The following is a 144,179-nucleotide window of genomic DNA, read 5'->3' as shown; positions in this document are numbered from 1 at the left end:
CCCTGTTCCCACAAGGACAAGATTCCCAAGTTCTTGGCCACATTTTTAAGAGAAAAGCCTTAATTTCACGGGGAGCAGGTGATAGAAAATTTTCGTGTGCATTTTTCACAGAATAAAGCAAATGAAAGCCAGCATGTGAATCCCATTTGCTAAGTGTATCCCGACACGATCAGCTGATTTTTATGCACCGAAGCATCTAAAACTCCATTGATTTTTCCACATTTTCATGTGCATGTCAGTAAAGCTTAACAGTAAAAAACTATAATTTTAAGAGTTTCTGATTTTTAATGATTTTACATAGTATTCTTTGTCTTACTCTGCCTGTCCCTTCTGTTGGAAAAATTAGATCTCATCACTCACCGGGTGAGATGACAACCCAGGCAGACTGCACAAATCACTCTACTAGCGGCAGCCCCGGAGCTCCTAATCGTGTCAGAAAATGTACGTGCCTCATGCACCCTTCTTCAGAAAATGTGAACTTAGCGATGTGATCGTTGGTGTTTCTTCTTAAATTTCAGATGCAGTGTCCTAGTGTCTGTCATGTACAGTAAATAACATGGGTGGACTCTTTGCAAACCACATATGGTTTCCATGTGCAGCATCTGTCTTCTCAGAAGCGGGAGGACAACAGACCACACTTTGCTAGGCTTTGGGCGAATATTCCCTTTAAGTGCATAAACCTTCCATTTGCCTTCCCTGATCTGAAGTAACACACTTAGGGCACATAGGTTACAGGGAGCTGACTTTTGCAGTGCGATTCCTGTGCCCTTGGATGTCAGATACTCAGGTGGCATATGCCCTGCTCAACCCAAAACGTGAGCAACGTAACAGCTGAGTGGCTGCAACACAACAGCTGAGTGAATTGCAGCAGGCAGCAGATGCTACAGCGTGTGTACACATCCATCGGTGATGTTGGAAAGGTGGGGATGGTTGATGTTGGTCAGATCGGCACCCCTTTCCCATGCGATCTCCCAAATTATTCCAGACCTTGTTCAGGGACCTCCAGATGTTCCTGACAGGTGCCTTTCAGACACCTTTAGCCTCTGATTTCCTTCTCTGCTTCTCCTGTTCCCTCTGCAATGAGGCTCAGAAATCCACAAAAAATGCCTGTTCTGACCTCCAGGGTTATGTTGCTAAGTGACTCTGCCCTCCAAATCACCCGAGCCAATCCCCAGGCCTCAGCCCATCTCCCTTACTCCTGCACCTTTTCCCTTGCCATCCTTGCCACAGCAGCTCCCAGGCACAAAGCCGGAGCAAAGGCGTGGGATGCTTTGGTGCATAAACTTGCCAGTTTCCTTTTCCCTGTTCATACTGAAACTGGCAAGTTGATGCATCCAGGTGTTAGTGGAGGTGTTCTCTGGTTTTTTTGTTTGTTCGTTTTGGTTTTTGTTATTTTCAAAAGGAGACAGGAGAACCCAAGCTTCCTGGCCAGCTAGGCAGGGAAGTCTCAGGTCTAGGCTGAACTCTTTGCACACAGCCATAGGATCTACATACCTGGCCTTACAAGGTGTAGCCCTCAGCTGGCTGTGTGCAGACCCTCTCTCTGTACCTGCAACCTCCTAACCCCACCATGAAAAAGCCTTGTTCTTGAGAGATTGTGGTAGTGGGTACATCTGTACCTGCTAGCATGTGATTGAAGATGCATGATGAGAAAACCAACTGGGAAAGACCCTCTTCCTAAAGTTTTCTTTCCAGTAAAACACCCTCAGGCGTTTGAGAGCCGGTTCCAGAAGTGATCCTGATGCTGCAGATACTCCCTGATGGGCCTTTATTGCCAAAAAGTGACAGGCAGCTCACTGAGTGTCCAGCTTAAATCACTAGAGATGTTGGCTGAGCTGGCCCTAAATGTTGGCTCTTTCTGGCTTTGGAAGTGCAGACGCTGTGGCCTGTGCCCTTTGTCTGTTTTATGGTTCCATTAAGTACATGATGGCTGATTTTATGAGCGTAGCCTAAGATGACAGCACTGGGCTCTGCAAAGCCATTTCTTTAACTTCCTGAGGAGACTTTATTCTCTGACAACCAAAGACATTGGATCCCCCCCCGCCCCAGCTTTGGGCTCTTAAGCCCTCTTGTTTACAGTGAGTTTAATCTCTGTCATATTTCCCATTTAGCTGGACAAATCCCGTCCTCCCTGGGCTAAGCCATGTGACCACATCAGTTGGGTCCAATGACAGGGGTTTTAAATGTGTCTATCTCTTGAAAGAACAAACAATCTTCAAAGCCTTAAACCCACTCCCATAAATAGTCTTTGAAGGGCATTTAAAGGCAAAACTTGATAAACAGGATCAGAGAATGGAGTGATGGGGACCACCTTAGCACAGAATAAACCAAGGTTTGAAATAAAAAATTAGTCAACTTTTCTATTCAATGTGTGTCTTATGAAAAGACTAAGACCAGTTTTATAACAGTTTTGCACTTTAAAAAGCAAAAGAAATTTGATCCATGTGGCTCACAGGTAAATATTAGGCTCGCAGTACTCTGCCCTGGTGTGGGACTATTCAGACATGGGGGTGTTTGGGGCGCCATTCAGGGACTCAGGACCATCAAGGGGGGTTAGCAAATAAACCCTGCCAAGAATGCTAGGCATCACTTTTGACGTTAGATGCCTCCTGCCCATCTCAAGGTGGTATCATAGCAGCTGAGTTTCTTTTCTCCTGTGAACACTGGTAATTGGTTCATGGAACAAATGAATATCAGAGACCTCCTTAACAACACACTACAAAGCCCAGCAAAGAAGAGAGAGGGAAACAGAGATCGTAAACATAGCAATTACCTTTGGATGGACTAGCGACTCCTTTGTTTCTTGGTACAAAAGCAAAACTGCTCTTACATTCGTTGTTTGAATTTAACCCACCAAAATGTTTAAAAATTGTAGTAAAATATACTTAACTCAAAATTTGTCATTTTAATCATTTTTAAGTGTCCAGTTCAGGGGCATTAGCACATTCGTATGATTGAGTGGCTGTCACCACCATTTATCTCCAGAACGTTTTCATCTTCCATTCTGTACCATTTCCTCTTCCTCCCAACTCTGTACCTATTCACCCTCCCCTAGCCCTTAGGGCCCACCATTCTACCTTCTATCTCTGTGAATTTGACTATTTTAGGTACCTCCTATAACAGGACTCATACATTATTTGCCCTTTTGTGACTGGCATATTTAGCAACATGGCTTTGAGATCCATCCATATTGTGGCGTGTATCAAAATTTTCTTTCTTTTTAAGGAAGAAATAATACAGACCACATTTTATTGATCTATTCATCCACTGACGGACACTTGGGCTGCTTCTGCTCAATGGCTGTTGGGAATCAGGCTGCTGTGTACATGGGCGTATCAATATCTGTTGGAGTTTCTGCTTTACTTCTTGTGCATATGTACCTATGAGTGGGATTGCTGGGTCATACGGTCATGTTATTTTTAATTTTGGGGGGAATAGCCATACTGTTTTCCACACTGCATCGTTTTATGTTCCCACCAGTAGTGCAAAAGAAAAGTTTTCCAATTCCTCCACAGCCTTGTCAGCACTTGCTATTTTCTGGGTTTTTAATTGATAACAGTCATCACAATGAGTGTGCGGTGGTAATTCATTGTCGTTTTGTCTTGCATTTCTCTAACGATTAGGGATGTTGAGCACCTTTTTATATGCTTATTGGCCATTTGTATTTCTTCCTTGGATAAATGTTCTTTCAGGTCCTTTGCCTGGTTTTAAGTTGGGGTTGTTTTTTCTTGTTGTTGAGCTGCAGGAGTTCTTCACACATTCTGGATATCAATCCCGATCAGATATATGATCTGAAAACATTCTCTCCCATTCGGTGGGCTGCTTTGTCACTCTGTTAATCCCTTGTGTCCTTTGATGCAAAAGTTTTAAATTGTGGTGACCCACCAAGCTTTAATTGACACATTCAGCACTCTGCTGGGTGCTGTGTACAACACAAGAAAGTTATGGGATGGGTTTAACGAAACTGGGACCGGATCCCTGGCCACACCGGGGAGGGGAAGCAGGGAGAGTTTGATGTGAGAAATTAGGCCTCTTGGGTCAATAGAGGGAACCTGGTGCACAAATCCTGGATTATTTTTGTAATGTGTGCTTGTGGGCTGCCTCGCTGTCTAGGCTGGGAGGCAGGCCTCCCTTTGCCGTCTTGAAAGCCTGGTGCCTGTCACTGGGTGTTTTTCCAGCTCTAATCAAGGAATGCACCATGGAGCACTGTGTCACATGACTAGATGATGACTGTGGCACATGGAAGCACTGGGCCCATGGGTCCATGACCTTGTGTCCATGTCTGCAATGGCCATTCACCCCAGGGCCTCTTGCTGTGGCATGCCCTTGGGGGCTATGAGATCCTCATACACAAATTAGAAGCCCTGGAGGTCATGGGTTACACATCAAAGAATCCCTGGGTCAGGGGAAACCTGAATCACCTCATTAAGTAATGCCTTCCAGACACCCATGGCCCTTCCTGCCTTCCTCCTTTTAGACCCCAACTCTTGAGGTTGACCTATGGACTTGTCCCATCCCAGCCTCTGGCCTGAGCCAGCTGGTGCTGGACAATGTGAAGTTCAGCTTTGGAGTCAAGCCAGCCTAGGGCTGGCCCACCTAGGACTCAGCCGTATCTCGGCCCTAGCTCTGAGGTTTAGGGCAAATTTTCTGCCCTTCTTTCTGACTGGTGCTTCCCGACTGAGCTCCGAGATGATGCCAGGTGCAGGGCTGAGTGTCTTCATTTCAGAACCTCCACTCTTTCTTTGCCTCCCCAGGGGGATGGTGTCTGCTGACAATACAAAAATGCTTCCGATTCCAGATTTGCATGTTAACACAGAAACCTTTTCTCTTGGTATGGCACCGCATTGTGGAAAAATGGATTTGGCCCAAATACCCTCTCTGACCCACACAAGTTTTCTCCACATTGTGGCAGGAAAGAGGCACATAATCAGGAGCGGGCAGTGGTCACGTGGTGGGCTGGGACTGTCACCCAAGTGCCTCAGCTTCCCCAGGCTTCGACGATGTACCTCTGTCTGCCTTAGACCCAAGTGACCAGAGTCAGGCCACTGATCAGCAGGACACAAGGCAGTGCAGTCCTCTCCTAAGGTATTCCTCCCAGGGGAACCCACGATGTTCTCTGCACCCAGGCAATGCAGGGTGCCTTCATCCCTCACCATCCCAGCCCTTCCTTCTGCAAGAGACCTTGGCCTTCCTCTCTCCACGACCCAACACTTTCTGTGCCAAATATCAGCTCTCTCAAGGCCTTATTCTTCCCCTACCCCCTAGCATGAGAAATAGCTGTGGTTTTCAAAACAATTGTTTTGTCCCATTTTTGTCCCAGATGCCAGTAGAGCTCTAGATGGCGAGGGCAGAAGGAGGAGGTTCCTGGAGAGAAAAGAGCCGAGGGGAACAGGGAGGGGCTTCTGGCAGCATCTGCAATAAGATGCTAGGTCCAGGGAGGGGCAGTGCGGTGTTTGGAGGGGAGATGAAGCTAAAAAGGGGGATCTGAAGTCTAGAATTGTCCTGTGGGTAAAGAAAAGTTCCTGCAGGAGGGACATGGGGTAGGGGGGTTTCATCAGGAAGTGCTGGCAGGCAGGAAATCAGACAGAGATGGCAGCTGGGCATCCAGATGTCCAGCCCCAAGGCTCAGACATGGGCAGCTAGGTAAGTGTTTGAGTCATCATGACTCGATGGGATCCATTCCATGGGACCATGGGTACTATGAGAGTGGGAGGGGAGGGGTCTTACCTTCACATCTCCTATCCCAGCACAACGACCTGGGACAAAGCAAATGGCCATGATGAGATCCTTGGGCCCAGGTTGGGCAGAGATGAAGGGCAGATGAATGAGATCCTTGATGAGATCCTTGGGCCCAGATGAAGGGCAGAGTAGGAGCGGCAGGGTGGAGGAAGGATCCCCAGGATCAGGGAAGGAGGTGAGCTCAAGGTGCTCACCGTGGATGGTTCAAAAAGCAGTGTTCCCAGGCAGGTGGGCACTGACCTACCTGGTGCCCACTCCTAGGAGAACTGGGAGCAGACAGGGAGGCATCTAGAAACTTTAGGATGCAGAATGTCCCCTCTGGTGACATTCAGGAACCAGCTCTGTGGAAGGCAACTAACAATGGCCATCAGAGGTTTATGCTGAGCAAACCGAGGAGCAGCCAGGGGCTCCCAGCACCTTCCCCGGGGTGGTTTTATTGCAGATACTCTCCCAGGGCAATGGGCAGGGGTGAGGTCACAAAATCAGAGATACCATCCTCGTCCCCTCACCGCTCATCTGCGACTTTGGACAAACAAGAGCTGAAAAGATGCCGTTAGGTTGAAGGATACAAATTCCCTGCCCCTGAGTGTGTTGATCCTGGGGGTGGCTCACACCTGATGAGCTGGGTCAGTGTGACAGGCTCCAAAGGCTGCGTTCTCTCAGGGGAGAAGAATGCAAACGTGCTTGTTTCATCTGGTTTGGGCAGAAGTGCTCTCTGCAGATGCCCTGCCTGGGTCAGGGTCTGGAAACCAGAGGTGGAGCAGACACTAGCTCACGGTGAGGCTGCATGTGGTGACTCGGGTCTCAGAGGAATCCAGGATAGCAGGCAAAAGTGTTCATAGCTCTGTCAGGCTCACGGTGAGGCTGCGGTGACTCAGACCCCAGAGGGATCCAAGGTGGCAGGTGGAAGCATGCTCAGCTCTGCAGGGCTCACAGTGAGGCTGCAGTGATTCAGGACTTAGAGGGATCTGAGGGGCAGGTGGAAGCGTGCACAGTTCCACCACAGTGGACCCAGGGCTATGTATGCTGCCAGGGGTTCTGTTGGGAATTTACTAGAACCATATGGGGGTTCTTCAGAGAATTAAAGATAGAGCTACCATAGAATCTGGTAATCCTGCTACTGGATAAACACCTGAAAAAATTGGAAACCTGGATCTTGAAGAGCTATCTGTGCCCCCATGGTCATTGCAGCCTCAGTCCCAACAACCAAGAGGGGGAAATGGCCTAGATGCCCCTCAGTGGATTAGTGGAGAATGTGGTATATGCATACTACGATATTTTGTTCAGTCTTAAAAAGGAAGGCATTCTGACACATGCCACAACATGGATGAAGCTGGAGGACATGGTGCTTGGTGGAACAAGCCACACACAGAAAGACACGCATTGTATGGAATCCTAAAATGAGGCAACCCCATAGAAGCAGAGAGTAGAACGGTGGTTGTCAGGGGCTGAGGCCTGGGGAAATAGGGAGATGTAGTCAAGGCGTACAAAATTTCCCTTGTGCAAGCTAAGTTCTGCTGATATGATGTGCAGACTGGTGACCATAGGGAACAATATTGCATTGCACACTTGCAATTTGCTAAGAGGGTGAAAAATAGTGTCTCAACACAAAAAGAGGCAACTATGTGAGGTGATGGGTCTGTCACCTGGCTTGAATGTGGTGATCATTTCACAGTGTATACATCTATCAAAACAACTAATTGTACAATTTAAATGTACACAATTTCTAGTTGTGAATTATTCCCCCAATAAGGCTAAAACAGTTAAAATAAGATACATTTCTTTCTTTCTTTTTTCTTCTTTTTTTGAGATGGAGTCTCACTCTGTCACCCAGGCTGGAGTGTAGTGGTGCAATCTTGGCTCACTGCAACCTCCACCTCCTGGGTTCAAGCAATTCTCCTGCCTCAGTCACCCAAGTAACTGGGATTACAGGCACCCACCACCACACCTGGCTAATTTTTTTTGTAGTTTTAGTAGAGATGGGGTTTCACCATGTTAGCCAGGCTGGTTTCAAACTCCTGACCTCAAGAGATACGCCCGCCTTGGCCTCCCAAAGTGTTAGGATTAGAGGCGCGAGCCACTGGGCCCAGTCCACACCCCCCCTCTTTTTTTTTTTTTAAGGATCTACTCCTTTCTCGTGAATCCACAATCCTGACAGCCTGTGCATTCCAACTGTCATGGAGAAAGTGTTGGGTGAAGGGCCTGGGTTCAGATGTAGAGCATTGGCCGCCTCTAGGGTCCCCACTCCCTCAGTTCCCCTTTGGATGGGACACCATGCCTGGAGGTGGGAGGTGAGAGGGCTGGATAGCCCTCCTGGCTCTTGCCTTCTAGCAGGGGCGGGCACAGCCCCACCATGGCTGAGGGGGGCCAGTGCTCTCTGCTCTGGGAAGGGACTGCTTCCCGCCAGGTCGCCCTCTGAGAAGTGCACTTCCAAACCAAGTCCACAGGTGCCCTGAAAGAGACTATCCATGCAAGGGAGAAACAAGAAAGAGGATCGTTCCATTTCCACTCCTCCCAAGTGGCGAGGATGTTCCAACGCCAGCAGAAAATCTTTATTCCCCTCTGCAGCATCAGAAGCTCTGTGTCTTGCTATCTGCAATGATTTGAGCTCTGTGAACAGAACATTTCCCTGCAAAGGGTGGGGAGCTCCTGATCCTCTGTACCACTTTGAATCAACAGGGACCCTCCTCTGATTCATGTGTGACTCAGGCCACCCAGTTCCATGTCCACAGACGTCACTCTGGTCACTTCCCTGCGTCATTGTCTGCGTGGAGTTCCTATCACTGCAACTTCCTTTATCATGAGTGAGATTTCCTGGATGAAAGCATTGTGTGATCACCTGCTGGCTGGCAGGTTTATTGATGTATTTCACCAACAGAAACCTTAGGATGGGATGCATGGGTCCAGCTGGTCATTTGGCTGGTGGTTGTGAAGATCCTGCCCCAGGACTACCCCAGCACTTGGCCCTTTCAAGAACGGCTCGATTAGGACAGTGTTCCTGCCTCAGTCTATGCTAAAGCGGCCGCCTCCTATGCATCTTTAATCACTCATCTCAGATGGCTGATTCTTCAGAAGCCTTTGTCCCTCCTGCTGACACTGCAACCTGTCTGTCCTCAGCACGACTTGGTGATCAATTCAAAGGTCTACGTCAGCACCCGCATCTTGTGCTAGCTTCCTTGGACTGCTGTACTAAAGTACTACAACTTGGTGGCTTAAAGCAACAGACACTTGTTCTCTGCTGTTCTGCAGGCCAGAGCCCACAGTCAAGGTGTTGGCAGGGCTGCACTCCCTCTGCAGGCTCTAGGGGAGACTCCACTCTCTGTCTCTTCCAGCTTTGGGGGCTCCTAGCATTCCTTAGCTTGGGGCTGTGCCTGCAATCTGCCTCATCTTCCTGGCCATCCCTGCTGTGTCTGTGTGCTGTTATAAACTCTCTCTTTTAAGGATTTAGGGTCATCCTAATAGAGGATGACAGGAGAAAGAAATCAGCTCAAACATCTCTCCACGGAGGGTGGCTGGGCTTCATCATCCCATCAGAAAAGAAGCAGGCACCTTCTCACCCAGTCACCAGACCTTGTATTTCTTTCTGGTGAGACTTGTGCATGTTCTTTGAGCACACTTGATGACACAAATCACCATCCAGAGAGCCCCAGGCCTGTCCGTGTTGGCACGGCTGGTCTCTTCCCTGGGATGGCTCCTGCCCCGGATCCACTCTAGTTCTCGCTGTGCTTGATGCAGAAACCCACTCATGCCAGGTGTGCTGCCTCAGCATCTCCCAGGAGGAGACGGACACGTCCTTGGGGGCCTGCAGAAGGCCAGGCCTCACGAATGACAGGCTAGACATCGGAACACCTTTCACAGGCTCTCTCCAGCAGACTGGCACTCGGCTTGGGAAGGGAAACGTGGCCACTGATACCTCCTGTCCCTTTTTTTCTTTTCTTTCCTTTTTTTTATTTTTATTTTTATTTTTTGAGACAGAGTTTCATGCTTGTCTCCCAGGCTGGAGTCCAGTGGCGCAATCTCGGCTCACTGCAACCTCCACCTCCCAGATTCAAGTGATTCTCCTGCCTCCGCCCCCCGAATAGCTGGGATTACAGGCATGTGCCACCATACCCAGCTAATTTTTTTTGTATTTTTAGTAGAGATGCAGTTTCTCCATGTTGGTCAGGCTGCCTCCTGGCCTTTTTAACTGTAAAGCTCTCACTGCTGACGAGGCTTGGGATCTCTTAGATCCAAACTGAAAAATTTCTGAGAAGTTTGCTGGCCTGGCTTGGGCTAAGTGTCCACCTCCTTGTGAACCAGCTGTGGCTGGGGGCTGGCACCTGTCCCTCAATATCATGGGGATAAAAGGGGTGGGGAATGGGATGCTGCGGGGGCTGCGGGCTGGGGTGGACAGCACCACGGACACCTGCCCCTGGAGATGGCCACTTGGGCAGAGCTCCTCTCCTGGGGACAGAGAAGCCCACAGGCCATTCAGTGCTAAAGTGTCAGGACTTGACAAGAGGCTTAGTATGAAGGAGGCCACTTTCAGGGGACAAAGTCAGAGATAAGACTGCAACCCCAACAATGGCCTTTTAGAAAGCGTTTAAGAGGCCCGGTGCTTTTTGAGCTCCTTTGATGAATATGGCAACGGCTGGAGAGGAAAGGCAGCGGCACAGCTGTCTGCCGTTGGCCTGGTCTTTTTGACTGTGCTCAGTGCTGTCATCACGAAGCCTCTGGTGCAGTGTGATGGCAGGATGGGCCCATGCGCGGGTGGAAGGCATGTGGGTGCCATGTTGCCAGCTGCAGATGGACAGGCTTCTGATGTCGGGCTGTGACAACACTGTCATCTCGCAAGAATCCAGCATCCGTCTGCATGGATTGCATGCCATCCTGGAATCCACTCACTAGTCCGGCCCCTGAACCAATGGATGAATGTGGTGAAGCCTTCCCCTTATCACCCCAGGTGCAGCCACAGCGTCTGCAGCCACCCTGGGGGAGAGACAGCTCCAGGTAAGCGCACCCACCCCGGTTACACGAATATCCGTGGTTGCGTTTCACAAATCTGGACTTTGGTGATGGGGGTGGTAAGGGGTGGAGTAGGGGTGGTAAGGGGCAGAGGGGGGGAAATTGGTTCAAATTTATTTTTTTGCAATTTATGATGTTGTAAATCTACGTTCTATTGTATCAACAAATGGAGAAGATGGAATGTTCACTTCAATACTTTTCTTATTGTAGATGAAATATTTGCTCATGGAAACCATTTGGGAAATATAGAAACGTGTAAAAAAGAAAATGAAAATCACTTGTAAAATCACACTTAATCACTGTTAACATTCCAATGCATTTTCTCGGAGGTTTTATTCTTTATAGCGTGGTTTAGAGCAGTTTCTCAAAGCTGAAGGTGCATATGCATCATCTGGGGATCTTGAGAAAATTCAGGCTCTGATTCCGAAGGTGAGGGTGGGGCAGGGTCTGGTGCTGATGCTCTGGTCCTGGAACCACACCTTTGAGTATGGAGGGTTAGAACTGGGCCTTGGGGCACAAATGCCACTTTTACCAGGCAAGAGCGCTGAGAGCAGATTATTTGACCTCTCTGAGCCTCAGTGTTCTCATATAAAATGGGGATAGTATCTAACTGTAGAAAGTTTGAAAAGAACAAATGAGGTAAACTATGCCGAGTTTTGCCTGTTAACCCGGCACATAAGGAGTGCTTGATACATTGTAACTAAATTAAAAATGAGCCAATTTTTCCTCAGGACAATGAAGTTTGTGTACAGGGCTTAATATCTGGCTTTACTTTCTCTTGACATCATATAGTGAGCATTTCCCAATATGAAAAATTCTCTGAAAACATAATTTTAATAGCTATATTTTAACAACTCCCACTGTGCAGATAGCTCATAATTTATTTGAGCATTTAAGATGTGGAAATAGTTGCTTTTTTGTGTATTTTTAATAACCTAATGAAATCCTGTTAACATAGTAGATATTTTATGAGAGTTACTGGTTAAAAATGTGTATTATACTTTGCTTTTCTGGAAAACGAGGGTTGCAGGCATTTTTAGAAACAACAGCTGTAGCAACTTACAGACTCTCCGGCAGGGATTTTTTTCTTTTCTTTTTTCTTTCCTTTTTTTTTTTCTTTTTTTTTAGTTCTGAGGGTTTCTGACATCCTAAGGACTCTTGACAAAAATTAAAGAAAAACTTTTATATTCCTCTTCCTCAAGGAACACTGCAACACAAAACCAACAAACAAAATCATTATACTTCTAACTGCAGTGAGTAAAAATAGAGATCTTCAGACAAAGAGGATATTTCATGCCTTTGCTCCCAGTGATTGAGAAGATAACTATAGAGAAGAAAGTGAGCAAATGTGGGAAGAATCCTTGACATTTTACAAAAGAATTGCAAACATTTTATGATCCTTTTGTACTTTAAGAGTTGTTTTTTTGCCGGGCGCGGTGGCTCAAGCCTGTAATCCCAGCACTTTGGGAGGCCGAGATGGGCAGATCACGAGGTCAGGAGATCGAGACCCTCCTGGCTAACACAGTGAAACCCCGTCTCTACTAAAAATACAAAAACTAGCCGGGCGAGGTGGCAGGCGCCTGTAGTCCCAGCTACTCGGGAGGCTGAGGCAGGAGAATGGCGTGAACCTGAAAGGCGGAGCTTGCAGTGAGCTGAGATCCGGCCACTGCACTCCAGCCTGGGCGACAGAGCGAGACTCTGCCTCAAAAAAAAAAAAAAAAAAAAAAAAAAAAAAGAGTTTTTTTAAATTATTATTATTGGTCTATTTCTTAGCCAATAACCCATTCTCAAAGACGTTTCATAGACATACTACGGAATTTATGTGAACCTTCGGAATGATGTTCCTTTGGAATCCTTCGTAGGCATTTTCCAAGGTTCCCGTCTGGGTGGGCTCCTGGAAGCCTGCTGTGAACAAGGGCTGTGGGCGTGGTTATCCCCACAGCGGGAAGCTGGAGCTGGGTCCAGGCGGGGCGTGTGACCACTAAGGTGGGCTACATGGCAAGGTATCCACCTTCAATGGAGCAGTTTTCATAAGACTAGGGGGTGCTTCATTGACAGCAGCTTTTGCCTATGGCACAGAATAAAGGTTGTTTTACTATCTTTATCAAGGATTTTGAAGCATGGTGAGTGTGGGGGACTATGTAACCAGAGTAGGGCGATGGCCTATGGCCTCCATTCCCTTTGCCTCATAAGGGCAAGTGTAGCTGTGCCTGGCACTCAGACCCCTGAAAACCTTCTACTGAGATCCATGCCTTGCAGATGTGAATTAGACATTCACAAAAAGCCTCTGGTGAGAAGCTGTTATTCCCACCAAATTCTATTATTCTCTGTCTAGTAGACCCCAAAGTTCTCTCCCCAGAAAGGTGTGCAAACTACAGCTGAACCTTTTAAGTATCATGGTCCACTCTTCTCCCCAGACATGTCTCTCCATCATCCGCCAGCCACTGGCTCTAGGAGCACAAGCCTCTCATTAAACCCTGTCTCTGTCGCACTGGAACCGCTCTGCCAGGTCGCCTGTCCTGGGATTTGTCATGGACTGAGCGCCATGCTTTTGGTTTTTCCTTGTGGGAATCATAAGAAAACCATGAGTCATGCGCAGGGTCTCTTGGCATATTTCTTTCTAGATTCCTGCAAGGAGCAGAGAGATTCTTGACTTTTTCTTCTTTTACTGACATTGGGAAGAAACTTCTGACTCAGGTGAGCCTCAGAAATAAGCTGTTTTTCAACTTCAGTACCCCCGGTATGTATTCATCTGCCCTGATACTGTTTTTGTTGTTTTTTTTTTTTAAATCAGTAATCATATTTATCCTGGGCAGTGTTGCCAGAACAAATATTATTTCACTGGTTTTAACATCTGTTCACATGAAATCTGATATTCAAATGCACCCCGGCCTGTTCCCTGATAGTGAATATACGTTAATGTGCCCCGGGGGCAGCTCATACCCAGCGTCTGTAACTGGCACCAGTTGTTTTCGCCTTTGGGGGATGAGTGTATTTCTTTTTTTATTTTCTGAAGTAATGCATGTTCATTTTAACACATTTAAATGAGACCAAAATAAAGTTACAAAGGAGTGCTGCTTCCTCACCCTTCCTTTCTTCTCCTCCTCAGCAGGACCTGCTAAGGTGAGGTGTTCTGGAAAGGTCTCTGCTCCTAGCAGTCACTGGCAGCTTGCCCAAATTGGAGAAGTTCAACATCTCTTTTCTCTGAGAAGTGAAATGTGTTTCTTTGGTGCGTGTGAAACCAACAAACCACTGTGGTGCCTCTCTACATCTGAGGGATGAGCAGGCCAAGCCAGGGAAACTGACAACCGCCACACATGTCTGTGCTGCCACAGCCGTGTTGAACACAGAGTCCTTCTTCAGGGCAGCCTTGGGCCATCCGAGGGTTGCTGTGTGCGGTGATGGCCACCAAGTGTCCTTGGCCAGAGGAGAGATTTACAGGCACTGCTATCTTGACTTGTGACCCAGACATGAATGCATCCTTGTTTCATCATTTTGTTATCTCTCAACTGTCATCTGGCCATCCCCAAAGCCCAGCTCTGTAAGAAAGGCCAGTGCTTGTCCCCATGACATCCCTGAGACCTCGATGGGGCAAGTCCCAGGGAAGAAGGATCCAGGTCACTAACACACAGGGACACTTTGTTCCTGGACCTGCTGGCTGTCCCTCTAGTTACTGAAGGGTTCATGCTCACAGCAGTCCGAGGCTAGAAATATTCTTTCACGGGTAGGAAGTCACTTCATTCACTCAGGCTGCTGGAGGTAACTATAAGGGGCCAGGTTTTAAGAAGCTTGGCATAAGGGCACCTTTAAAAATTATGAGTGGAAGACACGGCATGCCTAAATGAGCTGCCGGTGTCTGCCTCCATTCATGCAGATGCTGGTCTGTGACCTTACACACATCTTCTTGTTTAGGAATTACTGTGAAGTCCAAATGGGCCCCAAAGCTGCCGGCTCCTAAGAACCCTAAGAAGGCCTTCTTATATTTACCCAGAGGTCTGTGCATTGATTGAAAGGATAATATGAGGCAAAGGGAAGAAGCTGAAAATTTATTGAATGCTTTTAAAGAATTTATTTTATTTTAAACATGTTTAATTGTGCTAAAATACATATGAAATGTATCATCCTGATCGTTTTTAAGCGTACATTTCACTAGTAAGTACATTCACATTTTTGTGCAGTTTTCATCAACATCTCAAGAAGTTTTTCATCTCCCCCAACTGACACTCTGTCTGCACTAAATGCTAACTTCCTATTCCCCTCTCCCCTCCCCTAGTAACCACCATCCTACTTTCGGTCTCTATCACTTTGACTACACTAGGGACCTCCTGTAAGTGGAATCATACAGTATTTGCTTTCTGTGTCTCACTTATTTTACTCAACATCATGTCCTCAAGGTTCATCCATGTCAGAGCATGTATCAGCCTCTTCTTCTTTTTAAAGGCTGAGTGATATTCCATTGTGTGGATAGACCACGTTTTGTTTATCCAGCCATCCATTGAGGAGCACTAAGGTTGCTTCCATGGTTTAGCCACTGTGCATGATGCTGCTATGAATATGCATGTATGAGTATCTGTTGAAGTCTCTGCTTTCATTTCTTTTGGGTATAAACCCAGATGTGGAATTGCTGTACCATGTAATAATTATATGTTTAATATTTTGAGGACCTGCCATTGCTTTCCACAGTGGCTGTACCATTTTACGTTCTCACCAGGAGTGCACACAAGAGTTCCAATTTCTCCACACTCTTGCCAACTCTTATTGTTTTCTGTTTTTGATAGTAGCCATCCAAACGGGTGTGAGGTGATATCTCACTGTGGTTTTCATTTGTACTTCCCGAATGATTTGTGATGTTGTATTAGACAGGGTTCTTTAGAGGGATGGGACTAATAGGATAGATATATATATGAAAGGGAGTTTATTAAGGAGTATTGACTCACACAATCACGAGGTGAAGTCCCACAATAGGCTTCACCAATAGCCCATCTGCATCAAATGGCCATCTGCAATCTGAGGAGCAACGAAACCAGTCCAAGTCCCAAAACCTCAAAAGTATGGAAAGTGACAGTGCAACTTTCAGTCTGTGGCCAAAGGCCCGAAAGCCCCTGGCAAACCACTGGTGTAAGTCCAAGAGTCCAAAAGAACTTGGAGTCTGATGTTCAAGGGCAGGAAGCTTCCAGCATGGGAGAAAGATAAAGGCCAGAAGACTCAGCCGGTTCAGTCCTTCCACGTTCTTCTGCCTGCTTTATTCTAGCTGCATGGGCAGCTGATTAGATTGTGCTCGCCCAGACTGAGGTGGGTCTGCCTCTCCCACTGACTCAAATGTGAATCTCCTTTGGAAACACCCTCACAGACACGCCCAGGATCAATACTTGGCATCCTTCAATCCAATCAAGTTGACACTCAGTATTAACCATCACAGATGTTGAGCAGCTTTTCATGCGGTTATTGGCCATTTATATATCTTCTTTAGAGAAATGTCTATTCAATCCTTTGCCCATTTTTTGTTGTTGTTGAGTCATAGCAGTTGCTTATATATTCTGGATATTAAACCCATCTCAGATACGGAATTTGCGAATATTTTCTCCCATTCTGCAGGTCATCTTTGCACTCTGTTGACTGTGCCCTTTGATATGCAGAGGTTTTAAATTTTGATATAGTCCAATTTGTCTATTTATTCTTTTGGGGCCCATCATACATTTTTAAAGAAAATCTTTTTTTGGTGAGAAGATCAAAGGGCCAGGCAGAAATGGAAAAGCACTTTCTGGCATCAGACTTCTTCTGACTTCTCTGGTTGCCACACCACTGAGAGACTGCCCTACAGTGCAAGGGAAGCCCACGTCTGCCTGACTCTCCGAGGGATGAACAGCCTTCAGTTCAGCTTCCTGTCATACCCCAAAATCCACCAGGGCTCTGCAGTCATAGAGCCCTGGAACCCAGATGTGGAAACTTAAAGGAATGAGTGCTCTCTCACTCCAAAACCACAGATATCTGGTCCATAGAGAACCCACCACACTTGCATACATTTTCATGCATCTGTGCACATACACAAATGCACAAACACATGGTCAGCTGTTGATAATCATCTGATCTTTGTTCTTTCGATGTTAATATGGCCAGATATCTCTGGCTTTAATTCTCATTAAAATTTTGAAAGTTATACTTTCTATACAATATATATCAGGGGTGTCCAATCTTTTGGCTTCCCTGTGCCAGATTGAAAGAAGAATTGTCTTGGGGCCCGGCATGATGGCTCACGCCTCTAATCCCAACACTTTGGGAAGCCGAAGTGGGAGGATCATCTGAGATCAGGAGTTCACGACTAGCCTGGCCAACATGGTGAAACCCCATTTCTACTAAAAATACAAAAATTAGCAAAGCGTGGTGGCACATGCCTGTAATCCCAGCTATGCAGGAGGCTGAGACAGGAGAATCACTTTATCCCAGAAAGCAGAGGTTGCAGTGAGCCAAGATCATGCCACTGCACTCCAGCCTGGGCAACAGAGGGAGACCCTGTCTCAAGAAAAAAAAAAAAAAGAATTATCTTGGGCCACACATACACACATAAAATACACTAGCGCTAACGATAGCTAATGAGCTTTAAAAAATTTCAAAAATATCATAATGTTTTAAGAGTTTTATGAATTTGTGTTGGGACACATTCAAAGTCATTCTGGGCTGCATGTGGCCCAAGAGCTGCAGGTTGGACAAGTTTGATATACATATTATGTATATTACGTATTTCTGTGAAAACAGAATCAATCCAAGATCGAGGATCTAATTCCAAAATTCATTTTTGTAGGTATTCTGAGACTTAACTATTTTTCTAGTCACACAGTAAAGAAAGGATCCTTAAAGAAATGCTGAAAGCTCTTGGTTCTGCCTTTGCTGGTCTTTTCTTTTTTCTCTATTCCCTCTCCCTTCACACTCGTCCTCATTCTACAACCTCAAGCTTGTGTCATTGTTCACATCTGCTTACCTATCTCTGGAGCCTCTGTCAAGACACACCCTGGATTTGAGGCAGGTTAGGTAGCCAATGAGCCCAGCTGGTCCACAGACACCAAAACTGAGTCCAGGATGAAGGCAGCATCTTTCCCTCGCCCTGTGCCTTTCTTGTCTGTTGGTTCCTATTTCTGTTCCTACTCACAATCCACCTCTGGGGATATAACCTGTCTTTGACTGTTTTCCAGAGTCACCTCCACCAGCCCAAAAGCTGCTGCTTCTAGAAAGTCACTACCATTTCTAGAAAGTTCCTTGCACCTAGTCCCCCCTCATCACCATCCCCAGCACCTCATCATTACTGAACCACAGCCCATAGCAATCTGTTTAGTCAAGGTTTTGCTTCACCTTTCTTGTTTGAAACAATAACCCCAGGAGCTGCTTCGTTTGTGACCTCTTCCCTGGAGGACGGCCTCCTTGTCTGCCTGCCCCTGGCTTCCCTCCTGCCCCTGCCTTTTCCACCGTCATAATCACCGCCACTACCTTACTGAGATCCTGGCGTGCAGCTCTGATTTTATCTCTGACCTGCAGAAGATGTGTGAGAATGGATCGAGATGATGTGAGCACGGGTGAAAGGTCCGCATCAAACCCAGAAAGTCAGCCGAGATCCAGGAGTGGGTTCCCATCCTACAGCCTCTCTGCATTCCTTTCTGAGACACAAAAGGACTTCACAGTGAATGTTGAAGCCAGTTAGAGCACAAAAACAAAAGGGTTGTGGGCAAGCAACTGCGAAGACCACAGCTGTGTTTTGGTAAATTCCCGGGCGAGGAGGATATGCCCGGGTGAGTGAGGGAGGTCAGAGAGCGTCAGAGTTCTTGGGTTAACTGGCAAATTCAATTATCCAGAACCACCGTCCATCAGCAATCTGTTTAGTCAAGGTTTTGCTTCACCTTCCTTCTTTGAGTCAATGCACTTTGAAACAATATCCCCAGGAGTTATTCTCGATCGAGTAGAAGCACAGATTTTGTCTATTTAACACAATAGGTGACGAAATTGAGTGCTACTGGCTCATTGCTTTGCAAGAAAGAAGTGAGGCAAAGCTTCAACCGTTTAACCAGATTCCCTACTTTGCTTTTTCCATTTGAACAATTTAGATGTGTACTGCAAGAAATTGTGTTATAAGAAAGCTGAGCCATTCTGGTGTTCACTAAGGAATGTAACTTTTATTAGTTCTTGTGTTAAAACAAACAGTAAGTGTAGGGGCTGCCACAGAAATACTTAAGTAGAAGGAGCTGTTTGTGGGACAATAACGTTTCTCTCATTTCCCATGTCTGTTACATTATTGATTTCATCATTTTCTAAGAGCTCCAAAGCAATTGTTTTCTGAAATCCATGTGGCTTTAGGATTCTGAGTACAAATATGTTTTATTTTATGAGAAGTGAATTAATTCATGCAGCTCTCTAAAGCCAGTAGTCAGGAGTAGAAACCATTGCCAGTAAGAACAAAAATACTAAAGAGAAGCAGAAATCCTATGCACATGCCCTTTGTAACTGATGTGATTGATTTTTAAAGTGATGTAATATAAAAAATATTGAAATGTTTTGCAATGACCCATGCCTTAAGCCACATGGTCAGCATCCGTGAATGCTTGGCCACGGGTATCGTTGACAAATCCTTTGACCCTGTCTTTCTGAAACCCATGCCGTCAGAGCCATAGTTTCCGTCGAGAAATCTGGCCAACGGGATCCACATTTCCAGATAGTGTCCGCATCATCCATCTATTCACACTCTCACTCAACAAATATATCCTGAACTGTTATTATGGACAAAGCGCCAAAAATGGTGGATTTTTTTATTTTTTCTTTTGGAAATGTGGTAATTAAGTCAAGTGTCAAAACAAATGCAACTGCTTGGCAAAAAAAAAAAAAAAAAAAAAAAAAAAAAAAAAATTGGCACTATTTCCTCTGAAGAAACAGACTCTATGCATGGGAATTGCTGAAAATGGGGCAAAAAGTCCTCCTGTACACTCTGCAGACTGCCCCCCTCCCGGCAATCTAACCCCCTCGTCTTTTGCCTCTGCTCTTGCAGCAGCTTCCAGACTCCTCTCCCACTGTCCACTCAGCCCTGATCATCGTCATCCACAGAGCAGCAGCAGGGATTTTCACTTTGGATCTCCACACCACTGCCCTGAGTAGCATGGGGTGTGGGTGCCCCAGGACGCTTGACCCTGCTCAGCCCGGCCTCCACCCATCTCCCGCTGTTCACTCTGTTTGTTCTCCTTGGAATACACTAAGATCATTTTTGCCTCTGGAACATTGCACTTGCTGCTTCCTCTTTCTGGACTCCCTTCTGGGATATTTGCAAGGCCTGCGTTCATCCCACAGAGGGTCTGCCTCTGACCATCCCATCTCAAATAGCCACTTCCCACCCACTCACAGTGGCTGACTCGTACCACCTGGTATGATTGTCTTTATAGAAATGATCAGCCATCCATTTGCTTTGTACCTGAATATGTTTGCTGGTTTATTTCCCCCCTCTTGTTTCTTTTGTTCGCCTCTATATCCCCCATGGTTCTGTATGCTCATCACACAGTAGGTGTTCAGTAAACACTCGCTACTTACTAAGTGTCTTTGTTTTCAATTGCTGCTGTAACAAATTACCGCAAGCTCAGTGGCTTAAAAACAACATACATATGACTGGCTGTGGTGGCTCACACCTGTAATCCCAGCACTTTGGGAGGCCAAGGCTAGCGGATCATGAGGTCAGGAGATCAAGACCATTCTGGCTGACACAGTGAAACCCTGTCTCTACTAAAAATACAAAAAATTAGCCAGGCGTGGTGGCGGGCACCTGTAGTCCCAGCTACATGGGAGGCTGAGGCAGGAGAATGGTGGGAGGTGGAACTTGCAGTGAGCTGAGATTGCACCAGTGAACTCCAGCCTGGGTGACAAAGCGAGACTCCATCTCAAAAAAACAAAAACAAAAACAAAACACACACACACACAAACACACACACACACACACATTTATCCTCTGACCCCTGCATTCCTTCTGCAAGCTCTGACTCTCGGCCTTTCTAGATCTTAGAGGCTGCCTGCATTCCTTGGCTGATGGGCTCATCCTCGTATCACTCCCATCTCTGCTTTTATGGTCGCATCTCCTTCTCTGACTCTGACCCTCTTGTCTCCCTCTTACGTGGGCTTTTGTGATTATATTGAGCCCATCCAAGTAATCCAGCATAATGACTCCATCTCAAGGTCCTGAACTCACTGACATCTTCAGAGTGTGTCAAAAGACACCTTTTGCCATGTGAGATACCATATTCATAGGTTTCAGAGATTAGGATGTTGGCATCTTTGGAGTCCATTATTCTGTCTACCACACTAATAGAAGACATGCATGAGTGTGATTGCTTAAGAATACATCCACAACCTCTTTGCTTCGCCTTCCTTCAAGAGATGGAGCTTAATTCCTTTCCCTTTTTGATTGTGGGCCGGACTTAGCAAATTGTTTCTAACAAAGGGAAGATGACATCAGTGAAAGTTTGTAACTTCTTTGAGATTGGGTCATAAGAGGCATCCTGACTTCCTATTTGCTCTTTCTTGGATCACTGGCTCTGGGGGAATGCACTGCCATGGTGTGAGGATGCTCAAGCAACTCTATGGAGGACCCATGTGGCAAGGACTGAGGCTTCCTGCCAGCAGCCATGTGAGTGAGCCATGGTCTAGGAAGTGGACTCCCCATCTCAATCAAGCCTTTGGAGGACTGTAGCCCAGATGGCTACAGGTTGTCTGTAACTTCAGGAGAGACCCTGAGCTAGAAGCACCCAGCCAAACGACTCCTAAATTCCTGTTCCACAGAAAAGGTAACATAATAGATATATTCATTGTTTTAAGCCACATTTTGGGGATAATTTGCTGTACAGCAACAGATAACTAAAACAAAAGGCTATTTTAGAATTCCTCCAAACAAAAGAAAACACATTACTTTGTGCCTTGATAGTCTTTGGACCTCTCTTAGCCAACCAGGACCCCACCACCCTGCAGGACAGGATGATTCCAATAATCACACTCTTGGAACTATGGTCTCTTCAGTACCTTCTCCAGTACTCATGGTGCTCCAGCACAACATGTGAGTGGATGAGCTGGGACTCTGACTCACAGAACAATACGCACAGTACATTTCAAGTATATTTCATTAGTCTATTCAGTTCTCTCCTCTGGTGTGAGCATTTTCATTTTCTCTCAAATTCCAATTCTGTTATCTCTTGGCTGCTCTTACTCCCAAATATTTTCCAATGTTGCCTGGCTACCGACAGATATAATTCTTCCCTCCCACCCTTTCCTTTATTTGCTTCTTGGAACAGCATGTTCACATGCCTTGCCTAATGGCCCTCTGGGTCCTGCCAGTTGTCAAGATCCTCCTCCCATTCTTCCCCTCACATAGAGCCTTAGGCAGACCCAGCTGGTAGATCACCTAGAAGAGGACCCCCTTGCCTGATTTCCTTCTGAGCCATCACTGCTTATCCCATGGCTGGATGTTTGTATCAGTCAGGACCAGATAAGCTATGCTACAGTAACAAACAAGCCCCAGATATCAAGGGATTAAAAACTTTGTTTTCGTTTGTTTGTCCCCTCCTCCACCCTGTCCTTCTACATGTCCACTGCTGCCTAGTTGGGGGCATGGACTCATCTCCATCTCACAGACCCTGGCTGAGAAAAGCTCCATTCTTATGCTTTCATGATAGAAAGGCAGAAAAAAGAGAAATATGTTGAATAATGTTTGCTCTGAAGTTTCTCTGAAACGGATCTATGCCCTTCTGATCTCATTTCATTTGCCAAAGCAAGTCACATGGCCACACCTAATGTCAAAGGAAGTGGGGAAATGCCATCCTAATACGTGCTTGGCAAATGGAGAGTTGGAGATATTTGGTGAATATCACCAATGACTGCCACAATGCCATTGGTCTTTGGCCTGCCTGGCCTCTGTCTAAGCTCTCTAGGTTCTGTGGATAATCAGATAAGTGTCTCTTAGTTGCAACTGACAGAAATGTGACTCCAGCTGGCCTAAGAAGAAATGAATTTGTTGGCTTATATGATTGAAAGTTTTACTGGAAAGCTAAATCTAGCTTTCCAAAAAGCTATTAATAGCTCCAGATATTCAAAAAATGATGTCAGAAGTTAGTCTACACTGCCTGGCTCTGCTTTTGTCTGTGTTAGTCTATTCTCAAGCAGTCTCCCAAAGATGGAAGACTTGGGCTTACAACCAGAGGAGAGACTGTCCCAGGAAGTTCAACCAAAGTCCCTGGGGAGTTGCTTTGTGACTGTGGCTGGCTGATTTAGGTCATGTGCTACATGTGCCAAATTAATCAGGGTGGTCTAGCGGCTGTCACATCTCATTGGCCCAGGCCTAGTTCTTAGCCTTTGCCTGAGAGTCCGGGATGGGTCAGTCTCCAGGGAACTACCTTGCCTAAGAGTGGAGGAGGGTGGGTCCCAGAAAGGAAGTCAAGGTGCTATTACTTGAAGAAGGGAAAATGAATGCAGCACAGATGGGAATCTTAGATATCCTCCCAGATATTCTTCATGTTTTCTATTTCCCAGGCCACAAATAACTCACATGACCCTTGCATTCCCCCACTGGCCTGTGTTCCTATGGACTTGTCTCTACCAGGACTCAGCTCCTTTTGCTCTGGGTTGACCTTGGTGGCAGCCAGGGCAGTCAAGTGGCACCAACTCATCATCTCCTGGATGGTGGGGGTGAAGCTAAGAACTTGATGGTGACCTTTTAAAAAAATTAAGCCCAAGTATTGCATCTTCTAAGGGAACTGGGAATAGTCAGATTCAAATATAAGCCCTATTATGGTTTGGCTGTTTCCGCACACAAATGTCATCTTGAATTGTACTCCCATAATTCCCATGTGTTGTGGGCGAGACCGGGTGGGAGATAATTTGAACTGTGGGGGCGGTTTCCCCCATCCTCTTCTCATGGTAGTGGGTGGGTCTCACAAGATCTGATGGTTTTATCAAGGCTTTCCGCTTTTGCATCTTCCTCATTTTTTCTCTTGCCGACACCATGTAAGTACCTTTCACCTCCCACCATGACTCTGAGGCCTCCCCAGCCATGTGGCACTGTCAGTCCAATTAAACCTCTTTTTCTTCCCAGTCTCAGGTATGTTTTTATCAGCAGTGTGAAAACAGACTAATACAAGCCCCAGGTCTTGTAGAAAGCCAAATCCAAGAAGATTTTTTAAAAATCACTGTTATGAAAAACTTCTGCTCCCCTCTCCTCTAGCACTGAAGATGGAGACAACACATTATTTTGAGCAGCTGGAAAATTGTTCAGATAATTAGCATGGAAATCATCTTGTGGTAGTGCTGGCCCCGTTTTAGGCAACTACACCTATGTGGTAGTTATTTCTGTAAAGCATGCAGTTCGTGTGAAAACTCTGATGTAACACTTTCTTTTTTTGTTGTTGTTGAGACGGAGTCTCGCTCTGTCGCCCAGGCTGGAGTGTAGTGGCCGGATCTCAGCTCACTGCAAGCTCCGCCTCCTGGGTTGACGCCATTCTCCTGCCTCAGCCTCCCGAGTAGCTGGGACTACAGGCGCCCGCCACCTCGCCCGGCTAGTTTTTGTATTTTTTAGTAGAGACGGGGTTTCACCATGTTAGCCAGGAAGGTCTCGATCTCCCGACCTCGCGATCCGCCCGTCTCGGCCTGCCAAAGTGCTGGAATTACAGGCTTGAGCCACCGCGCCCGGCCTGATGTAACACTTTCTATGCAAGAAGGAAGTGAAGTGTCTCCCCCAGCAACAGACCCGGCAACTGGATCCATGACAAGAATCAAGAAAGAAATGACTTGCAAGTGGATGCTTTATAGAGCCCTGGAGAGGGAAGGTGATCATTTGAAGCCAGCGGGAGTTCAGTAAGGGCCAATCATGCAAGATTAGTTTCATTTCCTTGTTTTGACAGGGAAATTGGACTTGCAGGGCTGAGGCCTTCTGTAGACACAATATATCAGGATGAAAGCAACATTTTTTGAAAAATTTCTCATGATGTCCTTTGGCTGTGGCCCTGAGGGATCGCGCTGGATTGGTAAGGGATTAGGGACTCTACTGAAGTGGGGCCAGATGCTCTCAAGTTAGGGAACAGCCCTCAGGCTTTCTGCAGGTCTCTGTCATTCATTCTCTGTCGTGCAATATTTTTGTCTGTAATTTTGGTGATATTGATAGCACACTGGATCTTATTATTAATCACATTAGCATTTCTTACTAACTAAAATAACAGTAGCACTCACAGGTGCTGCTAACTGTTACTGGGTGTACACTATGTTCTGGGCAGTATGTTTAAGGCACTACAGGGACTAAATTATGAATACTCCATAACCCAGTAAGTTAGGGGTTATTACTTTTCTTTTTTAATGGCAGAAAACTAACATTGGCATTGAGAGGGGATGAACTTGGAAAACTCCAGTTAGGCTTTCTCAGCTTTCTAGTATCTAAGAAAGACATTCAAGATGGCAGAACTGTGGAGAATAAGAAGACAGAAAAGCTATATGGGACCAGACACTCTCACCCATACCAAAGCTGAGATGCAAACTGGGCTCTGATCTCCCTGGTAGCCAAAGCAAGAACAGAAACAGGAGTCCTCTGTTGTATTTCAATGTTTGTGAAGAGAAAACAAATGAGTCCCTCAGGGAAGCAAAATTCTTCTTGGAGTGTGTGTGTGTTTGTGTGTTTATGTGTGTGAGAGAGAGACAGAAAGAGAAAGAGAGAGAGAAAGATACCATTTATCACAGTCGCTTCTTCAGTTGTATATACACTGTCCTCAAGGCTCTTTCTTACGGCCTCCATACACACATGCAGAAGGTTTAATGACAAAGCACAACTCAGTGGCAGAGGAGGTAACAAGACAATATTGAGTATTAATATTGCTTATTAACAATTTTTCCAAAAAGGATAATGAGTTCATTTGGGCTACGTTAGAACAGCGGGAGCCATGCTGAAAACCATGCAACCTTGCCCGTGGTGTGACCTAGATGTGAGTTTCATCTTACCATCTTCAAGAGGAAGGTACTTTTAGCCTGTGATTGCTCAAAACATTCACTACCTTGTGTAACATTCATCCTTCTGGCAGTTTTTAATCATTATGCTTTATTTAGTCTTCTCTCTTTCACATCTCATTGAAAAACAATAAATAATCTTGGTCTTTTCAGGGAGAATAATTGCCCGTGATTGGAAAAGAAAGCAGGTTTTGTCCCATATTCAGATGCTCACATGACTCCCATCCTGGAATGCCTTGTCAGGGGCAGCTGCAGATGCAACAAGGATCATCTGGAGCTGAATTTGCACATCTTACCGAGGGACCCAGTACGATGGCTGCAGCTCACTTTGCATAGCATTCCTACTTCCTGCAGAATTCCAGCCCTTACTGAATCCCCTCAGTTACCTCAGGCTGGACGCTGCTAAAGAAGTGACTGTGCTACATCCAGCATACCAGTCCCCAGGACCCTGGGAGGAGGTGGAAGAAACGGCACCAATAAGTCATTGTGGTGTCAAGCACAGAGCTAGCTCTGACCATATGCCCCACCTCTAATTCACGATGACCCCACATCCTAGGTAAGGGTTTGACTTGTGTTCCCCGCAAAAATAGGTTGAAGTCCTAAACCCCAGTATCTCATAATGTGACCTTATTTGGAAATAGGGTCTTGGCAGAGGTAATCAGGTTAAAATGAGGTCATTAGGGTGAGCCCTGGTCCAATAAGACTGGTGTCCTTGTAAAAAGAAGAAATTTGGACACAGGGGCAGGGCTGTGTAAAGGTTCACACAGAGAACACCGTGTCAAGACGAGCGACACTGTCACAAGCCAAGGAGCGTCTGTAGCCACCAGGAGCTGGAGGAAGCAGGAGGGATTCTTCCCCTATGGGTTTTGCAGGGAGCGCAGCCCTGATGCCATCTTGATTTTGGACTTCCAGCCTCCAGAGCAGTGGTGCCACCAACTTTTGTGGTTCTAAGCCACCCAGTTTGTGGAACTTTGTTATGGCAGTCCTAGGAAACTAAAAGACGACACAATTATCATCATAGCAGAGGACATTGGGGGTCAAGAGAGTGTAAGGAATTTCTCCAAGCTCATCTAGCTGCTGTGAGGGAAGAATTGAAGTGTGAAGTTATCGTTAGAGTTTCCGTGTGTGTGAGCTCAGCAGTCACCCTGGTGTAGACAGGAATGTTACCTACAGATACCAACCATTATGGACACCAGCAGCCCTGCTTTTGGAGAAAGGAGTGATAACCACTGCATTTCACATGCCTTGCAGCAGCTGCACACTAACTGCTTTCTCCAAGCCTCCCCATTTAGTGCAAAATATTGCGCAAAACATTGGTGCAAAATATTGTACACCAACTCCGATACCATGAATAGGTCAAATGGGTACAACTATAATTGATGAAAGATCTCACCTGAGATGTTGGCCCCTGCTTTCGTCCAATCTACAAGAAAAGGATGCACTTTCCATCCACCCCTGAGGACTTGGCAAGGGTAGGCAGGTGTGTCACTTGCAGACAAGTGGCAGAGCACCTTGCCAGAGAAAAGCGAAGAACTCAGTTTGATGGGCTGCGGGAATCAGAAGGTGGCATCTCAGCAACTGGCTTTGAATAAAAGATTTCAAGAGCAGGTGACTTGTCAGCTCCATTCCTGATCATGTCCCAGCAAAGTCTGGGTTCAGGTACTCATGAAAGCTGTGATAGGCAGGAGGCAGGGCTCTGTGAAAGAGGTCAGTGTTGTATGAAACAGTGGAGCATTCTCCAGCTCTGGGTTGTATTTCCGGCAGCTTCTTGATCACAGCAGCCATCTGCATAATGCAGGCACCCTTAATCCGTATTTTGATAATTGTCACCATAGATCATAGGAATTCATTCCCTGGCACACAAGATAAGAGATGAAGAAACCGCTTTATGCATGCAAATCAAAACCGCTTGTACTGCTGAATACAATGATGGAAAAAAAACTGTAAGTTTCCAGATGTGCCAGAGAGAGATTTTCGAGACGTACAGTCACTCCATAACACATCTGATGAATTTTTCAGAGATGAAATATGCCTTTGATTAAGGAAGGCTTTTCCCCCCTTTTTGATAAGTCCTGTGTGCATGGGGGTACTCATTTAGTCATGATGTCCTATGCAAAATGAAAGGATAAAACCTTCACTTTGATTTATGATCATGGTTATTAATTTCTGATGCAGCTTTTGGGTTTGGATTATTGGGGGGTGGAGGGATTTGGCAACGAATATGAAAAGTATGGGAGATTTACTGTGATAAACATCACAGCAGAGGTCTAGCTGTAAATAACAAAACTTCCGAAAAGAAGTATTAAATCCCTCATTATTAGTAGGTAGAGGAAGAAACTTAAAAATGTAAACTCTGATGCAGGTCAGGATTTCTGCACAGGCAACTTCCAAAGGGAGCCTCGTGTGTGGGTACTAGAGGCACGTTTTCTTGTTTTCCGTGAGAACTGTGATTCCAAACCTGTTTCACTGAAAAAGGACGTTTCCTGGATCCTGGTGCAATCGGCACTAAGGCCACACTTGTGGTTAATGTTGCTAATGATCATGGCTCACAGGATAAAATTTTGATAGTTTATTTTCTATGTCTTATGTAAAAATGCATAGTAAGGAGCTGGTTGTTTCAAAATTCCAGCTCTAGTTGTGTGTTACATTCATAAAAGTTTTAGTCTGGATGTATCAGGTGACACCCTTTCATGGCTTGGGCAAAAGCCTCAAGGTGAAGTGAAGATTTCAAGCTGGGCCAGGCACGGTGGCTCACGCCTGTAATCCCAGCACTTTGGGATGCCAAGGCAGGCAGATCACCTGAAGTCAGGAGTTTGAGACCAGCCTGGCCAACATGGTGAAACCCCATCTCTACTAAAAACACAAAAAAATTAGCCCTTGTTTTCCTTGAGAACTGTGATTCCCAACCTGTTTCACTGAAAAGGTGTGGTGATGGGTACCTGTAATCCCAGCTACTTGGGAGGTTGAGGCACAAGAATCGCTTGAACCCGGGACGGGGAGGTTGCAGTGAGACAAGATCACGCCATTGCACTCCAGCCTGGGCAACAAGAATGAGACTACATCTCAAAAAAAAAAAAATTCAAGCTGGGCTGGCAGGAGAGAGCTCAGACCTGGGGGATGATGTGGAGAACAGTTGAGTACCTGCTATCCACACAGGGCAAGGCCAGCTGTCCATTCACAAGTTTTACTCTTTTCAGGTCCATTCTGGCTGGTGTCCATGGCCGTGGGATGTAACTGGCCCACAGTCTGCAGGCAGAACTTGATATGGAGTCACGATTCCACAGACATTCAACTGGAGCCCCCAACACATGTGGTTCAGAACCTTGGGTGGGACCCAACGAGACTGGAGGTGGAAGCCAAGAAGGAAGATGTCAAGCAGGAGCATCTTAGTCATGTGGGCTCTCATAACAAAATACTATCAACTGAGGCTTAGAAACAGTAGAACTTTGTTTTCCACAGTTCTGGAGACTGAGAAGTCCAAGATCAAGACACTGCAGAGTGCATGTCTGGTGAGGGACCCTCCCTGGTTCATAGATGGCAATTTTCTCATTGTGTGCTTACATGGTGGAAGGGGTGTGGGAACTCTCTGGTGTCCCTTTAATAAGGGCACTAATCCCATTCACGAGGGCCCCACCCTCTTGACCTCATCACCTCCCAAAGGCTCCACTCCTAATACCATCACGTTGGTAATATTCAATAAGTGAATTTTAGGGGGACACAGACATTCAGATCAGGCATCTTGGATATCTAGGTAGCTGAGGACTGGTTAGTACTGTGTACAAATCATCGACAAGGGCAAAGGAGTTGGAGAGGACAAAATCCATATCTCATTCAGGATTGGCACTTTTACCAAAGCACCAAGAGTTGGAGGGACCGAGACAGAGTGAGCAGAGGCCCATTGTTGTTTACAGAGGCCCCTGTTCCCTCCCCCGGGGTCTATAGAAATGCAGCAACACTGTGACCAGAGAAACTGGCACAAGCCCGGGTGGGGAAATCACAAGCTGTGGAACTGTGCTGGTAGCTCCAGGTCATGAGCCCAGACAGGACCTCTCGTGGGCATCGCTTCTAACTCCCATGGCCACCCTCGCACCCAATGGCCTGGCTGAAACGGGGCCCCAAGGAGCCTGGGGAAGTCATGCTCTTTCCCCTGCCTTGCATTTCAGCACTGCTGGTACTGACGAACTTTTGCCCCCACCACTCAGCCAGACAGGAAAACACCCCCGGCCTGGGGTTGTTGATCCGATATTTTCCAGAAAACTAGCAAGCGGGGATTGCCTTTTCTCAAATGTGGATCACTGGGCAGGCACAAGGCTAGAGAACCACAAGGAGCCCCTGAAAACACCTCCCAGGACACCTCTCTGGAGAGAAGCCAGAGGAACGCAGAGCTGCTTTGAATTAGCCCAGAACGGGGCGGGACGACCTCAGAAGGCAAAACAGGAGGTGCCCCGTGCACATATGGACCCAGGCACCGCCTGTTTACCTGTCGATTCTCTTCCAAACTCTTGGTAATAGGGACAGAGCTCAGTTTGGTGCTGCCATCTGAGTGCTGGCTGACCCTGGCTTGGCCGCCCTCCCTTAGCCGTGAAGGTCACCACGAGCTCTGGGTTGCAGTTCTCCCTGCAAAGCTTGCCAGCTCCAACCCATAAAAGCCTCTCTGCAAAGCAGAGGAATAGGCCCATTTTGTTCTGAAATACTAGTATGGATTTTTTATCTTAAAGTGAGAAAAAAAAAAAAAAACTTTAGGAGCAGGGAAATAAACTTTTAACCATTTTAAGCAATTAATCATAAAATTACAGTTTATTTTCCCCACCCTCTCCCAAGTAAATTAAATTCAATGAAACAATTGGTTCAAGTTACAGCTAACATTCAGGCAAAGCAGGTTTTTAGTGAATTTGTCAAGTGAGCAAATGACTCACAGCAATCACAGCTTAGTCAACAGCTTCAAAGCAACTTGAGCACACAGAGCCCAACGGTGTAAAGCAAAATCTGCTGCCTTTGAATGGTTTTAAACGAAGCCATGAGAAAACAAATACATTTTGTGGATTTTTCATTTTTCTTTTTTAAGTCTGAGGCATCTGCAATGTGGGATTGCAGTAATTAAGATTTGTGGATGGGTGAATTTTAGAAATATGAGTTCTTCAAGATGTTTTGTTGGAAATGTGGAAAAAGGGGTCATTGCTGATAATTGTGTGATGAAACAGAATTATGAGCTCCTCTGGGCCGGGCTGCTCTTGTCTGAAGCTTTCTAATGCCGTTGTAAACCTCTGGGAAAGCTTTCTGGATTATTCTCTCACCACAGGCACCCATAAGACAAACTGGACAAGCCGTTAAGCACAGAGGGAAGTTGCAGAAAAGTTTAACAGTGCCAGGGAGCGTGTCTCCAGATGCACCAAGCTTGAGTGTGGCTGGCCCCACCTGGCTCATGTGCGCCCTGGCAGGCTGCTTCCCGTCACATTGTCCACAACACATGCACCTGGACTTGATGCTAGACTCAAGAAAAGATCCATTTTCTTGCTTCCAGCACCTCCCCTCAGTAACTCCCTTGGGCTCTCATCCTCCTCTCCATTGTTACGTCTCAATGAGCAGAGACCAGGACCTGAAGAGTCATTCTCCAGTTGGCCACCTTTTCCCTCTTCCTTGGGCTCCATCCCGCCAGGTCATGAAGGTACTGTGGAATCACTCCTGCTGACAGCCTCCCTCTGGCCACGCCACCCGTCTCCTCCATGCTCAGACACACTCGCTCCAGTTCATCTCTCTGGAGCTCAATGAGGCTTCACTCGCCACTTACTTTGCCTCCATCAACTTGAAGCCCTCCTGCCTCCTTACCTTGGAACTGCTCCCCATGGGGAGCCCATCCTCAGAGCCTTGCTTCCATGGGAAGGCGACTGCCTCTCCAAACGCTGGCCTGTTTCAAGACTGGAGATGACGTTGCAGACACAGTGCTGGTCTTGGGAGCGCCTGTAAGAGACACGTGCACAGAGCTCCCTGAGGCACACCCACTTGGCACACCAGTGGTCTGTGCCTATGCATGGTTTAAAGAAGTGGAGTTTGGAGAATTGGGCCAAAACCACAAATGGACTCGGTCCTTTCTGGTGAAATAATCTGACTTTCTCAGGAAGCTGCGGGAGGTGATGGAAACATGGAAAGACTTCAGTGGCTTTTGAGACATGGAATTTGACAAGGGAGCTGCATCAGTTAGTCAGGGTTGTTTCGAGGTGGCTCCTCTGAGAACACCTATTTTGTTCTTTCCCTTCTCTGTGATATGAGTAAGTCCCTCGAGTTATAAATAGCTCTTGCTGTGGCTCAGGAAGGTGACAGAATGTGATTGGAATGAGCTGTCGGTGCGGAGATGGGCACAGAGGAGCAGGATGAGAGGCAGAAGTGAGGACCAGTAGGTAAAGCCCATGAGGAGCGGTGGGCAGGGCTGGGCTCAGGCTTAGGGTGCTGTGGCAAGGGTCCCTGTGAACTGGGTGAAGTGTCCAGGTATGCAGGCAAATCCCAAGACTAAGAGCAGACAAGACAGGGGAGCCCCCAAATAAGCTTGGTTGGCTCAGATGGCTCACGCCCCCTCCTCTGAGCCAGGGATGGGCCCTGGGGCCAGAGGTGGATGCAGCCCAGGGGAAGATGATGGCTGCGGCTGAGAAGCAAAGCAGAGTCAGTGGTCCAGAAACACATGGCCTGTCTCTGGATCTAAATCTGGGCACATTGTCAAGTCACAGGTCAGAGTACAGGACCAGGGACTGCAGGACCAGATTGGACGGATGCGTGCACCAGAAGCAGTGATGACAGGGCCCAAGGGGTGGGCTCCTGGAAACCTGGGGGTGAGACCACTCCATTTCCACTCTGCTTTAGTTGTTCATTTCATAGTCCCAATTTCTGTATTCTTGTAGAAAAGAACACACTAAGAGATTGCCAAATGCTTTGCTGAAATATATGCATAACTTTGTTCCATTCCTATTTTCTAGTCTGCTGATCCTTTTCTTAGTTTTTAAAGACTATTTCATTATTTAAATAAAGTTATTCTCTGAAGACTGATACTGGCATTGAGTGATCCTCATGTCCATCCATGAGCACAGCCATCTGCTCGGTCATCTGTTCTAAACGCTCTGTTGTGGTGTGGCGGAACGAAAGCAGAGTGCAGAACTGTACACACAACTGTGCTTTAAAAACTGTGCATTTACCGCCAACTGTAGGGACTATATCAAAATGCCAACTGTTGGCTTCAGGTGCTAGAACACTTAGGCAAGTTCTTTTTCCTGCTTTCCTGCCTTCCTGTCTTCCTTCCTTCCTTCCTCCCTTCCTTCCTTCCTTCCTTCCTTCTTTCCTTCCTTTTCTTTCTTTCTTTCTTTCTTTCTTTCTTTCTTTCTTTCTTTCTTTCTTTCTTTCTTTCTTTCTTTCTTTCTTTCTTTCTTCTTCTTTCTTCTTCCTTCCTTCCTTCCTTCCTTCCTTCCTTCCTTCCTTCCTTCCTTCCTTCCTTCCTTCTTTCTTTCTTTCTTTCTTTCTTTCTTTCTTTCTTTCTTTCTTTCTTTCTTTCTTTCTTCCTTTCTTTCTCTCTTTCTTTTTTTCTTGTTTTACTTTCATCTTTCTTTCTTTTCTTTTTCATTCTTCCTTTCTCTCTCTCCTTCCTTCTCTCTTTCTTTCTTACATTTTCACAAACGTTTGTTCTGCTTTTATAATGAAAAAAATCATATTAAAACAAAAAACCTCCAACAAATCATGAACAACCCTAGTCAGCCAGGCCCCTGACCTCACTGGGCAGATCAGACGTTTTAAAGGAATTTGAAGTTGACAGATTCTGGTGGACACTGTGCCATTGCTGTTGAGTCTCCTTGGAATACCAGGACTCCAACCCCATGAGAGTGGGTTTGTGTTTTGGAGGCCCCACCTTCTGAGTCCTGCTCCTAACATCTTCTCTTGCATGCTGATGCCAGTAATAAGTGGCCAAACAAAAGAACCTGCTTGCTGTAAGAAGCTGCTTCGTCCTGGCCTCACCTTATAAAATCCTAGAAACTCATGAAGTCATGTAGTCTTAGCTCATCTATTTCAACCACTTCATGGTACAAATGAGGCTGCACAGAAATATTAACCAGAGTCCTTCAAATTGAGAGAGTTGGAACTGGAGAAAAGCCTTGGATTTTTGTTTACAGTTAGATCCTCTACATCCATCACTTTCACATTCATTCATTTTGCCGTTTTTGTGAGAGAGGCAGTAGAATATATCATGAGAAAATAAAAAAATCCATTTACGTACAGTCATTAGGAATTAGACTGCAAATGCCATTCCCAAAATTAATCTGGTTTAGGCTTAAAGAGAAAAAACGGCTGTCTGGTGCTTCATTTGTCACTGCAGGAGAGATAGAGCTCATTCTCTTTGCAAGCTGGCAGGCTCGGAGCAAGAAATACAGGGTGCAGGGAGAAAGAACCAGATGTCAGAATCAGACCCTGGAGAGGCCCGGCTGTGTGGGGCCTGAGTGTGTTCTGAACTAGACTGGGTGCACACGGCTCACTCAGGTGAGGACCTTGTGTGAAGGCTATCAGAGCGTCAGAGTAGAGGGGAGGACAGAAGGAAATGGTGCATGGGGTCAAAGGTCGAGGGTCAGCAGAGCATAGGGTCTAGGATGAGTATTGGGAAGAAAGTTTGCAGGTCACGTTCTCTTTCTTCCTGTATGCTGATGTATGTGATGCATTTGCAGTCTGCTTGTAGCAGACTTTCAACAACTCATCACATTGAATTATAATCAAATTTCATTATTTTTCTGTCCTTTGTTAACTTCCTTGGTCATGCATTTTTGTCTCTTTTTTCCTCTTGTCTTTCCCTCCTCTCCCATTCTTCGGCTCATCTCTTGATTCTCGGTCTCTCCGTAGGATCTCTTCTCCTCAGGTTCAACTGTCCTGATTCCTTAAAGATCTTAAAAGGGCCTAGTATAAGCGCAGAGCTTGAACTGCAGACTGGTGGACGATACCTTTCATTATTGAGCTCTTAAAAGCACAATTTAAGATATAGCATATAGGATCTATAAAGGGGAGATCAATACTGATTAAGTTATTAGGAAGCTAAGAAGAGGGCTTAAAGTATCTAGGAATGTTACTATGATATTCATTGCTTTTCAGTCTTTTGAAATTCTATTTTCTGTCTCTAAATGTATGTTAATCCATGGGCCCAGTTTCCATTTTCTCTCTGCAATGCCTTTCCCTTTACCAATAAACCACCGACATTGTCTCCATTTTTTTCTCTTTGACTGGAGATCCTTGAGGATTCAGTAAGTTCTCTGTGTAGAGAATTGGTCACTTCGGAGCTGGTTGAGTTATCCGGGAAGTAGTGCTGAGATGAAGTTAGGACGGAAGAGGTTTGCTTGGGATGACAGCTGTGAAAGTGAAGGGGAGAAAGCAGGCTTGGGCAGGGGGAGCCATCAGTCTGTAGTGCAGACTGGCAAAGTCCCGGCCTCCCCAGCCTGGAGGGGGCTCTGGAGCAAAGCATGTCCTGCCATTCAAGGAGCCCTGCATTGAGTGGTAAGAGCCAGGCTCTTGTACCACCTTGCTAACTCGTTGTTGGTGCTGCCTGAAGAAGAACATGACCTGAGCTCCACACTGAGGTGGACCCTGAAGGAGTCCATAGCTGGAAACACCAGCTGAACATGCCCCTCCAACTGGGCAGCAAGTCACTTCTAGAAGGTTCACCTGAATGGTGCATTTCTGCATCAGTAACCACTTCCAATGAGCTTCTCTGAAAGTCTGCTTTGTTGGCTGCCATTGTAGTTGATGAACACAGAGGTTTGCAGGTCGAGGATCACATTTTAGGAATTTAAGATGCTCACATCCAGCCCCGACCCCTGGCTGTGGGGATCCCATGGCTCTGCTTAGGTACTTTCGTTCTTGATTGAGCTGCCATTGTTTTCCATGCAAGTCTTGCTGAAGTGCAGCAGGTCCCTTCCTACTGAGGATGCAGGGGTTCTGGGAGGCAGCTGAGACCCAAGCATCCCTCACAGGTAGAGTCTCATTTCCTTTAAGCAATTACCTCTGCAGCCAGGAGATTATATTGCACCAGGAGGCACCGGGCAGGCACTGTCCTGCTGATAGGCTGATGACCGGGAGAAACCTGTTGCTAAAATTATACAATAAAACAATATTTTATGTGCCTGCCAGGGACACATGCACAGTTTTGATGGGTCTGGGCCAGGCTGATGGTCACAGAGCAATCAGTATTCAGAACTGTGTTCCCCAAGATCTGTGTTTATTCCAGAATTTTCTACTCAGTGGATGATCTCCTGCTCTCATTGTTGTGGAGAGCGTTTCTGATTATGAATTATGATTGAGAGGTATTTTCAAAACCTCACTCTAAAAATATCAACTTTGGAACGGTTCTGAGCAGCCTGCTAAGTATTTCAACACTGTCCTGCAACCCTGTTTCAACGCTTGTCTATGCAGGCCAAAACTGCTTAAGATTTATGAATCCGGCAAAAGAATGCTCTGGTGTTAAGCTCTCTGTAGAAAAACAATAATTAAAAACAACCTTTATTTGCCCAATTTAGTCATTACACCATAAAGCCTTGCAGAGGATGAACATGTTCTCATCAAGGCAATCAAAGGATTCTATGATTGGAAGGACATTGATTTTCCACAACACATGTCCTGCTGTGTAAAATAACTTCTCTTTCCAGAATTGTCTCAGCTGCTTAGGACATTTACAGATGGTCCATTATGAAACTCTCAACTTAGGAAAAGTTTAAAGCATATAAAGTAGGAAGGAAAATGTGAATGTCTGTTTTTCATGGCTCCTTCACTACCACACATTAGGTATGAAGTTTAAAAAAATATTAAACTTTTGTTTTGCTTCTGACAAATTATCACATTTTATCTCCTTTCAGTGACTGGAAAATATGACTTTACCCTCCAGATCTGGACTTCGATTCTCAGTCCCACTCAGACATAGAGGCTAGAAATGAGGAAGCCACTCATCACTTGAGGTTATTGTTTTATTGTATGATTTTACCAACATGGATATCTGTGAGGACAAACGCAGGATTTATTCCTAAAGGTGTCACTTAAATGTTGTCACAAGTCTGAGAGTGCTTAGAGGAAAAAGCTAGAATAAGTTGAACTTTTTCAAAGTTGATTTTGGCCAATGGCAAACAAAAAGTGCATTTCTCCTTCCAATATAGAAGGCAGTATATCAAATAGAGGTCGTTTGTGTCAGCATAGTTTCACTGAAGATTAACTATGTAGTGTCATGCTCCTTTAGTCAGGAAAAAGTGTGTATTTATAGCATGTTGCATTACATAGTCCTGGACTTAACGTGCTTCATTTATTATCCTCTGTGTGTGTGTGTGTGTGTGTGTGTGTGTGTGTACCTATTGTGCATGTGTGCATATGTGTGTCTTCTTTTTTACCTAGACCTATCACTACCATTGATGCTAAACCACACTACAGGAAGAAATTGGCGGGAAAAAAATGTATTAGTTTCCTGTGGCTGCTATAGCAAATGACTACAAATGGGGTGGCTACAAAGAGAAGACATTTATTCTTTCCCAATCTTGGAGGGTGGAAGTTAGAAGTCAAGGTGTGGCCAGGTGCAGTGGCTCATGCCTGTAAGCCCAACAGTTTGGGAGGCTGAGGCAGGTGGATCATCTGAGGCCAAGAGTTCAAAGCCAGCCCGGCCAACATGGTGAAACCCTGTCTCTACTAAAAATACAAAAATTAGCCGGGCATGGTGGCAGGTGCCTGTAGTCTCAGCTACTCAGGAGACTGGGGCAGGAGAATTGCTTGAACCCAGGAGGCAGAGGTTGCAGTGAGCCAAGATCGCACCACTGCACTCCAGCCTGGGAATAAGTCTACGTGCTGCAAGGCCAGGCTCCCTCTGAAGGTGCATGGAAGATTCCTTCCCTGCCTCTTCCAGCTTCTGATGGTTGCACAGTCCCTGGCTGTCCTCACAGATGCATCGCTCACTCCAATCTCCACCTCCATCGTCACGTGGTCTCTTTCCCTGTGGATGCTTCTCCTCTGTGTCTCTGTATCCAAATCTCACCTTCTTACAAGGACATCAGTCATTGGATCAACACTCCGCCCACACCACCAATCTAGTACGACTTCACCTTAATTTAATTACATCCACAAAACAAAGACCTTATTTCCAGATAAGGTCATATTCACAGGCGGCTTGAACATATATTTTGGGGGAACACAATTGGACCCGCAACAAAGGGACAGATACAGAATTAACAGGCAACTAAATGGAGAACAAGACATCAAAGAATAAGAAGCAAGCAAGCAAATGATAAATCTCTGGGGCGGAAGTTGCAGACGAAGGCTCCGGGCATGGGTGTTAGCGCATGTGGCCCCCCTCATTCAGTGCCAGTGGCAGCTCAGTTGTTAAGGAGGGTTGTGAGCCATGTTCAGGTTGGGTTGGGGACAGACGCCCTGATGACTGACAAGGCAACAGGATGTGTGATGGACGTGGCAGGGAGGATAGAGACATTTATGCAGCAGATCCGCCAACCTGGTTCATGGTTTCTTTGCTGGAATGCTCGTTCATTACTTTTCTATGCCTGCGTTGGCATGAACCCACACATCAATCCCCACCTTCAGAAAAACAGCTCTTAAATCTGACTCCCAAGAAAGATTTGTGATGCTGTACAAATGATAACTAATATGGTCTGTGTCCTTAGATTTTTAGGGCCAAATTATTGTCATCACCATAGGTGTACACCCATAGAAAATGTATTTTTTCAAGATAAAGATATATTCTCTCTGAAATTACATCATACACCCTTGATTGGAATGCTAAGAGAGTTAAAGTTGCCTAGAGAGGAAAGGCAGAATTGTGTTCTTTTGCTCTTGAATGTTGCCTTATGAAAGTTGTATCCTATTGTTAATAAGGAACTCTAAAAAAAAGAGAAAATATTATGCCATTGTTCCCCTATTCCGTGAGTCTTGCTCATAGAGTCTCCCCCACTCCAATCATTCAAATATATGATAAAACTTATAAAATATCAGTGTTATGTATCAGCCAGTCAAGGCTGCCAGAGCAAAGCACCACAGACCAGACAGCTTAAACAACAGAAATTTATTTCTCCCAGTACTGGAGGCTGGGAGTCCAAGACCAATGTGTTGGCAGGCTTGGTTTCTCCTGAGGCCTCTCTCCTTGGCTTGCAGATGGGGTCCCTGCTCTTATTACTTAATTTAAACTTCTTACATCTTCATTTTTTGTTTTTTTGTTTTTGTTTTTGTTTTTGAGATGGAGTCTCACTCTCTACCCCAGGCTGGGGTGCAGTGGTCTGATCTCAGCCCACTGCAAGCTCCGCCTCCTGAGATCAAGCAATTCTTCTGCCTCAGCCTCCCAAGTAGCTTGGATTTACAGGTGCCCACCACCACGCCCAGCTAATTTTTTGTATTTTTAGAAGAGACAGGGTTTCACCATGTTGGCCAGGTTGGTCTCGAGCTCCTGACCTCAAACGATCTACCCGCCTTGGCCTCCCAAAGTGCTGGGATTACAGGCGTAAGCCACCGGGCCCAGCCTTCTTACCTCTTTAAAATCACTATCTCCAGGCCGGACGCGGTGGCTCAAGCCTGTAATCCCAGCACTTTGGGAGGCCGAGACGGGCGGATCAAGAGGTCAAGACATCGAGACCATCCTGGGTAACACGGTGAAACCCCGTCTCTACTAAAAATGCAAAAAAATTAGCCGGGTGTGGCGGCAAGCGCTTGTAGTCCCAGCTACTTGGGAGGCTGAGGCAGGAGAATGGCCTGAACCCGGGAGGCGGAGCTTGCAGTGAGCCGAGATCAGGCCACTGCACTCCAGCCTGGGCGACTGAGCGAGACTCCGTCTCAAAAAAAAAAAAAAAAAAAAAAAAAATCACTATCTCCAAATACAGTGGCATTGTGGGATACTGGGGGTTAGGACTTCAATGCATACAGAGCATACATAATATGGTTCCTATAACAGGCCAGTACATTTAGGTCTAAGCTTCCCAATGGACAATGTGAAAAGGAAAAAACTTAACCTTTTCCTTGGAAAAGAAAGCATATCTTTCTTCAGAGAAGACCAAATTAATGACTTTGTTAAAATTTGAAGGAATTTATCATGAGGACTTACGCAAAGATTTTGGAAATCATTGTTGAAAATGTCTTTAAAAAGAATATTAGACCCCTAATAGTTATTGTCAAATAATTCTGTAGTTTTAGGTATGAAAACAGTTATAAAAAGTCTAATTTATTGACTATTGGACTTTGGGATTTAAGAGACCACTTAAATATAACAAGCAAGATAAAGTGGATGCCAAAAATAAAATCATCAACTTAGAATTTTCTCATATAAAGATATTTCCTTACTTATATCTTATTCATATAAGATAAAATTAAACTATAAATAATTATGATGATGGTTTCACTAATGTGCATGTTTTCTCACACATACACTCATAAATCCCATTAGAGAGTTATGATATCAGAATAAGGAATAGAAATTTCCACAAACTAGCAGTTTTAATTACATGCACACATAGTCTTTTTTTTTCTTCCTGGTTTGACATAGAGTTTAATCAGATTTAAAATGGTGAGAGTTCTGTCTGAGGTTGTATGTCGCTTTATTTTTATTTTTTATTTCCATAGGTTTTGGGGGAACAGATGGTATTTGGGTAAATGAGTAAGTTCTTTAATGCACACATATTCTTGTCTCCAGGGTTTTCATTTAGCTATGCAGTCATAAAATCATTTTTTTTACTGGCCCCAATCCCTGCACTGGTGTCTGGGAAGTACACTAATTCAGAAAACCGAGGGCAAGAAAATGTAAGTGTACTGCCCAAGATTACCCAACTACTCAATAGCAAAGCTGGGAGGAGAACCCCAGGCTCCTAATTCCTGTCTCCCTAAACGAGAATAATGGTCTTTAGATTGGAAGAGGAAAAGAATAAAAAATCATAATTCTGATGTGAAATAGCTGGAGGGACAAAAAGAAGGCATCTTTCTGTGCAAAGGGACTAGTATCCAGGCTTAGAGAAACTGTGGAATCACTTCCTGGGACGTGGGGCCAAGCTGCAGAGTGGTGCACAGCCGCAGGCAGCAATAACTGAGGGACCAGGGAAGGTTCCAAGAGGATGGAGATTCAAACTGTGGAATTCAAGGAACAGCTGAAGAACAGGGGCACAGTGGGCCCTGAAAAAAACATTAAAGAGGGATATTGTGTATAAAGTAATTTAAGTAGAGAGGTCGTCTACGTAATTCTGATTATAGAACTAGAACCAACATCTACAAGTTACTGGGAGGAGGATTTCTGGTGAAAGGTGAGCAATAGAGAAAGAATGTTACTTGTTGTCCATTCCAGTCCCAAATCCCAGCAAATAAATATTTTAAAGAAATGATTAATAAATAGAGCTTCACAGTGGTGAGTACACTGTCAAGAAGCAGTGAATCTTGATTTACTAGAAATATTTAAACAAAGGGTGGGTAGAAATATGCCTGGAATACATAAAAATGGAAATACATTGTGGACATCTAACACACTTGTAGTAAGAGTCTCAGAAGGAAAAAGCAGACAAAGGAAGGAGGGAAAAAATAATAGAAGAAAAATGTATTAAGCTTAGGAAAAATACCACTTTTTATTTAAAAAAAAAAAAAAAAGGGAGAGAGGAGCACCAAGCACCAAGAAAGATTAATGAAAAAAAAAAGAAGAGAAAAAGACCCATACCTATATGTGCTATTGAAATTTTACAACTCTGAGCATAATTTAAATTTTTTTTTTTTTTTTTTTTGAGACAGTCTTGCTCTGTCACCCAGGCTGGAGTGCAGTGGTGCGATCTCGGCTCACTGCAAGCTCCGCCTCCTGGGTTTACGCCATTCTCTTGCCTCAGCCTCCTGAGTAGCTGGGACTACAGGTGCACGCTGCCACGCCTGGCTAATTTTTTATATTTTTAGTAAAGACAGGGTTTCACCATGTTAGCCAGGATGGTCTTGATCTTCTGACCTCATGATCTGCCCGCCTCTGCCTCCCAAAGTGCTGGGATTACAGGTGTGAGCCACTGTGCCCAGCCAATTTTTAAAAATCTTAATAGCTTTCTGAGAGAAAGAACAGGTTACCTATAAAGAAATTAAAAGAAAATTCAGATTATGCCCAATTCCTCAGCATCATGAGATAAAGAATAATATCAAAGTTCTAAGAGAAAATTACTTTGAACCTGAAAATGTATACCCAGCGACACTATCCAGAAGGTGAAGTCAAAACTATAACATTGTTGGCCAAGCACGGTGGCTCATGCCTGTAATCCCAGCACTTTGGGAGGCCAAGGCAGATGGATCATGAGGTCAAGAGATTCACACCACCCTGGCCAACATGATGAAACCCTATCTCTACAAAAATTACCTGGGCGTGGTGCACCTGTGGTCCGAGCTACACAGGATGGTGAGGCAGGAGAATCACTTGAACCTAGGAGGCAGAGGTTGCAGTGAGCCAAGATCGCGCCATTGCACTCCAGCCTGGTGACAAAGTGAGACTCCGTCAAAAAAAAAAAAAAAAAAAAATTATTACATTTTCAGTGCTTCAAAGACAGAAAATGTATTCCCCTTGTACCCTAATTCAGCTAAATGGAAAACAATTTAAGAAACAGGTCATGTGGAATGGAAGATGCTACAGAAGTTGATTGGGACTGTGAGGAACTGAAATCGTCTCCAGCTGGAGCAATTAAACGTGGATCCTGGAAGCCTTCCCTTTGAGAGGCCCAGGTGGGTCTGGAGACTTAGCATAATTTTTTCTTTTTTGCACATCCATTTAAACAAGTTGGCTCTCCAGTGAAATATTTATAGTATTTGTTTTACATGGCTTGGAGTTTGGGTCATTTCCTTGTGTAACAGGTAGGAGACAAGGTACACTTGTTTTTCTAAATCAAATTCGCCAAGGCTGGCAAGAAGTGTCTGCCATTAACAGCATTAATGGGCTTCTTCCTTTCCCTGAGCCCAGTGCCATGTGCCCAGAACAACAACAGGGAAAGGCCATGGTTCCCCTCCCTTCATCTGAGCATTGACTCTCATGTCCCTGGCTCCAGGATGCCGTGGTGAGTGTGGTCTTCAGCTGTGCGATGGTTGCAGCTGCTCTTCTGCTCTAGGAGCCTGAGAGAGACCCCTCCACCCCCTATCCATGGTCCCTCCCTCTGCAATATTTCAGCATGAAAGAGGGACACTCATTGGTCTCATGGCCTCACAGGTGGTCCTGCTGCCCCATCTGAGGTCGTGTTGGCCCTGCACAGTGCCTCCTAGCAAGGCTCACACCATCCCTGTGCTAAGGGAGCCCAGATCAGGGTCTCCTCCCAGCCCTGGTTCAGCTGCCTCTAGAGTGGCAGTCTTGCTCCCTAAAGACTCCTCCCTTGATTTTGGTGGGGAACTCATCCTGTCACCTGCAGCATCAGGGTGACCCATCTGATCACCTTCCTTTCTAGGGCAACCTGTCCTACCTACCAGCTACCCCATTGGGGTAATCCACTGATCACCTCCTCTGTTGGCACAGCCATCCTGCCACCTCCATCTGTGGGGTGACCTTTCCTATCATCTGCACCTTTTGGAATTTTGACTCCACCATGGAGCCTAAGTGAAGCCTGGAATCTGGGAAAACAAAGCAGCAGCCACTTATTTCAGGAAAGAGAAAATCCCATCCGTCCTTTCAACATGAACCTGGAGTCCCGCTGTTAGCTGCTTAGTTGGCTGCTCTGCCGCCTTAAATAGCTTCCCTGGAAGTGAAATTGTCCTCTTAGATGTTCATTTGTTTTGCTGTTTCCCGTGGGTTTTGGGGAGGAGAGGAGCATCCCCCTGCACAGCTGCAAACTCAGGTTAGCTGGGTTACACTCCTGTGCGGGAGCTTGCAGCAGGTGGTCAGGCCTGTGTGCATGAGGCTGTGGAGAGGCGGAGGGGTGCTGGGGCCAGGGGACTTCCAGGAAACAGAGCTCCTACCTGAAAGGATAAACAGAGGAGTATATTTTAGCCAGTTAGAGAGAAATTATTTCTAAAAATTCAGTAAAATGAATGTTTAACCTTTCTCTAATTTTCTGGTTTATTCATTTGAATTTTAACTCTTCAGATGGCAATTGGATAAGGAACAGGACAAGTCAGGCTGCAGGCCAGGGGTCTCTCCATCCTGGATGGAGCCCTTAGCAGACAAAATATCAATTCCATGACTTACTAATTATGAGTCACTAAGGCAAAGAGCCGCAGGGTCTAATTAAAGTTGAGTTATAGACTTTTAAGGATGAGATCCTCTTGGTTAAAGTGCTGCTACTGAATATGCCCCACAATAAAACCCAAAGTTTAGCAAACAATAATGTAAGAATTATTTTTCTAAATCAGAAAAATAATGAAGGATGGTTAAGTGAATCATCTAATTTTTCAGAAGAAGCTGACAAAAAAACGGAGGTTCCCTTATACAATGTGAGTAAGAGTTTTTGGCATAAAAGGGCTCGAAATTAATGCCAGCTTCTGGAAACTGACCCAATAGTCCCATAGATTTTTTTTTTGGACAAATATATAAATTGACCCTTTGGTGGTAGCTTGAAACTTACATTTGTTTTATCTGAGTTCCTTCCTCAGGAAAGGATCCCCAGGTCTCTCAAAAAAAAAAAAAAAAAAAAAAAAAAAAAAAAAAAAAGAGTATCAAAGAACTGAAACTCACCAGATCACCACATTCAGACAAGATGCCTGACTTCTCATTTGCCATGATTGCTTCCTTCCCCTCTCTAGTTCCTGGTTTCTCAGGCATGGTTACATTTCTTCCCTGCTATATAAACCTCTAGTTTTAGTGGGTCAGTGAGATGGATTTGAAACTGATCTTCCATCTCTTCGACTGCAGTACCTGATTAAAGCCTTCTTAGTTGGTGATACTCGTTGTCTCAGTGATTGGCTTCTGTGTGGCAAGCAACAAGACCTAGACAGAACCCCTGGTGTTAACACTCTCTTGCCCTTATTTCAAGTCATATTGTCTGTTCAGGGTTGAGCAGGGAGGACCCTGCCCATGTCTCAGCATTCATGAATACATGAGAAGGACTTAGAATGAGTTTATTCACATATCAATGCTGCTTTCTTAGAGGGAGGGTTAGGGTCACTGTGAAAGATTTGCTCCTGGCTGGGCACGGTGACTTACGCCTGTAATCCCAGCTCTTTGGGAGGCCAAGATGGGTGGATCACCTGAGGTCAGGAGTTTGAGACCAGCCTGGCCAACATGGTGAAACCCTGTCTCTACTAAAAATACAAAAATTAACCAGGCATGGTGGTGCACGCCTGTAACCCCAGCTACTCAGGTGGCTGAGGCAGGATAATTGCTTGAATCTGGGAGGTGGAGCTTGCAGTGAGCTGAGATCACACCACTGCACTCCAGCCTGGGCAACAGAGCAAGACTCTGTCTCAAAACAAACAAACAAACACAAAAGATTTGCTCCTTTCATTTTTAACATCTTCCCTCTAATCTAAATTTTGATCTACTTAATTTACTTGGTAAGAACCTTTCTAAAATTAGAGTTCACTTTAGCTTACAGTCATCTGAATTTTATCTTGTGAAATGGTAGATTCTAAATTAATAAACATGTTTTTAAGTTATTACTCCACTTCTCACTTGGTTTATTCATTTGAAATTGCTGCGTTTTAACTCTCAATTGCTCAATAATGAACAGTCAGTGATTTGAGCAAGGAGGAGTCATGAGTCAAAATGGTTCGCAGCCTCCCTGGTTTCATGAACCCTCATCTGGAAACAGCCTGGATGTCCTACCGAGGCAGGAGAATAGGGTCTGGAGGCAGGGAACCTAAGGCTGTTTCACACTGACTTTGCAGAACTAAATTGAAGGGAAAGCCCTAACTTTCCATGCTTAAGTAACAAAAGGACCAGAGGGTACTCCCTTTACAAGAAGCAACCAATCAGACGTTTGCACAGGAGTATAACTTTGTGACTTCACTTCAGCCTCTGATTCCACAACCAATCAGACTGATTGCAAATCTTCGTTTGCACTGAAGTGCACCTTGGTAACTTCAATTTAGCCTCCGATTGGTTGTTTCCTGCAACCAATCAGATGTTTGCATATGAATGTGATCTTTGTAACTTCACTTCAGCCTCTGTGGAAAGCAATTAATCAGACTGACTGGGGGCCACCACGTAATTTACATGGGGTGAACACCAAGTGGCCAATGTGAAACCTCTAGCGGGTACTTGGACTGGAGAAGATTCTGTATCGGGGCCCTTGAGCCACTGCTCCGGCCTGCTCCCACACTGTGGAGTGTACCTTCATTTTCAATAAATCTCTGCTTTTGTTGCTTCGTTCTTTCTTTGCTTTGTTTGTGTGCTTTGTCCAATTCTTTGTTCAAAATGCCAAGAATTTGGACACCCTCCACCAGTAACACAACCAGAGACCTTCCTCTGGCCCATGTGGTCTCCCCAGGGAAATGGGAAAAAGGGGTGCTGTCTTGGTAGCCAGGCCTCAGGCTTATGGCCTGACAAGTGCCTCTTCCTCCAAGAAGCTATAGTCCAGCCAGGTGCATGGCTTGGCAAGTTGAGTGTGAGCTGCATTCATCCTTCACATGCTCTCTGTTGGGTGCTGTTGTGCAGTGTGCAACCTGCACAGCCATACCTGGAAACCCTGTCCTAAAATAGAGGATTAGACACAAGCATCAGAATAAATACATAGGATGGAATATTACATGACTAAAAAAGCTAGCAGGTGGTGGGAGAATGTTTGTTGAACAAGGCATTGTTTTTAAGGTAGCATCAAAAAAGAAAATAGAAAGTTCCAATAGTGCAAAGTATATACACAAACACTGGAACCTCAGAGAAAGGCAGAAAGAACATAAACCAAAATTGTCATTGTCCTTATCTCTAGGAGATGACTTTTTCCTTTGTGCCTTTCATCCTTTAAGTTTTCCTCATGTATAACTTTTGTAATAAAAAAAAAAATTACAGTTATCCCTTGGTATCAGCAGAGATTGGCTCCAGAATCCCTTGCGAATATCAAAATTTGAGGGTGCTCAAGTCTCTGATATAAAATGGCATGATATTTGCATATGACCTATGCACAACCTTCCATAGGCCTTAAATGATCTCTAGAGTACTTGTGGTACCTAATGCAATGTAAATGTCATGCAAACAGTCGTTATGCTATATTGGTTTTAATTTGTGTTTAGTTTTATTGTTGTATTACTTTAATTTTTTTTGTAAATATTTTCCATCCTTGGTTGGTTGAATTCATGAGTGTGGAACCTGTGGGCACCGAGGGCCAACTGTTTGCCTGATTCTTATTACTCATGGTAGTTATGTCCTGTAAAGTCACCACAAACATGGAATTAGCAAATACTGGCCATTGCTTTCAGGGAAAACCCAGGGTTAGTCCCGAGAGCCCATGGCCGCAACATTTGTATCCACTGATCAATAAGTCACCCTGTTTTTTGTGTGTTTCTGTTTAATGACACCTTACTGAATACATATTTCTTTAAAATAATTAATAATAAATAATAAAACATGAACTGAGAAGGGTTTAGCATTTTCCTGACCCTGAGTAACGTGATCATAAATTTATTTGACTTTCAGCCTCGCAACAGTGCTTTTGTCCCTACCATTTATTTTAAACTAGTCCTCATCTCATGAATCCACACATTTAGCCCCTTCCTGTCCTTTCCATAGCTTCATCCCACACTAGTGATGCTACTGCAGTACTTTCCAGGGCCACCTCATGTACAGATTGGCAAATTTCTGCTTCCACTTCCTTGATGGACCGTGTTGCCGATTCATGCATGGTGTCTTCAGCACCAAGGGCACTGCAGCCCTGCCTGGGCACAGCTTGCCTAACAATGCATGTTCCCTGTGGGCACATTGCCTTGCACTTAAGAACACCTGGCAGCCTGTCAGTACCACACTTGGGGGCCATTTAAAGCAGTGAAATCATCAAAAAAAAAAGCACAAAAAATGCAACAACAACAACAACAACAAAAGTGGCACCGCCAAAAGGACACGTTTCCAGTATTGAGAGCCATCAAAGAAGGCAGAGTGGCGCATGCCCCACCTCGGGGGGGCAACATGCACGCTGGGCGTGACCCAAAGTTCTTGCTGCTTTTGGTACATTGGAGAATAACCTCAAAAGCACCTCAGGTGTTGATTTTAGAGAGAAGGTGAATTCGTAAATATGGAATCCCAGCTAAAAAGGGCCAACTGTAATTAAAAACCAGCAAATCAGGTTTTCGTTGATGTCATTTTGATTACATCTCTGATCTCCTAGATAAATCACGTGGCTCTGAATTCACCAATTGCCATTTTCTGAACACAGGGCTGCTGTGCAGCCTGCCTGATGTGCTCTTCACTAGGGAATTATAATCCATAAAATTTAATGACATTAAATATGCTTTATGTTAGAGGGCAGTAATTTCCAATCAAAATCCTTGTGGCTCGGTTTTATTCTGCTGCATGGAGTTTCATGGATAAAGCACTGAATAGAAGCACATGTGCTGAAATCCAAGTGCAGCCCTGGTAACAGAGAGGGAGGCCTCTGGCATGGAGGGCAAGGTTACTTTTAGGGGAGTTTCACACTTGGGGGGATTGTATTTCACTTCCCTTGGCTTGAACCCCACCCAGCACCTGGGAAAATAGATCCCCCTCAACCCCTTTGCCCCCCCAGGCAGCTCTGCCGGCTAGCACTGCTTCAGAGAGAGGTTTAACTTAGTTAACAGAAAACAGCATCAATAAACATCAGCTCTGCGAGGCTCTCACCCAACTCCAGGGCCCCAGGCTCAAGCTGAACACACCCTCTGTCTTGGCAGAGCTCCCTGCCTCGGTGGCTCTCCCACACGGCTCTCTGGAAACCTCCACCATCCCCTGAGAAGCAGGGAGCCTTCATGGCCCCAGCCCATTCTCTGTTCTGCCTCCAGCTGGGGTCACCACTCCCATTGCTAGGGAGAGCTCTGCTACGCACGGTACCTCGATGGCGCTGGCATGAGGCTGGGTGGAGGAGTGGGGTGGCGGGTGGGGTTGGTGAACAGGCAAAACCTTCTCTTCTTTGGTCTTTCTTCCCAAGACTTCTCCCATTGTCTGCATTAAGGATGGCCCTTGACAAGATCAGCAAACTTCAGCAAGCACCATGAATATAAAAAGGAAGAAATGTGTGAACAAAAGGGTGCGTATGAATCCACATTAATAGCCACAAGATTAACGGCAACTCTAGTTGATGGGGTTTGAGAAAGAGGTCTTTTGCCAGGTTATTTGCTCTAACCTGATGGGCAAGTACTAGACATTTACATGGGGTCTGCCTTCCACTAACCAAGGGACATGCAGAAGAAATAGTTCCTTATAAAAAGGGAAAAATATGTAGCCTGCCTAGTGCCACAATCTAACAAGAAAGCCTAAGAGGAGATGCTTTGAAAACTCAAGCTACTGCATTAATGTGATGGCTTATTACTGTCAAACAGCATTCTATGCAGAAAAGCCAGGCATGAGTCTTCCAAACTCATGATTGCTTTTTAATAGCAATCACAGTGTTCTCCTCTTTAACAGTTGACATTGGCACACATGAACGATCATAATATATAAGAACAAACATTATAAGAAAAGCCACAAAGAGATTTAGCAACTATGTTTCTGCGCCTATTAAAACAGCATTAGTATGTGGTTCCTCTGGCTCTCATAGAGACCAAAGCACTATGAAGGCAACACTCGTGTTGCTAAGAAGATGATCTGTTCCAGGAATAACAAGGCAAATTAATTTGACACATTGGTACATGTTGAGAATGTAATTTAAGCAACTTCACATGTGTTGGGCCGCTGGGTAGATCATTACTCTTCACTCTTCCTTCTGGGGCAAGAAGGGCAAAGTCTTCCTAAGCCATGCTATGTGGGTTGCCGTTATGGCTGGACATGGCCAGGGGACCAGGTACCCCCGGGGAAGCTGCCCAATGCAAAATGGTCATGAGTGGGCTGGTGTAAGGAGGGACAACCCGTTCTGGAAGGAAGATATTGTGCTGGTCCCATGGAATCTGAGAACAGGGCTAATATGTCTACCTGCATCAGGGCCCTCACTCAGCTTTGGGTGAAATTTTTAACTTCAAATTTTATAAAGACCCCCAAATAATTAACTTTATGATAATTGATTCACTAAAAAAAGAACTAAATGTATGCATTTAAATATCTTATACTGTGCAATATATACATGTATCTACATATGCATGTATATATATGGGTTGCAGATGTACATATATGGGATGTATCTCAGTTCACATGCTGGTTGTCTGCTTCCATCTTCGGGATGCATTTCTACACAAAAGGGACCTTGTCTGTCCTGTTCACTTCCAAAGGCCAGGGCATAGAACAGTGCCCGGCACATGGTGATGATCAACGTGTATTTGATGACTCAAGGAATGCACAGATGGGCGACAGTCTTGGAGTTGACTCGGGTTCCCCCAGGACTGTGGGGGCACATGTGCCACTTTGCAAACATGTTTCCTTTCTTCTCTGCCTCTATTAGCCAGTGCAGGCGAGTCTTCATCCCCGTCACATTTAGGACCTTTCCCAGGACAGCTCCCAGGGCTCCCCAGCAGGTCTGGCTGGCTGCCTCATGACATCAGCCTCCTTTGTGGGTGTGCCCGAGCCCACCGGACCTTGCTGGTGTTTCTCTGATGACTGCAGTGCCCTCTGGGCCTGGCCTTCTCTGCCAAGCACAGCTGCAGCAAACGGACCCAGGGTTGCCGGGCTCCGGGGTCTCACACAGACCCTAACTTTGTGCCTGCTCCCTCCTGGGGGACCAGGCCACCTCTGCCAAAGCACTGGGCAGTGAGGTTTTCCACAAAGTGCAGACAATGCCTCTTCCTACATTTCGTGTTCAGAGTCTCTGCATTCAGCAGCATTTTCCACATTCACCCATGTCCTCCCGACACTTCTGTTTCTCTCATATGAATCCCTGGGGCTCAGGCCAGAAGGTTCAGTAATTCCGAGGATGTCCTGTGGTATAGCCCATTCCCCCTGCCACTAAAGCAGATGCCTGCTGTGCCCACTCACTCTTCTCTTATAGTGAGCTCCTGGCCGTGGTGCCCCCGGCAAACACAGGTCTGGGCGTGGGTCATCAGGAAAGCCCAGGCAGGGGTGGCACCTCCGTGGAGGCCCAGCAGGAGCTCATGCTGATGACCACACCCCGTGTGCAACACAGGCGTGCAGGCTCCTGCTGAGAGGTGAGTACAGGTAACAAAACAGGGTCACCTGGCAGGGGCCCTAGGATCCCCTGACCCCGCTGTCTGGGGTGAGTTAAAGGCACCCTCCACGACCTTCCTCTGATACACAGGCACATCCAAGATGGAAGCTTCACTCCCTGCACTGTGTGTGGCCGTCAGTGACCTCCCGGATCACACAATCATTGCTGGGACACCGTTTCCTCCTGGGCCTCCAGGAACCTCCAAGCCTGCCTCTCAGCTCCTTCCATGGGAGAAGCTCAAACATCCAGATGCAGGCCCCTGCCTCTAACACAGTCTTCCCCTCTAGCTCTGGATTCCTTGGCATCGGGGTGTGGAGTCTCCACACATCTGCCACCAGGTTCCCATTCCATTGTGTTGGAGTCTTGGGCTTTGGCTGAACAAGGTCTGCTGTGAGGATCTCTGGAGTCTTATTTTTCTTGTGGCTTTGCCCCATGTCTTGTGATGCATGGCCTGGGTCTAGGCCTGCCCTCCCTGATCCTCTCCAGGAGGGGCTGGTCCTTGTCACTGTCTGGCCAGGCCTGCACAGCACCTGACAGCGATTCCTCAAGTCCCCTGGCCTGTGGAGGATACCCTTCAAGCCACCGGCATCGAATCTCAGTCTCACGATGTTTCTTTGGCATTTGTTGTGGGAGTTAGTGGTAGAGAAGGTTCAGTGCATGGGCTCAGATCACTGTTTATACATAAAATTTCAACTGAACTAGGGTTTGGTTTATTAGATAAATAATCATTTAAGAAAATGACAAAAACTGTGGTCTTGCCTTTCTCTTTCTCTCCCTTCCCCGGCCCTCCCTCTTTCCTTTCTCCCTTCTTTCCCTTTCCTCTCTTTCATTAATTTTTCATCTGCCATGTCTAACAAAGCCTAAACAACAATGGCCTCCTCTGCCACCTCAGCACTCCATTCGTGATGGCTAGCTCAGGCACCATGAACAGAACTAAACCTCTGAGGTTGGGCACGGTGGCTCACACCTGTGATCCCCAGCACTTTGGGAGGCTGAGGCAGGCAGATCACGAGGTCAGGAGTTTGAGACCAGCCTGGCCAACATAGTGAAACCCTACCTCTACTAAAAATACAAAAATTAGCCTGGTAGAGTGGCGTGCACCTGTAATCCCAGGTACTGGGAAGGCTGAGGGAGGAGAATGGCTTGCACCCAGGAGGTGGAGGTTGCAGTGAGCCAAGATCATGCCACTGTGCTCCAGCCTGGGGGACAGAGCGACACTCCATCTCAAAAAAAAAAAAAAAAAAAATAGAACCAAACCTCTGCCACGGCGCCAGCTCCTCCACCTCTGCTCCTCACTGAGCAGAAGGTAACCACTGTGCCCTCAGGGCTGGTCACCAAGGGCATGACGTTCACAGTAAAGACCACTTTGATATTAGGACCTGAAGGTGACTTGACCGACCTGGACTTTTCCCACAGGAGTGCTTCTGGATCTTGCATTCTGTGGGTGGAGAGGGTGCGTTGAGTGAGATGGGAGGATTCCAGGAGAGCCCTGCATTTGGGTGTGAGTGCCAGGGAAGGTTGACTGGAGCCAGTTTCTTTATGAGATGGTGAAGACTGGAGAGCGTAGAGACCACAGGTAACACGTGGACACCAGGCTTGTTAGGTGTGCAGTCATAGAAGCTGTGCTTGTGGGTTGATAAAGGGAGAATCCTGAGGGGTGCCAGGTGATGCCCAAGTTCTTCATCCAGGGCAGGAACCAAGGATAGCACTGTTCTGGCACATGGGACTGGGGAGGGCCTTGGGAAGAGCTCAACTCACCTCCTGATGGCACACAAGGCCAGGCCTGGGTGTGTGGCTCTCTGGACAGAGACAGCCACATGTCCTGGATGGGCGATGGGGCATCTTGGAAGACTCCAAACCCAGCTCTCAGGCTTCAGTGTGCTTCAGAGTCACCCAGGTGAGCACTCAAAGGAGAGCAGCAACGATGCCAACCCAGGAGAGCCACTGCTTCCCAGGCAGCCCTGACTCAGGACGGTGAGCAGGGAGGACAGGTGCATCCCAGAGGCTACCCCGGCAGCACCCTGCTGGGAGCACCGCATGCCTGGTGTAGCTTTGGCCATGACTGAGAATAGTGTCAGTCCCTCCTCAGGGAGCTCATGCTGATTGCAAGTGTCAGGCTTTTGGCACGAGCTCCACTTCCTAAGCGCCTCTTTCCCGCCTGGTTCTTTACATTAGATCGGCTGATAAGAGAATGTCTAATCATAACATCTCACAAGGAGGAAAAGGATGTCAAAAGTCAAATAACTTGACCTCCTGGAGCATCAATAAGGCAAGAAATGACTTTTTCTGAAAGCTGGGTCTCCCGGGAATGCCAAATTCCAGACTTAGAGGCAGAGCTGAAACCCAGCCCATCCATCAGCTCAGACCCTCATCACTCCGTGGAGGGTGGAGTTGCTCACCCTGGGACTTGGGGGCCCACACTGCAGCTGAGAAGTAACCCAGCACCCAAGGACGGCAGCCTGTGGGGCAAATCAATCACGAAAACTTTCAGGAAATGCATGACCTGATGTATTCATGGGAGGTAGATGCCAAGAGAGAAATTAAAGCATTGTAGAGCCAGAGAAATTTCTATCTTGGAAAAAAATCTCTTGAGTAATTTAATGGCTGCGTCTGGGCTGAAATCTAGGTTTTTTCCTAAATTATACAGCCAGTTCTGTTGAACACCTACCATACAGGGCCACAAGTCTTTGTTGTCAACAAAGCAGGGACCGGGAGCTTGTCTCAGCTCTTTGTGGGAAGTTGTTTTGTGGTTTAGAGGCAGGAACTTGTAGTATTGAAATTGGCTGGACATTGAGAATAAAATGTGTATATAGAGAGAGTGATGTGCAAATGTGAGCGTGTAGGGCAGGTGGTCCTGAGGGAGGGAAGGCGAGGACACAGCAGGCCAGAGGAGTGGGCCACCTGCGAGTGACCCTGGTGGTCCTGCTGGGCGTCTTGGAGGTGTTCAGGTGGCCATGGTCAGTGCTCACATGGTGTAGCCAAAGACACTGGATAGTTACAGTGTCTGCACTCAGGCAGCATGGGGTGCAGAATGAACTCACGTGTTGGTCACACCCATAACTTAACCCTGCGATTCCGCTGTCAGGCTGCAAGACATTCCTCCAGCATTGCCCCATGAGGGAAGAGAATTTAGAACAGAGAAACCAGGTGAGTTTGTGGACTTTTTGGTTTCAATTTAGAAAAAAAAAAGGCAGGGAGTGGCTTGGATGTGCAGCCAAATTCTTTACAGAAAACAGCAGTGGACTTCCCATTTGTTCCGTGAGTGTCCAGAGAGACACCACTCATAGCGAGTAGGGCGGCAGAAGCAGCCGGCTGAGAGAGACTTGTTTTAGGGCCCTCACTCTACCAGACCTCATCTGGCTGAGTTCCAGGGGTGGTAGGCAGCAGTAAGAATCCACCTATAGGCCGGACACAGTGGTTCACGCCTGTAATCCCAACACTTTGGGAGGCCAAGGCGGGCAGATCACAAGGTCAGGAGATTGAGACCATCCTGGCTAACACAGTAAAATCCCATCTCTACTAAAAATACAAAAAAAATTAGCCAGGTATGGTGGCAGGCGCCTGTAGTCCCAGCTATTCGGGAGGCTGAGGCAGGAGAATGGCGTGAACCCAGGAGGCGGAGCTTGCAGTGACCCGAGATAAAAAAGAAAAAAAGAAAAAACGAATCTACCTGTGTCAGCAGATCCCACCTGATGTGATCCCATGCCTTCCTTCCCAAGGGGTGCCAGGGCAGCAGCAGGTCTTGGAGAGAAGCCAGGTGTGCAATGTGGCACCAGAATGGCAGAGAAGCAGTGGGCATGGAGTCCTTGCAGATATACCTGTGGGGACTCTCAGAAGCCCCTGGACACTCAGCAGGTGCAAATGAGTCCCACTGGGGCCAAAAAGGGCATGGAGGTCATCTGAGGAGGAGCAGCTGGCAAACCTGTGCTGTCTGGGAGGAAGGTGTCCCCCCCCCCACCCCGGGAGCTGGATTGGAAGTGGTGACAGGGCACACCACAGCTGCTGTCAGCTCTGGGAGATGGTGAAGTCTCAGGCCAGTCTGGATGGTCATATTTCAGTTGGTGACAGCAGGTGACCGTGGCTGAGGAGACATCAGGACACGTGGAAGCTGCATGCACAGATATTGACTAAGAGTCAAACATTGGCTTCTGATGCCATGATGGGGTCCGGTGTGCACTGAACCCGGGTGTGACCCTGGAAGAAGGGCTCTGGAAGTGGGGAGAGGGGAGGTCCTGAATTGGGCTGAGTTTAATCCTGAACATACTAAGAAATCACCAGATCTGGCTGAGTTTACTTGGAAGAGACTAGACTAAGTTTTCAATCTTCAGGCGGTAGTGGAGGCTCAAAGTGCAAAGTCGGGATATGGGGAAATGTTTGTGTACTTGAGTCAGTGACTTATGAAATTAGAATCTGCTACAAGTAACTGTTGAATCCAGTGAGTGAGGGTTCCTGATGCAGGATCATGGTGCATTGAGCATCTGTCACCTCTGGCACTGTGCTTGGCACCATCCTGGCATCCATCAGCACACTCAGTTCTCCACAAAGTTCTCCATTTAGAGACAAGGAACATGACACATGGAGAGTTAGGTGACTTGGCTAAGGTCACCCAATCAGGGTGACTTGATTCAAACCAGGTCTGCCTAACCACTGTGCCTGGGGATTTAGCCTCTGGTTGTGTTGGGTGGAGAAAGGGGAGAGGAGAGGCTGAAGATGGGATCCCTGCACATTCCAGCACTTGAGAGAGATGGCAGAGGAAGGAACAGCCAGGGAGTTGTAGAAGAGACAGAATTCAGAGAGGATCTAGGAAAGAAAGATTCTGAGAAGGTGAGGGAGAAAGAAGGAAGGACAGGTGACCTCTGTCTCTTTCTCCAGAGATGCCATGTAAGCCATGGTGCTCACTGGATTTGGCCAGTAGGACTTCACTGGTGACCACAGCATGAGTGTTGGAGGAAGAGTGGGGTCCAAAGAGAGATTGTGGTGGGCTGGAACATGAATGCAGCTGAGCAGGCTCAAATGGTGTAGAGATGGCTTTCTAATGAACCTCTTCAGGAAATCAGATAGATGGGGGCAACACTGTGTTTTATTACAATGTTAGAAGATATTGATTATATTTATTTGTTTAGGCAAATAAGTCAATAGACAGAGGCAGACTAAAGATATAGGGGTAAGTGCATTGCTGAGGAAGCCAGGAAGGAGAAGGGACCAGGCTGCCAGCCTTTTAGATGGCCCCATGAGCCTCTCCTCCTGCTGTTCATACCTTGGTGTAGTCCTCTCCAACAATGAATAGGGCTGCATGTAGCCTAAAGGACATCAGGGAACTGATTAAGTGTCACTTCTACGCCAGGTTCTATGAGACACTGTGGCTTATACTCGGCTCTCTCTCTGGGGGAAGCCAGCCGCCATGTTGTGAGGACACTCAAGTAGCTCTGCAGCAAGCTTCATGTGTGGAGAAACTGAGGCCTCCTGCCAAGAGCCAGGGAAAAATAGGCCTCTGTACCAGACATGAGAGTATGACAGATGGGAACTCAGTCGCCCAGCCCCAGCCAAGGCTTCAGATGACTTCAACCCCTGCTGACATCTTGCCTAAAACCTTGTGAGGGACTCTAAGCCAGAACCTCCAGCTGAGCTGTTCTGGAATTCCTGGGCTTTGTGAGATAATATTTGTTTATTGCAGTTCTGTGCTACTAAGTTTTGGAGTAGTGGGCTATTCAGTAATAGGCAAACAATGTAACGTGGGTAAAGGTGGATATGATTCTACAGGTGGAAATGCTGGGAAGTTGAGGCTATTTCTGCTTGGTGATTCCACTGCTCCTGTGAAGGGAAAGGCAGGGTCATCCACTTCATGTCAAATGATGGAGATGGAAGAGGGAGGCTTGGAGATCATGGAGAAGATTCCACGCTCCCCTTAGGAGAAAAGATGGAGGAGGAAGAAGGCCAAACCCTCTCTGTGTGTCACTGTTTAGACCCAATAATGGGAAAGATGCAAATGATGTTCATAGCACTGTTCCTTGTCTAAGAAGACAGAAATATTATCTGATCATTTGGGGGTTCAAGAGACAAGTCACTGGATAGAATTCTGCGGTTCATTCAGGCCATTTTAGGGAATGGGGAGGGGGAGGCTGCAGCGGGACACAGGATAAATAGAAGTGAGAAAAGGTGAAATAGAGGCCAGCTCATCTTTCAAATGTGATAGTAACAGAGGGAGAGGTACAATTGAGAGACTTTCTTTTTTTTCTCTTTTTATTTACTTTTTTTGAGATAGAGTCTCACTCTGTCGCCTAGGCTGGAGTGCAGTGGCGCCATCTCGGCTCACTGCAACCTCTGCCTCCCAGGTTCAAGCGATTCTTCTTCCTCAGCCTCCTGAGTAGCTGGGACTACAGGTGTGTGCCACCATGCCCAGCTAATTTTTGTATTTTAGTAGAGATGGGGTTTCACTGTGTTGGCCAGGTTGGTCTTGAACTCCTGACCTTGTGATCTGCCCACCTAGGCCTCCCAAAGTGCTGGGATTACAGGTGTGAGTCAGTACACCCAGCCCTTTTTCTCTTTTTCTTTGTGTCTTGGGATTCTTTATTTTTCTTTCTTAAAGATAGGAGATCCTTCAATGTGTTAATTAGTTTAGGAAAATAAGTCAGTATACAGGAAGAAACTTAAGATAAAAGAAAAAATAGTGTGTACTTTGAACAAAGTGTAGGTGCCATGAAAGCCTCCTTATCTTTCAGATGGGGTCATTGATCCGGTAATTCCCTGTCTCCCACGTGTGGCCTCTGTGAGGGGTGCTGGGTGTGGGGAAGTGAGCTACACACAGAGCTCTCTGCCTGACTCCTGGGTCTAATGGGGGCGGCAGGCACACATGCACACACGCACACATGCACACAGATGGATCCCTGCAGTTTGTGAGGAGTGCCACGGAAGAAACAAACTGGGTATACAGCAAGCGTGAGCACAGGACACCTGGCCAAGATGGAGCCCTGGGCGAGCCTCAGAGCTGGCCCTGGTGAGCCAGGGGTCCTGGAGGCAGCACAGTGACCCCCCTGCTGACCACCCTGCTGACTGCCCCTCCAGATGTGGATTCTCACTCATGGAGAACTTTAGGCTCCGGCCACCTCCTGCACAGGACAAAGGGAAACTTTTGTGCCTCTTCACTCTCATCTCCCAGAGAGTAGAAAAAAAAAACCTTTTAGATAAACTTCCATAAAACAAAAACAACCAACAACCAAGAAAAATCCTTGTGGGCTGTGAGCATTGACATCCTGAGAAGCCTGTGGGCTTCTTTCAATGGCAAATGAGTTCTCAGCTTTGTTACCAGGTGCCTGTATCCATCTGGCTGCCAGTGTCATGAAAAATAAAAATAAAAAAACGAATTCTTATCTCCCTCACGAGGGTCCCATTGTGTCCAGCAGTACCTTTCAGCGGAATTGGAATTTGTCTTCGCCCTACAGCAGATTGAATAGGAAAGGAACGTTTAATCAGCTCTGTAAACAAAGACTGTCACCTGAGTTAAAAGGAAGACAATCACTTTATCGAGGGTGAGAAGCCATTAATAAAACTCTGCAAATTAGAATCCAGGCTTCTGATCTTTCAAATCGGGGCTCCGAGCAATGGAGATTCTGTAGGGATTACCTCTCCTGCCTGGGAGAGGCCCAGAAAGGTCTAAGAAAGTCCTGGAGGTGGGTGTGTGCTGGGGAGGCAAGCCTGAATCAGCACGTGTTAAATAAATATGTTGCTGAATGCTGAAGTTGATAGATGGTCATGGGATCATTTTGTTGTTGTTGTTGTTAATAATATCATTTTGAATCATGGATCTGTCACTAAGAAAACCTGCTTCTGCTTAATTTTGATGAAAGGACTTTGAGCATTTCTGCACTGGGTAGGAACGGAATCCAGCCTCCTGTGTACCATTTTAATCAAAAAGACACGAAATAAACAAGATCATAAATACTAGAAGGGTATTTTCTTCTAACCCTTTGTGTGTGTGTGTGTGTGTGTGTGTGTGTGTGTGTGTGTAAGTGGCTCATTTCTTTCTTGAATATCAGGAAATAAAATGACATTTTAAAATATGGACATATCATGAGCTCTATAAATCTGGTTCCCAGATATTTCAAAAGTATTTGTATCCTGAAAAAAGTATATGAGATGAAACAAAGCCCATTTGTATTTAAGGGCAGATTGGATTGTTTCTTTGAAATACCATCCAGGGAGGATGACAGCAAGTCTGGTGGCATTATTCTTGTCTTAATTATTTTTCTTTCCCTGATGGGAGAAATCTTTCTTTGAAGGTATCTTGCCTCTCTTGGATGCAGTATGCAAAAGGCTGCTCTTTGGATGTGTTTGATGAAGGAGAAAATAATTAGAAAACCAAATCTGCATGCAAGCAATTAAAAATATCAAGGGCTTATTTTCTCAAAGTGGCAATTCTCTCTAGCAAAGTAAGTATCGTGGATCAGATATTTGGATTGAACCTACTTTCCTGCATGGAGGATATTATTTGCTTGAGTAATTAAATTTGTTTTCAAAGAGTCTACAAATGTCAATGTTGACGGTCATAAGGAAATGAGGTTAGGCCGGCTGTGCCACTTCTCCAGGTGGCCTTTGTTTATGTAGGACTTTTGTAACCTGATAATTAAGCCAGGCGAGCGCAAGGCCTGGCTGTCCTCTTGCTGGGCCTCATGCTGTCTGGGCCACCTGGAACTCCCGTCCCAAGCCACACCTGTCTAAATCTTGCCTCTTCTCCAAGACTCAGTTCCCATTGCACCCCAGTGATCAGATGTGGTTTACACAGTGTTGGAGGCTGCTGGCTACTCCTTTCTGTAATGCACTCTCTTGGTTTAGCTTTCACCTTTGTTGATATTTAAAATAATTTGTGTAAGTGGCTTATTTGCTTATAGTAGGGCCCTTCTTTAGACAGAGATTAGAACAATATTCATATACCTTTGAATTGGTTGTTAACTCATTGATTCACTTAAATTTGTCGGGTATAGTTAAAGTGAAGATGTAATCTTATTTACTTATTTAACCAAAGAGCCAGCTCTCCGGGTGCTTTTTGGTAAACATTCCCCTAGTTTCCTGGTTTCCAATGCCTTGATAGCTGGCATTCTCTGCAGCTATCAAGTTCTTTTTTTTTTTTTTTTTTTTTTTGAGACGGAGTCTCGCTCTGTCGCCCAGGCTGGCAGTGCATGTGGCCGGATCTCAGCTCACTGCAAGCTCCGCCTCCCGGGTTCACGCCATTCTCCTGCCTCAGCCTCCCAAGTAGCTGGGACTACAGGCGCCCGCCACCTCGCCCAGCTAGTTTTTTTTTTGTATTTTTTGGTAGAGACGGGGTTTCACCGTGTTAGCCAGGATGGTCTCGATCTGCTGACCTCGTGATCCGCCCGTCTCGGCCTCCCAAAGTGCTGGGATTACAGGCGTGAGCCACCGCGCCCGGCTCAAGTCCTTGTTCATACTGAAGCCCATTTGGAATCTCTTCCGTTCCAGCATCAGTCTCTATCCACTTGAATCAGTTCTATGTGATTTTAATCACTTTGGCTTCAACTAGCTCTGTCCAGGTAGTGTTGAGTGGGAATTCTTTCCAGAGTCTGGGAAATCACTGATTTATATTCTCAGTTCCCAAGCTTAGGTAGTTTTACAGCTTTGTGATTGAGATTCCGGGCACATTCCTATGGGTTCAGAGGGGAGAGCAGGCTTGTGGCTGCACGCGCAGCTCTCGCCTCTACCCGGAACCCCCCTTCTGGGGTCTTCCTAGTGGCTTCCTCTCCTTCTTTGAAGCCCTGGTGGGCGGCAGTGTCTGTCCTCAAACTCTTCATCTGATTTGGTGCTTGCAGGGCTTTGGCAGAATCCACGGCTATACCTGATGGTACGTCCAGGGGGTCTTCTACCATCCGTGGGGCTAAACCATCACTTGTGACCTCCTCCCAACCCTCCCTGTGTTTCTTCTGCAGATCTTAGACTCATACCAGCTTCAGGCTGACACCTCCCTGTCAATGTCAACATAATTCCCAAATATATTGCCATTCAGGCCCTTTCTTTGCAGCCCCCTGCCGGTGCCCCAGGCCATCATCTGATTCTTGCAATTGCTTTTGCGTAGGCCTTTCCTGGCCCAAGCTTTCCACCGCATGTCTCCCTAGTTTCAGGGCACACGTGTGGACATGCACTCTTGTGCAGCTCCCAACTCCTGGAGGGAAGCCACAGTGTCAGTGGGGGAAGCTTACCGTTTTCAAGCTATCTGCGGAACCCAGGTAAAAGGAAAACCTGTTTCCTCTCTACTCACACACAGCACTTCACTTCTGACACCAAATGTGTGGATTTTCTTAACACTTCAATCCGTTCTCCAATTCTTGGAGGACATCGACTGGGTGTCTTACAATTCAATTCGGTTCTGATCCTATACGACCAGAGTCAGCGTCAGGCCCCGGAAGTTAAGGGCTCGGTCCCACAACACTGCCTGCTCCTCAGATGCCAGTATGGAGGCCAGACTGTCATCTGTGCCTCTGACCAAGGCTGTAAATTGGAGGTCCCTATGACCTTCCTTTCATGTTCAATGATTTGCTAGAATGCTTCACAGGACTTAAGAAAACAGTTCATTTACTAACTTACCAGTTTAATAGAAAAGAATGCAGCTCAGGGAGAGCCGATGGGAGAGATGCACTGGGCAGAATGTGGGGGAAGGGCAGAATGTGGGGGAAGGGCAGAATGTGGGGGAAGGGCAGAATGTGGGGGAAGGGCAGAATGTGGGGGAAGAAGGCCCACTCTGGTGAGCCCCTGTCCCTGTGTTCACACCAGCCTGGAAGCTTCTCTGAACCCTGTCCTTTTGGAGTTCTGTGGGGGCTTCATTAAGCAGGCATGATTGATTAATTCATTGCCCATTGTCGATTGAGTCAGTCTCCAGTTATTCCCTGCCAAGGAGGTCAGGGAGTGGGGCAGAAAGTTCCATCTCTAATCACAGGCTTACTTCCCCTGGCAACCAGACCCATAGTTTGGGCCTTTCCAAAAGTCCCCTCTTTAACATGAGGGTAGTTGAAGGGGGCTTGTTATGAATAACAAAAGATGTTTGCTTTTTTGGGTTTGTTTTAGAGATAGAGTCTAGCTTTGTTGCCCAGGCTGGTCTCACACTCCTGGCCCCAAGTGATCCTTCAGCCTCAGCCTCCCATGTAGCTGGGATTACAGTTGCTAGCCACCTCACTTGGCTAAAAGATGTTTGTTTAACCTTTATGGCTCCAATTGCTTTGGAAATTACAAAGGTTTTAGAAGCTCTGGCCAGGAATCAGGAACGCAGACCAAATGTATATACTACTTATTATATCACAATACCCCACCAGGTGTTCAAACACACACATTCACCTCCCGTAAACATACACCTAGAACACAAACAAACTTCACAATAGTTCCTCTTAATCCATGTAATGCCCCCAGTATTGCTATTCTATTCATCAGCCATGCCACCTATAGTTCATAAAACACTAACGTGACTAACCTAAAGGACACAGTTAGGTGCCTCTAGGATTGCAAATGTGGTTTGTCACAACTTGATACCAAATTATTATGCTTTTTAGAATAATTTCTTCCCCATGCAGACTTTAACTACCAGGGACTGAACTGGTTCTTCCAAAAATGCAGCATACTTTCCAATTTCTATCTTTAGCATACACTTGTCCCTCCCATCCACTTACCCCACCAAATAGCTCTCCTGACAACACCCTGTTGCCATTCCAGACCCAGCTCAAAGATCTCTTCCACAAGGAGCCCCATTGCCCTGGCCTCTAACATCTCCAAAACACTTTGGAGTGTTTGTAAAGTAACCTTAAACTTACTTTAAAGATTAAGGTTTGGAGTGTAGGTAAGTAAAGTAACCTTAAACTTACTTTAAAGATTAAAATAATGCATGATCTAATATTTTTCATGTTAAAATAATACACACTCTAATTTCTTTTGAGTATGACACATAGACATAGAACAATGAGATATAATGAATAATATATCTGGTCTCTGTTCCCAGTTCCTGGCACAAACTTCAGTAAACCTTGGTGTTTCCTAAGTGATAGGAGTGTCCTTTGTTATTCAAATGAAACCTCTATTGACCTTGCCTGAATGGATACTAATGAGGCGGAACCTTAGATAGTTTCATGGGAGGGGCTGGCCATAGCCAGGACAAAAAGACCAAGAACCAAGAACCTAACCAGAGTTTTGAAACTTTCAGCCCCATTCCCTGACCTCTGGAGAAGGGAAGGAGGCTGAAGATGGAGTTTAATCACATAGCCAGTGATTTAATCAATTGTGCCTAGATAACAAAACTCCCAATAAGAGCTCTGAACGCCAAAGCCTAAGGAAGCTTCCTGCTTGGTGAACAGATCCACATGCTGACACAAACTCCAGGCAGTTAGTGTTAGAGTTGAAGGACACTATTCCTGGATCCTAAAGAACCGTAGTGATTGATGGTTCTTGGGAGTGTGATGGACCCGATTCCACAGGGAAAAGTCAGGAAGATCTGTGCCAACCGCCTGGACCCTCAAGACCTTGTCCTGTGTACCTCTTCCTCTGACTGCCCATCTGCATCCTTTAAAATAAAACTTTAATTGTAAGTATAGTGCTTTCTTGAGTTCTGAATTGTTCTAGAGAATTAATAAACCTAAGGTGAGGATCTTGAGAACCCCCCAAATTTATAGCGAAGTCAGACAGAAATGCAGGTAGCCTGGGGACCCCATTTGCAGAGGGCTTCTCAAGGAAGGGCTGTTGGGGCACTTGCCCTTTAATTTGTGGGATCTGATACAAACTTCAGGCAGTTAGTGGCAGAGCTGAAGGACTTTGCCCTTAATTCCTGGGGTCTGAGCTTGGGATCTGATAGGAACTCCAGGCAGTTAATGTCAGAACTGAAGGACTTTGTCCTTACCCTGTGGGGTCTGAGCTCATTCTGGCTAGTTAGTGTCAGAATGGAATTGAATGGTAGGACATCCAGTTGATGACAAAGGATTGGTTTTGGAACTGCAGACGTTCTCATCTCCTGGAATGCTAATGAAACCTCAGACCCCAGATCTTGAGGATCAGATAATCTGGGCCAGGGAATCCTCATTTTAAGGAGTACATAAATGATATTCATACACATTAAAATTTGAAAACCACTGACATACTTGTTAAAGCACACTTGTAAAATACAGGCAAGGAGAACGAAATGAAAAGTAATCCCAGTCCCATCGGGGTATATTTCTTTCTAGAAGCTCCATGTAAGTGTTTCTGTTATGGTCTGGTTCATATTATCTGTTTAGTATTATGATCTGCTTTTTCCTTTTAACATCATATCAGAATTTTTTTGAGACGGAGTCTCACTCTGTCGCCCAGGCTGGAATGCAGTGGCGCGATCTCGGCTCACTGCAACCACCATCTCCCAGGTTCAAGCAATTGTCTGCCTCAGCCTCCCGAGTAACTGGGATTAGAGGGCCACCACACTCAGCTAATTTTTTTTTTTTTTTCCAGTAGAGACGGGGTTTCACCGTCTTGGCTAGGCTGGTCTTGAACTCCTGACCTCAAGATCTGCCTGCGTCGGCCTCCCAAAGTGCTGAGATTACAGGTGTGAGCCACTGTGCCCAGCCCAGAAATATTTTTTTTGTTATGTTAGACTCTTTCAAAACATAATTGCTTTTGCAAAACACTGTGTTTCCTTAACTGTTCTGTCTCTTTGGGAGGCGCTTACAATAGTTTCAGTTTGTCACTATTAAGTGTATATTGTGAAGAAAAGCTTTCTCTCTGAAGGTTTTACAGTATTTGTTTTTGTTAACTTGGGATTCCCCAAAGTTAGAGTACTTGTTCTGTCCCCACAGATGGTTTCAGACCTCCGAATAAACATAGCACTGGCAACCTACGAGACCATGTTTATATACCTTCTCTGGCAATGATGTTTATTTTTTTAAACTTTGTTAACTTGATAGGTCAAAATGGTATGTAATTATTTTAATTGTATTTATTCCATCCTTAATGCTGCAGGAAATTTTCCCAAGTATTTGTTTACTAATTGCATTTCCTTTTGTGAATTCCTGGTTCATAACCCCCAACCCTTGGGGTTGGAAGAAAGTCGGCAATTTGCTGTGAAATGAGCCCTCTGCCTGCATCTTTGCTACAGTTGTGCTTTGCAATCCATTTGCTATAAAAATAATGTTTAAAAAATTATGTCATATTTTTAATGTATTGGCATTTAAAATTATTATCCTGGACAATTTTTTCTTGGTGATTTATTCTACTGCCTTGAAATTTAGAAGGTCCAGTCTACTCTAGAAACTGGGTGTTTGATTTTTGCTTTCTTGTAGTCCTGCAGATTTTTTTTTTAATGATAGATGATTAAACGTGTCCCTCTTCCATCCGTCTAGAGTGTATTTTGGCATACAGTATAAGGTAATCTAAGCAAGTTATTTTTCTAGATGTCATTGTTTTAAAATTATCTGTGGAAAACTCTTTCTCTTCCTCTCTCATGTCCTGGGAGAGTTGGTTCTTTCGGGCCTTGCCACTTTACAGGACAACTGTGTGTTTACAGCGTTCCCTGAGGACAGGCCTCTGTTTCATCCAGCTCTGTACCTCTAGAACTCTTGGCATAGTGCTCAGACCGTCCAGAAAAGTCTGTGAATGACCATTAAAAACCCATAGAGGAAGAAAGGAGCCATGCCCATGGGGTGGCTACCCCAACAGGCCAGTGATTCCTGGAGCCTGGAGAACCATGGTGCTTTCACAGAATTAATCATATTTATTCATTTATTTATTTGTATTTCAGCACATGAGATTTATTTTCCCAGGAAAATCTCCATCCATTGGCATGACTGTTTTTAAGCTGTTATTTTTACATTGCTTATGTGAAATGGATATTTTTAGAAGTTCTCTATTGCCACAAATGGAAGAAAATGGTGAAGTCTTGAAGATTGCTTGTGATCTCATTTTATTGCACTCACATTCTCTGTTGGTGAGAAAAACGTGCTTTCCATAATACTGAGGCCTTCCACTGAACTTGCAGACTGCAGTAGAGTCCAGAGAATGCAGAGCTGCTCTTCCAGTTCAGATTCACATCATCTTACAGGCTTCTCATGCCGCCCCCCCACCCCGGAAGTCTAGGTCTCTTGTACCACTTCAGTTGACATTCTCATTTGACTTGTGAGATTCTCAAGCCTTTATGGACAGGACCAGGTTTCCTATATCTCTTCTCTTCTTAGACTAAAATGCAGAGAGATTCCTGCCTCTCTCCCAAAGTGTGGCCAGCTGTCTGATGGGGGACTTGAAGGTTGATGTCCTCTAGAGTTGGCTGGACTTCACCCTTCTTTCTTCTTTCTCCATGGGTTACTGCTGAGAGTCTCTTCTATTCCCTCGCCTTGCCATGTATGGTGGCTGATAATGCCTGGCTCCCCATCAGGGAAGGGACTGGCAGAGGTGAGTGAGAAGCCTCAACTTCCCTCTTAGGCTCTGTCCATTGCACGGTCTGAGATAAATGTGCCAAGTTTTGTTTGCCCTTCCTCTGATGTGTTCCTTGACTCTGTTTCTTCATTTCATTCCCATCACCATGACTTTAGTCAAGCCATTGTTACCTGTCACTGCAACTCAACTCCATAACTCAGTGAGTTTTCAAAGGGCCCTACGGCAGTGGATCCCAGTTTTGAAGGTAAGGAGCAAATGCATTTGAGAAAGTGTGTTGTGTGTAATGTTTGGATATTGAGATAAGTTACACATTGTGTTGGGGACATAGATTCCAGGCACTAAGCTTGAGAGAAGTGTCTTGGCTGACAGCTGCAGATACTTGCACACGTGTGGGGCGGGGAACTGTGCAGCACCCCAATGTCTCCAGTGAGGCTGGGTGAGGCTGCACCTGATTTCTATGTTTACCAAAAAGGGCACGGAGTACAAAAGGCTGAGAAGCACCACTCAAACCAATCTCTCTGTCTTCATTTCTTTATTCATCAATGCAATACACATGGGTTGAGGGTCTGGGTTATTCCAGAAAATGCTAGGGTTAAGGACACAGGGATTAAGAAGACATGGCCCCTCTTAGGAGGGGCCTTCTAGGAGGCACTGTCTCTGGGGAGAGGCTGTGATCAGCTGCAGATTCACTGCATGGGATCTGTGCTCCATCCAGGGGCATGTCAAGGAGAGCCCCTAATCCAAGCAACAGGCCCAGAGCTTCCTGATGACAGGCTGCCCAAGTGGGCTGTGAAGGGTGGGAGTGGTAGCAGGTTGGGGGCCATCTCAGATTGTTCTGAAGACCCCGGAGGGAGAAGCAGCCCTGAGAGCAGGTGGGGGCATCTGGTACATGTGCAGGAAGGAGGGTGCTGGGGTGGGTGGCTCAGATGACCTGGAGCTTTGTGGGCCATTTTGGAGAGACACCTGCTCCTCATGGTGGGGTTGGAAGCTCCCTGTGCGGTTGGAAGAAGGAGAGCCCATCTCTGAAAGCCGGGGGGAGATCACCTCCAGCCAGCTCTGCCAAAGGCTCCTGTGTCCTGAAGTCTCAGGCTACACTTTAATCCTGAAACAGGTATAGCAGGAACTGCTCCTGTGCCCGCACATGCTCTGCCCGATGGACCGTTTCAGAGCGCGAAAGAGAACGTCCTTTATCACTCCCACCTGACCGAATCCTCGCCATCCCATCCGTGTGACTTGGGGTTGGTCACTTAACCTCTCTGAGCACCGGTGTTTCCATTTGTGAAATGAGGATAGAATAACCAGTCTCAAAGTCACTGACTCTGGCACGTAGTAGGCACTAAGTAGGCAAGAACTGCAAGTATTATTATTATCATCATTTGTTATTAATGACTGTGGTGATCATTGTTTCTATTTACATTTTTGTCTTTTCTGCCAATCATTGGGTTCTAGAGACAAGGGGAGGGCTGGGTCCCAGAACAGAAACCTCAGAAAGAATTCTCCAGTCTTCGGGTTGTGGACTTGAATTTCATTTCTTCTGTTGGGAAAACAGGACTAAGTCAGAAGAGCAGGGAGATAGACATATTCTGAGCCAAATGTCATGGAATTTCAGAGCTGAGGATGGCCGAGGGTACACAGTGAACAGAGGCCATGGAAGGATACATGCCAGAGTCTCTTACCCCTCTGCGTATAGCCTGTCATGGCTTTAGATTTTCACTGGTAGTTTTATACCATGCTTGTGTATCAGTGGGCAAGTCGCTGTCTGCTGTGGACCTCTGTTTCTTTGTCTATAAAATGGAAATCATGGGCCAAATGATCTGCAAGAGCCCTGTCCACTGTCACTCTAAGACCAGCAGGAATCCGTGGGCAGCGAATCCCAGTCCTCTCCATCTCTCCGTTGGCTAGCATCATGGATCCATGAGTCAGTAGGTTGGCAAATGCCCCCTTCAACACCAAGTCCTAAACCAAGGGCTCCATGTTCCCAGACGGGGATACCATTATCAGCTTCTCCCTGCCAGCACCCCAAACAAGTGCATGCATTTTCCTACTGATGTAAAATTCACGGTCAGGGCCAACCTCACTGCGCCGTTCTCATCTAAAAGGAATTTGACCAAGGATGGTATCACGGAATTAAGCTTCCCATGTGGACCAAGCGGTAAAAAGTTTACAGGCTCAGCTGCAAGTTACATCCTGTTTGGCACTGTGGGAAATCACCGGGTTTAGGAGCTTATTTCTCGCCCTGAACCTCTTTCAGGAAATGATGTTGCCCTTTTTGATGCCCTGGCTACAGAATGCAATGGGGATTCTGTTGCACTGTAGTTCTGCTACCTTCTCAGGGTTAAACCTGATGGGAAGAACGCCAATCTTATCTTACTGGAAAAAACACATTACCTAATAGGAAAGCCCTGGGAACAATTGAGAAATTTCCAAACTCAGTGGAGAATCCAAAATATAAACTGATGCCGGCATGTGAAGATCAACTCATGCCACCTCATTTCCTTTGGAGGTGAAGAAAGCGTGACACAGGGTGGGCACTCAAATGCTGCGTGGTGATCATTTTCAGAGTGAACACAGGCCAATGCTTTTCCTTTCCTGTTTCCCTCAACTGTGATCGTGCATGAGCTAAATGCAGGGGAGGCCTTCTTGTCTCCACAGACCAGCATTTCTGGCCAAGCTTGACATTTCTGGCTATTGCTATACATGTAGTAGGTAGCTACTACATGACAGGGAACATGACCTGTTGTAACAAGTTTCATTTGACCATTTATTGAGTATTTTTGAAAAACACTACTCTTTCCCTTTGAATCAAAGAAGGTAACAAAGACCTGAGTAACCTCGCTGGTGATGGGACTTGTGCATCTGAAAACTCTGAGCTTCATTCATTCATCCCTCAGAAAGCATGCACTTACCAGGCAGGTGCCATGTGTTAGACCCTGTGCCTTCCTCCATGGCCTCTGGCTGGACTTTGATCTCCTCCTGGCATCTGAGCCATAGTCTTCTGCATATGCTCAGTTCTTAGAACTGCACCAATACAGAACAAGCATTGAGCAAATGCTTGTTGAATGAATGGAATTTGAATGAATAGATGATACATGACCTTTGTGACCCACCCTTCCCCAGCCCTGGGTCCTGTTAGTTCTTGTGTCCTGCCCCAGCTCCACCATGTAACCCACCACTGGGTCTGGCAGCTGGAGATTCTGAGCAGAAGTTCTTGCGTTGCTCCCTGAGGATGTGCAGGGCCACCCTCGGGTTGGTAGGAGTCCCTGAACAACCCATTTACGGACCTCTCCAAATCTCTCACCAGTAAGCTTGCTCTAGACCTTGGTCTCTGCTCTGAGCATCCTGGGGGACTGAATCCCATTCTTGAGAGCCCTTCTGAAATCTCATGTCCTCACATTTCAAAACATAATCATGCCTGTCCAACAGTCTCCCAAAGTCTTAACTAATTCCAGCATTAACCCAAAAGTCTAAGTCCAAAGTCTCATCTGAGACAAGGCAAGTCCCTTCAGCCTATGAGCCTGTAAAATCAAAAGCAAGTTAGTTACTTTCAAGTTACAATGGGAGTACAGGCACTGGGTAAATGCTTCCATTCCAAATGGAAGAAATTGGCCAAAACAAAGGGGCCACAGGCCCCATGCAAGTCTGAAACATGGCTGGACAGTCACTAAATCTTAAAGCTCTAAAATCTCCTCTGACTCCATGTCTCACATCCAGGCACGCTGATGCAAGGGGTGGGCTCCCACAGCCTGGGAAGCCCTATTCTGTGGCTCTGCAGGGTACAGTCCCTTCAGCTGCTTTCATGGGCTGGTGTTGAGTGCCTGCAGCTTTTCCAGATGCATGGTGCAATCTGTCAGTGGATCTACCATTCCAGATTCTGGAGGACGGTGGCCTTCTTTTCACAGCTTCACTAGGCAGTACCCCAGTGCAGACTCTGTGTGGGGGCTCGCACCCCACATTTTCCTTCTGGACTGCACTAGCAGAGGTTCTCCATGAGGGCTCCACCCCTGCAGCAGACTTCTTCCTGGCATCAAGGTATTTCCACACATCCTCAGAAATTCAAGCAGAGGTCCTCAAAGCTCAACTCTTGTCTTCTGCTCACCTGCAAGTCCAACATCACATGGAAGCCACCAAAGCTTGGGGCTTGCACCCTCTGAAGCCATGGCCCAACCTGCACCTTGGCCTCTTTAGCCATGGCTGGAGCTGGAGTGGCTGGAACGGAGGGCACCAAGTCCCAAGGCTGCATAGTGCAGTGAGGCCCTGGGCCTGGCCCATGAAACCATTTTTCCCTCCTAATCCTCCAGGCCTGTGATGGGAAGTGCTGCTTCAAAGATTTCTGATATGCCCTGGAGACATTTTCCCCATTGTCTTGGCTATTAACATTTGACTGCTTGTTACTTAAGCAAATTTCTCTGCAGCAAGCTTGAATTTATCCCCAGAAAATGGGTTTTTCTTTTCTACTGCACGGTCAGACTGCTAATTTGCCAAATTTTACACTCTGCTTCCCTTTTAAACATAAGTTCAAATATAAAATAATCTCTTTGTGAATGCATATAACTGTACACTTTCAGGAAAAGCCAGGTCACCTCTTGAATGCTTTGCTGCTTAGAAAATTTTTTCTGCCAGGTATCCTAAATCATCTCTCTCAAGTTCAAAGTTCCACAGATCTCTAGGGCAGAGGCAAAATGCCACCACTTTCTTTGTTAAAGCATAGCAAGAGTGGCCTTTGCTCCAGTTCTCAACAAGTTCTCCATCTCTTTCCGAGACTGTCTTAGCCTGGACTTCATTTTTTGTATCACTATCAGCATTTTGGTCAAAACCATTCAACAAGTCTCTAGGAAGTTCCAAACTTTCCCACATCTTCCTGTCTTCTTCTGAGCCCTCCGAACTGTTCCATCCTCTGTCTGTTACCCAGTTTCAAATTCACTTCCACATTTTCAGGTTATCTTTATAGCAGTACCCCACTCCTGGTACCAATTCTCTGTATTACTCTATTCTCATACTGCTATAAAGATACTGCCTGAGACTGGGAAATTTATAAAGAAAGGAGATTTCATTGACTCACACTTCCATATGGCTGCAGAGGCCTTAGGAAACTTACAATCATAGGAGAAGGTGAAGAGAAAGCAAGGCATGTCTTACATGGCAGCAGGGAAGAGAAAGCCGGGGAAGCTGTCAAACACTTAAAAATCCATCATGTATCATGAGAACTCCCTACTATCATGAAAACAGCATGGGGGGAAACTGCCTCCGTGACCCAATCATCTCCCACCAGGTCCCTCCCTTGACACATGGGGATTACAATTTGAGATGAGATGGGGATGGGGACCCAGAGCCAAACCATCTCACTGATATTTTAGTCTACTTCCTAGAACCTAATGGGCTGGCATTTAAAAAATCATTATGTAGACCTAGATTATAAATGAGGACATCAAAGGATAAAATTATGAAAAGATTAACTCTAAGATGCAAGGGCAGTGTCTTTGATGGCTACAGATGCAGCATGGGGTCTTTTGATGCTTAATCTCACACAGGTGAACTTAGAGAAGAATGAAAAGGTAAAGAAAAATGACGTAGAGAAATGGAGAAGTGAATGATCATTGTACTAGTTAAGGTGCCACCAGCTGCCTAACAAGTCTCAGAGAACACCCAACAGATGATCTCTCACTGAAGTCGCTGTGCAATGCAGAGGCCCCTGGTCAGTGGATGGAGTTGACTTGTTGACTCTACTGTCTTCACTGAGCTTCCCAGGGCTAATCTGGGATGTCGACATTCAGGCACCAGTCAGGGAAAAAGAGAGGGAGGATACAGGAGTTATAAAGCAGCCTCCTGGCCACACCTAGCTGCAAGGCAGGCTGGGGAACACCATCTAGCTGTGTGCCCAGAGAGAAAAGGAAGGTGTGGGGCTCAGTCTAGAGCCTTTTCCACAGTCACTGACAGAGTCTGCACTCTGGACTTGGTATTTGAGATAGTCTGAAGCTAATGTATGCCACTGCATCATGTGTGGAAAAATCCTTTACCCTACTAACAAGTACTCAGATCCTGGCTGGCTGGTCCCACAGCTCTTAGGTTGATGGCACTGATTCTGTGCAACAGCCATGCTGTGTGGAAAACAATGAGGGACTCAGTCCCAGTCATGGCTGAGTCTTGCCATCTTGTGACCCTGAGAAAGGTCCTCACTCCTCTGAGCCTCAGTTTCTTCATCTGCAAAAATCAAAATCATGACACCTGGATTGAATAGATAAAGGAGAGCATGGCATCTTGTAGGAAGAGGATGCTATGCAAAATAGGAGGAATACTAATTTTATGTTTTACCATGATTGCTATTGGGTGGGGGATACAGGTTAAATGCAGCAGAAATGAACAGCAGCAATGAGTGATTCTATTAATACATATTGATATATTAATATCTCCACTACTTAGTACCCAGATGATATGGTTTGGCTCTGTGTCCCCACCCAAATCTCACCTTGAGTTGTAATAATCCCCACACATCAAAGATGGGACCTGGTGGAGGGACGTGTATCATGGGGGTGGTTTCCCCCATGCTGTTCTAGTGATAATGAGTGAGTCTCATGAGATCTGATGGTTTTATAAGCATCTGGCATTTCCCCTGCTTGCACTCATTCTCTCTCCTGCCACCCTGTGAAGAGGCGCCTTCTGCCATGATTGCAAGTTTTCTGAAGCCTGCCCAGCCATGCAGAACTATGAGTCAATTAAACCTTTTTTCTTTATAAATTACCCAGTCTCAGCGTGAGAACAGACGAATACACCAGGTATCTAAACTGATAAAACTTACGTTGACCTCAGGCAAATTTCCAGTGTGGATTATTATACAAGTAACTTGGGAGTTGTCAGAAAAGAGAGTATGATCAATGAAAGATAACTTGTTTCCACTAAGAGCCAATCCTAACAGTTTAAACCTTTACCCCCTTTTTCCCCCCAAAGCCACATGAAACTGTTACTTTACTAATATTAGATATCAAAAATCGCTCCACAAGCTTGACAAATCGAATTGCTTTCATGTTTCTACTTTTGGGCTCCCACCCTCTCTGACTGCATGCATATAAACACACAATTCTGGCATAATGAAATTCTTGCGATTATAAATAAGTTTGGTTTTTTTTTTGAGACAGAGTCTTACTCTGTTGCCCAGGCTGGAGTGCAGTGGCATGATCTTGGCTCACTGCAACCTCCACCTCCAGGTTCAAGTGATCCTCCTGCCTCAGCCTTCTGAGTAGCTGGGATTACAAGTGCATGCCGCCACGCCTGGCTAATTGTGTGTGTGTGTGTGTGTGTGTGTGTGTGTGTGTGTGCATGTATTTGTAGCAGAGATGAGGTTTTGTCATGTCGGCCAGGTTGGTCTTGAACTCCTGACCTCAGGAGATCCACCTGCTTTGGCCTCCCAAAGTGCTGGGATTACAGGTGTGAGCCACCATGCCTGGCCCTGGAAATAATTTTAGACACTAAACACAAAGTATGTGTTATTAAATAAAAAATGGTAATGACAATATTAATGACATCAGGATAGTCCACTTAGTTTTTATGTCATCATTTACTTGGCTCCTTATTATAAAAGTACCTGTTTTCCCACATGAATATGAATACTGTATTGAATACAGACCTGGGGCAGTTCTGCTGTTGAGAATTACTTCCAGAATGGCATTACTCAGTCAAAAGGAATGAACCTTTATGTGATTCTTGGTCAATAATGGCATACTGACCTCCGAAAATATTCCTACCAATTTACATAGTTACATACAGTGTAGGCCTCTGCTTGTTTCACCACAACTATTACAGCATTGGGATTTTTGATTTCCTATTACTTTATTGATATAAGAGATCTTAAGTGCTACCTCAGTTTTAAAATTTGTTTTTAGAATATAATAAATTTAGCTCATTTGAAAAGAAGTAGAAAGTACAGATATGCAAGGAGAACAAAACAGAAGCTACCTGTAACTCCATCTTCTAGAGATAGTCCGTAATAATAATCTCCTTCCAGAATTATCCCTATGTGCATATATAAGGATACAATAGAACATGCTTATCTAAATGGCTCTGCATAGTTGTGTACTCAATACCAGATTTTAACCTCTTTTTCATTTAATGTATCATATGCATGTGTTTTGAAACTGTCAGGAAGTATGTATCTGTTAAATCCATATTGTAGGACATTCAACTTAGTCTGAAGTCTTATTTTAAAACTAATTAATCGGTCTTATACCTAAGCCTTTTGCTGACATTCTTAATATTTCCTGAGCATAAATCATTGCAGTGGGATTTCTGTGTGAAAGTACTTTTGATGCATATTGACACATTTCTGTTGAGAAAGTTTGCACCATTCCACATAGCTCTCATTTCTCCGACCTCATCAGAACTGAGCTTTGTATGCCTTTAATCTTTCCATCTAATGGGTGGAAAACACATCCATTTTTAAGTTTGCATTTCTTTGGTTACTGAACAAAATTAAATCTTTTCAATGCTTTTAGCTATGTGCATTTATTATTGCATGAATAACTTATTCACATTCCCTTATCATTTTGAGAAGCCTCCTATTACACAAAAGATCCCAATTATTTGTCATATATACTACAAATGCTTCCAATGCGTTTTTTACTTTAAAATTGTTATGGGTTATTTTTAACATCTAGATGCTTGTAATTTCTAAGTTTGAAAAAAATCAGTGAGCATTTTCTTTGTTTTACTCTGATTTTGATATTATGCTTAGATAGGCCACATCCAGTCCCAGATGTTTTTTAACTAACATTTTTTTCTAGCTATTTAAAATTTTTCATTATTTTATGATTTCATTTTAAAAGAATCGTTCTATCCTTAATCCAGCTGTAATATATTTGGCTCATCAACTGAGATAAAGATCTAAGCTAAACAGTTAACCAATTATCTCATCACTGTATTGAATGATTCATCCTTTCAGCAGTTATTTGAAATGCCATCCATGTAAGTGAATAAATCTGCACTTTTTTTTTAACCTGTGGTGACCTGATACCTATCTTCAAATAGTTTGATGTTGAGGTCCTATGTGGCCCAAGAAAGTGGAGTTGGAGCATGGATGGAAGACAATGACCTTCAGTAGGAGGCACAGAAGAGCTAATTCATTTGTCAGGTGGATGACACAAGGGAATTGCCTGGACTTCAAAAGATCACCCTGGCAGCAGTCTCCCCCATCCCAGAACTGACCTAAAAGAGCCTCCCTAGGCATTTGGGGAGGATGGTTGTATTGAGGGTCGTCCTAATCACCCTCCAATCCTGAGAGTCCCTGATTCTATCAACCCAGGGCAAGCCTGGACACAGAAAATTCCATTTCCATAATGTGGCATTAGAAATAGAGAAACCCAAGACTGACGATGGCTGCAACAAATCAAAACAAACAGACCTTTCCTAGAGGGCCACACGGAAGCTGCGACCTAATGACCTGGAGATCCTGGGACATCCGGTTCACACTGGGCACCGTTAACCCAACTGAGCCCAGTGTGAGAACCCAGTCCCAGGGGAGGAGACCAATGGTAGGCGTCCACTCTCCTCATGGTAAGGGACTTCGGTATCTGGGAAACTATTTGCTCTGTTTATTTTGGACTAGAAAATTGCATCTTGTTTGTGTGTGGTTGTTTAGTGACAGAGAAAAATTAGGAAGTCTAAATTTAACAAATGCTAAATATATAATTGTTCCAATGAAAACTATGATAGTTATTTTCCCACCTGGTATAAACGTGTAGGAAATAACGGCCCTAGGATCCCCCAGACAAAAAGAATGACATTTTTTTTAAATCTTTGGAGTTATTTCTGGGAAGAGCGTGACATTTCCTACATTAATCGAATATGGTCAGTTATCCCATCTATTTGAAGGGCATGACACTTGGTCTCTAAAAGTTGAAAAGACGAGGCAGAGTGCCCTTAGTTGGTGTTCTCAGCACACACCAAGTGGGGCTGGCCAATAGTGCTATGAGAAAGAAAAGCAGCCTCAGCCCAGGCCTCCCTCACATCACCTTGTAAGGGCATAGCTCCAGGGACCTCCGGGACCTTCATGCACCAGGGGTGAGATCCTGGGAGCTGCTCTGAGCCTTTGGCCTGGCCCAAGTGCCCACTGAGACATTTACCTCCATCCGGGACAGAAAATAGAGGAAGAAATGCCTGGAACACCGTGATGGGCAGCACTCCCGGGCCCACTCCGCATTTGCACTGCCCACACCAGGGTCGGGGGAGGCCCTGGAGCTTGCTTTCGAGGTCCACCCTGACTCTAAGTGGATCGTTCATTTTCGCCATCGTAACACATTGTCTTTTGGGGTGGCCACAGAACACAGCGGTCAGGACCCTGAACCTGCAAGGCTGCTTGGGATAGTGAACAAGCCACCTATTCTTTATCCTTTATCACTTCCAATTTCCTCGTCTGCTCCCTGAGAGGATGATATGTAGGACCCACCTGGAGTTATGTGAAGGTTTAGGGGCTCCTCTTTCTCTCACGCACAGTCTCATGCACGTGTATCCGTATAAGCGTTTCATCTTAGTATTTATTCAAAATATGTGCCACATGCTGGGTAGGTGATGAGGACAATGGCCCTGCTGGAGCCCCCCATCGTCACATGGAGTCCCCTCCCCATCCGTGTGGTTAGCGATCCCCTGGGTATTTGCAGGTCTGAGGGATGGTGGAGACGGTTCTCACCGGCTTAAGTGTTCCAGAAAACGGAAGTGGCAATCCGTAGTTCATGCTTTCCTGAATTTTTCTCTCATTTTTTTCTTTGACTAACATTTTTAAGGAAATAGGCACTGGGGCCTGAAAACATGGAGATGAGGAAAGACGGGCTGCAGCAGAGGCCTGAGCGGGCCGTGGGGAGATGCTGCTGTGTTTGGAGATGAGGAGAAACGGGCTGCAGCAGAGGCCTGAGCGGGCCGTGGGGAGATGCTGCTGTGTTTGGAGATGAGGAGAGACGGGCTGCAGCAGAGGCCTGAGCGGGCCGTGGGGAGATGCTGCTGTGTTTGGAGATGAGGAGAGACGGGCTGCAGCAGAGGCCTGAGCGGGCCGTGGGGAGATGCTGCTGTGTTTGGAGATGAGGAGAGACGGGCTGCAGCAGAGGCCTGAGCGGGCCGTGGGGAGATGCTGCTGTGTTTGGAGGTGAGGAGAGACGGGCTGCAGCAGAGGCCTGAGCGGGCCGTGGGGAGATGCTGCTGTGTTTGGAGGTGAGGAGAGACGGGCTGCAGCAGAGGCCTGAGCGGGCCGTGGGGAGATGCTGCTGTGTTTGGAGATGAGGAGAGACGGGCTGCAGCAGAGGCCTGAGCGGGCCGTGGGGAGATGTTGCTGTGTTTGGAGATGAGGAGAGACGGGCTGCAGCAGAGGCCTGAGCGGGCCGTGGGGAGATGCTGCTGTGTTTGCCAGCCTCGGGCGTGAGTTTAGTCTTGAGACATAGACTCACATCTAGAAGGGAAGAGGGAATGCTGTCTTCCCAGGAAAGGATGCCAGGGCAGTCTTCACCCATCTCCTTCTAGACTTTATCAGGTAAGTTCCCAGTGACTCCAGGAATCAAATTTCAATTTGCGTAATAGCCAAAAGAAAGTCAGGCAGCAAACACACAAAAGCCCATCTCGGTGGCCTGCGTGTGGCTCTCTGACTCAGTCTGTGGTTCCAGGCCGTGTGTCCTTGTCTCATCTCTTGTGCCAGACCTGCTCGCACTTGCAACCAATTCCCACTCCATCCCTGGCTTCTTCTCCTGCCTCCCACCTCCGAACTTGTGTGTTTGTCCCGGTCCTCCCCAGCTTGTGACCTCAGCTCCCTGGAGAGAACAGTATGGTGGCTGGGACCTGCATGAGCCCCCTTCCAGGGTTGCCAGATGAAATACAGGACTCCCAGTTAAATGTGAATTTCAGACACTTGGGACATATTTATGCTAAACAGTGATTTGTGTTTATCTGAAATCCACATTTAATTGATACCCCGTATTTTTATTTGTGAAATCTGGCAGCCTCCTTGCACGGGGCTACTTTGCAGGATAGGCCAGCTCTCCCAATCCCTGGGACACAGCCCCATCACCCAGTGCCCAAGGGCAGGCTTCACTCCATCGCCTGCCCACCTCTCTCTTGGCCCGTTTCCTGTGTCCAGGAAAATGATTGGCCTGTATATAGCAACCTCTCCTCCGTCGAAGTGCGAGGGAGGTTTTACTTCCAGTACACATTCACTCTGTTCCCTGGGGCAGTCTACCTCCAACTTGGCAGAAAATCAGCCATGGCTCTTGCCCAGGTAACTGACACATTTTTATTACAAATGTGCTGGGTTCCAGGCGAATAGCTGAGTTTGAAGTATCTGCGTGGTCCACAATTCCCAATATCCTCCTTAAGAGCTGAAGCTTTCCAAATTTTTTTACAGATATGAGGCCAGGTTTTCATCTCACAGACAGGAATTCTCCCCAGGATTTAGGGTGCTCCCACAGAGCTCTGGAAAAATGGGAATCTGGCCCACAAAAGAAGAAAGCCAGCCTAGAGGGGGGTGCTTAACCTTTGAAGGCTGCAAAACCCAACAAAAGAAGAGAGAATAGACTTAAGAAAAAGTGTTTGCTCAAAGGCATTCTCACTGGGGCTACAAATTACTTATAGAGTGATCAGGAGCTAAAGGTTGAAGGAGGACGCAGCTGAACCTCTCTGTCCACGGATCCCGTGAGGAGGGTGAGCAGGAGGGGAGTTGAACAGATGTTGTCCATTAACGCACATAATAAATGGGAAGCCAGCGCATCAGCTCCGTGACACCTGTTGCAGAAATCAGTCTGGCAAAAAGACTTCTGTAGGCATGCTTCACCCGCAGAATTTATATTTAGACTAGCATGCGAAATGCAGATCTGAGGCCAGACACACAGAAGCAGGCAAGATGGAGAAATTGTGTATATTAGAGTCACATCAATTTTCTTGATATCCAGGGGGACAGACTCACACAATCCACTGCTGTGGGCCTAATAACAGGTGGCTTTATTCCTGCTGGGGAGGACAAAAGTGGATCTGGAGAGGTGTGTGTACATTCATGGGCAACAGAGCGGAAAACAGACCAAAGAATGGGTCCATTCCGTGAGTTCAGAACACTCTTCTGTTTAAAAAAAAAAATCAAGGTTCCCAAGTTTTGTTTAAGAATGGGGAAAGGGAGGAGGCAAGGTCTTACCAATTAAAGATACACAAAGTATTTATTCATCTGATAAATGTCCCATGAATAAATATTTAGTATTTTACAGGAAAAACTAAAGCCAGAAAGCACTTTTGTGGTGAGAGGTAGGACTCCCTGTTTGGTGGTTGGCTGGGGAGTGAGTGACTCAGGCCCATGGGGCACATCAGGGTGCCTCCACTTCCAAATTAAAGTGCCTGGCCTATAGAGTTTCATGTGGAAGCATCTACTTTCTGCAGTACTGGATGCACACCACACTACTGCACCTGGGGCTCATGAGTGCTCGAAAGAGTGTGGAAATGCATCAAGAGCTCATTAAAATGCCAAACACACCCATAGCAGTAGAGAGGAGCAAGGCTTACCTAGTGCCAACTCCACTGTGGTCTACAATAGGAACTCAAAGCTCCAAAGGAGACAGGCTTGGGGTAGACACCCTTCCCTCCTACACAGCTGCACTATCTGGGTCGCAGGGAGGTCCCTCAGCTGCATCAGAGCGTCATTGTCTCCTTCAGGGTTTTCAGCCAGACTCAGGACAGAGTCCTTCTCCACTTTGGGAAACTGGTGTGGAAACCATTCTGAATCTTCAATAGCCACCCTGTTTTTATTACAAGCATTCAGAGCCTGTTTTAGTCAGCCAAGGTGTCATAATTTTACAGGATCTTTGGGGTGTTGATTTTCTGGCCAGACACCTCTGTGGCTGGGGTGCCCTTGCCAGAGTTCTTGTCCCACATCCAGAAAAAATGGGTTATGTAGACAAGTGAAGGGCGAACAAAACAAGAATGAGCTTAATTGAGCAGTCACAACAGCTCAGAGGAGACCCGCAGTGGGTGGTTTTTCTCTGCAGGCAGGCCTTCTGTTGAGTGTTCAGTTCTCAGCAGGGAGGAGGCCCTGGAGAGGGTAGCTCCTCTGCAACTGGTCATCCTGATGTCTATAGCTCTCAGTGGAGAGGAGGCTCTGGAGAGGGTGACAGTGGCTCCTCTCTGCAAGCAGGTCATCTCTGCAGCTCTCAGTGGAAAGGAGGCCCTGGAGAGGGTGGCTCCTCTCTGCTGGCAGGTTGTCTGTCTGCAGCTCTCAACAGAGAGCATATGCTTCTTCATCTTCTGGCTGTCCACTGCCCTGCTCTGGTTAAGCCCAGGGCTTTCATGGACCTCAGAGGAAGAGAGGCCAGGCAGCAGGAGCAGACAACCCCAACCTGCAGGGATAGGGGGCTTCTTCCTGGAGCCCCCAAGGGTGCAGGCTACAGAGACGCCTCGGTCCTGTGCCTGGGAGGGTGGCCACAGCTGCACCTGGGAGCTCCCACCGTGCCAACTCAGAAGGGGTGGGGCTTCTGGTTGTCCCTGGCTCCCACCTGCTCCAGGAAGCAGGAGGCCCATGTGTGCAGTTGCAGGTCTGGCAGCTGCAGCTGCATCCAGGAGGGCAGATCCTGCCTGTTCCTGGTCCCCCACAAGAGCGCAGGGAGGCTCAGATTCACAGCCACAGTTTGGGTGGCTGTAGCAACACTGGGGAGCTCCTGCCCCAACTCAGAAGGGGCAGGGCCCCACTGGCTCCATGGAGTGTGCAGCCCCAGCCACGCCTCCCTGCTGCAGCCAGTGTGATGGCAGCAGCCACTGCCATCGATAACAGAGGACCACAGGCTGGGGGCTTGAACAACACATGTTTATTTGCTCTCAGTTCTGAAGGCTGGAAGTCCTAGATCACAGTGTTGGCAGGGCTGGGTTTCTTTGGAGGCCTCTCTTTTTGACTTGTGAATGCTACCTTCTCCCTGTGTCCTCGCATGGTCTTTCTCTCTGTGCGTGTCTGAGTCCTAATCTCTTCTTAGAAGGACACCAAGCATATTGGATTAGAGCCCATCTTAATGATTTCTTTTTGCCTTAATTACCTCTAGAGAGATAAGAGCTACTCACATTCTGAGCTACTGAGGGTTAGGACTTCAACAGGTGAATTTGGTGGGATACAATTCAGGCCATCACAGAGCCATACCACCCTTGTGGGCCATCTGCAAGGCAGTGCTTACCCAGGTCAGTGGTTAAGCATCCTGCATTGTGTTCTCAAACAGGTCCGTTTCAACTCTCTGGAATTGGGGATAAAAACTCCTTTCTGGCTTGGCGCGGTGGCTCACGCCTGTAAACCCAGCACTTTGGGAGGGCAAGGCAGGTGGATCACCTGAGGTCAGGAGTTCAAGACCAGTCTGGGCAATATGGTGAAACCCCATCTCTACCAAAAATACAAAAATTAGCCAGGTGTGTTGGTGCACGACTATAGTCCCAGCTACTTAGGAGGCTGAGGCAGGAGAATCGCTTGAACCTGGGAGGTAGAGGTTGCAGTGAGCCGAGATCATGCTATTGCACTCCAGCCTGGGTGAAAGAGTGAAACTCCATCTTAAAAACTAACTCCTTTCTTTTGGGGTTGTTTCAGGATTAAACAAGGTAATGTAGGTCAAATGTCTAGCCCTGAAGTGCATTCAGTAAATACGAAGGAGCTTCTAGAATCAGAAGAGAGGAAGGTCATGGTGGGTGAATGGGGTAAGCAGAGAGAAGACTTAGGACTCACCTGGCCTGAACATCTACTGAACTGGATAATCAAAGTTGAGAAAGAAGGCGGCAAAGGGGTGAGGGCACAGGAGGCCTGATGGCAGGAGGGGAGGGATCAGTGCTCCCTAGACATGAGGGCACCCTCTGGCTGTGGCAACAGTGCCCCTGAGATCTGGTCTTCTTCTGAAGGTGGGAACGGCTTGCCTTGGCTATTCCTCACGTCTTGAATGTTCTTGGCCCAGATCTCTGTGAGAGGTTAGCAGCCTGTCTTTTAGATAACAGCACAGAAGTTCCTGTGCTGGGACTCTCATGGCTGCCCTGCATCAACTCTGTACCCTGCTCTGTGCTGGGAGGCAGACCTGTGTGGGCTGGGCTTGCAAATGTCCCTAGGATTTAACGTTTTAGTTGCAGGGAGATACAGACACAACTGCCTTGAAAGAAGTGTTTATTGCTTAACCAATAGGAGTGGGCATGCCATGCTAGGCTGCACAGGGCCACATGGGAAAGGACCAGGGTCATTCAGGAGGCAGAGGGAGCCAGAGGAAGGCAGGGACCATAGACTTTACTGTGGTTTTCTCGGGAAGGAATGAGCCAGGTAGGGTGGACATGCTGGGCAGATTTGGGATAGAGCAGCTTGAGTAATCTGGGGCAGGGGATGGGTCTGAGATATAGCGGTGGTCCCTAGTTGTCTTGTCCCTGGTCCATACTGTGAGTAGATCTCCCAACTCTTTCCACACTATTGGCTTGCAAGTCTCCAGTGGACTCTGTGCATGTCTGAGTCCTAATCTCTTCTTCTTAAAAGGACACCAGGCATATTGGATTAGGGCCCACCTTAATGATTTAGGACAGGTGGAATATTGGCTTGTTGTGTGAGAGTTAGATAAAGAAGGTGGCTGGAGATAGGGACTCTGAATTGGTTGATTTGCATTTGAAAGGAACGCTCTGTGAGCAGGCTAGTTGCTTTGCTATTTCCAGGAATTTGCTACCCTGGGGAGGGGCAGTTCCTCCCTGTGTCTGCAAGATCCCAGGATGTCAAAGCATTATAAAATGCAGAAAATTTAAAGCATGATGAACACGGGCTGCAACTGTGGGCTTCTGTTCTTCTGGCTTGAGGAGGGGTAGGGGTGTAGGAGGAGGGGGAGAGGTATAGAAGGAAGAGAAGAGATGTAGGAGGAGGCGAGGGATGTAGTGGAAGGGGAAGGGGTGTTGAGGAAGGGGAAGGGGTGTTGAGGAGGGGGAGGGGTGTAGAAAGAGAAGGGGTGTGGGGAAGCGGGAGGGGTGTAGTGGAAGGGGAAGGGGTGTTGAGGAGGGGGAGGGGTGTAGTGGAAGGGGAAGGGGTGTTGAGGAAGGGGAGGGGTATAGTGGAAGGGGTGTTGAGAAGGGGAAAGGGCGTAGGAGGAGGGGGAAGGGTATAGGAGGAGGGGGAAGGGTGTACGAGGAGTGCTGCAGGAAATGAGAGCACCAGAGCACAATCAGGGCAGTCACTCTCCTGTCCCCCCCAGCTGTCTGTGTTACTTCACTGAGTCACTGCTTCTCCAGGGTGGGCTCTGCAGCTCAACTTTCTCCTTGGTTTCTGCCCCTCCTCATCTCTCCTGGGCTACAGCACCGCTCCTTATGAGCCCCCCAAACCCTCCCCATACTTGTCAGGGGGAAACTATTTTCAACCCTTCTTTGATTATCCTAATTTGAGTGTGCAGTCTGTGTCCTGTTGGGACCCCTACTAATATCTGAATTATCCCAGAGGTGGACTCTACAGCCCTCACAGTGGATTCTGGAATTGGGTTGCTCATATATTCAACGACCTCGGGGGCAACCTGCTTACTGGGGACATGATTAGAGGAGGGCACGTGCTGGCATCATGATGATCATATTATCTTCATATTACCATCAGTGGTAGCATGGGATGAAGTGCAGGTGGAAGGCAAGGCGCTGGGAGATCAAGTGACTGTGGCACTTAGTTGCTATGGCAACAATAGTGATGATCAAGATTATGGTGTCATCTAGCTGCTGCTTAACACCCAGGGAGCTTGCAGAAGGAATACAAGGAATTAGTGCCATGAATATTCAATTAAGAGCCTGTGTACAGAGCCTGCTCTCAAGGAATACTCTCCTGTGGCCTCGGGGCAGACATGAGTGAGGTTCTAGTTCACATGCTGATTATAGGGTTGTAGAGTAGAGTACTGATTCAAAGCTCAACCCAGCCAGGTCTCGCTGAGGTAAGGACAATGGGAAGAAGGACTCGTGGGTATGGCATGGGGACATTTAGGCAGATGTGGAATGAGGCTACACATTTCCCTAAACCTCCCTTATCAATATGAGTTAAAAAATAATAAGAGCAGCCTGATTATTCTAATTTGGGTATGCCATCTGTTTCATATCTTCCTAGTGAGGCCCTACCTGTCACATGTTTTCACAAACACCTTCCTCACCACCTGCTGAAGCCTACTCTTCCCATAACCCAGTGACTCTCTGTCACCTTACTCTGTTGTTAGTGAGTTTTTGTTTCTATTATTTATTTTTACCAGTTTAAAAACAATGATCAGGCCAGGTGTGGTGGCTCATACCTGTAATCCCAACATTTGGGAGGCAGAGGCAGGCGGATCACCTGAGATCAGGAGTTTGAGATCAGCCTGGCCAACATGGCGAAAGCCCATCCCTACTGAAAATACAAAAATTAGCTGGGTGTGGTGGTGGGCGCCTGTAATTCCAGCTACTTGGGAGGCTGAGACAGGAGAATCTCTTGAACCCAGGAGGCTGAAGCTGCAGTGAGCTGAGATGGTGCCCACTGCACTCTAGCCTGGGTGACAGAGGGAGATTCCATCTGAAAAAAAACAAAAACAAAAACAAAATTCGGTGCATGTCACGTCATTTTGTGGCCTGGGTCTTACTGGAACAGCAGCTTCCATCATGTGGCAGTCCTGCTCTGTGAGGCTCACTCATCTCTCTCTGTGCCTGGAACAGGCTGGGGACAGAGCAGGTCCTCACACACATGATTGAACAATGGAATGGATAAATGAATGATCTATAAATGGTTATACTTCCTTGGTGGACACTCCAAACTCCTCCAAAAGGCCTCTGAAATATTATTTCAACTTTATTGGGAGCAGGCAGCCAGCTTTCCAGTCTTGGATTGACATGCACAAAGCAAGGTTTTGGGGGAGCTGCGAGGGTGGACTGGAAGGGAATACATGAGGTGGCCAAGTCCACTGGGAGACTTGCAAGCCAGTAGGATGGAAAAAGTTGGGAGATACTCACAGTATGGTGGTGATAGATGGGGGCATTCGAGAGACATGCAAGGGAAGAGTTGAAAGGAGGAGACTGAATTGGAAGTCGCAAGAGAGGGATGGCCAAGAAGAACTGCAGACAGCTCAGTGGGCGACCTGGATGTCTGGCAGGATGGAGGTGCTGTGGGTGCACACAGGGCAAGTAGGGACAGGGTCTGCATGGAATCACTTGGGTGCCTCCCCATCATCCTTTTGTCCTTGCCTCTGATTCCAGCCCTAGCCACGGTGAGGAGATGAATATTGACCTTGATCAGCGTTGTGCTGATGGTAGCTCATCTCAAGAGAGCACCTCCCATCCCTAACCTCTCACATGTATGCCTGCAGAAGCTGAATTGGAATTCATGGCTGGGCACCTCTGAAGTTGATGAGGGCTGACATCTCATGGACCAACCCTCAACCACTGGGAGATGGGAGCTGCTGGATACATGATTCTGTCTTCTGTCCCTTGGGCAGATGATGCAGAGATATTTTATTCTCTTCTCATGATATCCTGGTGATGGGATGGGGAGCTTGATGCCACATTATAGTATGTGTGGCATAGATGGTGCTGGCTTTTCCTCCTTCCCTGTTGACCCTCACTAGCACCTCACTGGCATCCCTGGTTGACTTCCCAAAATAAACTACCTGCACACAGTCCTTTTCTAAGGCTGCATCTTAGGAGGGGGAAGAGGCCACACCAACACAGATCTCTGTTGGTGGGAGATCATGTGGCTGGTTTGAGGAGTTCAGAGTTTGATATTATCCTGGCATCTCTACACATGCTGGGTCTAAGATGTGCTACAGGGGTGTGGATTGAACACCACACACCCTAAAATGAGAGCTGTTGCCAGGAACAGGTGCATTTCCTAAGAGAGAGTATAAGGAAGACAATAACAGAGTGCTAAAAATTGAGTTATGGGGGAAAGGCTAGTGGGATTGATTCACCCCAGCATGCATTTTCTGTGTGTCTACCATGTGCCAGGATATGCCCAGAAGAAGTCTACAGGGATGTGGTTTTTGACCTCATGGAGCTTACAGTCTAAAGGAGGAGGCTGACAAACTGATGGCAGTCCCCCGAATGACAAATGTAATAACAGAGGCCCATGCATGGCGTGACAGAGGATAGGATCCTCAGGATCCCCAAAGATCAAAGTCTCCTCCTGAAAGAAATCTTCCCTGACTCCTTGCAACCAGCAATGGCCTCCCCTTCCTCCGAAATCCAGTTGCATTCCACATTTAGTCCTATCTTGGCATTGTATTAGCCTGTTTTCACACTGCTATAAAGAACTGCCTGGGACTGAGTACTTTATAAAGGAAAGAGGCTTAATTGACTCACAGTTCAGTATGACTGGAGAGACCTCAGGAAACTTACAATCATGGTGGACAGCAAAGGGAAGGCAAAGCCATCTTCTTCACAAGGTGGCAGGAAGGAGGAGTACCAAGTGAAGTGGGAAGAGCAGCTTATAAACCATCAGATCTTGTGAGAACTCACTCACCACAACGAGAACAGCATGGGGAAGACGGCCCCCATGATTCAATTACCTCCACCTGGTCTCTCCCTTGCCATGTGGGAATTGTTGAGATTACAATTCAAGATAAGATTTGGGTGGGGGCACAAAGCCAAACCATATCAACATTTTTTACATATTGCTTTCTGCTGTGTGCTTTCTTGTCTGCAGTGCTCGTCTCATTTATCCAAATAGATGGCAAGCTCCTTGGTTCGTGGGTCAGGTCTTATAGGTTTTGTCCTTCACTGGTTCTTCCTATCATCCCACCACCTTGACCTTCATTCCTGCCCCAGCCCAAGTCTCTAGCACGAGCACCCAATGGATTGTCGCATGATTTATTGATAAATGGACCAGCAGGGGGAAAGGGAAAGAAAGAAAACCACAGAGATGAAGTAATCAGAGAATGAGGAGGGAACCAGGCCAGGAAAGATACACCATAATAACTGGGGTGGGGGAAGCCTCGGAGAGGGAGAGTGTCAGTTGCCTCCCATGTAAAGAGGATGCATTCGGAGAAGTGGCCGCAGGTCTAGATCCATAAATCCCCATGGCCCTGCTTGAAGTTTCCTTCCTTTCCTTAGCTTATATCTCCCCCACACCTATGACTTACCAGCCTGTAGGTGCTGGCGACGCCTACCTGAACACTCTAGTCAGAGCACATTCCTAAACTTCACATCACCATGAACAACCACTTCTTGGGCAACTGCACTTGGACATTTCACTGGGACTTGAGATTCCACCTCTTCCAGGAAGTCTTCCAAGATTCTCCACTTCCCAGTAGAGTTATTCACTCTTTACCCTTATGTTGTACACACCATAGTACCTTGTTTGCTGTATGTCTGTCTCCGTACTCAACTGTGAGCTTCTCAAGGGCAGGAGTGTTTTAGCCACTGTGCTGCTCCCACACACAGCCCAGACTCTTTAAAGAATCATTAAACAAAAATACAAATGTGAAGTGTTGTAGTGAATGGGAAAAAGAAATAGAATATTAATCTGAGAGATAACTAAGTTAGCCATTGTTTTGCCTAAAGCATAGAGCTGTACAGAATTAAATGGAAAGTAAAAATGGTCATCGAACAGGAAGGAATATGAGAGGAGGGGAATTTCCACTTGGGAATTTCATCCAGCAGTTCAAAGTCATCCCAAATGCAACAGTTGGAGCAGAGATTTTATCTCCGGACACTGGCAGGAAACGATGCATCGTCTAGCTTCATGACATGAAATTCCATTTCAGCTCAGCCTCACGTGGCGCCTCCTCCTGCAGCCCTTCCATTGCTTCCTCTCTTCCTGGCACCGCACAAGCACATGGGAGTCTTGAGCACCGCCACAGCCCTCGGAGGCAATTAGAGAAACTCCTACTCCTTCTCTCATTTTAGTGAGGTTGGTCTCAAGGTCTCAGTGTTCCTGAGCCAGAACTGGGCCTGTCATTTCCATCGAATGAAATATTTGCCTCCCTTGGAGTGTGCTGGCTTCCAAATCGTCAGTGAGCTGATCGCCCCCATTTGGCTTTGCTACATCCAATGAAAACAGGCATGGAGACCCCACGGATTTCCTTTGGAGAATGTTCCAAGTCCCACTCCAATCCTTCACTTTCTGAGTCCTGGGTCAGTGGTTCTGGACCTTGGTGATAACCAGCTTAACTCTCTAATCTACACTGCGCAAAATCCATTATGTGTCTCATCGTTCCAGTGAGATAACACACACATCGAGTGCTGGGGCCCTGCCCACCAATGCAGGGTGATGAAATCTGTGAATCCAAATATCCCATGGGTGATTATTTTGAAGACTGGCAAAAAAAAAAAAAAAAAAAAACCAGAGTGAGCCCACTTTATGGAATTGCTGACAGGCAGTTACAAAAGTAGCAGGCCTGCTGTTTCTTTGCTTTCAGTAATTTGTAATTGGCCTCCCTTACATGGAATCAAACTAGCAGTCAGGTGTAGCTGACAATAAATAACCGTGTGAATGCCATTTTTACCTTTTCAACATTGTGTAGACAGCCTCACTCAAAAATAGTCACCCATGAAATCAAATATACCTGCTAGCCATATCCCATAGACCTAACCGAGGGGTTGTGTTGGGTGATGTGAGCAGCCTAGAAACAAGCCCGGAAAAGGTCAGCTCCAGGGAGGTCTGGCAGTCTCCATGGTGACATCTCAAATGACACTGGGGTCAGGGAAGGTCACACTTAAGCACAACAAAGCGGGGCTGCCAAGGTCCCCAGGAGCAGGTCAAAGGGAGCCCACTGTGCAGGGAAGACCTGCCAGACACGGCCCAAGAGGAACAGCAGCCAAGTCCGCTACAGTCCCCTGACCTTCTTCCACTTCTTTCCATGGGAATCTGTGTCTGTTTGGGAATTTGTTTCCTCCTAACTCCTCAGCTCTGGCCTGCCTGCTCAAAAGACCCCAGCGCATACATGCAGACGTGGCGCGCGTCCATAGTTCTATTTGGAAGTGGCCTGGCCGCTCCACCGGTGGTCTCCCAGGAGCTCTCAGGGCCTCTGTAGCAGCCGCATCCACACTTATGTCTGCAATGGGCTGGGCCACACCAGCATTGAGAAGGGGGCTCATTTTTCCATCAATGACATCTTGCTGAGTGTATCAGTTAGTGCTTGTGCCTCAGGAGACACCTTGCACTTACAAATATTATTTTATTTAGTATTGGCAACTCCGTGAGTTTGATGTGACCATCCCCATTTTACAGAGAGGGAAACTGAATTCACAGAAGTTAAGCAACTTGTCCAAAGTTACCCAGGCAAATGTGGCAGAGCTGGGCTCAAATTCAGGTGCATCTTAACCTAAAGCCTCTGTTGCCTCCACAGCAGGTGATACTGTTCTGCATTTCTGGGGCTGATAACCCCATTCTTCCTAAATTCACAGGCAGCTCTTCTGAGGAACTCACCCAAGTTCCAGGCTTCCTCAGAACTTTGAATGTCCCTGGTGTGGTGTAGGAAATTGGGGCAAGGGAGTTTGCAAGATAACATAGCAGCCTGATGTAATCAACTTAGTTATTAATCTTAAAATCCCAAAACAATGATTTGACATGTACAGTTCACATGATGACTAGATAGCCAGTAGTTATTTTCTTAATGAATTGATGCGATTACCTGATTAGTGGCCACTGAAAATAGTCAAACCAGTTGCTTTTTGGTTTTTGTTTTTTGAGACAAAATCTCACTCTGTCACCCAGGTTGGTGTGCAGTGGCGTTATGGTTCACTGCAGCCTCGAACTCCTAGGCTCAAACAATCCTCTCACCTCAGCTTCCCGACTAGCTGGGATTACAGGCAGGCACCAATATGCCTGGCTAATTAATTGTGGTTTTTTTTGTTTTTTGTTTTTTGTTTTTTGTAGAGATGGGGTCTCACTATATTGCCCAAGTTGGCCTCAAACTTCTCGGCTTAAGTGATCCACCTACCTTAGCCTTCTTAAAGCGCTGGAATTACAGGCTTGAGCCACTGTGCCTAGCCAAGCCAGTTGTTATTAGAAGATGCAATGAAAAGATTTATTTCTGTAAGGCATGCTGTTGAAAGGAAAATGCAACCCAGGTTAACGTGACCACAGTGCCTGCAACTGTGCTGTCTGAAAGGCACTGGGCAGGGCCCTGCATACCTCCCCTGCCTCATCCTCCTTCTCCCACCCCCACCTCCTGCTCTGTGGACCCAAGATGTTTAGGGGTCTCCATACACCTCCTGGCGCTACAGACCATGCTGCCTCTACTCCTTTCTTTTGCTCCTTGGGCTTCCTCTGGGCTTGCCCTGGAGATACTCACCCTTCAGTGCTCAGCCCAGGCATCTTCTCCAGGCAGCTCCCCTGACACCCGGGCTCTTCTGTGCTCCCAAAGTCACCCCTCCTCACTGGGCACATGGGCGTTCCTGCATATACCATTAGTTCCCTGTCACTGCTGTCACAAACCACCACAAGTTTAGAGGCTTAAAACATGCACATTTATTATTTTATAGTTCTGGAGGCTAGAGTCCAAAATGGGTGTTGCTGGGCTAAAATCAAGGCATCAACTGGGCAGTGTTCCTCCTGGATTGTTCTAGGGGGAATCCATTTCCTTGCCTTTTTCAGCTTTTGGAGGCCACCGTTATTCCTTGCCTCATGGCCCCTTCCTCCATCTGCACAGCCAGCAATGGCTGGTCCAGTCCTTCTCACATGGAATCACTCTGATGCCTGCATCTGTCACCTGCATCTGTCACCGAATCTCCTTCTCTGACTTACTCCCTTGCCTCCCACTCATAAAAACCCTATGAGTGCATTGGGCCCACCTGGATAACCCAGGCTCAGCTCTCCATCTCAAGGTCCTTGACTTGTCACATCTGCACAGCTGCTTTGTCATCTAAGGTAACAAAGTCACCGGCTCTGAGGATTAGGACATGGATGTCTTTGGTGGGCTACGATTTTGTTGACCACACCATGTGCATCCACACTTCTTCATTCTCATGAGTAGCTCTTACTGGAATGTGAGCTCCCTGGGACAGAACCTGTGTTCTGCTCACCTTTGCAACCCTCTCACCTGCCGCTGGATCTCACACACACAGTGGAAGCATCATAGGTTTCAGATAAACTGAGTTCAGCTGTCTCTCCCACTCCCCTAAATTGCATTTCTACTATCCCTGCTGACATCCTAATACTTCACTTCAAAGAGCAGAGCAGAGCAGAGCAGAGCAGAGAGCTTTAGACACTGCCTGGGAAAGGCGTGGCTGCGCTCAAACTGCACACATCAATCTTCAGATGCTCGCCTCTCCTACCCCAGGGTGATGCATGTTGGAATGGGGACTCCTGGAGACCAGAACCCCTGAGGCTCGGAGGAGTGAGAGTTTAAAGGTGGAATGACAAGTTGCAAGACGGACTTTCTCAGGCCCGCACTGTCTGCTTGGGCAGGGCAGGAGCCTGGGTTAAATGACTCTCACCTGAGCAGGACCCAGACTGGCAATTTTATTTTCTAATATCCACGCCAATGCCTGGCTGCCTCCTGGTCTGTAAGACAGACCAAGCCATCTGAGGACAGAGAGGCAGGGTGGGGCTCAGAGGCTGGATCTGGGGCACCTGGACAAACTGCCCTTGCCGGCAGTGTCCCCTCCGCTGGTGTCTGCCGTGGGCTCCATCGTGGCTCAGGCTTCCATGTGCATCTCCAAAGCACACCTTCCGCTCCAGCCAGCATGACTTTTACAGCTCCCATGTGGGCAGGGTGGGCGTGGCCACGCCCTCAGGCAGTGTCTAGAGCTTTCTGCTCTGCTATGCTCTTTGGTCGGTCTCTGGGTTGGGGCCAGCCAGTCTGAACCTCAACAAAGGCAGGATTTAAAAAAAAAAAAAAACATGCTTAGAGAGAATGAGATTTTAGACCTGTAATTGAAAAATGCTTAGGGGAAGAGTACCTAAAGGGAACCACCAATAACACAGGAAATTGATTCTCTGCAGTTTTACAGGCCAGCCGGGAGGGCTGATGACAAGTCTCCTCCAAGCCAAACCCAGCAGTGCAGGCACTGAGGCCTTCTCCCTCTCTCTCCTCTTTCCTCTCTCTCCCTCTTCTCCCTCTCTCTCCTTTTTCTCTCTAGAGACAGTCTCTCTTCCTCTTTCTCTCCTCTAGAGACAGTCTCTTCCTTTCTCTCCTCTCTTTCCCTCCCCCTCTCTCCTCTTTCTCCTGTCTCCTCTCTGTCTCCCTCTGTTTCTCCCAACCCCTCCTCTTTCCTCTCCCGCCCCCACTCTGGGGCTGGGTTAGCTCTCTGTGAGGCTCCTAGAGCTGGAGGCACCCAGCCCACCCCTCTTCTAGACAAAGAAGCACACAGGCAAACTGGAGTCTATAATTACACTTCCAGGGCCTCCCTGCCAGGGCTCCTTTCGGCAAAGTTGCATCCCCTCCTGCTGGCCCTCTTCAGATTTCAGACCATCTTCTGACTACGCAGGGAGCCTTCGAGGCCTCAAGATGCAGCTTCTCTGAGCTGCTCAGAGTTGCTCTGAAGGAAAGCAGACGACACCAACCTCAAACTGGTGGCCACTCTGCCGGGCCCAGTTCAACACAAGTGCTGGCCTCTGAAGTCAGAACCCACCCAGCTCGAGTCTGGCTGCAGGGGCCAGTTGCTCAGCCTCCCTCATCTGTGCTAGATCAGAGGTCGGGGAGTAAATATTTTTGGCCATAAGGTCTCAGTGGCCACTATTCAGCTCACCACAGCAGAGCAAAAGCAGCCATGGTCAATACGTAAACAAATGAGCGTACCTGGGTTCCCAAAAAACTTCATTCACAAAATCAAGCAGCAGCAGGATTTGGCCCAGGGTGGCAGTCTGCTGACCCTCATTCTAATTTGTAAGATGAGGATCATGAGGGTGCCTATCATACAGGAATGTTGAGAAAATCTAAAACGCCTGTCGGGCTCTTTGTAGCACAGAAACACAGCCAGGAAATGCTGATTAATGCACGGCACCCAAGCCTTGGTCCAGGGTCAGGACTGGTCCTGCATGGAGTCCGCTATAGAACACAGCATTCGCCTTTGACCTCTCCAGGCTGCTGCATATGGAAAATGGGATGGTGAAATTGAATTCGCGTTGATGGTTCACCAAAGTCAGATGCATTCACACTGTAACTGAGCAAATGACTCCTACACACTCTGACACACCTAGCCCTAGTGGTGGACACCCGCAGGCTGCAGCACGAGGGGAGGACCTGTTGGTCCTATCACTAAATATTTCTAGACTCTGCCTTTCTGTTCTGGAACTTTGCATCTTCATGGTCACCGTGTCATTTCCCGTCTGCATCACGGATTCTACCTCTCATCCTATCCACTGCAACCTCTCCTCTCCAGGCTGCCAGGCTGTTCTTTCCACAAGGCAAGTCTGATGGTGTTAGCCCCTGTCTAAGATACTCAGTGGCTTCTGCAAACTTCCACAAAGCCCTTCCGTAAGGGGTTTATGAGCTTCTTGAGCTCTTCAGCCCTTTACTGGAGGCATAACGGGCTGGAAGGGTGAACGTGGAAACACTAGTTGATTATCCCTGTGGGGGATTTGGTGAAGACAAAGCGGGAGGGGACGACACACACTTCTTATTTTATATGCATTTGTATTTCCTGGATTTGTAAATCATGTCTTCATTTTTTTTATTGCAGTGTACCAATTACCACTACGTTGAGCAGCTTAAAACAATAAACATTTTTTCCTCATTGTTTCTGTGCATTGGGAATCCCAGATCAGCTTGGCTGGGAGGCTATGGCTGGAGGCTGCCTTGGAGATGTTGGCTGGAACTACAGTCATCTGAAGGCGTGAATGGGGCGGATGATCCACTCCTGTGCTCCCTCGAGGCAGTTGGCAGGCACCTCAGTTCCTTGCTGGCTGTTTGCTGGAGGCCTCAGCTCCTTGGCACACGGGTCTCTCCATAGGGCTGCTTATGTATCTTCCCGATATGGCAGCTGGCTTCCTCCAGAATAAAGGATCCAAGAGAGAGCAGGAAACAATCAGTCATGCCTCTTATGACGCAGCCTTGGAAGTCACACATCATCACTTCTGCTGCATTCTGTTCAGCAGAAGAGAGGCATGAAGTCCAACTCACGTTCAAGAGGAGTGGGATTGACCTTCACCTCTGGAAGGGAAGAGTGTTAAAGAATTCATGGGTGTATTTTAAAAGTACCACACATTCATGTATTAATTTTCCCTCTTGGCCATTACCAGATCTCAAACAAGACTGCAGTCTCCCCTGAGCTTCAGTTTTTAATCTGTAAAAGGAGAATGACGATGCCTCATTCCTAGGAACGCTAGAGATGAGCTGAAATCATGCCTGGGATGGATGCTAAATGAAACACATGTGGCTGTTATTTTGCAATGCTGAGAAGGTCCCTGTCAGCCTCCTCTCCCGGCACTGTCCCAGGCACCTTGTGTTCCAGCCACACGGAATGGCTGAGGCTGCCCTCCTGTTCTGGGCCCCCTCGGATGCCGTGTTTCCGTGCTCTTCACACATCCTGCTGCTTTTGCCTGCAAGGTCCTGCCCACTTTTACAATTATTCCTGCTTTTATAACCCCCCCACCAAAGGCTTTTTTTTTTTTTTTTTTGAGATGGAGTCTCACTTTGTCACCCAGGCTGGAGTGCAGTGGTGCGACCTCAGCTCACTGCAACCTCCGCCTCCCGGATTCAAGCAGTGCTCCTGCCTCTGCTTCCTGAGTAGCTGGGACTACAGGCTTGCACCACCACGCCCAACTAATTGTTGTATTTTAGTAGAGATGGGGTTTTGCCATATTGGCCAGGCTCATCTGGAACTCCTGACCTCAGGTGATCCACCCGCCTCGGCCACCCAAAGTGCAGGGAGTACAGGCGTGAGCCATCACGCCCAGCCCCAAAGACTTTAAATACCAAAAGAGCTTACATTTCAAATAGCCTTAGTACAGAAAATCAAACCAAAACAGAACACTTCTTGTTTCCAGTTCCCTGCAGAGATCATTTGCATTTTCAGGGGAGAAGTGTGCCAGCGAGGAGTGCTGTCAGCTCCAGCAGAGCCAGGCACCCATGCTCAGGCTCCTTCCCCAAAAAGCGGCAGGAGGGCTGACCTCACCAGGTTGTTCGGCTGATTAGACCTATTAGCATATGCATATGCAAAAGGTGCTGCCTCTGTCTTGCTGCTCACCATCTCTGAGGCTGTAGAGGTGCATCAGCAAGTCCTCTAGGTAAAAACCAGCTGGCTCCTGGGCCATCTTGTGAAAGGTAAGGAAAAGGAAAAAGCCCCTGATTCTTAGAAACAGAAGTCTACAGGATTCCTTGCAGTATCTGGGTGATTTAAAAAGAATAGAGGCACTGTAAGGCTTATCTGTAAGTCAAGTTTATCCAACCCGTGGCCTGCGGGCCACATGCGGCCTGGGATGGCTTTGAATGCAGCGAAGATTACAAACACAAATTTGTAAACTTTCTTAAAACATTATGAGTTTTTTTGGAACTTTTTTTTTTTGCTCATCAGCTATTGTTAATGTTAGTGTATTTTATGTGTGGCCCAAGACAATTCTTCTTCCAGTGTGACTCAGGGAAGCTGAAAGATTGAACCCCCCTACCAAAGTATCCGACAGGAAAATAAATATGAGGATCTCAACTTGCAACTCACTCTATATCACAACCTTATCGTTCACAAGGGTTTCCTATTTTTTCATTAAGCCTGTCTCTTCCAGATTAGTGGAGTTGAAGAGGCAGGCATGAGAGACCCTTTTGTTTAGACTGAGTTTCTTTGACTCGATTGCATAATTAATTTCTATAACAGTTTCATATCATTTTTCATTTTGAAGAACATATATTTTTGCCTAAAAGTTTATTTTCCATATATGTATTTGTATGGCAATTTCCTTATTATTTCTCTTATGGGTTCTAGTGATAAAAAGCTACGAATAATTGTACCATAGAGGGGCAGCCCTTCCAGAAAGTTCCCTGTGGACACATTGGTCTAGAGAGAGCACCAGGGCTCAGGGACCCCCACCCCACCCCTCACATAAGAAAGGCGGCAGCTCCTCACATATCAGGCCCATGGGTAGAAATGTTTTAAGAAAACGCAGTGACCACAGCAGGTTTCTGTCTCTGCAGGTTGCTCCCTTCTATCTTGGAGGATGAAATGTCATGTCACTGCCAGCGACAGCTTCATTACAGTGTGTGCCCTGAACGTTGGGACTTATCAGCAGAGGGGTTCCTTGTGGCTCTGCATGGCACCTTGTCCATTTCTTTAGGGACTGGGCAGAGTCAAGAGAAAACTGATAATCATATCATTGCCTGCTGCCATTTCAACAAAGTTCCTGGGTAGCAAACATGTTTTCTGCCCAGGCCCGTGGAAGGGGCAAAGCTCAAATGGCATTGGGAATCCCTGTGCTGGAAGCTGCCAATGGATCTGTGAAGGGGAAGCCTGGGGGAGGCAGGAAGGCTGGTGTTTTGCCACCAGAATGTTACAGCTACCATCTTTGTTTCATTGAAACACTGACACTACAGAGCCAGTGGTGTTCCCTGTGGGACCCTCCTACTGGGACCCTCATCGGTCATACAGATCACTCTAGGGACCTGAGTTAGGGACTAAGAGTTAGGGTACCTGCCTGATGACTGGTGGCTGCTCTGCCCCTGGGGTAGACAGGTGTGCACAGAGTGCGAAGCCTGTTTCAAACCCAAGTGAGCTACAAGTTCCAGGAGCCACAGAGCCATCTCCGTGTGTTGAGTACTCTCTGTCTCTCCCAGGTATTGCTGTGAGCCCCACGAAAGCCTTGTCGTCCCTGATTGTGAATGATCTTTCAGTTTCATTGAAAACATATCACTCCGGGTTGGGCAAAGTCAAGGTACCAAAAAGGCTTCACCTTGAATGTTAGCTCCGATCTAACAGTGATGTGAGTCAGAGCTCTGGGATCAGTTAGCAATGCCTCCCATGAGCAGAGGAGGAGGTGGTGGTGACGTGCTTGCTCTGTCTTCCTACACTGGCTGGAATCCCTGAGGCAATGCATACCCAGAGTTATGAACTACACTTTCTCCCCTGACCACCCTACAGTGAGAAGAGAGGCAGTCATCTTGGAGATACTAGAATATCTTGGAGTTGTTCTGCAGGGTGGCCCTTAAAAATCCTTCAGGCAGTGGACATCTGTTCACACCAGGTCTTTGAGAAACTGTGTCAGCATGGTATGGATGAATAGATAAGTGGTCCACAGACTAGTAACTAAAACTGAGGGGCAGGTTTCCATGAAAAGGAGTGGAGCTCTTGTTAGGGGTCTTGTGCATAAGGACTAGATTTTAGATCAAACAAGAGAAGAGAAAGGAAGCCAGCGTCAGCGTTCCAGTGCAGGAAATGGGCAGTGAACACAGCAGGTCATGATAGCAGTGCATAGTCTCAGGGTCTCCACGAGGCCATAACCGAGTCCCAGGGTCTGAGTTCGGAGGTTTTAACAACACTCTCCAATTGGAATGTCATAGATTCTTGGGGTTTGATAGAACGTCTCAGGTGATCAAGTTTCCCCACCATCCTATACCTCTTGCTGTAGCCCCAATCTCAGGAGATAGGACAGGCTGATGTGAAAGGCATGGCTGTGGCTGTGGGCTGCAGGGAAGAATATCTGCCTCCTGCTCTTCCAGGCTCTCATCCAGCACAGTCAGATCAGAACAGTAGCCTTTGTTATCCTCTGTGCAGCCTTCACTCAACCAGTCATCCTGGCCTCTGCAGGACTCTGCAAAGGGAGCCATGACAGCATGGGTCCTGGCCCCTCTCTGGGAGGTCCCCCAGCCCCAACACTCCATCTATCTTCACCCTGGCTTCACTCAAGCCTACAGTCACTGAGAATTGCCCAAAGGGCATTGTGGGTTGGCAAGGCCTGTACCCAAATATTCAGAACCCCAAATTTCAAATCCACAAAGAACTTCCTATAGTCACGCATTCTTTGCAACATTATTAAAACCAGCAAGATATTTCCTTTTTTTTTTCCATACTCTTGCTGAAACAAATCATTGTCTGATGCAGTAATGGCGACTGTCCTGCCCAGCCTTCTTCTCAGGGCCATTGCAGGGGATGGGAAGGGAGCTGAAAGGCCCCAGTATACTAGGAGCATTTGCATGGCTGGCAGCTGAGTGCACATGTGAATGATTAAAATTCTTCTCCCCAGCAGACGTGACTCCACGGTTGCTGCTTCTCAGTGTCAGACAATTGTGAGTCAGATGCATCGTGAAGTTTCTGCTTCCCTGCTCTGCCACTCATTTCCTGGACGCTGTGCTCTGGCCAGATGACTGACACTATGAAGCTGGTGGCATCCTTTGCAGCATGGAGATGGCAGTGGACCCCTTCATGAGCAGTAAATACTGTGTCCTCTTGTGCTTCTGGGTGCTGGGCTCCCAAAACCTGCCCCAGGGTCTCAAGGATTGTAGGTGATGCTTGGCCTAACTTCATGACCACTTCCTCTTATACCTGGGCTTTGTGGAGGGGAACCTGCATTGAAGCAGGGATCTGCTTGCACAGTACCTTAAAGTACTGGTAGGATTAGCTCACACTGAAAGAAGGAAAATGGGAGTCACACTAAATTCGTTCAAGGTCAGAGGTGGTGCTATCTTGTTTCCGAATTTACCATCACAGACAACTTGCTACCGGCCAAGAGGATTGCAAGGGCTGACTATTTCAGGTTCCAGCATTAACCACACATTGTTTCTTAAGCAAATCAAGCCAAAGACAGGTCCCGCTTCTCTGGGCAAGTCTGAGGGGAGCTTCTGTAATCGTCATAAAGGAGAAGGACCAAAGGGTCTGGCACTGCCGTGGGGGACAGTGATGGGCCTGGAGGACTCTGGAGGGGACAGCGCCCTGGTTGCACACAAGGATGCTGCTTGCCACACTGAGCCCAAGCTCTTCAGACAGGCCCTGAGACTCAGCCCTGTGCCTCTGATCCCTCTCTGGGCTGCAACATGCCAGAGTTCAGGATCTTGGTCAAACTGTGATCCAGATGGAGCCTGGGCCCTGCATCTGGTCCAGCCATGTTCCTCAGGAAAGGAAATGATGGCTGTGTGATGTTAATTTTAGGTGTCAACTTGGCTTGCCTCAGGTAGGCTCACGTAGTTGGTAAAATATTATTTCTGGGTGTGTCTATGAGGGTGTCCATGGAGATTAGCATTTGAGTCAGTAGACTGGGTAAAGCAGATCAGCCTCACCACTGTGGGCAGAAATCATGCATCCATTGAGGGTGCCATAGAACAAAAAGGCACAGCTCTGTTGTGAGCAGGGACATCCATCTTCTTCTGCCCTTGGACATTGGAGCCTCTGGTTCTTGGGCCTTCAGACTCCAAGATGAAGCCTCTGGTTCTCAGGCCTGTGGTCTGAGACTGAATTATGTCCCCAGCTTTCCTGCTTCTCCAGCTTACAGGTTGTGGGTGTATTAGTCTCTTTTAATGCTGCTGATAATGACACACCCAAGACTGGGAAGAAAAAGAGATTTAACTGGACTTACAGTTCTACATGGCCAGGGAGGCCTCAGAATCATGATGGGAGGTGAAAGGCACTTCTTACATGGTGGTGGCAAGAGAAAAATGAGGAATATGCAAAAGCGGAAACCCCTGATAAAACCATCAGATCTTATGAGACCTACCCACTACCAGCATGGGGGAAACTGCCCCCATGATTCAAATTATCTCCTACTGGGTCCCTCCCACAACATGTAGGAATTATGGGAGTACAATTCAAGATGAGATTTGGGTGGGGACACAGAGCCAAACCTGACCTGACCCCTCCAAATCTCATGTCCTCACATTTCAAAACCAGCCACGACTTCCCAACAGTCCCCCAAAGTCTTAACTCATTTCAGCACTAACCCAAAGTCCACAGTCCAAAATCTCATCTGAGACAAAGCAAGTCCCTTCTGCCTATGAGCCTGTAAAATCAAAAACAAGCTAGTTACTTCCTAGATACAATGGGGGTACAGGCATTGGGTAAATACAGCCGAACCAAATGGGAGAAATTGGCCAAAACAAAGGGGTTATAGGGTTCATGCAAGTCTGAAATCCAGCAGAGTAGTCAAATTTTAAAGCTCCAAAATGATCTCCTTTGACTCCATGTCTCACATTCAGGTCATGTGGCTGCAAGAGGTGGGTTCCCATGCTCTTGGGCAGCTCTGCCTCTGTGGCTTTGCAGGATATAGCCTCCCTCCCGGCTGGTTTCATGGGCTGGCATTCACTGTCTGTGGCTTTTCCGGGGAAACGGTGCAAGCTGTCAGTGGATCTACCATTCTGGAGTCTGGAGGACAGTGACCCTCTTCTCATAGTTCCTCTAGGCAGTGCCCCAGTAGGGACTCTGTATGGGGGCTCTGACCCCACATTTTCCTTTCACACTACCCTAGCAGAGGTTCTCCATGAGCACCCTGCCCCTGGAGCAAACTTCTGCCTGGGCATCTGGGCATTTCCATACATCTTCTGAAATCTAGGCAGAGGTTCCCAAACCCCAATTCTTGACTTCTGTGTACTTACAAGCTCAACACCATGTGGAAGCTGCCAAGGCTTGAGGCTTGTACCCTCTGAAGCCACAGCCCGAGCTCTATGTTGGCTCCTTTCAGCCATGGCTGGAGCAGCTGGAATGCAAGTCACTAAGTCCCTAAACTGCACACAGCATGGGGACCCTGAGTCTGGCCCATGAAACCATTTTCTCCTAGGCCTCCAGGCCTGTGACGGGAGAGGCTGCCGGGAAGACCTCTGATATGCCCTGGAGATATTTTCCCCATTGTCTTGGGGATTAACATTAGGCTCCTTGTTATTTATGCACATTTCTACAGCCAGCTTGAATTTCTCCTCAGAAAATAGCGTTTTGCTTTCTATCATTGTCAGACTGCAAATTTTCTGAACTTTTATGCTCTGCTTCCCTTATAAAGCTGAATGTCTTTAACAGCATCCAAGTCACCTCTTGAATGCTTTACTGCTTAGAAATTTATTCCACCAGATATCCTAACTCATTTTCCTCAAGTTCAAAGTTCCACAACTCTCTAGGGCAGGAGCAAAATGCCGCCCGTCTCCTTGCTAAAACGTAACAAGAGTCACCTTTGCTCCAGTTCCCAACAAGTTCCTCATTTCCAGCGAAGACTGCCTCGTCCTGGATTTCATTATCCATATCACTATCAGCATTCTGGGCAAAGCCACCCAACAAGTCTCTAGGAAGTTCCATACTTTCCCACGTTTTCCTGTCTTCTTCTGGGTCCTCCAAACTGTTCCAACCTCTTCCTGTTACCCAGTTCTGAAGTCACGTCCACATTTTCAGGTATCTTTTCAGCAGCGCCCCACTCTATTGGTACCAATTTACTGTATTAGTCATTTTCATGCTGTTGATAAAGACATATCCAAGACTGGGGAGGCCTTGGAATCATGGTGGCAGGTACAAGGCACTTCTTACATGGCAGCAGCAAGAGAAAATGAGGAAGATGCAAAAGCAGAAAACCCTGATAAAACCATCAGATCCCACTACCGCGAGAACAGCATGGCTGAAACCACCCCTGTGATTAAAATTATCTCCCACTGGATCCCTCCCACAGCACATGGGAATTATGGGAGTACAGTTCAAGATGAGATTTGGGTGGGGACGCAGAGCCAACCATATCAGTGGGACTTCTTGGTCCCCAAAATCTCCTGAGCAGACTCCCATAACAAATCCCCTCTTAGACATCTCTGTCTATCCTGATTGGTTCTGCTTCTCTGGAGAGACCTGACTAATTCAGACAGGCAGTTGGCACTTCCTTCAACAGCCAGTCTCCTGTTGGCCTTTTCCTCCTTTTTATAAGTGCCTACTATTGATTACTCAGTTTGGTGGGATCTCAATAGAATGTTAGGGTGAATGAAAAATGTCTGATTCCTATAGCTACTAAAGAAGCACTCACAACTGCTGGGCCTTATCTCTGGGTGGCCTTGGCCCATCAGAAGTTCCCACGACCACCCTGACCCCATGTTCTGCTCTTCACCACCTCTGTGGAGGCTTGGAACTCGACTTCTTCCCTAAGGCTTTGTCTGTGCCTGATGGATGAGACACCTCCTAATGTCATCTCCTGGGCGCCCAAGGCCTCTGCAGAGTCATGCCTATGAGATGAGGTGCCTGTCACTAGGGCCAAGGTCACTCTGTGTATATTATGAATAACAATAGCACCACTAGCATTTACTGTGTGCTTGCTACACCCCAAGCAGTCCCAGAACTTCACATGCCTTCACTCCTTCAGTCTTCACAACAACCTTTGAGGTGGGTAGTAGACTGACTTCAATTCGTCAGACAAGAAACGGAAAGGGTTAGTGTTTACTCCTCACCTCCACTGTGCCCTTGACTTTGCTGAGGGCCCTAAAGACATTATGTCACTTTGCCCTCACATGAGCTCTGTGAAATGGGTGCCCATTTCACAGATGGGCACACTGGAATCTTGGAAGAGGGTCAGAAACTTGCCCAGGCCAGAGTTTGTAAGCATTGAGGGCCAGAAGACTCAACCTCAGGCAGTCTGATTCTAGGGTGCCCACTATAGCTATCGCAAGACCCAGGTGGGCTTCTTGCTGCTGAAAGCACCCCATGTCCTCAGTCCTACCTAGTGATTCTGCTATACTGAGTCCTGGAAGGTGACTCTGGTGTCTTCCACAGAGGGTTCCATTTTGTGTAGCAGGAGATCAAGTCAATTTCCTGGGCTGCTAGGACACCTGGTGGCAATGTGGTGACCCACTCCAACCCCCCCGGGTGGTCGAGGGCTAGAATGTGGAGCCCATGAGTGGACATACTCCTGCTTTTGGGGGTGCTTGGCTGACATGCCCCCAGAAAGCCTTGGAAAATGAATGTACTCGAAACATGGTGGTTGAACTCAATCTGTAGTAGTGGCGGTGGGGGCATGGGGGTGCCAGAATGGCACAAGAGAATTTTTACATAATGACAACCATATGTCCTAAAAGAATGGGAATGGTTTTCGCTTTTTGCACAAGGACCCTGGAAACTGCTTCAGGAAATTAGCGTCAACCCCCTGATTAAGTTAAAGGAAACGTGTCAGAAAGGCAGATGAAGTGAAAATGTGCCTTCTAGCATCATGTGGCTTCTGACATTCCTGGCCATTAACCATATTAAATTGACAAAGATACCGTATGGAGACAAAGGAAATTTCAGAGTATCTTGGATGAAATGAAATCCTTCAGAGATCAAATTGTTCGCTTTTCATATAGCTCTCTAGGTAGACTTGAAATTCAATCTTGGACTGATGGCATTATTAGGAAGAAAAATTCACATGGAAAAGAATATGCATTGTTTACTGGCATTTGGTCTTAATTTTAAAGACTGTGGTTAATACTAGGATCAGACTGGTCTGCCCACTTATGGAAGCATTATACATAGGCTTGTTTCCAGCATCATTTTCAACACTCGCTAATAAGGACTGTAATTTGTGTCTGAAAAATCCCCCTACTCACGAAACCTTGACATTGAAATGAGCAACAATGACCATATTGACTTCAGTGCCCCCATCATGGGACTGGCTGCTACATACACTTCCAATTTCCTAAGCGTTTCTTTGTCAATTGGCATCAGATAATGGGCACTTAAAGTGAAGCCATTTCCTGTCCATTTTCTTACCTCATTATTCTGATTAGTGTGGAATGACACCACTTGAACTTTACTTTATGATCAGAGACAAGGGAAAACCAGCAAGCTCTTAACCTTCTTGTCCCCTTTCTCCTTCTTCCAAACTGTAGACTCCGTGCAGAGCAATTCCTAGGAATCTTTTTCTTAGGACGGGAAAAGACTTTATTACTGTGGAAAACAAAAGCAATTCTGAAGGGTTTGAGAGCTGTAATTCAAAGCACACTGTTTAATAATGACATCAGAATCAAACGGTTCTGGGGCAACTAAGCATCATGACCCGGGATTGCAAGCATAAGCTTTTAAACCTCAAGTTTGAAAATGGAGTGACTTCTTTGTTTTTTGAAGGCTCCGTAGAAATCTGAGCAGGCATCTCATCTGTGGGCACACCGAGTTTAATGGGCTTCCATTTGTGCCAAATTAAGCTTTGAAGTGAGTGCTCCTTGCAATGCCTGAGGAAAGCTGATGCCTCTGTCGGTGCTTTTTATTTTTATTTTTCTCATCTTAGAGATGTGAGATGATTTATAAAGTGCTGGCTGATCTTCCTAAATGACAGGTTGTTGGAGATACTGCATTCCCTGTGACTTGGAAGGTGGCCGCATTTCCACTTCTGTGGAGTCTTCCCTGGATGCAGCTCTCTTTCAGTGAACAACTCTGTCTTTTCTGCAGAAACAGCCATTCTGAAATCTGAGGATTTCACATAGCTGTCATTTTCAATCATCTCTGCTTGTGTGGTGTTATGAAGCACATACTCTCTTTTTGCGACCTTAAACTTTTTTTGCTTATTGAACTTCTCTGCTACCTCATTGGAATAAAGAATGGTATATACATGTCCTGGTACAGATTTATACAACTAAGCTATCTTTTGGCTAAGCGATCAAAATAGCCACAGCAAAAGAAAACAAGCCTTGTGCTGTCTCCCAGATAAATGATGGAAAAAGACTCACTGTCAAATGAAAATGTGATACATTCCAACATACTTCAAGCTCCTTCAGTATCCAGTTAGTGACAATTTTAGTAGACAGATTGTTAGATATTTTCTCTTTAAAAATGACTCCAAATCTGAAGACAGGAGATAGGTTCTGTTTTTGTAACAAACAGTATTTTGACTATTTTATCCATAAATGTCACATTTCTTAACCCTCTTCTGCTATCCAAGTCGTTAAAAGCTAACTTCTAGATTATAACATTCATGGTAACACAAATTTTTCCTTCCTTCATCTGATTTGTAATCTTTGACACTATATTTCCTATGTAGTCATGCCTAAATTGGCATTAGTTCTGAAGAGGCTGGACATTTTTGCTTAATATCCTTTAAAAGAAAATGATATTCCAAGGTGGATTCCCTGTCCACTGCCTCAGTAATTTATCTGGTTTTGGGGTCCCATTCGAGTCTCCTCAACATTGCAGAGTCTTTCCCAAGCTCAACTCTTCTCATTGTCCCCTGCCCTCACTGCTGAGTCACTGCCTTGCCTTGTAGAGTCCCTGTAGTTGAACAGTGATTAACTGATTATATTGCACGGTAAAATGGATGGTTGCCTTTATTCCTAAGCAATTGATTTTTTTCTCACTTTGCACAGGAAGAACCAAAGTGCAGTAAAAAGACAGTGTCTTGTTCAAGCTCACACAGCCAATAAGATTATGTTCAAGCCCACACAGCCAATAAGATTAGGCAGAACTAGAACCCACACCTTTGTGTCAATCTAGGCTCCTTCCAGCAGGCCACACATGGCCTTGGGCTATCATTTGAGTGTATCTTTCACAGGGGTATATCTTGATGCCATTTATGGTGACACTACTTTTTATACCTTTGAAGTCCTCCCACAGCCAAGTTGAGTGCTGGGGATGCTTAGGCAGGTGTTATTGAGTGACTGAGGGAAGGTGTGAGAAAGCAGTAATCAATATACGGACATCATAGTCTTGCTAAGCAAGACAGGCACTGAAGGAAGACTCCCAGTGTTGGAGGTATCAAGGGAGGTAACATGGAGCCTCCCCAGCTTCCACCATGAGAAAGGTTGTCAAAAAGATTTTCGTGGGATTCTTAAGCCTCTCTGGTTAAATATACAAAAACTTTGAGCTTTGGCTAGTAACAATTAATGTCTAAAGTACAACCTAAGTACCAGAAATCTAAATACATTTTCCAATGTATGTCCCCTAAAGAGTGAGGAAACAATAATTTATAATCGTCCAACAACATTCTTTTCTCCAAACGGAAAAGCCCTAAGTCCTTTACTTATTCAATGAGGAAAAACACAGTTACCCCATTTGTCTTGTTTTCTAAACATTTGACCATTTTGTTAGCCTCTCTGTGAACTGGCTTTTTGACAGCACCCTTCAATTTTGGAGACTCAGCTGGAGATGGTTTTATAATGGTGGCCCGGTTGATGCCAAGTATCTCTTAAAATGGTCTTCTTGTAAACATGTGGTGACACTTTATTACCTCTTTCCATAACATGATTCCATTATGAATGCATACTTTATTACTGGTCAGAAACTAGCTCTGCATCTTTCTTAAGGATAAGTGTATTTTGAGTTCTCCTCTCTTGACCTATATTTACTATTCTAGTGATTCATATTCTGTGTATATCCCTATTGCATTACTTCCTGTTTGCAACAGAGAAACCACAGAACAGTCTGGACAAAGCCATTTCCTTCTTCTTTTAATACTTATTTACATGCTGCTCCAGGGAGTATGTGCACAGAGTTGCTGTGCAAAGTGTGGTAAGCCTGGTGTCCTCAGGAAATTAACATGAGCTGTCAAGAGGGCTTAGGAAAATACCCTGGAGCTGGCGTCAGCCACAGAATCGAGTGAGGGAAAGGGGAGCAGGTCTGACTATTTCACTGACTCATCCTATCTCCTTTTCCAAGTCACTTCCTGTCAAAGCAGAAACTTCCCAGTAGTTCCACATAAGTAGAGGTCTTCCAGACATACACAGGGTGAGGTCAGCAATACACTTCTTTCCTTTAATAGCTTTCAAGTTACTATCATCGTAAGCTGGCAAATTTAATATTGTGTGTCTTGGATGGTAGGAGCAAAAAAGCCTATTTAGCCTGAACAGAACCCACACTTGTCCATGTTATGCTTTACCTGTCTGTCTATTCATTCATTCATTCATATTCATTCATTCTGTCAACACAATTATGGTAAACTCCTGTGTGTAATGTGTTACGCTTGTGTCTAGGCCTGCAAATGACCCCATGTTTAGAAGTTCATGGTCAGCAGGTTCCTCAGCAAACTCTGCCAGTGCCTCCCACTGACCCAAGCAGAGGAAGCAGATGCATCTTGGACAGATTTTCACATGGAATGTAGTATCTGACCTCATGCTGCCTGGACAGGAATATAGGTTAACTCTAGGAAAGCTCCAAGTTAAAGCAGATTGAGTGTGAACTTAGGAGCCAGCAGGTCAAGCCATGGTACCCAGTAGTTGGGTCAACTTGAGCACATTACCTAACCTTCTAAACTGTAAAATGGAGCTAAAGATAAAACTCCTTCCAAAGAGTTGTTATGACAATTAAAAGCAATGTTTTATATGAAGTACTTAGTATAACTACATGGAGGAAGGATTCGCTCAAGTTTTGTGGTTCTTTTTATTGAAAACAAAGCATATCAAAACCAAAACGCTTTACCTATTTAATCTGGGGTCAATGTTCTGCACAAAATGACACTTTTATAATTAGTTGCTATGATTATTCACAAAGCTTTGAATAAGAACTAGTAGCTAAAATAGGCCAGTGTTGACAAGATTGACTTGGTGAGCTTAAAAAATACAGAAGATCTAGCTCAGTGAATTCGTACACTCCTTCATTTTCTGCGGCTTACTGAATCCAGGTAATCAGGTAGAGGAGTTTTGCTGTTGCTACTGCTGCTGTTTGGCTTTTAATAATGAAAGACTGAGGCAAATGATGCAGACCAGCAAGGCCACAAACATGCAGCAATTTTTTCCTGAATCCACATTTCAAAGGCTTTCCTTGCTGCTCATAAAGTTATGCTAAAAACCATGCAGGAAGTCAAGTCATTAAAAGGAGTATGTGAACAGAGTTGTGAAATTTTTCATCTTTTCCAAATAAGGATCTGGGCATGAAGAAGAAAACATTGAACCAGTCACGCATCCTGAGCTTAGGTGAGACACATGGGGCCTTTCACCTCCTGCTCACACGGGGTGGCTGGCGGTGGCCAGAGTGTCCATGAGCCTGTGGCACTTGCAGCTGTTGTTGGACCACAGTGAAATCAGATCCAAGGCTCAGGGCAGTTCCAGGGAACAGGTGTCTGCATGGCCCATGTTAAGTGCATTTTGTGAGGGACGTGTAATCCCAGTGACTAGGTGGTCTAAACGGTGAAATTACTCCGGGGCCCTCTGAAATCAATTTGTTAATCCACATGGTCACTAATTCTCTCTCTCTCTCTCCTTTTTCTTTCTTTCTTTCTTTTCTTTCTTTCTTTCTCTCTTTCTTTTCTTTCTTTCTTTCTTTCTCTTTCTTTCTTTCTTTCTTTTCTTTCTTTCCTTCCTTCCTTCCTTCTTTTCTCTTTCTTTCCCTTTCTTCCCTTCTTTTCCTTCTTTCTTTCCTCCGTCCTTCTTTCTTCCTTTTCTTCCTTTCTTCCTTTCTTTCTTTCTCTTTGCTTCTTTCTCTCTTTCTCTCTTTCTCTCTTTCTCTCTTCTTCCTTCCTTCCTTCCTTCCTCCTTCCTTCCTTCCTTCCTTCCTTCCTTTCTTTTCCTCCCTCCCTCCCTTCCTTTCTTCCTTCCTTCCTCCCTTCCTCCCTCCCTTTCTTCCTTCTTTTTGTCATTTCTTTTTCACTCATTCCTTTTTCCCATCCACTCCCTGTGTCATTCAGAGAGTATCCTTGAGCACCTATTATACTTCCAGGGCCGTGAAGAGCAATTTTACAGATTCTCTGGGGCTAGAATTGGGGAAAATATTACAGGATTCTAAAAATAGCTCTGTGTGCATGTGTGTGTACATGTGTGTGTGTGTGTGTCATGAGCAGGAAAGAACTCGTTTAGTTGGAATAAGGTATTGGAAAGGAATAGACATTTTTAGATTGGTTCAGAGCAACTATGAAAGGGCTCATAGCTTGAGGCTGATGATATTAGTGTCAACACAAAACATTCTTAATTACAGGCTGGTTTCTGCATTCTTTGAAAAGTGGAAGATTATACTTAGTATTTCTCAAGTGTGTGAACAGAGCACTCATTCCTGTTCTTGGCTATTTACTCTGCTCTTGTTCACAGGTTTACCTGGCGAGGCAGGAATTTTCCCTCCAACATCTCTTCATAGATATATGTGTATATAAAGTTTCCAGATAATTTGAGGCATGCATTTTACACCCACAGCAGTCACTGTTATAGAAACTGTGTCCCTCATGCTGCAGTATCTCAGAAACAGAGGCAGAATTTAATCATCTCATCCTCTGATGTGAAGGTCTCTATGGTTTAATATGCACACATCACAGATTTCAAAATTGGCTGCTGAAATTCAGTCTTCGGCAGAAACCTCGCTGTCTCTTTGACTTGAAATGTGTTTTAAAATGTACAATAATAAACAACTATTAAACACACAAAAAAGAAACTGTGGATAGCAGACTCAGTACAGACCTTAAAAGTGAACTTCAGATGCATCCGAATTTTCTCCAAATGCTCCAGAAATTCTTGACCATAACCAATTAGACTTTATTGAAATTGTATAGAGTATAACGCACTGTTCTACCTCAAGGGCCAATTGCTACAAATAAGAAAAGATTCTGGCATTTTTTTCCGCCTTTCTCTTAACCTCAGGCCATAGTCCCTGTATATTTTTTGCACCAACTTTACTTTCCTCTGAAGTCTGTCAAACGGAAATAAGACTCCGTGTGTTGCTCCGTCCGTAGCGTCTCACCTAAGGGATCTAGCCCCTACGTCTTCGTGTTCAGAAACTGGGGTCACGTGGGGCCAGATGGAAATGAAAAGGGCTTGGAATATAAGTATGCTTAGATGGAGATTGGCGACAGCCACGGGTGATGTCCCCTTAAATTAGCAGAGTTCAACACCCCCCCCAGTTTTCTGAGAACTTACCGAGTACCTGGAGGAGCTGCCTCAGGAATGTATCTACAGCTAATGAAAGGTGACCCTTCCTGAGACTCTCCTGCCTCTTCAAACAAACAAGTTCTTCCAGCTGTAATTGGCCTGTGTCTCCTGTCCTGTCCTTTGAACCTGCCACCATGCACTTTTGCCCCAGAGGATGTCAGCTTGGGTTTCAAATTTCGCTGGTATGCATTAGCTTTTCCTTTTATGATAAAAAGCTCAAACATCAGGACTCTTTGCTGGACAAAGCAGGAGAATGGTGGAGCCTGTTGTCCTTGAACTGAGGACATCAGAGGGACCTTCACTGTGAGATGGACCCATAGTCACATCCATGCTGGCTGGGGAGGCTGGGACATTGCTGTGAGGGTCCATGCCTGTACATCTTGTGAAGGGGAGAAAAGGCAGCATGGCTGCCCCCACCCTCTCCTTTCCTTTCCTTCCACACTACTTGTAGGGGAGAAGCTTTTGGGTAATACTGTGTTAACCAGCCAGAGACTTCATTAGAGTAACAAGATTTTGAGTTTATTAAGCTATGAAAAGTGTTGAATAATAGCAAGAGATAGTGTTGTTTGTCTTAGAAGCAGGAAGACCTAAAGCCTCTAGTATGGGCCATCACCCTCCAAGATAGAGCCAGTGCCTGGAGCAGAAGGGGACAGGGAAGGCCCTGGGAACCCCAGGAAAGGAGATGGAGAAAGGCAAGGAGAGAACCCCAGGATCCATCTGGCAGAAGACCCCGGGAGAAAAGCAGATCGTGAGTGATCCTCTAAGAGCCTGACTTTTTTTCCGGTCATGGGGATTCCCTACGCAGCTTTCCAGGAGCCAGGGCCAGCTAAGGATCACGCAAAACTTCTTCCTACAGTTGCAACTTAGAGGCTATTTTGAGAAGGAAATATTATATTGTTCCCAATTGTCCCTGAAAACTAGTAGTTAGAATGAACATTCTGCAAGGACTTTAGAACATAAAGCAGTGTGCGCCTTAGGCTAGGGTGGTACCCACCTCCCTACCCTACCAACGTGCTTCCAGACACACAGAGCGAATGAGTCATTGCAGTGAACGCCCAGGCTCAGAGGGCTGCAGGGAAGTGGGTGGGGATGGCCTGGGTGGGAGCTGGCAAGGACACCTGCACTCCGTCAGAGGCCCCCAGCCACCAGAGGGGAAATCCAGTCTGCCGGCCCTATCTCATCCTGCCTTCCAGTCACCTGGCGAGGAAGACGTCAGCCATGGGGACAGTGATGGTGTCTCTGGAGCGGGGCCTTGACCAGCTGTCCAGACGGGTTTGCAGAGTCTCTGACTGGAAGAAGGTGGCTGCCTGTCTGGCTGCCCTGACATGCCTGCCAGGAAAAGGAAAGCCTGGTGTGTCCGGCCAGTGGTCCAGGCTGACCGAGGCTGCCGTGGACGGCCTGCCCTCCGAGTTTCCTTCTCTCCTCTCCCTCTGTCCAGGGCGCTCGGGGGGCGTCCAAGGGTCGGAAGACCAAAGGCCCACGGAGAGATCACACTTTCCTCTAAGCGCAAACAAGGAAGCAAAATTCCTCAGTGAGCATGACACAGAAGCAGATGCCAGCCAATTCCATGGAAAAACAATCTGTCATATCCACCATTTTGCTTCATACAGACCAACCACCCACTGTACCCATCTATTTTGGTAGTAATCCACATTGTATGATAATTGAGATATATGTTTTTAGGCAGAGTGTAACTGCTATTTTATTAGAGACTTTTAGCTCATCAAGATGGTGTTTGCAGAACCTAACAGAGCGATAAATTTTGCTTGTTTTAATCATTTCCTTTTTTTCCACCAGAGGTTAATTGTTTGGTATCCTTTGTTAAACTAACACTTTTGATGGGTTAAGAACCACTAAAGCCACTTAAATAAACAGACTGTTCAGGTAAGAACAGAAAAGCTAGCATAGACACAAGCTATTAACTGTCTGGATTGGGGCCTGGCCTATTAGTTAATTGACATTCACAGTGATGTGGAATCACTGGGAGATTTTTAAAATACCCATTAACTGCTTAAAAGAAATTGTTGACTTTCTTTTTAGGTAGAGGAAGAAAATTGCCTGAAATTTTCTCTTTCTAAATTATTACAATAAGCCCTATTAAACAATGTCATATTGTCCTTCAAAGGTACTGCCTACTTTCACTGCCACTATTTTTAATTTAATGTTTCACATTAGGAAGATACACCTATTTATCTTGTCTCATTGTTGTTCGTATGTTTTTAGAATCTAGATTATTCAAGCTTCATAAAATGATTCAAAGGAATATTCCATTTGTTTCCATGGTCTAGAAGGGGTGTTACGTCATGGGAGTTATGTATTTCTTTTAGGAATACTTTCACGGTTAGAAAGTTGAATAATAAGAATGGTAAGTATAGTAGCAATATGAAGAACAATTTGGAATAGGGTGATACTTACTAAACGCTGGGTTCTGCAGAAGCCGAATCTGAGGCGGAGTATGGAGAGCAAGATATTTATTAAGGACTCACATGTATAAGAGGAAGGAGGAGGAAGCTGACTGGGGTAAACTGAACTGCCTTGCAGATGACCCGAAACGCCAGTCTGGCCTCATTCTTCTAGTGAGTTTTGAAGTTAGTTACTGTAAATCCTCAATCTTTCTTCTTTTCTGAAATATTTTGTCTATTCTTTGGCATTTGAAATTTCATACGAATTTTGAAATAAGCCATTGACTTATACAAAATCGTTCAGACAAAACCAGTCTGATTTTGATGGATTTAAAGCTGTGGAGTCGTCGGAGAGAAAAGATACCTTACTCCTCCTGAGTTTTACAGGTGAAAACATGTTCCGTCTCTTTTCATTCATTTGTCTTCTTCAATTTCTGTCAGCAGTATTTTATAATTTTCACTGTACAACTCTTACACACATTTTGTTAAATTTATTTCAAAGCATACTGTATTTTTGATGTTGTGACTATTATTTTTAAAATATTCATTTCTAGTTGTTGGTTGCTAGTGTACAGAAATATAGGCTGGGTCAGTGGCTCATGCCTATAATTCCAGGACTTTAAAAGGCCGAGGTGAAGGATCACTTGAGCCCAGGAGTTTGATACTAGCCTGGGCAACATAGTGAGATTTTGTCTCTACAAAAATAAATTAAAATAAAAATTAGCCAGGTGTGGTGTCATGCACCTGTGGTCCCAGCTACTCAGGAGGCTGAAGCGGGAGGATCTTGGGAGGTCAAGGCTGCAGTTATGCCACTGCACTCCAGCCTGGGCAACAGAGCAAGACCCTGTCTCTCTCTCTATATAAAATTGAAAGTTGTATATTAGCCTTATGTTGTGCCAAGTGGCTAAACTCATTCATTAGTTCTAATGGAATTTGTTTGTTTTTTAAGATTCTTTAGAATTTTCCATATATATTATTACCGTTTACTTTCGTATGTATCTTCTCGATTCTTTTTTTTGTTTTAATCTTGCCATATTGCACTGGTTAGAACCTTCGGTACAATGTTGAATAGAACTGGCGAAAGGGGTATTCTTGTATTGTCCCTCGTCTAAGAAGAAATGCATTCAGAATGCTCACCATTAAGTATGAAGTTAGCTATAAGTTTATTGTAGGTTTTCTTTATCAAGATGAAGACATTGTATTTTATTCCTAGTATGCTAAGAATTTTAAAATACGAATGGGACTTAAATATTATCAAATGCTTTTTTATATTTATTGATATTACAATATGGTTCTTATCTTTTATTTTGTTAATAGAGTAAATTACTTTGATTTTCTTGTATATCTGGAATAAGCCCCACTTGGTCATGATTTATATATATATATATATATATATATAGCTGCATATTATTTCCCCATATGTTGTCATATATATATAATATATGACTATATATAATATATATTATACATATATAGCTGCATATTTTTCCTCATATGTTGTCATATATATAATATATGACTACATATCTATAATATATATATTATACATATATATAGCTGCATATTATTTCCTCATATGTTGTCAAGAGTTTAGCATCTATTCTCATGAGGGGTATTGGTCTGTAGTTTTGTTTTCTTCTAATACTTTCGTTGAGTATTGACATAAGTTAATGCTGGCCTTATGAAATGAGTTTGTAAGTGTTTCCTCCTCACTCTATTGCCTGAAAGAGTTTGTGTAGGATTGGTATTATTTCTTCCTTAAATATTTCAGAGAATTTAAAGGTGGGATAACATAAACATGGTATTTTCTTTGTGAGTAAGTTTTTAAATTATGAATTCACTTTCTTATTTGAAATGGGGCTATTTACATGTTCTATTTCTTCTTGCAAATATCGTGTTAATTTGTGCTTTTCACTAAAGTTGTCTTTTTCATCAAGGTTGTTGAATTTGTTGACATAAAATTATTCAAACATTCTCTTACCAGACTTTTAACATCCGTAGGATCTAAAGTGATGTCTATTTCTCCATCTGCAATATTGCAAATTTATGTCTTCTTTTATTTAAAAAAACTTAGTCATGCTGGAGATGAGCAGTTTTATTAATCTTTTCAATAAGTCAAATTTTGATTTGATTAATTTTCTCTATTGTTTCACTGTTTTTATTAATTTCTCTGTTGTTTAACTGTTTTCTGTTTCACTGATTGTCACTCTTATATATTTATTATTTCTTCCCCTCTATTTCTTTCAGGTTGTGATTTTTTTTTCTAGTTGGAAGAAACTAGAACACATTGGAAGCTTGTGTGACTGATTTTAATCCTTTCTATAAACATTTCCTGTATCACTGCCTTGGCTGTATCCCACAGATTTTGCCACATTACATTCTCATTTAATTTAGTTCAAAATATATCATGCTTTCTTCTTTCACGCTTGATTTTTTATTTGTTCTCTTATTTACTGAGAAATAGGGGTGATAAAAACTCCGCATATACTTATAAAAATGTCTATTTCCCCTTTTAGTTCTGTCAGCTTTTCTTCAGGCGTTTGAAGTTCTGTTATTAGGTTGGTGCAAAAGTAATTGTGGTTGTTGCCAGTAAAATAATTTAAAAGTAATGGCAGCAGGGTGCGGTGGCTCACGTCTGTAATCCCAGCACTTTGGGAGGCCGAGGCGGGTGGATCACAAGGTCAGGAGATCGAGACCATCCTTGTCAACATGGTGAAACCCCGTGGTGGTGGGCGCCTGTGGTCCCAGCTACTCAGGAGGCTGAGGCAGGAGAATGGCGTGAACCCGGGAGGCGGAGCTTGCAGTGAGCTGAGACTGCACCACTGCACTCCAGCCTGGGCAACAGAGTGAGACTCCATCTCAAAAAGAAACCAAAAAACGTAACGGTAAAAACCGCAATTACTTTTACACCAACCTGATAGGTACCAAATAGGTACTTGCACATTTAGTATTGTATGCTATCTTGATTAAGTAAACCCTTTGTCATTATGAATTGGCCACTTTTATCTCTGGTACTATTTGTTATTCTGTTCTGACTTCTCCACTAACCTGTGTCTTTATATTTTTGTATTTAAGGCTGCCCCTTTTTCTTTTTTCTTTTCTCTTGCTCTGTCTCTCTCTCTCTCTTTTTTTGTTGATAGCATATACCTGAGTCTTGTTTTGTTATCCAATCTGGAAATCTCTGGTTTTTAGTTGATATGTTTAGATCAGCACTGTCTAACAGGACTTTTTGTGATGATGGAAATGTTCTCTGTCTACACTGTCCAGGCTGAGAGTCACCAACCACATGAGGTTGTTGAGCACTGGCGATGTTTCCAGTTTGCCTGAGGACTGAATTTTCCATTTTAGCTTTAACTAATTAATGTAAACTTAAATAATCACGTGTGGTTAGTGACCAGCACATGAGATCATGAAGGTTTAGGTCATTTACATTCAATGTACTTATTGATGTGTTTGGGGTTAAGTGTACCATATTTCTACTTGTTTCCTATTTGTTAATCTGATACGTGTTGCATTTCTTTTGCTTGCCTTTTAAAATTAATTCTGTATTTTTTTGTGATTTCCTTTTGCATTCACTATTATATTAGATTTGCCACTTTGCTTTTTTTGATTGCTCTAGTGTTTAAAATATGTATTTCTAACACCTCACAGTCTACCTTCAAATAATATTACATCATTTAAATATAATGTGAATACTTTATATCCAAATGTCCATCTTCTTGCTGTTGTTGACATATATTTTATAGCTACATATATTATAAACCAAGAAAATATTGTCACTTTTGCTTTAAATGTTCAATTGTTGGTTAAAAAAAAAAATTAAACTAGAAAACCCCCCAGTTTCCTATTTTGCTCATATTTTTCATGCTCTTCTTTATGGATGCAAGTTCCCATTTGCAATGATCATTCTTTTGCCTGAAATTTTCCTTTAATATTTCTTGTGGTGAAGGTATATGCATCATAAATTATCTGTTATTGTTTGACTGATAAATCTTTAAGATAAGATCTGTAAAATTCTAAATTGACAGGTTGTCCTCTTCCAGTGCTTTATGAATGTAATTCAATTGTCTTCTGGCTTACATAGTTTTTGGCAAAATGTCTGTTCTTTTGTTTGTAATGTGCCTTTTTGCCTCTGGCTAATTTTAAGATTTTCTCTTTATCTCTAGTTTTTAGCAATCTTATTATGACGTGCCATGGTGGTTTTTGTGTGTGTATATTTATGCAGATTAGGGCTTATTGGTCTACTTGGATCTATGAATTATAGTTATTAAATGTTAAATAATTCTAGTGTTTTTTCAAACATAATTTCCCACCTCTCTTCTCTCTTCTTTCTTTTTCTGACACATATCTTAGGTGGCTTGATGTTGTCTAACAGGTATCTCTGAATCTGGTCATTATTTTTCATTCTTTTTTCTAGATATGCTTTATTTTGGACAGTTTCTGTTGCCATGTCTTTATGTACACTGGTCTTTTACAGTGTCTAATATTCTTTTAGCCCAAATCAATGAAAGTTTATATTTTGGAGATATTTATCTCTGAAAGTTTTATGTTTTTGTATCTTTTCTTTCTCTCATTATAAAAAAGTTTTCCCTTTGATCACTGAACATGCTAAGTATATTTATAATAGCTATTTTAATGGCCCTTTCTGCTAATTTTGCCATGTTAATCATATCTAGTTCTGTTTTTATGGACTAAGATTGCTCCTTGTATGTGTTACATCTTCCTGTTTCTTAATGTGTCTGGTAATTTTTCATCAGATACCAAACATCAATTTTTTTAGTGCTGAAAGTTTTTTAAAGAGTGCCAAGTGGGCCTGCAATCCCAGCAACTCGGGAGGCTGAGGCAGGAGAATTGCTAGAACTGGGGAGGTGGAGGTTGCCATGAGCCGAGATTGCACCACTGCACTCAAGCTTGAGTGACAGAGTGAGACTCCGTCTCAAAAACAAAAACAAAAACAAAAAAAACAGTGCTAGGCAGCTGGGCATGGTGGCTCACCCCTATAATCCTAGTGCTTTGGGAGGCCGAGGCAGGTGAATCACTTGAGGTCAGGAGTTCGACACCAGCCTGGCCAACATGGTGAAACCTCGTCTCTACTAAAGATACAGAAATTAGCTGGGCATGGTGGCACGCACCTGTAATACCATCCACTCAGGAGGCTGAGGCAGGAGAATCGCCTGAACCCAGGAGGCGGAGGTTTCAATGGGCTGGGACTCGAGCCTGGGTGACAGAGCAAAACTCTGTCTCAAAAAAGAAAAAGAAAAAAATATTACTAGGCTTTGTTTTGGCAAATACTGCTGTTATTTGTGTACTAATACAATATTTTTGAGGCATATTTTTAATCATTTGGGGGATTCTTTTGGGGTTAGTTTAGCCCAACTCCTACGGCATGACCTTTCTGGAAGCTCTCATGAAGACTCTGTGTATTCAGTACATTTCCTCTGCTCTGGCTAGTGGCAAGTCAAAGGCTTTCTGACCCTGTCTGGGTAATTCTGGGGATTGTTTGGCATAGGGCTTCTTTGTACCTTTTCTGCACCTGGAAGCTTTCATCTAACCTCAGGGAAATCGATTGTATGTATGTGCAGACTCGTACTCTTCCAGGTCCTCAAAGGCACTCACACCCCTGTGAAGATTTCCCTTCCTCTTCTTTGCCGTAAAAAGTCATCAGTTTCCCCACACTGTGATTTCCATCTCCTCAACTCAACAATATGCACTTGCTGTTTCGCATTATTCTCCCTGTACCGCAGTCTGGAATTTGCTTCTAGAAGCAGCTGAGGAGACCTTGGACTCATCTTGTTTGCTTCCTTTTGCTTAGGGATCGAAGTGTTTGTACTTCCTATTCTCTGGTGTCTAAAATTGGTGGTTTCATACTTTGTTCAACTCTTTACTTGTTTAAAATAGAACAGGTCTCAGTTATTTTACTGCCTCATAGCCAGAAGCTATATTTAATTTTTATACGTAGTTATAATAATCATTTATACAATTTTGCACCTTTTAAAAAAAACTGATCTAATCTTTTATCTTCATTATGTACTTTATAGGCTTCCTGACTAGCATCTGGAGTGGCATTATAATATGACTTCATGTATTTTTCTAGAGAGCATTAAGATTTTTCCAATGCTTCCAGACTTATGAAAAACATTTTGGGCTTAGGTGTCCTCCTGATGTTTTTGTCCTCATCTTATCTAATAATTTACTCCAGTTTTCCCCAATGTGAACTCTGCAAAAGAGAAGTCTATGCAGATGCTCTACAAGAAGAGGCCTCGTGGTGCAGTAAGTACGGGAGTGTTGCAGGCTGGATCTTCTTGGAGAGTCACAATGCACCCTAGAATATTAAAGACTTGAGAAATGTTTCGTAAAGAAACCATATTTATCTTTTTTGTTTTAATTTTTTAAGGTTTCATTTAATTGTTCTTGTTTTTTCATTAGACAACACTTAATGCAGGGTTGTTTTCAGTTTCAAACAGCAGAGCCTGGAAGCCTGTGCTTTTGGCTCAGGGTCTTGGCTTGACCTAATGAAATTGTGGAGAACGGCCCGATAGAGTGCAGACTCTGGTCTCCTAGGTCCCCTCTGTGGGGCCTGTGTCCTAGATACCTCTGCATCCCCGTCCTGAAGGGTAGAGTGGCTGAAAGGAAGTGTGGTGAGAGGCAGGCCAGGAGCTGCTATTGGCTTGTGCTGCTGGACCCTCAGGCAGTAGGTCCTACGGAGGAAGCAGAGCCCAGGCCCACCCAGTGTTGGCTGCTGGCACTAAGGTGGGTGTCACATGCCATCACAGGTCACAGTTCTGTTACTAGATGCTCCTGGGGAAGGCTGCTGTGTGAGTTCTAATAATTCACATGGAGACACATTTCATTTATGACCTGTCTCTATGTAGTCTCTGACCCCTGTCATTGGGCTGAGGGGCAGTGTAAAGATGGGTTTACCCCAAAGATAGAGTTGTCCCATGAAGTTTTGTATTCACCCCAAGGGAAGCTGTGGGTCTGTCAGAAGAGATGACATCCACCACTACCACAGGTAGGACCTGCCTGTCCTTGCTTGTGGGGACAGCTGGTGCAACTATCCCAAGCCAACTAGGACAGTGGGTCACCCTCCACATTAGGAAGAAGCTACTCTTGTCCTGTGTGGAGGATGTCTGGAGGACAGAGATTTGGGTAGAGAGGTGAGCAAGACTGTTACAATGTTCCTGAAGGGAATTGATGAGGGCCAGAACGAAGCCAGTGCAGATGGAAAGAAGGCAAATTATTCAATAATTTTTGAGAAAAGCTCAGCAGCACTTCCAGGCCATTGACCTATTCTGTTATCCTCCAGGTATCCTATGCCTGGTCGTCAGTAGACTTTGAGGTTCACCAAAAGTACTGTGCTTTCCAGCCTTCTAGCCATGCTTGAAACACCATCCACCCTCTTCGCCGGTTGTATATGCTTGCTTTGACTGTCTCTTCTGAGATGGCCTTTCTGAAGCTTGACACTCATGGGCACTCCCTCTTCCTGGCTAATGAATGTTTTCCAAAACAATGAGTAAGTGTGCATAAGTAGTGGACTCCACGTGGTAGGATGGACCACCAGCCTCTCTGCAGTGGCTGTGCCTGGACACAGCCACGGGTTCCCACTGACAGGGAGTGGCTTCTTCGTGCTCTACCCTTTATAATCCTGTTTTTGCCTCTCTTACCGTCTTCACTGATTTGTTCTGTTTTACACCTTCTTGTGTAAATAAGCCTGACAGAGAAGATGCTTAATAAATATTTGTTCAATGAATATAAAAATAAGCAAACCAACGTCCAGCCCGACGTTTGATTACAACATTTCTTAACTGGAGATGCCCAGCTGGTGAAATAGCTTCTCCTCTGTATCAGGTAATTGGGATGGTCTGTGAACAAGAACCCCATCTCCTTCCATGCTCCTCCTGTGCCTAGGGTAGTGGTGGTGGAGTCATGGTGGAAAGCCCAGGCCTGTTGGTGAAGAGAAGGCAGCACTGCAGGGGCAGGTGGTGACTACTGGTTCAGGTTGCCCTCACTTTGGAGCTCATGTACGTGGAGCTCTCTCATCATTTCCATAGATCTGTAATAAATCTGTAAGGTGCATGGGTTCTATTTTGTGCTGCAGGGCTTAATCTTTACTGGACATGTCCATTTTCCTGGCCAATGAGTGTTTTCCAAAGCAATAAATAAAACGAATTGAGGAAATGGAGTTTTCACTGACTGAGCTGAACAGTCTACTTGTTTGCACTGACTGTGGCTGGTGGTATCCACAGGTCACGGTGGGCAGAATGGCAGCCGGGACGCCTCTGCTGTGTCCCCAGGTGCAGCATCTGGCTTGGCCTTTCTACTGGCTTTTGTTTTTCCATGGAATTTTGAAATTGTTTGATGGAACTGGCTGCATTAATCAAACAGTTGTTTCTTAGAGACATTGTTTATGTTTGCTGGAGCCACAGAGGGTTCTGTAGACAGGAATTTTACTGGCTCAAAGCAAACTCAGAACCAGAAAGTGCGATGCCATTGGTTCCACTTTATCACCAAGCCCTGAAGACAAACGCTCACCTCTTCCACATTTCCATCTGGTCTCCTGACAACGCAGGAGGAAAGAAGCTCGAGAGAATGTTAGGACGTGACGAGGGAGAGAGGAGAGAATTCTGGGTCTCTCTAAGGTATTAGGTTGGTGCAAAAGTAGTTGTGGGTTTTGCCATTTTAATGCGTTTTAGTGCAATTACTTTTGCACCTACCTAATACAAGGAACAGCCAAGGAAAAGGCTGGTCTTGAGGCCCTATCCAGGGCCTACGGCACGTTCTTCTACTAAGAAGGGAGGTTCACCCTCTTCCGAATCATCACCCACCAAATTTCAGGGAGCTTCCCGTCAGCCCAAGTACACACTGACATTGTATATAAGACCTGGGCAGTTTCCAACCAGGTTGCTGCACAGGTCACTGCTGGTTACTGGTTTATATTTTTCCCAAATATCGAATTCAACAAAGTAGTGTGGATAATCCATCATAGCTTATTACTCAAGACTGTGATCACTTTAAGACAGCATTCATGATTTCCCCAGAGAATAAAAGTAATATATGAGTCCTATAAAAAAATTTAAAAATAAAAAAGTATAAAAATGAAAATAAAATCACCTATAAACATACAATTCAGATATAGCTTCTGATAATATTTTAATATTTTTCTTTTGCATTTTCTTAGAGTTTCCCCATGACCTTTAATATTCCATGAGAATATAATTTTTATAGATTCATAATACACTGTATTATGGTTGTGCCATAAATTATTTGGCCATGCTTCTGCCATTGGTTATTTAAGTCTCTTGTACTTTTCCCACTGTTATAAGTAAGATTACATTGAACATCTTTGTACACAAATCTCAGGCCACATTTTTTATTTGTTTATTTTTTTGGGATATATTTCTAGGGGTAAGGCTGTGTGGATCAAAGAATATTGGCTTTTTTTTTTTTTGGATCTTAACACATAATGCTAAAAATGTGTCTATAGAGTGCCCAACCAATGTGCTAATTTACCAGGAAACATAATCAGACTCATTGTGTAGACCTCCAGCTTCCAGTTGTTTGATTTATGTTTCTTTAAAACTTTTGAACAAATGTTGGCTTGAAATAGACCAGAAGTGAAATAAAAAGTTCTGCCACAGATATATAAAAGATTCACTCTTTCTTACATTTTCTATTTTATGAAGCAACATTTTTCAATTTGCCAAACTGCGTAATGCTAGATTGCACTGCGTGAAAATGATTTAAAAGAGCTTCAGACTCCTAAGTACTTAGGCAGGTCTCTTCCAAGTGTACGGGTGACACAGACATCTGGACAGCATGCAACTTCTGAAGGCCTTGGCCATAAAACAGCCTCGGATTTGGTTTCCAGCTTTAGGCATACAAAGGTTCATTCAAATTGCAATGGATAAAATAATTTGTGCGTTTATATTATGTTAACCTGAGGTTATCACTGACTGCAGGGCTATGATTTTTCCCTTTGGTCCAATCTCCCAGATAAATCAGACTGTGCCATCAGCAAAGAACTTGTTAGCTTCCATTGAATAGGTTTTCTCTTTCGGTCTTGACATTCCTACGTCTTTATGTAACTTCCCTGTTAACTAAGACAAAAATAAATACACGCATTCCCCCTGCGAGGAAAGAGAGAAAGACAAGTAGAGAAAGTGACTTTTACACCCTCAGAGAAAGCTCCCGATTAGAGATAGAAAAGGCTGGAACAACCTTTCCTTAACATCCAATGGCACGTGGCTGGCCCTCCACCCTCTTTTCCTGGAAGAGGCATTTGAATGAAACACTTGACAAATATTTATATGCTAGTAACCATGCTAGAATAATAGCCACGGTCTGCTATGACCTGACTTGAGCCAGAAAATGTAGAGTGAAGGCAGGGGGAACACTGCTCAGGGTCCTCTCTGGTCAGGCCTGAAGCCATCGCTTGTAAACTATGGACGATCACCCACTGTGTAGAGGCCTCCTGACAGCAGACTTCAGCACAGGGATCTGGACTCGTTTCTATGAAAGCCTGGAATTCCTGTAGGGGTAGCGCCGTAAAACCAGACCTTTACATTCCTTATTTAAAGGACTTTTTTGTACATAGACTGCCTGCCCTGGCCTCTCTCCCACCTCTGGAAAGGAAGGGCTGGGAGAGAAACACACACTGGAAATGCTGTTTTGGATGGACACACACTTGCTGCCTGTTTCTCTGTGTGCCCATGGTTCTTCTAGTTGCTGGGAATAGACGAGTGAGACACAGACAAGGCGCCAGCCCTCACGGCACTTACGTGCTATGAGGAAACAAGCAATGCACATACCCCACGGAGGAGGTGTCAGTCCATCTTCATGAGCCAGAAGGTGACAAGTGCCAGGGAAACAGGAATAGAGCCCTGAGTGAAGCATCAGCCAAGCACAGCCGACCTGGTGGGCCTTGGTGCAAAGGGAATGGAGCAAAGACTGGGATGCAATGAGGGGATTCCCCAGGTGCTCCCCCGGGAGAAGGGAATCTGCCCACAGGCCCTGCCACCAGCAAGTGCCTTGCATGCCGTGGAGTGGAGGGAACCACAAGACGAGAAGGGTCTGAGGATGTGGGCATGGAGGCATTGCAAGGACTTTGAATTTACTCTGACAGATGAGTAGTCACTGGGAAGTTTGCAGCCCAGACAACCCATAAGGCCACCTCAGGAAGCTTGAGAGAGACTCACTATGTAGGGCAGTGGGCCCCCTTTGTGGGGGTCACAGCACAAACACACCTGAGCCTGGAGCTGCTGGAACTCCTCTCTCTGCAGTCAGAGATCCAGGCTCACTCCTGGGCCCCCATTCCGCCTGCTGGATCAGCAAAGTGAAATGACTAAATGGACTGTTGAATTTCGAAAAATTACAGCTCCACTCCAGTCCTTGAGAGAGAAGCCCCGCTCCCCTGCATCTGTGTGGCCTGCTGCAAATAACAGGCTGGGTTTATGGCGAGGGGACTGCTGGGCAGTCGCTTGTCTAGAAATGCACCATGTGGTCCCTGCCTCCTCCTGAGCCTCGACGACTGCCTGGGACATAGATAGCCAGACATCACCAATTTCCAGGTTCAAAATTATATTCCCCCAACGTGAGTTAATCTTCCCATGAAAGGAAGAAATACTTTTCACTTCATGTTATTTTCTCTTCCTACTTTTTTTTTAAGCATCAGATCTTTTATCTCTAGTATGACTATGGATGAAATATCACCAGCTTTGTATTTCAAGATAATTTCCCTTCCAGCAAATGTTCCCCTAGGAATAAAGACATGTAGTGCCCACACTGTTGTGGCTGCTTTTTCCGCCTCTGTCTAAACAAGGCCCTGTGGGTTCCGTCCGCTTGTCGGTTCCCAGCGTGCACTGGTCACTGCAGGGCTGAAAGGTCTCGCTTTTAGCTTCCTAGATAGGCCAGCGAGGTTAATAAGTTAATAAAATCCTATTTATCAGACTCCCGAGTCCATTTCCTCTTCCCCGTGGCTCACGGTTGTAATTATTCTTTATGGACTCTCAGTGTTCCTTTAGATCTGATTTCCTCGCACTCCCCTCCCATTTCCTGAGAGCCACGCCACAGAAGGAGAGAGCGGTCATTCCTCTGGAAAGATGTCTGGTACTCATTTCCACCTTGGTGTCACGAAAGCTAGTCTGACAGGGTATGTTTAAGTATTTAAAATTTTAAGATGCGTGTGGAACAGCCTGGGTTGCTTCTCTCCCTGAGCAGATTAGGTTAGAAAGACCTGGGGGCTCCTGGGTAACCTGGCCTAGCTGTCCAGGAGTCTAGAGATTGGGAACCAGATCCTGGGCTCTTGGCAGCTTCAGTTTTATCTGGAAAATTGGAGCCGTCATTTCAACCATTCTCACGTATGAGGATAAATGACAATAACTTACGTGAAAGTGTTTTTGAAAACAACAATGACAACAAAACGCAGAAAAAGAAGACATGGTCTTGGTTCCTTTTGCTGTGACTGTTTGCCTCAGCAGGGTGCCAGGGATATGGGGAATTTAGGCCAAATTAGCCAGAGCTTCTCTTATTAGTGAAGATTCGCTTATCAGGTTCCCTGCTGTCGGCTTGGAAGACCCGGAGTCTGATCCTGAATAATGAAAGGGAAGAGAAATGAAGATTGTCTCTGAGCAGGACTCGGGATGGGGAGCAGTGGGCCCCAGCTGGAGGGGGCAGGTCAGGCTGTAGGGCCTCTGGAGCTGGCTCCCCAGCTTGAGAGAAAGGGTCACAGTCACCTTCGCCCGCCCGAGCCCAGCTGTCTTTCTCAGGAGTGGTGGAATGTAGCTTTCTACCCTACAGGCTCCTGTGCCTCACGGTGCTGGCTTTGGGTTTCTTCTGAGTCTCTGTGCTAACTTAGGAGCCAACATTTCTAACGTTGGCCAAGAAGGTTTTGTATACAAATTTATAGTGTACTGTGTGTGTGTGTGTGTGCGCGCGTGCACGAACCAGCACATGCTCTTTTTAAAACAACTGGGAATGTTCTCAGCAAACAGGATTCCTTGTCTACTCCCCTCTCTTGAAGATGGTCACTGAGTGGCTAGGGAGACACAAACTTGGGGAAAAACACCCTGGCCTTGCCAACAGTGGAGGGTGCCCCGAAGCCAACCCCCATGAATTTCTGTCAGATGAGGCACAGAAGGGGATGGGGTAAAGGAAGCAGGTACTCCCCCATGTGACTTCCCCACAGGCGCCACTTCAGCAAAGGAAGACAGTGATACGGTTTGGCTGTGCCCCACCCAAATCTCATCCTGAATTGTAGTTCCCGCAATCCCCATGTGCTGTGGAAGCAACCGGTAATTGAATCACGTGGGCGGTTACCTCCATGCTGTTCTTGTGACAGTGAGTGAGTTCTCATGAGATCTGATGGTTTTATAAGGGACTCTTCCCCTTTTGCTCAGCACTTCTCCTTGCTGCTGCTGTGTGAAGAAGGAGGTGTTTGCTTCCCCTTCCACCATGATTATAAGTTTCCTGAGACCTGCCCAGCCCTGCAGAACTGTGAGTCAATTAAACTTTCTTTATAAATTACCCAGTCGTGGATATGTCTTTATTGGCAATGTGAGAACGGACTAATACAGATGGGCAGAGAAAGGTCTCCGTGCCAGCATCTAACCTGGTGATCAAGGATGGAAAGAAGAGTGGGGCTACACCATGCAGAGATTCCTTGGAGACAATTTTACTTGAGGGCCTTGGCCAACAAGCCAAACAAACAAACGAATAAACAAACGGGCTGTGGTTGCCAAAATACACAGAGGCATGGTCCCCAGGTGGCCCCCAGCTTCCTTGCCCCCACATCCTGAACACCCCTCTGCACAGTAACAAGCTGGCAGAGAAAAACTACAAGCAATTTAAAATTTCTTCCATTTCCTCTATCGGACCTTCAGAGACCTAGTCTGAGACCTACGACGACTTCAGAATCCATCTCCACCCAACCCTGGACAGGTATAGACTTACCTCTGCAAGAATATAAAAGCAAGCACATCAACCACAACTAACTAGGCATCTGAATCTATTAATTAATTCAACATCCATCGAATAAGTCAAAAAAAGAAGGTAACATGATCAATTAATAAATGCCAAAGAGCTCCTCGGCTAAAATCCAATCTATCTTAATTAATTTCACATACACACACACTAAACAAACAATCCTTATGATATGAGATTCCGCTGGAGTTCTCTAATGTGGTTCTTTTCTTTTCTTTTTTTTTTTTTTTTGGAGACGGAGTCTCGCTCTGTCCCCCTGGCTGGAGTGCAGTGGCGCGATCTCGGCTCACTGCAAGCTCCGCCTCCCGGGTTCCTGCCATTCTCCTGCCTCAGCCTCCCAAGTATCTGGGACTACAGGCGCCCGCCACCGTGCCCAGCTAATTTTTTGTATTTTTAGTAGAGACAGGGTTTCACTGTGGTCTAGATCTCCTGACCTTGTGATCCGCCCGCCTCGGCCTCCCAAAGCGCTGGGCTAATGTGATTCTTAAAAAATCTTGAAGCAAAAATCATTGTCATACTTCACAGTGACACAATAAAGCCATTCAAATTAAAGCCAAGACAATGAAAAGGATGCCTGTGTTCACTATTGTTACTTAATATGGTTTTGGAAATACCAGCCAATGCAATTAGATAAGAGATAATTTGAAGATGGCATTAGTGTGTGTCTGGAAACACAAAGTAAATCAAGTGAAAACATTATTAGAATCTATAGGAGAATTCGGTGAGTTAGGTGGTCTTAAAATTAATGTGCAAAATCAATAGCTTTCCTTTATCTGAAAAAATAAACATTCAGAAAGTATAACAGAAGGAGTATACCCATTTGAATGGCAATAACATTTGAATAGCAAGTAATAAACTTCATAAAACAACTGCAGGACTAACGTGAGGGAAATATTTTATTCTGCTGAGAGACATAAACCCTACTGAGGAATATTTTCGGCAAGTAAATGAGGTAACTTCTTATCCTCAGAAGGGGAGGCTCAATTGGGTAAGAAATAAATTACCCTAAATTAGACTATATACTTCATGAAATATTAAGTAAAATACCAACAGGATACTTTGGAATTTTACAAAATGGTATTAATTCTCATGTGGGAAAAAGCGTATGAGAATGATCGGGGGATTGTGGAAAGGAAGACTGATAAGCCTGTGCTGCCCAGTTATTAAAACGTTGAGTTATTCCAGAAAGTCAGAGCACTTTGCACCAGAGCATGAATAGATAGGATTGTAGAGCTGAATACACGGGACAGAAATAGACTGAAATACCTGTGGGACGCCAGTGCTCTCTGCATGATGAAGCTGACATGTTAAGGCAAAGCGGAAGTCCTGGAAAACTAACAAGTTTCAGTCGTTGGGGGGAAAGCAAGTTATAGAGCAGTATGTAGAGTGTGATACCGTTGTGTGCAGAGAACACCTGCAGGTTAACATTTTTCTGGGAGAATAGATGGGAAAATGACGGTAATTATTAAATCTTTGCTGGGGAGATTGGGAGGGGGAAGGAGTTTTTACTTTACTATGTTTGGGGGAAAATGACTTTAGTGTTTTGAAAACAAAATGATATACATCTTCATATAGATGATCCAAACAATTATTTTTTAAAAATAAAATTGGTTGAGCATAATTTTAGAAATGTCATGATAGATAGACCAATATACTTACAGATGGAAAGAAGTAATTTTATAAAAACTGGATCATATGATAAGTATTTGTCAAAAATGCATTAAATTTAATTTTAAGGAACTGCTGAATTTCAAACAAATTCTTCTTTGCTCTCTCACTATGAGAAAATGAATTGGTTTCTAAAAGACCCCTAGAACATTAGAAAGGGGGGGAAAGTAGAATAAACAATGAATAGGTTAGAATGACAGCATTGTTTCAGTTGCATGTTGGAACTCGTCACGGTTCCTGTTAATTTGCTGCTGCGAAAGATGATGAAATGAGTGCGCCCACCCTCCATTCCCCTGGGTCTCACCTACCTGCCAGGTTTTAGTAGCTGCATTATTACTTGTTCATTTTAAAGTTATGTAATATCTACGATGTGTTCTGCAGCAAAAATTCCCAGAACAGCTTAGTCCTGACTCTACGTTAAATATAAACACTGTTTGCCAGGAGTTAGTATTCCATAACTTTTCCATTCTTGAGTTGCTTATTTGGATTCATCATTTGGTTAGCAGGGCTTTGCACCAGCAGCTCATGGATGCTGTAGGTCCTAAGTCTGCTTGTGTTTGAGAGTGTCTACATGTTGCCTTTGCATTTGGAAAGCAATGTGATTGACTCCATGAAAAGAATTGGTAGTGCTTTCCTTTTCCTTGACAATCTTGTAGGTCTCCAGCCATGGGAGTGTTCTAGTGGGGAAGGAGGAAGCCAGCATGAATATCTCCCTTATAAGAACACTACTGTGGCCAGGGACACTTATGCAATTGCCATAAGGTTCTTTGTCATATGAACTGCATTACACACACACACACACACACACACACACACACACACACACACACACACAAAACTGCCTAGCAGCACATTGTAAAGGCTGTATAATATAACGATTATTATCCTTGTTTTCTTTATTCCTGAAATCTAGTATTAAATAACATCGGTGGGTTATGTCTGTTGATCACTCAGCATTGACTTTTCCTGAAACATGAAATCTATTTCATATACAGATTCAGGACTATTTTTATGTCAGGTAAGCTTTAAGAAAAAATCTTTGAATATTTTAACATGTGTTCTATTCTTTTATTATAATTATCCCTGTTCTTGTCTATTTTCATTTTGTACAAATCTTTAAGCCTATCTACCATGTCCTTGACAGTATCCTCTTCAGTGGTTATTCTTTTTTGTTCTAGTATGTTTTACATTTCTTCTAGTATGACTTTTAATTCATTTTAATTGCTTCGTTAATTTGAAGGAATTATGCATATGATAAATGCACATAATAAAACCAAACTCAATTAATTCCAAGGTATATATAGAAAAAGTTAAGTTTCTCTCTCATTGTAGACACCCAGACCCTCAGTCTGTTGTTTCCAGATTAAGTGGATTTTTCCAGAATGGAAGAATGGAAACAAATGGCAGTATCATCCACACAAGAAAAAGCATATTATAACAATTAAAAATTTTTTTCATGTCATTACCTGTAATTTATTGCTTTTCATGGTTGCATACATTTTTGGATACAAAGACTTTAATTTACTTATGAACATGTAGTTTTTTTTCACTTTTCTACTTCTCATATTTTATTTTTAAAATATTTATTATGACCTTTTTTGCACACAGTGCAAGAATATCTAGAATAAAATTTTAGCAGTAGAATACTATGCTATATTATCACTAGTAGGGGAGGAAGGTCCTACTGGCCTCTAGTACGCAGGGCACACCCCATAACAAATAATTATCTGGTCCAAATGTCAGTGGTTCTGCAGTTGAGAAACCCTGCACTGTAGGACATAAACTATTACCACATGTGTCTTCAATGCAAGTTGTAGCAGGGAAATACCCAGGAAAATCAGACTGTCCCAAGGAAAACCACTGACTGGTTAGGAATAAAGGGTCTATAAAAAGCATAGAACAACATAGCAATAATGCATAATTTAGGGGAAAAATGAGGACCAAAACATTAATAAAAGGAAGTCATAAATGCATTAAAATATTAAGGAATAGAAATAGCATAGCAGTAGCTGAATAATAGTATAAGGGCCAGGCATTAAGATATAATGATAATAAAAACAAAACTATAATAACTAAAATGTATTAGGTTGAGCCATAGGAAAACATCATTTTGTAGTTTACAAAATAGTTGAATATTGACAATCTGACATAAGTTAATCTATTAATGATTGCTTACTCTTTGATATGGAGTGGTTTGATATCGGACTCGCTCTTTAACACAGTCTGATGAGGTAATTCTCAGGATACAGATGGACGTCTGTGCTCTGAAGTTTAATCCTCTCATCCAAGATCAAAGAGAAAATAAGTGCACAGCCAGAACTGAGCCCTGGTTTATCTGTTGTCAAACCCACATTCTTCACTGTGAAGCTAATATTTGCACAAAGTAAAGAAATAAAAAAAAGATAAATGAAATTAAAAAGATGTGAGAAAAAGAAGACAGGCCACAGAGAGCTAACATGTAGACAGTGGGCGCCTGTAACGTCAGGAACAGAACAAGTGGAAGAGAAGGGCAAGCACGTTCAGAAGGACCAGAGAAAAAACCATGCTCAAGTGAAGAATTCCATCTGCTGCTTGAAAGGCCACATCATATTCCTGGAAAATTTTAGTAACAAAAAGTTATGTCTTACTAGAAATATTTAACTCTAAGGATTGACAAAGAATACCACAAGCTTTCAGGCAGAAAAAAAGGCACATGGCCTAAAAGAGGAAAAATGCAGAACAACATGGAACTTAGACTTGTCCTCAACACAGCTCTATCACAGAAGCAAATTTCACAGTAGCTTTAGGAGAACATGAAAGTCCTAGTGTTTGTACCCAGTGAAGTTGTTCTTCATGTATAAATTCGACAAAAAATCATAATAAAAAAGTCATTGAATCCCTTCTGAAAAAACTAGTAAGCCATGTTTGAAATGATTGCAAATAAAGACTTCAGACAAAGGGAAAGTATTATGACAGGGCTGGCGGTAAGCACTGATATGTGAAACTAAGAGTAAACAGCTTGTTAATTCTATGTATTCAATGCTGTAAAGTCAACCATTTGAAGGAAGGCGTTGGGAAGTAAAATTTTAAAACATTATCTAATATAAAGAAACTGAAATTCCTGGGTTTATCAATAAAAGGAAGAAGAAGTACCAACGTCAAATCACCTAGTCTTTCCTCCACTGCTTTGATATAGAACTTTGGTAGAGTTATTTCATTTTAAAATTTTGTTCCTGAAGTTGAAAAGAAAATGTAATGCTATCTATCCGTATTATTATAAAATTAGTCATTATGAGAAGTAAGGACAAATTATATAGCTCTGAAACTATCACACGCTGAAAAAACTGAACAGAAAACAAAAGACACAAAAGAAAGAAATAGAAAGTATTTCATCTTGACCAAAAAGAATGAGGAGCACTGATAACTTAATATGTGAAAACCTATTAACAGAATTCACTCTGTTGACAGATTTATGGAGAAACCATACGGTCATCTCAGTAGATGCAGGAAAAAAATTCAATTCAATTTAATACTCGTATGTGATCAAATAACTCTTAGTAAACTAATAAGCAAACAATCTTAACTTGACAAAAAAAAAATGCTCAACAAAATTAGACATTATCCCATTTGGGTGGTGAAACATTAGAAGCATTATTTTGTTCTTTGAACAAAAAATTCGTCATTACCATTGTTCTAATTGATAAATATTATATTAAAATTCTGGAAAGTATCAATCAAAGAAAATAATCACCCCTTAAAAAATTCCAAATGAAATAAAGTATACAGAGAGAAAAATCAGAAAGAAACACAGATATTTCCAGCAACAACGAATTAGAAAATGTAATTATAAAGGTTTCTGCCAACCATAAAGCAGAACTTACAAGTATCTGGGAATAAATCTAACATGATGCAAGTATGATTTTTATTGAGAAAATTATAACACAATTTAAAAATGACTAAATAAGAAATTTGTTCTGGATTTACAAGTTGGAAGCCAACCTTGAAACAATATCAAGTCTCTCTGAATTAACTTCTGCTGAAGTCCATACAATTCTAGTCAAAACCCTGCAGGGTTGTTAATAAAACTTGACATTAGTCTTTATCATAAAATCCCTACGAAAGGGTAAAGGTCTAAGGATAGTGAAGCTATGTCCTAAAGAAGGATGTTGGCCAGGGAGACTGCCTGACCATTTATCCCGGCTTTGTAAGATTACAGTAATTAGAACAGGATGACATCAATACACGAGATAAACAGAGGCCAAGGATACAGCTTTGAGGGCTCAGAAGCTGGTCCATGTATATTTAGGTTAAAAAGTAAAGCTTTAAGCTTTGTAGGAGAAAGAACAGGGCAATGGCCAATATTGATAAAGATGTGAAGGAAAGATGACTCTTCTGCCCTGTGTTTAGGGGTTGGGGAAGGAGGAGGGGGCCATGTAAATGGGACAATTTATTGGAAGACCGTTTGTCTCTTCTGGTGAAGCTGATGACGGCAATACCCTGTACTGCTATATTTTACTAACTCAGGAGATAGTCCACAGAAAACCTCACATATCAGGACATTTATTTAAGGATGATTTGTAAAAAGGAATATTAGAAAAAACCCAAAATGTCCATACCTAGGAAAATGGATAAATTTTGCCATATTTATAGAATGCTACACAGTAATTCTTCTGAAAATTTAAGTCTTAATATGCCTACATGGAGAACAGAATGAAGACAGAAATTTCAACTGTATGAATGACAGCAATCCTTGAGAAGAAATAATATTCAAAGCAAAAACTGCAAATAGAGTTGAATGATGTAACCAATATGTTGACAACTGGCACCTGCATTCCTCTTGGGGAGAAATTTGTCTCTGTTTAGGGAGAAAGGACTTCATCAACTCAGATTCAGAAGGGAGAACCCAGACATTATATTCTGGAGTAAAAGATACCTGAAAGAGGGTACCCCATGTTATTAAACTCTGATTAATTTAGGACCGTGAGACCATAGAAAATGTTTACTTAAAAGCTGAATATTCTAGTTCAAAGATGTTAATGTTTGTAAATTTTACAAGTATCATGTATTACCTTTGTAATTAAAAAATAATTATTAAGAAGTTTCACCTATACTGGGAATCAAAAAAATGCAAATTACAACGACGAAACACCATTTTATACAAACTACATTGTCAAAGATTTAATTAAAATGACAAGGCCCCTTATTGACCAGTGTCCAGGGAAGTCAGCACTGCTTTACTCCGGCAGAATGTGAAGCAGCACAGATCATCTAGAGCACATCTGAATACTGGAAAACAGACCCTCTCAATTGTAATTCTACTTTAAGTAAATTATCCTCAGCTAAGATCAGAGATGTGCAAAAATGTTTACATACAAGGAAGTATGTTGTTTCTTAAGTTGTAAGAGTAAAATATAGGGAATTTCTGTATAATCAATGACAGTAATGTATTTAAATAAACCATCTACATCATGATGGAATACTACTCAAATGTTCAAATAAGTTTTTCAAAAAAGATTCAGTTTTATGGGAAGATGTTTGGGATATATTGTTAAGCTTAAAAACTGAATTTCAAAACAGTATTATAGTTTATCTCCTATTTTTTGTGTATGACTAAATATACAAGCACATAGGGGGAATGTAGGGAAAGAGGGAAAGAGAGAGAGAGAGAAAAGAAATGTCTAGAAGAAAACAGATCTAAATGTCAAATGCACTAACTTCAGTTCTGGATGTTTAGCATAGTTTCTGTAATTTCCCATCTTTGTACATGTACATATATTACTTTGATAGTGATTTTAAAATGCAAGGCAAAATATATGGGGAGAGGGTGGAGAGCAACCTCTGCAGACCCCTCGCCCGCTCTGGGGAGCCCCATCCAGCTTGTGGAGCCAGAGTAGCCCAGGCTTCGGGTCACGTGACCTGTGGCCAACAGAATCAGACTCCCTTCTGCTCCGGTTTCTTTTCATTGACTCCGGTGCCAGATGGGCCAAAGTAATTTAGAATTCACCCCTCTGAATCCAGCCTTTGTACTGCACAGCAATTTGGAAGAACTGAAGAAAAGAAAATGTTTTTGTAGGATATATATATATGTGTGTATATATATATATATGCAAACCAATAAAGGAATCAGAAATGTTGCTGGGTCCCACAATTGACAACCTCATCTCCACGAACACATATGGCCCAGATAAGTAGCTGTGCAAATGCATCACATGATGTTCAGATTCTTCTTGACGAGCAGTAAGGAGTAAATTAGAATCCCACCAGGGCTTGAACTACAAATGAACTACTGGGGAGGAGGAATACCATTTTTGTTGTGAAAATAAAGGTACTAATTTGATAAGGAGATTAAGGGAGTGGATTGAGGGGAAGGGAGGTTTCCTTGTTAAAAATTTACCGTTGTTAATGGAATTCATTAATCGTTCCCATCTGCTCTTTCTGGCTATGAAAACAGTAAACCAAGAAGGAAAATTATGGAGGTCTTAACACCTCCAGCATGTCCTTATACTTTTTAAGGAATACGGACATTTAGCCTTTGTATTTCAACAAAGACAAAGCCTTATTAAAATACAAAGTTGAGTATGTGTTTGTCTAAAGAGTTACCCAAACGCTGTCCCAGTAACTGAGGACGGCACACTCAGAGTGTTTCTGGAAATAAAGTGAGCATGGTGCAGGGACCTCAAGCCCGGGAAGAGGCCGAGGCATTCCTGCTCACCTGTTCAGAATAACCTTTCTCCGGTTAGCAAGTTGACAGCAGGTTTGCTGCTGATAATATTTTTATTTCCTAACTCTCCTGGCCATCTGTCCAGTTACATGTGATGTCTTCCGTAGCTACTCTGGGATTCCTGGAGTCATAGTAATTTCCTAAAAGATGGTCTATTTTTTCAAGAAATCCAGGAGAGGAAGGACTCATTTATTTGAAGTTATAAATACACATTGTAAATATATCAGATAAGGAAACGTTTTAGTAGGTAAAAAAAAAAGGTTTCTTTTTTCAGCACATCTCAGCACCTGCTCTGTGTCTCTGCTAGGTCCTGTGGTTAGAGAGACTCGCAGATGGATACTCCGCCTCTGCCCTCAGGAATTTAGTGTCAGGGCCCTCCAGTAGGGCAATTCAATACGGGAAGTGTTTAGAGTAGCCATGGGTACGAAATGCTCTTGGAGCTCATTAATTCTGCCCTCAGGTGTTAGGGACATGATAGTTATTACAGCTATTAACAAACATTCTCCTTCTCCAGAGCGCATGGGCGGGGCTGCACTTCTCTGCTCCCTTTTGGGTGTGGCCATGGACCCTGCCTTGTCATGGTGATCAAGGTAGCTCCTCCTTCAATCAGGGCTCCTGAGAGATTGAGATAGACAGTGTCACTACTGACAATGCTGGACACGTAACGGGAGGGGAAAAATAAGCTGCCGTTGTGTACACCACTGAGATTTGGGGACTGTTTGTGCTGATGAAATGGGGAGTGACTTGGAGAGTTTAACCCGGTATGGAAGTGCAGGGAAAGTAGGAGCCGGGAGGGGAGCAGAGACTCAAAGATGCAAAGACCTTTTCCTTTGCCTCTACTGCTCCTCCTCCTGCCCTTGCCTGCTCCATGTCTCCTCGCCTTTTTCCTGATTACTGGCTCAACATGGTGTGTTGACCACAGCCCCGTCTCTCCTACCTCACCGACCTACCCAGCTAGATGTGAATGCATGTGCCCTAAAAGACACATACAAATTTATTCATGGCACTGTTCATAGTATTAATAGCTAGACACCTACATGTCCACTCTCCGTAGTGTCTGCTTCCCAAATACGCAACATAGAGTTCCTGGAGAGTATTTTCTCAGGTGAATAAAATGAGATGAGGACTTGTTATTTGGTACCCTGGGCAAGCTCTCACGATGTAGGTTAAGGGCTAGATAGATACCTTACAGACAAAGCCATCCACCTTCAGAGTTGTAGAGTCCTCTTAACTACTTATGTCCATTCCAAATTATGTGTGCAGGAAAATGTGGAAGCAATTTTGAAAGTCAAATACAGCTAGTAGCGTAGATGAATACATTTCAGTACACACACACATACACACACCTACACGCAATGGGAAACCATATTGCAATGGAAAGCGATAAACTGCTGATTATGCAACAGCATGGATGCATATCACAAACATAATACTGACAAGGAGAAATAAGTCACAAAAAGCCATATAGTTTCCGTTTGTACAAAGTTTAAAATAGGCCAAAGAAAACCCAAAACCAAGCAACAACAAAATACCCTATGATGTAAGAAGCCAGGACAGCAGCTCCTGTGGGGAGAGGAAGGGAGTGGTGACTGAGAAGGGCACGGGAAGGGCTTTTCTGAGGCTAACAATGTTCTACTTTTTGATCCGGTGTGGTAGGTAAATGTGTGCATTCAGTGTGTGAAGACTTATCAAGCTGTGTACTTCTGATTTGTGTGCTAAGTTTTATACCATAATTTTCTTAAAATTAATTCTTCAAAGGAATTTTCAACTTGAAATAGACAATTTATTCCAATTAGCCTTGCACTAAAACTATTGTTAAGCTTTCCTTTAGCTGCGTGTTGTCTTTTGCTTTGCACTAGATCTATGAATTTGTACACGAAATGAGCCACCCTCATGGGTAAGTCTCCAGCAGATGCCCATCTGGGTGTGCAGGGGCTACCTGTGAGGTGGTGGTGGTTCCTCAGAATGCAAGGAGGAGATGGTGTGGCCAGTCAGGTAGGCAAGAAGGGGCAGCAAGCTGGTTTTCAGAAGCCAGGGCTCCCTCCCAAGCTCTTCTCATTGGTTCTGAGAACCTCAACAGAGCACCTAATATTCCTGAGTTATCTCAATATCCTCCTCTACAAATCAGAGTCCCCGTGTATCACAGTGAATCTGTGTGAAGATCACATAACTGAGTGTGCATGTGGGCACTTTGGAAACCACAGACATCTACACAAATGGGCATGTTCAAAATCTGGCTCCAGGGAGAGGTGGCTCCTGGACTCTGTGCTTCTGCTCCTCCCATCACACTTGAACTTCAGCACCTGCTCCTCTCTTTAACAAGCATGTCTCCAGAGCACAATCCACAGCATAGAGTTGGGCACCCAGGGGAAGGAGCGGGCATGGGCATCAGAAGGCCATCCTGTCCTGGTTGCTATGGTGACATTCAAATTCTCCTGTCAGCAATTTTCAACCAGTTGTTCAAATGGAGGGTCCTGTATCTGTTTCCCAAATATGCAGCATAAATTTTTTGGATAGTATTTTCTTAGGTGAAGAAAATGAGGTGAGTACTTGTTATTTGGTACCCCAGGCAAGTTCTCACTATGTAAGTTACAGGGCTAGATAGAGTCCTTACAGATGTAGCCATCAACCTTCAGACCTGGAGATTCCTCTTATTTATTTATGTCAGTTCGAAATTTTGTGTACAGGAAAATGGGGAAACAATTTTGAGAGGCAAACATCCCCTGTCATTCTACACCTCACACAAGTGACCATGTTCAGGTTCTATGTACCCTCCAAGATTTACCCACTCTCTGCAGATTTTATGCTAGTAACTAGTGTGCACAGGGAATTTTATGTCTGATGTTTTATAAAATACTATATTATATATAATTCTATTATGGTCATATGTGATAAAGTTCATAATTATTCTAAACACATTGGGAGAAGAGCATTGTAAGAGTCTTAAGAGGAGGTTTGAAGATAACTACAAATAGATCACCCAAGCCCATGTTAAAGAACTTCAGTCTGGCCGGGCGCGGTGGCTCAAGCCTGTAATCCCAGCACTTTGGGAGGCCGAGACGGGCGGATCACGAGGTCAGGAGATTGAGACCATCCTGGCTAACACGGTGAAACCCCGTCTCTACTAAAAAATACAAAAAACTAGCCGGGTGAGGTGGTGGGCGCCTGTAGTCCCAGCTACTTGGGAGGCTGAGGCAGGAGAATGGCGTAAACCTGGGAGGTGGAGCTTGCAGTGAGCTGAGATCCGGCCACTGCACTCCAGCCTGGGCGACAGAGCGAGACTCCGTCTCAAAAAAAAAAAAAAAAGAACTTCAGTCTCCTCCCTAAAAACCTCCGATGGAGGCAACCAAGACGTCCTTCAGTAGATGAGTGAATAAATAAACTGCGGCACGATCAGGCAATGGAATACTATTCCACTGGAAAAGAAAATGAGCTTTCAAGCCATTCAGAGATGAGGCACGTTACTCAGTGAAATAAGCCAGTCTGAAAAGACTATGGACTGTGTGATTCCCATTATGTGACATTCTGGCAAAGGTGAAACCATGGAGACAGGAAAAAGACCAGTGGTTTCCAAAGGTTTGGGGGGAAGGAGGGATGAATAGATGGAGCACACAGGAGGTTTAGGGCAGTGAAAATACTCTGTATGATACTATCATGATGGACACCTGCTATGCTACATTTGTCTAAACTCGTAGAATGTACAACACCAAGAATGAGCCATAGTGTGCACTGTGGGCTGAGGAGATAGTAAGGTGTTAATGTAGGTTCATTGATTGTATCAAGTGTCCCACTCTGGCAGGGGTTTTCATAGCAGGAGAGATTGTGTGTGTGTGTGTGTGTGTGTGTGTGTGTGTGTAGGGGGACAGGGTAACAAGAAATCTCTGTACTTTCTGCCCAATATTGTCTCAAACCTAAAGTGTTTCAAAAAATGAAATCTATTAGCGAACAGATGAGCAAAACCTTCTGTGGCTTTGCTTTGCTCTAGAATAAGACCAGACTTCTAGGCCAGATGGTGCCTCCAGCCCCCTCCACAGGTGCAGTTCCTCACTCTCCCTTGGCTGGGACCCTGTGGCTCTTTCTCGGCTCACAGAACGCTCCAGCGTCCTCGTCCTGTCCCTGCACATTCCTCAAACCTTACCTCCAGTGTCACTGCCACCAGGAGGAGACGCTCTTGACTCCCACCCACGCAGGTGCAAGAACGGGCTCCGAGTGCGCTCACAGGAACCAGGATTTCCTTTCCTGCTGATGGGATATGGTTTGGCTCTTTGTCCCCTCCAAATGTCATGCTGAAATGTGACCCCCAATGTTGGAGGTGGCGTCTGGTGGGAGGTGTTGGATCACGGGGACAGAACCCTCATGAAGGGCTTGGGCCGTCTCCGTGGTGATAAATGAGGTCTCACTCTGTCAGTTCACATGAGAGTTGGTTGTTTAAAAGGAGGCTGGTGGCCGGGCACAGTGGCTCAAGCCTGTAACCCCAGCACTTTGGGAGGCCAAGGCGGGCGGATCACGAGGTCAGGAGATCAAGACCATCCTGGCTAACATGGTGAAACCCCGTCTCTACTAAAAATACAAAAAATTAGCCGGGCGTGGTGGCGGGTGCCTGTAGTCCCAGCTACTCTGGAGGCTGAGGCAGGAGAATGGCGTGAACCCTGGAGGCGGAGCTTGAGGTGAGCAGAGATGGCGCCACTCACTGCACTCCAGCCTGGGCGACAGAGCGAGATTCTGTCAAAAAAAAAAAAAAAAAAAAAAAAAAAAAAAAAAAAAGGAAGCTGGTACCTCCCTCCCTCCCTCCCTCTCTCTCTGTCTTTTTTTTTTTTTTTTTTTTTTTTTTGAGATGCAGTCTTACTTGGTTGCCCAGGCTTGAGTGCAATGGCACGATCTTGGCTCACTCCAGCTCCTGGGTTCCAATGCTTCTCCTGCCTCAGCCTCCCAGGTGGCTGGGATTATAGGCACGCACCACCACACTCAGCTAATTTTTGTGTTTTTAGTAGAGACAGGGTTTTGCCATTTTGGCCAGGCTGGCCTTGAACTCCTGACCTCATGTGAGTTGCTGGCCTTGGATTCCCAAAGTGCTGGGATTGCAGGTGTGAGCCACTGCACCCAGCCCTCCCTTTCTCTCTTGATCCTGCTTTGGCCAAGTGATATGCTGGCTCCTCCTTCACCTTCCACCATGATTGGAAGCTTCCTGAGGCCTCACCAGGAGGAGACACCGGCGCCATGCTTCCTATACAGCCTGCAGAGCTGTGGGCCAGGTAAATCTCTTTTCTTCATAAATTACGCAGTCTCAGGTATTCCTTTACTGCAGTGCAAATGAACTACTATAGTGCATCACCATAGGTCACTCCATAGTTATCTGTGTGATCATCCACACACGATAAGGATGTGCTGTCTACTGGTAGATGGTAAACTGCAGGGCTTAAATCCCTAACATGTTGCTCAGTTCCAATAGACATTCAATACAAGTTGACAGAATTGCACCATCAGCTCACTATCCCCAATATGAGAAGAGTTTTTTGTATGTATGGTTTCCTTCCAGTCTTTGTCCATATGCATATCAAAATTGTACAAACTTTAATATAGTCATCATTTTATGTTAAAGTGCCCTTTTAAAAGAAAACCCCCAGGAGTGTACATAGTTTATCACCTGATTTCTTCCCATCCGTCAGTAGAAAACTTGCTGAGTGAGGTCAAGCTCTTCAAAAATCACAAGGAACGCTGCTGGCCAAGCTGATGGCTGGCTTGGCAGGACAAGAGGGAGAGGCCACAGGACCCTGCTTGGTCCCCAAATGTGCCCAGAGCACACTCTGCCTGCCCTGTGAATACCTAAACCCATTCTTTCTGTCGGGAGAGTTACGCGAGGGCTGAGGTTCATTCCTGGTTCCTGCGGCCCTTCCATCTCAGATGCCATTGGCACAGTATCTGTGGACCAGTTGATTTCATTTAATTTCATTCAAGCAAAGCAAACGCCACAGTATTTTTTTAGTTGAATATGATAACAAGTCATAAATCGTACATGTCACCCGCTCATCAAATAGATCCTTCAATAGTTGCTTGGAGGAGAACCCGAATTGGAGGGTGGCCCCCTTTGTGGATAAAATGGTATAGAAAACAAACACTGTTCAAGTATCTATAAGCTTGAAATGGGTGAACGTAGAGATCTTGTGCACAGAACCTGGAGATACCCCATGCGAATGGTGGGCAAGCCCTGGCTGAAGCCTCCACTCTTTGGAGGACATCTCTTCTTCCCTCCCCTGGGCTCTGCTGCTCCCTCCTGACTTTTTCTCTGCTCTGCTTCCCTCCCTCCCTTCCTCATCCCCACTCTCTTATGAAGACCAGATACAGAGAGATGCTAGCAAGAGGTGCAACCTGCTGTTTATCTGCCTGTTGTCTTCATCGGTATCTTTGGACTGACCTGGTCCAAAGATCGTCCGACCTGGTCCAGGACACCGCTCTAGGGGCCCACGAGAAGCACATGTGGTCTCCACAAGAAACTTGCTAACAGAAGAAAAAAGAGCCTTGACACACTCGGGGGCATTGGAAACAGAAGCTGACGTCGATCCCAGCACGTCTGGAGGAAAATCCATTTGGCATCAGGCTGAGAGGCTCGCGGGGAGGAGGGACTTTCCGCTCAGGGTTGCAAAACTGTATGTTACTGCTCTCTCACAGTCTAGCTTCAACTTGTTTTCCACGGGCCTCATCATTTCAGCAGCAGGATTGTTCTTTGCCTTCTAAAGTGCCCTTGTTTCTGTTCCCCTCAGGGACGAGCATAATTAATAAATTAGATCTTTGTCCTGTGCAGAAGACGTGCCATGGTGTTAGGTCCTCCCCAGACGTGCCGACCTGAAGCCCAGGAACCCCAAGCATCATCGGAGCCAAATGAAAATGAAAAAAAAAAAAAAAAAAAAAAACCAAAAAAACAGCAAAGCATGCAAGTGTGGGCCAGGCTTGAGCACTCAACACCAGATCATGGATTTAATGACGATTTCCCCAGGACACGGCAGACTGTTGGACTCGGATACATTGACTGATTGTTTTGGCCTTACGCAGACAGTCTTGAATATCAGATTCAGTTTGTGTAATCAACCGAATGCCAGCGTCACCTCTCCTTCCCTCTCCACAATGCCTTTTCTTCTCCCAGTTCTTCACTCCATTCCAAGTGGGAGGGGGTAATGGCCAGAACACTAGCTTTGGCGTCAGAAGGTCTTGTGTGCGCACCAGCTGGATGATTTGCCAACGCTGTGACCCTGGGCAAGGCTCACCTCCCAGGAGCCCCATCTTTCTTTGCAAAGTGGAGACTGTGTCTACCGTGGTTGCCACATAGAGTCATTAGGGGATGGGAGTATGGGGTCCTGAGGGAGCAGCCTGAGAAGCATAAATTACTATTCAGTAAGACGTGCAAAAGAATTTCTTCAATTTCTATTTTCTCCCCATTCTCTATACCTCAAATTAGAACTCTTTTTAGGTAAGAGGCCAAGTCTGGTTCATTTTTGTCCCTGGCATGTAAGTAGATATTCTGTAAATATTTACTGAGTTCACTCATCAGCTCAATAAATTCATTGAAAACCACCCTTTGTTTGACAAGAAAACAAACATCCCGAGTTCCAACTACCCCAGTGCTTTTCACTGTTAGGTGTTTGTATTTTCTTCTTTGTTGATTTGCTGACTTGCTTCTCACCCCTTCCACCCCAATTAGATTGTAAAGTTGATAGAAAAGCCCCTGGGGCCAGGCACAGTGGCTCACGCCTGTAATCCCAGCACTTTGGGAGGCCAAGGTGGGCAGATCACGAGGTCAAGAGATCGAGACCATCCTGGCCAACATGGTGAAACCCCATCTCCACTAAAAATATAAAAATTAGCCGGGTGAGGTGGCGGCGCCTGTAGTCCCAGCTACAAGGGAGGCTGAGGCAGGAGAATGGCGTGAACCCAGGAGGCGGAGCTTGCAGTGAGCCGAGATCCCGCCACTGCACTCCAGCCTGGGCCACAGTGCGAGACTCTGCAAAAAAAGAAAAAAGAAAAAAGAAAAGTTCGCAGAACAGAGTGGGCACCCCATCAAGACTGCCCCAGTCAGCAAACTGGCCAAGGTGTTCTTTTTCAATTCACAATTTGGAACAGAAATAAACGGCTTTGCAAATGCCTGTAGAGAAAACACTCAGCCCTGGTCTGTTGGTCTAAGCTCAACACTGATGTCTAAGTTTTGGGAGCAAGGAGACGGTCTTGCCTGGAATACGGCAAGCGATCTGTCATGTGTGTTCCTCAACTCAGGAAAGAACCGCTGCCATTTCTATCAATTGTTCACCTGATCCCTTCTTTACATGAATTTGCCTTAGAAAAGTCTTCACCAGACATAAACTGGCATTTAACAAAAAAGAGGGAAAATGAAAACAATAAGGTATCATTTCTTACTGCCTGGAAAGGCCATGGATGAGCTGAGTGTGAGGCAAATAGAAGGAAATCAGAAGGCTCACAGCTGACAAAGGTGTTAATTGGAATAAAGTCCTGGAGGGCGATTTGACAATTTGTAGCAAAATCCATTTAAAGTGGCATACATCGGGACCCAGAGTTCCTCCTTTTAGACCTTTACTCCAAGGATTCAGCAAATATGAACAAAAATTTTGTGAGAGGATTATGACTCAAGAGGAGCGTGTACGCTAAGTAGTAATGAGCTGGCATGAGCTGACATCATCCTTTGTTAAGAACTGCATTTTGTATCTGGGTGCAGTGGCTCATGCCTGTAATTCCAGCACTTTGGGAGGCTGAGGCCAGTGGATCACCTGAGGTCAGGAGTTCAAGACCAGCCTGGCTAACATGGCGAAATCTCATCTCTACTAAAAATACAAAAATTAGCTGGACATTGCAGCACACACTTGTAGTCCCAGCGACTCAGGAGGCTGAGGCAGGAGAGTTGCCTGAACCCGGGAGGCAGAGGTTGCAGTGAGCCAAGATCATGCCACTGCACTCCAGCCTGGGTGACAGAGTGAGACTCCATCTCAAAAAGCAAACCAAACCAAAACAGAAACAAAAACAAAAAAACTGCATTTTGGACAGTTGCATTCTGTTGAACAGTCTTCCAGAGTTTCCCTAACAGTGATTTGCTCTAGACTATTGTATTGTAGATAATACAATGCTCTAGACTATTGGATTGTAGATAATACAATGCTCTAGACTATTGGATTGTAGATAATAGTTTCCTTTGCTTATCTACAGTTTTTGTATTTTCTATAGTAAACATCTATTACAGGCAAAATAAAAGTTAAGTGTATGAAAGGGGCTGGATCTTTTAGGACCCAAAGTTGCCCTTTGCCACAGGCACTATTGACAAACTCTTTATTAATCAGAACATGCTCTGAATGACTGTAGGATACAGGATTGGCAGATCTTAAACAAAGAATATTAAATATTTACATGAGGCCAGTGGGGAGGTGCATGCATGATGGGGAAGCCTGCGGCCAGCAGGGGTGTTTCATGCTCACATAGAATGCGGAGGAGGGAAATTGTTTAGGAAGACGGTGGAGAGGTGGGGCGGGGGGACAAGGGGAAGAAATATTTTATTCAGAAGGGGATTTGTATTTGAAGATTAGGATGGAGCTTGTTTATTGTAAGG

The sequence above is a fragment of the Rhinopithecus roxellana genome, chromosome 14 (genome assembly GCF_007565055.1).
Source record: "Rhinopithecus roxellana isolate Shanxi Qingling chromosome 14, ASM756505v1, whole genome shotgun sequence".
NCBI lineage: Eukaryota > Metazoa > Chordata > Mammalia > Primates > Cercopithecidae > Rhinopithecus > Rhinopithecus roxellana.
Note: the sequence above shows the minus strand (reverse complement) of the source record.